The 144,179-nt window shown below is 43.3% G+C and overlaps 3 protein-coding genes across 4 annotated transcripts; 2 read left to right on the plus strand and 1 right to left on the minus strand.

Moving 5' to 3' along the window:
- The first annotated feature begins 13,415 nt into the window (after nt 1-13,415).
- On the plus strand, nt 13,416-22,400 carry UTS2B (urotensin 2B). Its single transcript, XM_010118694.2, has 5 exons — nt 13,416-13,539; nt 15,826-15,927; nt 18,962-18,999; nt 19,909-20,002; nt 21,755-22,400. The coding sequence occupies exons 1-5, from the start codon at nt 13,416-13,418 to the stop codon at nt 21,778-21,780; spliced, it is 384 nt and encodes a 127-aa protein (XP_010116996.2). The 3' UTR covers nt 21,781-22,400.
- Nucleotides 22,401-26,499: 4,099 nt separating this feature from the next.
- OSTN (osteocrin) lies at nt 26,500-76,872 on the minus strand. Of its 2 annotated transcripts, none has more exons than XM_086754858.1 (5): nt 76,758-76,872; nt 33,624-33,722; nt 30,879-31,096; nt 27,196-27,275; nt 26,500-26,873 (listed from the first exon to the last, which is right to left on the minus strand). In XM_086754858.1, exons 2-5 carry the CDS (start codon nt 33,720-33,722, stop codon nt 26,851-26,853), a joined length of 420 nt encoding a protein of 139 aa, XP_086610984.1. In that variant the 5' UTR covers nt 76,758-76,872; the 3' UTR covers nt 26,500-26,850. The 2 variants fall into 2 exon arrangements, with proteins under 2 accessions (XP_086610984.1, XP_086610986.1); XM_086754860.1 differs by having other exon boundaries at nt 27,179-27,275.
- Nucleotides 76,873-131,593: 54,721 nt separating this feature from the next.
- On the plus strand, nt 131,594-136,501 carry GMNC (geminin coiled-coil domain containing). Its single transcript, XM_086754856.1, has 6 exons — nt 131,594-131,671; nt 132,381-132,621; nt 132,735-132,820; nt 134,205-134,321; nt 135,860-136,238; nt 136,320-136,501. Exons 1-6 carry the CDS (start codon nt 131,594-131,596, stop codon nt 136,499-136,501), a joined length of 1,083 nt encoding a protein of 360 aa, XP_086610982.1.
- The last annotated feature ends 7,678 nt before the right edge of the window (nt 136,502-144,179 follow it).

Raw genomic sequence — 144,179 nt, forward strand, 5'->3', positions numbered from 1 at the left:
CGATGAGTTTGTTGGGATGGGCGCATCTCGGGGAGGGCAGCGCAGCCCAGAGCTTGGAGGCCAAGGAGCACCCCGAGAGACCTTTGAACCCGGGTGACGCTCTGCCCCGGGATGGGGAAGACTTAGAGCTGCGATCCACCTTTGTCTTCCAGCAGGAAAGAAACAGCATGAGATGATGTCCTCTCGGCAACGAGGAGATAAGAGGAAGAGGATTTGGGGTTTAGGGATGTCTAAGCTCCTCCAGTCTGTGCTCAGCACAAACAGTCACTCACGCTGACCGCTTAGTGTTTTGATCACAAACAAGCGTGTATCTCAGAACACAAGCAGCAGAAGAAATCCTATTACCCTATTTGAAATGAGTAGCCTCCAGCTTCTGTTCTAATGCCCTGTGGCCCCTGTGCCACTGGTGGACACAGGGAAGCAGGAGCAAGAGTGAGGCTGAGCCCATCTTTTGCTCCCACTCTCCAGCAGGCTCTGGGGAGCTCTGGGTAACTGGAACGGGAGCTCGGAGGAGACATATCTAAATTTTATTAAAAAGTAAAAACATTAAAGAAACTGTGAAAAATAAAAAAGAATTTATTTCCAGAGGGTTAGCCATGTGCTACTCCAGAATTTTCCAGTCCTGTTTTCTGAAACCCAGGAACTGCCTGCCCTTAATTCTGCCCCTTTCGCGTTTCATCATCCCCAAGCAGGTATGCATAGACCTTGTCTTTAATCTGACTGCCTTTACCTTTCCTTTAACTGCCTAGCCTTCTCTCTCCACAGAAAAAGTCACCAAATTGTCTGTATTTAGGATCACTTCTCACATACCCACACCTAGCACACCTCTCTCATGTGCTAACATGCCAAGAGCTGCTGCCTAGAAGACCATTGCACCCTTTCACCGAGAGGCGAGTGGTGCACAGGATGGCCCCACGACACAGGTACTCCATATGATCATACAGATGGGGATTAGTCAGAGGGTCTTGTCCCTTCAAGGGGCAGCTCACACAAGATTATCTGGACTTTGGCTGCTGTTAAGAGAGAACTACCTGCTTGGCTCTGTGTAGCTTCACTAAAGCAAGATCTGGTACCAGATGCTCAGGGTCACAGCACAGTAGTTCCTGAGGTTGCTGGGTTCAGGTTTCTACTGCATAAATTAAGTGGCTCCTCACATCTTCCTGTGGCTTCCTTAATCATGCAAATATATTTGTTTTTGCAAGATCTACTGAAGCTCAGTGATAGCAGCTGGATGGTGAGCTCTGCTAGGACCCAAGGAAACTATAGGCAGACAGTGCAAGTGACATTTTATTTTCTTGGTACTGGAAATAAGGGGAACACCTCTAGCCATCAGAGGACGGAAAAGTCAGGTGGGAGGGGTAACACCAGCAAAATAATGTTCCTTAAAGCAGGATCCTACACACCAAAGCATTTTTTTTTTAATTCTTGGCATTGGACTTGCCTCTTAGCTTGATTTTGCAGATGTATTCAGATTAAATCTCTCAGATTGGGAGACAGTATGAATCACCTGAAGGCTATAGAAGGCTTCAAAGACAGCTACAAAAAATGAAGAATGACCATAGGGGGACTGAGCATGAGAGGGAATAACACAGGATCTGGGAATGAGTTACTTGATGTAATGCTAGCACTGCAGCAGCATCACATCTTATGCTCCCAAAGGGCTGGTTGTTGTGGTTGATCTCAAATCATCTCCAGACTCTCACTTGTATCTAAAAGCTGCTCTTTCTAGGCCCAAAAAAAAAAAAAAGGCAGCTTTTTTTTTTGCCTAGACAGTGTTTGGAAGGTGTTTGTCTGTTCTGCCAGACTGACATCAGTTTTTCCTGTGCAAATTGTACAACACCTAGCTTGACAAATTGTATATGTTGCACTGGGTAGATTAATCCTAGTAAAGCTGGGAAGGCTAACCACTTTATTTAAGATAATAAGAAGACACTTCAATCTTTTATAAAAGCAGGTACTTAGTCTCACAGGAGCTTCTGTTGGAAGACAAATCCATCTCATTTCCCAGGACAAAAGCAACTGGGAAGCTGATGCACAATTTGAGCTGAAGTGCATGGCACACACTTTTAACTCTTCTCTCATGGAGTAACTTCACTCAGGAGGGAATTTGCAGGGCTTTCATCCAGCCCCCTGCTCAAAGCAGGACTGGCTTTATAATCTGATGAGGTTCCTCAGTGCCTTGCAGTGAGTTTTGAAAATCACCAAGGCTAGAGATCATGCCATCTCTCTGAGCTCCTGTTCCAGTCTTTGCTCATTGTGATTTTTCTCCTTATATCCAGGTGGACTTCCCCTTGCTGCAACCTGCGACCCCAGCCCCTTGACCTTGTGCTGTCACCTCGTTTCGCTCTGTGCTTTCCAGAAGCTGCTCTCCAGGGCAGATCCCATGTACCAGGCACACTGTGGTCGGTGAGGAGTGTGCTTCAGCAGATGGCTGTGGGCAGGGGCTCAGAGATGGCACTGCAGCTGGGACCATACCACCAGACAAATCTTAAACCTCAGGGAGCCCCAGAGCTGGGCACTATCCCTACCTGCACCCAGAACCATCCTGCACTCAGAAAAGCCACAGTGAGTTTTTAGGGGCAGCAGCTGCCAGGCACAGCACTGGGATGGGAAGCTCGCAGTGCCTTATGCTGCTAAGCTCTTCCTGCGGGCAGGAAGATACAATTCTGTGCTTGCTTCTTAAATAAACTGGGCACCTCTCCAAGTGTCCTGCTGTCATTTTAGGTCAACAGGATAACAACAACTGTGAAATAAATTAGGCCTCATCAAGATGTTCACTTTCACAGAACAGTCTTTGTTAAAGTTTCCTTAATGATGGCAAGGCTAACTTCCAACTGATGAGGCTGCTGTGGGAATAGAAACAGAGGATAATGATCCTGCAGGCAGGAACGCATGCATCACTTAGCAGTCAATTCAAAGGGATGGAAAAAATGGTTCCATGAGTCTCATGATATCAGGTACTGCACGAACCCATGTCCCAAAAATCTGTGGGTCAGTGGTGATAGATGCCAGGGAACTGACCTCCCTTCTCAGCTGAGCTGGGGATACACACTTCTGGTTTTCTCCTCTTTGACCCACTTCAGTCATTAATCTCCCTGCCTTTCCAAGCTAAGACACACTTTAAGAGAGGTTTGAAGACCTGTGCCAGAAGTTGATGAGAGGAAGTAAACATTATAGCATCGGCAAGAAGCAAGTGTGCAATTTCTGTAGGTAACTGAGTGGTGCCTGTGGGAATTCAGGCTCCCTGAAGGACAAGGAGAGCAGGAGCCTGCAAGGATTAAGGTATTATAAAGCACACCAAGGGTAACGGATGGGGTGAATGCAAAGAATGAACAAAGAGGAAACTAAACTTGTGCTTACATATAACATAAGGAGCTCTAGGAAAATCATGAGCTGTGCATTTACAGAACAAGGGCTTTTGTTGACTTTCAAGTTGGAGAGAGAACCCATGCAGCCTGAAGTCAGGTGTGATGCTGCTCACAGCTCAGATGTTTGTATAGGCTACCCTGGAAACTGCAAGGTGCAAATTAGCTCTGCATCTCTGCCCACAACTTTACATACATATTTGCAAGGGTTGTAGTTTTGGTGATTTTTTTTTTTTTTCCAAGTGAAACAGTGTTAAGTTTCACATCAGCAAAAGAAACCAAATGCTTTCCAAAAAATCTCCTTTAGCAATGAAAGTGAGAAGTAATACTAAAAGTCGTACATTTGCCACTTTCTTCTCTCATCCACTGTGCATCTTTCCTTTACTCTTACAGGTCAGAAGGACAGAAACCCCCAGAACAGGTGTTTGTTATTCACTTACTGCTCCACAGAGAGCTGCCTGCAAGCCCACACTCCAGAGGCATAAGAAGCCTAATAGAAGTGGCAGGGAGTGGTGAAGCACCTTGGCTGGTTCTGAGCTATTCACAGTCGCTACTGTCTGGATGAAACTTCAACACACTGATTTTGTTAGAGGCAGTTTGGTGAGGGCTGAAGTCAGTGCAATTCTCACCTAGCATCGAGTTTGCTATATTCCACTCTGAAAAATTACTCAATCTAATTAAGAGTCACCTCTTTTGATTTCTGCCTGCCCATCCTTTTCCAGTTAAAAAAAAAAAGTAATAATCTTGTGTTGTCACTTCTACCAGCCTCATTTCTCAAACTGCAGGGTGGCAAGCAGGCCAAGAAGTGAAGGATGGATTTGTTCTACAGTCTCAGCTGAATCCCTCATTTCTAGTCATGATTTTGTATATGCAAGTTACATCCACAAAGTATTGGTGTTCACTCAACAAAACACGATTTTGCATGTGCAGAAGCTATCAGTCTCAGCAGCCCTGTGTGCAAATGAAAAGCTGGGTAAGATGACAGGCTCTCAAATGCAAGGATTTCTGCGAATTTCCTCAAAACAAAACAGATTTATTTACCCTGTAAGCCCTTCCTTGGGTGACCCCGTATTAAGATTTTTTTTTCTTTCTTCGCCACCCCCCCCCCCCAAAAAAGGAGTAACATTTCTCAAAAAAAAAACCAGAAGGCCAGATGATGGAAACTGAGAGAAGAAAGGAGAAAGTGTAACAACAGCATGAAAATTGGCACTCTTAGTGGACAGGGTTGACCTCCACAACCTTAAAAGTGACCTAACCAGCATTTTTAGCAGGAAATCACCCAGCCTTGTCTATATGGCCATGTTACGTCGTAGTACATGTACGAGCTACATTTGATTAAGACTTACTGAGAGTGGCTGGTTGAAGTAGAAGGAAGTGTGCAAAATTCAGGGGAAACATCTAGACGCAGATGGATGCACATACTCATTCCTGTACGATGGTTGCTGGCCACACCAAAGAATCCTTACAGAGGTCCTTGATGCAGGTAGCATCGAACATCTTCAGCCCAACATCTACAACAAGAAAAATAAAGAGGCAGCACATTCCTCTGTGGTCACACTGGGACCTGCCAAGTCCACATCAGCCTGTACAGCAGGCAGCAAATTTACCAGCTGGTGGCTGTAGCATGGTCTGGAGGACACAGTGCCTCACCACCTGCAGCCTTGGAAGTGCTGGGAGACTAGGGCTTTCTGAAGACACAACTCCATGCAGGCAGGCAGTGCCTTGTGGAGATGTGCTAGCTCTGCAGAAGCTACCCAAGAACCAGCACAGTTACCCTGGCAATTTCACCTAGAAGCTAGGCTAATTAGCCCATTCCAAGTGCCACATTAATATGCACATATGGCTTTTTGGTCACCAAGCTAGGGTCTCCACCTTGCTGAGGAGATGCAACAGCTCCCTGGGGACAAGCTGAGGCAGCCTAGCACAGCCTGCTGCTACTCAGTAGAGAGATAACAAATTTCATGCTTGGTTTCCCTTACTTCTCCCTTCCATCTAGATAGTGGCAAGCTCCATCAGAAGCTACATGCCAGAACACCACTTTGAGTCCTCCTGGCTCTGTGTGCTCACAGGATAAGTGATAATGACCACTAGTATCCATCCTCTGGAAAGAATAAATGAGCCAAGGTCTGCCACTATTGGCAGAATGACAGGCTTGTAATGGTACTTGTGGAGTGCGACATGGACAGTGGGATAGAGTGCACCCTCAGCAAGTTCACCGATGACACCAAGCTGTGCGGTGCCATCGACATGCTGGAGGGGAGGGATGCTATCCAGAGGGACCTGGACAGGCTGGAGAGGTGGGCCTGTGCAACCAGGCAAAGTGCAAGGTCCTGCACCTGGGTCATGGCAATCCCAAGCACAAATACAGGCTGGGCGGAGAATGGATCGAGAGCAGCCCTGAGGAGAAGGACTTGGGAGTGCTGGTGGATGAGAAGCTCAACACGAGCCAGCAATGCGCTCTTGCAGCCCAAAAGGCCAACCGCATCCTGGGCTGCATCAAGAGGAGCGTGGCCAGCAGGTCGAGGGAGGTGATTCTCCCCCTCTGCTCTGCCCTGGTGAGACCCCACCTGGAGTACTGTGTCCAGTTCTGGAGCCTCCAATATAAGAAGGACCTGGACCAGTTGGAGAGGGTCCAGAGGCAGGCCATGAAGATGATAAAAGGGCTGGAGCACCTTTCCTATGAGGACAGGCTGAGACAGTTGGGGCTGTTCAGCCTGGAGAAGAGGAGGCTCCGGGGAGACCTGATAGCAGTCTTCCAGTACCTCATGGGGGCCTACAAGAAAGATGGGGAGAAACTCTTTAGCAGGGCCTGTTGTGATAGGATATGGGGTAATGGTTTTAAACTAGAGGCAGGTAGATTGAAATTGGAAATTAGGAAAAAAGTTTTTGCAATGCGAGTTGTAGAACACTGGAACAGGTTGCTCAGAGAGGTGGTGGAAGCCCCGTCCCTGGAAACATTCAAGGCCAGGTTGGATGGGGCTCTGGGCAACCTGATCTAGTCAATGATGTCCCTGCTCCTTGCAGGGGCGTTGGACTAAATGACCTTTGAAGGTCTCTTCCAACTCTAACCATTCTATGATTCTATGATTCTAAATTCCAGCTCTAGAAATCACCTCTCATCAGGCATGTACTGTTTTGTTGCCTCAGTTACCATTTTCACAAGTGGCTGTTCTCTAATGTCCTATAAATGACAGAGAGGGAAGAGGATCTCCAGAAGCCCAGGCAGGCTCCTGCTCCAAATCACTCTCAGCCTTCCTACTTCCACTGCCTTTAATGAGGGCCCAGGAAGACTAGCTTCCATAGGGTGATGCTACTTTTGCAAAGACACCCCACAGCATCACTTAGCATTCAGTGTCCCTGCTAAGTTTAGGCACACTGCTCACATTCACCATCCAGGATGAGCTCAGGGCATGCAGAAGGTGAGTCAGAATAGAGGAGGATTGAGCTGAAGGTAAATCTAATGGTATAACCAGGTCATTCCAGATCATGTCTCTTCAGAACACTGTCCTGGCATAGGGGTCAGATTAGTCCCTACACAGCCACACCAGTATTTACCTTTCAGGAGCATCTCTGAAAATTACTTCGAGACCAGCAGATCATAGCACATTTCCAAGCAGGAAGGTTTTCTACATTGCCTTCATCTCACCAGAAACTTCAACCAAGTAACTCCTGGTTAGTAGGGATAGAAAACTGAGATCTAGTCTAGAGGAGGTGCTCCAGCTCAAGATTATGAGGCAGAGGGGAGAATGGTACCACAACTGCCTCTGCTTCCTGCTTTCTTTCCATGGGCTGCCTCCTTGCACATCTCATGCTTTCACATTCCTCTTTCAGCTTGTCACTCCAGGAGGACACTTTGAAGCTGGCTTATTCTCTAAGAAGTTGAATGGTTTCCCAGCCCCCAGAGTTGGGGGGCTGTGAAACCCACAGGGGGGATGCAAAAACCAGGCAGACAGCCTAAACGTACTTCTTACCCTCCACTGCCTTAACCACAAGGAACTGCTTCTCTTTATTACAACACCCATCTGATGGCAGCTGGTGATGCTTTCCTCTGTGTGCTCCCTTGGTTGCTTGCAGTGAGGTGACAACTTGAGATGCTTTACACTCTGCCTTGGACCTTTCCCTTTTCTTTCTCTAAGCAAGGAGGCTGGTAAACCATAGCATCTAATTTTATGGCAGTAACAGGACAAGCAACAGCTGAGTCCCAAAGACAAGCACAAAGAAGGGGGAACAAATTGCATGAGTCAGACTAAAAGCTTCATAAATATTGACTGGTCTTAACAGTCCCCTAAGGAATAGAGAATCTGATTTTACAACTACATCTCCCTCCCCATTATATACTGTCTCCTCTCAGGGAGCTGCTCTCTCGGCTTATGCACACATGATTTTAATTCTTTTCTGTACAGCCAGCATGCTCTGTCAGGGACTTTGCACCACACATTAGCAGAGTATCTGAGCGCCTTCCAGTGGTACTTTAAATAATGGGACTGGAGTGGGTTTTGTTCTCTCAGGTTTGCCTCAGGGTAGAAGCAACACAGGCAGAGGAGAAATCAGATATTAAATGTGTAAGGGATGAAGGCTAAAGAGGACAAAGTGATTTTCAGTACCTTCAACTCTGATGCCTACCAGGTGAAGCACAGCTGGAGGCACAGAGGAGCAGATAGATGCAATAGAAACATAGACAGGAGACAAATGGTGTCAGGTCTACAGTGGGAATACAGGCAAGAAAGACAGATACTATGGAAGAGAGAAGGGACTTGGGTACAGAAGATAGAAACAGTTTGTTTGCCATGTGAATAGAGATGATGGAGGCACATGGTGGGATAGGGGGCACACTAAGTCACTGCCCAGGATGGGGAGCAAGGTGACTTCTGCCTTTCTAACATTACATATGAAGCTCACTTCACTCACAGGAGTGAAGCAGCTTCCCTTTCTTGCCTGCTAAAAGCTCACAAACTTCTCCCAACTTTGTTGGGGCTGTCAAGCCCCCACCCTGCCTTTCCCTCTACAAGGCCTATCCTCTCCTCATTCCAAATTTATCATTCCACACCTTTATCTTATTCTTAGAAACACTCTAGGCAAGAAAACAGTGATACGTGAGTCTCCCCATATATACTGTACACTATAAAATCCTGTCTCCACCAGCTGAGACTGCGTGATTGCAGCCAAGTCCCATCCTTGGTGCAGAGTTTGCAGGACAGTTCATATGCCCTTTCTCCCAACCTTAAGTGAAGGCTCTTCCCTGACAGGTCCTCTCACAGCAGGTTTGCTTTGGGACCAAGCAAACTATGGTTAAGCAGAGACTGTAAGACCACAGCAAAGCTTATGGATACTGTTGAGGCTCACCTGAAATACATGATGCATGTGATGTTTTCATGTGTTCTCAGGAAGCTCTGGAAAAGCAAAAAATATCCTCCTGTCGTGGTTTTGTTTAGTGAGGGGGGGCCTAAGGTGGTAGCTTCTGTAGGAAACTGCTAGAAGTCGCTCCCCTTTGTTCAGTGGGCTCAGCCGGGCCTGGGGCGGACCCACTGCTGGCCAAGGCCGAGCCGATTGGTAGCAGAATGTCCCGTGATAACGCCTCTGCGATAACGTATTTAAGAATGGGAAAACAGAAAAAAAAGAGAGAGAAGAGAAGATGTGAAGAAGCTGAGCAGGGGCAGAGGCGCAGAGGGGGAGGCGCAGGCCTCATGGGCCTTGCAGGCCTCACCCTCTGGCCTCTCGCCAGGCAGCTGACTGGGCCCGACTTGGTCCAGCCCGGCTGCAAGAAGTGGAGAGGAGATGAGAAGAAGTGAATAAGATGTAGAAAGATCCTGAGAGACATCTACCAGCCTGTTGTGAGGAACGGCTGCAGACGCCAAGGTCAGTTCAGAAGGAGGGGGAGGAGTAATGCGGCTCCTGGCCAAGATTCCCCTGCAGCCTGTGGTGACGACCATGGTGGAGCAGGTTGTCCCCCTGCAGCCCATGGAGGTCTACGGAGGAGCAGAGATCCACTTGGAGCCCGTGAAGGACCCCGTACCGGGGGAGGTGGATGCCTGAAGGCGGCTGTGGCCCGTGGAGGGCCTGCTGGGACAGCTGTTCTAGAGGGACTGCGCCTGTGGAAGACATGACCCACGCCGGAGCAGTTCCACGAAGGACTGTGGCGTAGGGGTGGGACCCCACAACGGAGCAGGGGAGGAATGCGAGGAGTTCTTCCCCCAACCATGAAGCAGCGGCGTGAAACAACATGTGATGAACTGACCACAACCCCCATTCCCTCTTCCCCCCTGTGCTGCTCGGGAGGGGAAGGTAGTAGAGATAATGTTAAGCTTGGGAAGAGGGAGGGGTGGGGAGAGGTTATCTTGTTCTCTGTCTCATTATCCTGCTGTTTGTAGTAATAAATGAATAGTTTTCCCCAAGTTGAGTCTGTTTTGCCCGTGATGGTAACTTTAAGGATTTCTCCCTGTCCTTATCTCAAACCTTGAGCCGTTTTTCCTTATATTTTCTCTCCCTGTTCTCTCGGAGTGTGGGGGGAGTGAGAGAGAGACTGCGTAGTCTGGTCCGATCGGGGCTGAACTACGACACCTCCCTGTCTCCAAACCCCAAACGTACAGCATAATAAGTGGTCTGGAAACCTGCCACTCCAAGCTGGCTCTGGAAAGTAGCCCTTTCATGTTCTCCTGCTTTCAGCAGCTCAGTACTACCTCCTGCATCTTACAAGTCAACCAAAATCCATACTAAATTCTCCTTGTCTGAGGCTTACTCTGAAACCATAAAGGTTACTGCTTTGGGGATAAACTAAGGTTAGGTTTTTTTTGGGGACTGCATCTCTTCTAGAGGCAGTCCTAGCTTCATTAGAGTTAACAGCAAAGCCCAAAGTGACTTCAGAGAAACTGCAATTTTCCATAACATACCTGGAATCCTTCACCACTCCAAGATCTACTAGTCTATCTGGCAGAGAAGAGGAGTCTATGAGCAGAAAGAGGCTGAACATTTTGAGGAAGATGATGTCCAATAGCAGCAAGGGCCCGCCACTCCCCAGGGAACAGGGAGCCGAGTGCAGCAGAACAGGGACCTCTCCCAAGGGGTGCAAGCAGGGCAGGCCCAGAGGCAGCAGCCAGGTTCAGTCAAGTGACCCAGTGATTATGGAAGCCCATGATGATGAGAAAATCCAGGGTCAAGCTGGAAGTCAATCTACTAGTCAGAATCAGGTCTGGTGATAGCAACCAGGGTCAAACACAGCCCAGTGAACACCAGACAGGTCCACATTGGTAGAATACATCTATTGTCAAGTAGAGAAGGCAACCTGCAGGTCTGGGTCCAGATCAGTAGGGGTCATGGGCAGGCAAAGACATAGCTAAGCTGCAGACCAGCATTCCTCCAGCACAGCTCAGGCAGAAACATAGAAGGTTCAGGGCTGAGCTTAAAAGGGGCTTCTCAGCCTATGGGCAGAGAGGGTGCGTGGAGGCCCCAGCTGAGGTTGCTCAGGGCTGTTAACACCCTCAGGGTCCTGACACTCATCTCTCTCACACTCAGATTTGGTGCAGCTGAGTTTAGTGGCATCTCAGCTGCTTGGGTCAAGTCTTCTCCATTCCTGCCCTCTGGATTCCTTGGTTTTGTCCACCAGAGGAATTTCTACATGAAGAGGCTTAGACAGACTAGGACCACTGGAGGTAGATATGGAGCTCCCATGTTCATGTTCTCTTTATCTCTAAGCTCTAGACACAAGAGCTCAGTGGATGATGTAGAAGACATCATGAGTGCGTGAAGTAATAGGGAAAATATGGAGAGCATGTCGTTCTTCTATTGAGAATAAAATGTGTAAGAACAATGAAATTCAAAGGTATTTCCAGCACCCAGACAGATGGGCTAGAAGCAAAGGAATTTTCCAGGTAGGAGTCTTACAGAAGCCCAACACTTAAAATCAACCATCTCATAATGGCAACAAATGCAAAACGTCCAGTAGTGTCTGTCAGCATCTGTCAGGCATCTATCCATCCACCTGCTTCCAGCAGTCAGTAATCTCCCTTTTAGTCCCTAAATGTGGAATGGCAGTCCTTCACCTTCACCAGGGCCCTCACTTGAAAGGACTTGCACACTATATATGTTAGTTGCCTCTGGGGATGAATAGTCGCAGTGACCCAGAACTGAAGTTTCTCTGCAGTGAAAGAGGAAATCTCAGGGAATAGGTCATCCTCCTGAAAGAGCCTGCCAATAGCCCATGATGCCTCACAGCCAAGAGTAGCAAAAAAAAAAGTCCGAGATCTATGGATTCTGCATAGACTTAGTTGAGATGGGGAAAACCACCATCTCTATCAAGGCAAACCAAATTTCACAGCAGATCTCAGGACAGAGTAGAAGGGACCTGGAAAGCCCTTCAATACCAAGTAAAACCAGACTTGCTCTTCCCTTAGGAATATGGTTTTGAGTCAGAGCTACTGTTCTCCACCCTGGACTCCTGTGCAAGGGGGTGCTCATTAAGTTATGGCCTCTGCTTCATGGGGGCTGCTCACTACTGACCAGTTTGAAATGGGCAGCTTAGGGAGACAGAGGTGGCTGGCAAAGTGTTCCCCATAGGACATAGGTGTACTTCAGTCCAAACAGAACTTTGTGAAGAAGACAAGGAGAATACTTAAGCTGCTTGATCATTGATTCGCAAGACTGAGAGAAAAGACAAGCTTGGTTTATTCATACATGTTATATCTGCAGGGAAAATTTTAGAATATTTCCTTAGTAGATAAGTATTCCTTAATGAAAGCATCACATTTATTTTCATAAGCATTTCTTGAAAAAAAAAAAAAAAACAAAACCTGAGCCTCTCCCCCTTGTTTTTTAGTAAAAAGTAAATATTAAAAGGGATGTCAAAAGGCTAGTCATCCTATAGCTATCCGAGGTGCACAGCAGGTTGTAGGGAGAGCTGGGGACCGGAAGCCAAAAGCCCAAACATGGAAATGATACTGTCTTTCAGTTAAGATGAAGTGCAGGTACCATCAGATGAAGTTATGTTGGGTAATCTGGCATGGTGTGGTGTCAAAAAAGCACATGAGATGAGTCACTAGGAGTGTATGTACAAGTCAGAGCTTGGACAAAGTGTAGTACGGATGATTCAGTTCTGAAGAAGAAGCAAAAGTGAAGAACAAAGTTTAACACTGTTACTATTACAACATTTTTCTTAGAGAGGTTGTAAGAGAAAACTAGTAGCAGGTCCCTAATAAATTGTGATGGACGGGCAAGAAATAGAAGCTAAACCAAGTAGTCACGACCCGAGAAGACATGGAAAATGTGCAATGTGCCTCAATACTTTGCTCTAAACAAATAAAATAAGTCTGTGCAGCCAGAACCAGCATCTGACCTTCCACTTCTTTTTTTCCCCAAGAAAAAACTAAAGACAGTTGCCCATCCTTGATATACTCCATATCTGCTGCCAAATCTGCACTCTCCCACTCAGACACAATCCCAAAATAGGGTGTGATGCCTTTCCCGTTGACAAAGCCATAAGTCATGGTGAGCGAGACACACTCAATATCCTCCAATCAGTTAAATGAAAAGAACTCTTCCCCTCTGTTTTCCACCATTTCAGCACTCATTATATCTCACATTAATTAATATAGGCGCTAGGCAGTGAGATGATAAATTACAAAAACCCATTAACCTGATTCTGTCCAAACTGGTGACATACAGCAACTTGTATGTTAGACAAATCTTCCTTGCTAATGTGGGAGTCCTCACGTCTGAACTCCATTAAAGCAGCAGCCCCGAAAAAATATTTTTAATGCATGTACGTATGGAATGTATATCAACGTGCGTGGACGGTGCATGCCGGTGGGAATGTCAGAATTCATTAGATCAGTCTGATATGAGATATATTGAACACGTTCCATCTGACGTCTGTTACTGGGTTGTTCTGTCCACTCCCAAAGGAGTGAATCATATTGACAGGTTGAATTATATCTCAAGAGATATTTTTCTCCCCTCCTCCAAAGGCCATTTGCAATCACGGCACATCCACTGCCTCTTAAAAGTGAGCTCATCTGGCACTGGGTTGCATTGAAGTCCTCCACTGTGCCTGAAGGAAGAATGCATTTGGGTGGTGGGAACGTGGAGAAGATGTGGTCTGTCCAGCTGTCCCTTGGAGTGCTAACCATCTTGATCATGACTGCGTATGTCCCATCTACACATGGAGAGCCTTTTTTACTACAAGGTAAGCTGGCATACAGACTAGATGACAAAGGTAGGTGGTTATCTTTTTGCTTTGCTTTGCTGCTTGTCATGGCCATGAAACACTTGCTTATCCATGAAAGAAAAATGAACCTTGATCTATGCTAAACAATCATCAAAAAACACGGGTGCTACCCAGAGACTTGTTCATATTAGCACGAGCTAAAGCCATCCTTCTGGTCTGCAGCTGGTTGTATGACACATTCTGCTGATCAGTAAAAATATCGTATCTGGTGAAATCTGGTAAGGGTAGCTCTTTTTCTCCCAAAAGAAAATTTCCAAGGGAAAACATTAAAATATCAGGGAGTAGCAATTCCCGTATGCACCATATGAGATTTGACAGCTCATAAATGTCAGTCTCAGGGTGCTGCTGAACTTTTTTTATTCACACAACTTCATTATATGTTCTTCTCCCATAATTTAAATTCATCTTAGTTTGAACTTATTCTGCAGTGAAATGTCAATCATTAATCTTCTTTCTTAAAGAGACTTGGCAGTAGGAAAAAAAAAGCAGCTAAATATAGGCTTGAAAATAACATCACTTTTCATAGTATTTTTCCTCTTATATCATGTATTTATTTTTGTAATGACAACTGAAACATTCCTGAGGCCACTCTATCTAAATACTGCTTCTGTTTAGATTTCACCAGAGTGTTTATAGTTGCTTTTTTTTTCCTGTAGCAAATCCCCCAAATTACTAAAAGTAGCTATTTTAAAATCATAACTGTCTTTCATACTTAGGAATGAGGTTTATAGCACTCCATGCTAACTGCAAGTTTTACGCAGCATGTCGCTCTGCTAACTCCCTCGGGTTTATTTCTGGAGATCACAATCAGGACCAGCGGCTTCAGCCGCAGCGTGAGGCAGGATTGAGTCTGGCCAGATACTTGGAGCATCACTTTGGCCAGGGCCCCTCTGCTTCTGCAGATTTATGTGACTTTGGCTAATGGAGCCGATTTGCACATACTCTTGAGCATCCTTAAGGCTCATCCGGTACAATATTTTGTTTCATGTGTATCAAAAATAATAAAAAATATCAAAAATAAATGTGTGAATCCCATTGCAGCTATGTAGGGCTGATGCCTATACGAGACCATTTTATCCTTTCTCACCTCCTTGAAAGGAGTGAGAGAAGTCTTAAAGACCCTGACAGAAGAGAAAATAAGCCTTTCTGCATAATTTCTTAGTATTTTCCATGGATTCTGTAGGCATCATCTAGGGTTTTTTAGGGTCTGGGTGTAGGGCAGGGATGTTCAGACCAAAGATTTTGGGGAAGGCTGTTCTCCCTGTAAACTCTGGCTCCCATTCTGTCATTCTCAAAAATGAATGCAACATAAAAGTTTCAGATGATGCTGGAAATCTGTTCAGCAGAGCTAGGAGGGTCTCAGAGCCTTGAGGGCTCTGATTAGTTCCATCCCTTGTGTCCATTGGTTTCTGCTGAACCCTTGACCTTCACAACCATTCATTTGAGGGCATAGCCACAACCACTAAAGCAAAACCACTGCGAAAGCTCCCTAAAGGGGCCTCATAGAGAGCTCCAAATTGCTTTAGGACAGTGGCTTGGGGAGGTTTTTCCTGGAAAATAAAAAAATTCCGCGTGGCCTACAGCTACCTTAAGACGCGTCCTCGGGGATAAAGAGACTCACTTTAAACTCCTCCACATATTGGTTTTGTTCAGGAAGAATTCCTTAATGCCACTGGCAGCCAGATAGAGCAGCCCCAAGGCTGACAAGAATGGACTGCAGGGCTGCAGGGATTTTCAGCTCTGGTACCCACACCTCAGCCCTCATGAGGAGCAAGTTCCCACCTCTATCAGCCCTGGGAAGATGGATGGGGTGAGGGAGAGAACACCTGCAGTTTTGAGAAAAGAGGATCTTGTAGGTTGCTGTCTGGCTTTGCACAGGCATCTGCTACATCTGCCTTGCAGGAGAGGTCAGGACTGTCTAAACCAGGGTGCTGTCTCCAGCTCCCTGCAGCCAGCTGCGCTGATGATGCAGTGAGACTGGCCAGCAGCCCGGAGCTGGCAGGGAGGGCTCCCTCATCCTGCACCCTTTCACTGCGCAGCCCTCACAGCCTGGACATTTTACTCTGTGCTCACACATCTTCCTCTTCTACTGAGCTCCTTCCACCCTGACAAAGTGCTGACAGGAGACATCTTCCTTCCACTTCTCAGCCTTCTTAATTTTTGCTTTAATGTTAGGGGCTGGAGGGTCCATCCTTTTTTTTTTTGTTATTAAAGACTGAGAAAGATGTGTTTTATGTGCTGCAGAGAACCGAGTGCTTCCGGAGAGAGAAGACACAAATCATGAGGACACTCTGCTGACTCTACTTCTTAATAAGAAGCTTGCTTGGCGGAGACCAGAAAATATTGGTAAGTGAAGGGGATGGGAGATCTCAGCTTCTTGAACCTGTGTTTTCATGAACATAAGGAACCTGCTCCTCAGGTTCCTCAGAAATACTGACTGCTCAGAAAGTGGAAACACCCAGTATGGTGCCTATACGTGATTAATGTAAGGTGCTGTGCATCATGGTGGCCCTGAGACTTGTTTTTGCAACGCAATGAGGATCTAGAGTGCATGGTTTTGGACACTCAGCACTGAGCTACCAAGGAGCATGTGTGTGTACATAACTAATAACAAGAAGAGATGCATCTGAGTCCGTGTGCCTCTGCTATCTCTGAGATGTGTGTATGCCTGGGGTATGGGCCAGCCTTGGGAGTCACCTCTCCAACCACACCTTACCTGCTTTTGAGACACAGCTCAGTGGCTTGCTGGCATGCTAAAACCAGCAGCATCTTGTGAGCACATGGGGCAGCGGGACAGCATTGAGATTTTGCAGAGAGATCCCTCAGGGTCAGGGGTGGGTTGGGACAACAGCAGTGGGAGCTCCCATCTGAGCCTGGACCTCTGCTACTGCTGCAAGAGGTTGAGACAACAGGCTTTTCCCACACAGCAGAGAAGCCAAAATTGCGCCACATGGAGGCTTTTCCTGGTGGTGCTCTGTGAGCAGGCACCATATTTAAAGCCACTCGCACGTTGCGAGAGCCTCTGAACTCAGACCTGCTGCAGAGAAACTCGGGCTCTCCATGACACCATGCGCAGCCATCACGAACACCATCTAGATTACAGGGGTCAGCTATTCCCACGGCCACTGCAGCCAGGGGAGGGTTTGAGCTGTATGTGGTGGTCTCAGAGCAGGAAGCCACCCTTCCCTGTGAAAACAGCTGAAAACAGGGCCCAAAAAAAATTTTTTTATGAAAATCCATTTGTCAAAATCACTCAGTGCTCTTCCCCAGCTGCTTGTTAATGCAGTGATTAAAAAATCCTGGGACAAATAAACAAACACAAATAAATCAAGTCCATATACTAACAAAGGCATTCTTCTTGCAAAGGGGATGCATTCAAGAAATAATATTTTTATGATTGGTTTATGGATTATTATACTTATTACTCCTAGAGGAAAGGCTGCATTTTATGCCAGACAATTGAATATAGTGAATCTCTGAGCAGAGCACAGACAGAGGATTTACAGCAGGCAGTTTCTCAAGGCTTCATCTATAAATTAACTTCCTTCCTCCTGCCTAAGATAATCTGTTCCAAATTTCGACCGCTGTTCATTTTCTATTCATAGCAGTTATTGGCCAAGTGTATGGTCTGTGGAAAGTTGAGCCAAAATAGTAATTTGAAACTCTGAAAGAGGTAAAAATATGTATAACAGTAATAATAATAATAATAATAATAATAATAATAATAGTAGTAGTAGTAGTAGTAGTAGTAGTAGTAGTAGTAGTAGTAACCTCTTAAGTGGCACTTTTCATTTGTAGATATGCAGGCCTGGCTCTCTCTATGGATATGTAAAAACTTGCTTACGAGGAACCTGCCTGAGGTGATTGCTGGCAGTGCCAGGAACAGAGCCCCCACCTCCCGATTCTCAGCCCACCCCTGTCCCCTGACCATCTCTCAATCTGAGCCCTGATGTAATGCATTTGCTGCTTTTTCTGTTGGATGAATATCTGTCAGAAAATATTCAGAATTTTTCAACTGAGTTGTTTTCTTCTCAAAGGAGAAACTGAGAAGGCAGTCAGCTCTTTCTTGGCACCCTCCTGCTCAGTTTCAAATGTTTTTAAGAAAAAGCCCAAGTCTGGCAATATATCTGTGTAGTGAACTCTTATCTGAAATCAAGGGGAATTATGTCCTAAATCCCCTTGGAGATGCAGACCAATGCCTGCTGCCACATTAGGAGCAGACAAAGGAGGCAACTCCCTGGCTGGCTTTTGGCTTTCTTGTGGGGCCCAGAAGAGATATTCTTTAGCTCCTTCCTGGCTCTTCTGCTTATTTTAGTGCATTTTTTCCCCAAACTAGCACTTAAAACCAGCTAATCACTTTTGTGTTCCCCTCCCAGCAGAACTGCTGTAGTCCAGTCACTCAGGTTTGACTGAGTTCGTTTTCTCATGGTGCTTTCTGCTGTTTCAGCTGTCTTATTAAAAAAAAAAACAAAAACAAAACCCAAATCCCAACTGTTTTTTATATTAGTTTGAGTCTGGAATAAGGTACCTCAGTCCTTAAGAGGAGTGAGACTAAATTCCCCCATCCCTTCCGGCAACTTTCCGTATTGCTAGTTCAGTCTCTTCCCAAATCAGCTGGAGGTTTTAGATCCCGTTCATAGGCACTTGAATTTGCCCCTTCTTGTGGGTGGGATATCTCAGGGCAGCTCATTCATCCATCTGCATATTTTTTTTTGACAATCTAGTACAGCACTGTGCAGCCTTGAGATCTCCAAGTCTGATCTACAGAGCTGGTCCCCAGCTCCCTGTGCCCCCCTAACATTTAGAAGTGCAAAACCCGTGCGCTCACTGCTGTGTTACTTTTCCTGTTGCTCCACTCTGCCAGCCCTGATGTTTCCTGGTTTACAAAGCAACAGATAAAGCCTAGCTGTGCTAGCTAAATCTGTGTCTTCTGACTTCTACCTGCATGGGTGATGTGTGGGTAGACAAATCTTAAAGGAAGAAATGGGAGTTCATATAAAAGGCCACTGACAGAAAAGCCAGCATTAGGGATTTGCTGTTATCAGGATGAAATTTAAAAAAGCAGCAAAGAGGTTCATCTGAGCTGGTATCACACAGTATGTGACCTTCTTGGGCCAATCCCCCTGAAGCATGGTGAACGATAAAGCAGTCTCCCTCGTAATGGAGAATTTGGGTAAAGTCCCATAGAATTCAGCAGAGAAAGCCTGCTTTTTTGTCACTGTTTCTGCCACCATAGATTTGGAGATCACTCTCAGGAAATAAATGATAACTAGGTCTTTTTTTTTTGTCAGCCACTGAAGAGGTTAAATTAAGAAAATATTTTGGATTTGAGCTTTGGAAAGCAATGCAGATACTGATGTTACTATTTCCCTTCTTGCAGACTGGGAGCTGGCGAAGAAATTTGAAGAGCTTGAACAGGTGAGAGGAGTAAATGCAGACACATATATGCATGAACAGCTAAACAACTGTGCATGTTGTCTTTATTCCCCATTATTCTATCTTTACATCCTGCTGTTCTTATTCTGCTGCTGTAATGTAAGCATGCAGCACACAAAGGGAAAAGTGGAACTTGGGCTAAACAGCTGCACAAGCTGGAAAAGGTAAAAGAGGAGCAAGGCTATAGACTGGTGCAGTAAAGGCTGAGGCAGCTCTTGCCTCTGCCACCAGTGAAAGGCCAGTGAAGGCTAAGCCAGGAAAACAATAGATGCCAAAGGAAATCCCCATGGAAGAAAAGGGAGCTGCCAGCTCCTACTCTAGCCCCTCGCTCCAGTGCTGAGGGACAGTAAGCTCTGGCTTCCTGGGTGCAACACTGCCAGAGCAGAAGTCTAGAACATGGCCATAGATGTTGCTCTAGCTACAGATGGAGAAGAAATACTGTGGACTTTACACACTATAACAAAGGGAAGATAGCAAAAGCTGAGGGGAAGGGAGGGCAGGGACAGCCCACAGCAATGGAGAAGCAATGCTTTCTGTTGCCGTGCGTGGATGCCTGGAGATCTACCCAGGCACTGACTTGACTCTTAGCGGTGCAGCTTCCTTCTAGATAGCCTCCTCTCCGCAGAGGTTTGGTCCCTGGGGTGTGAGGGAAGAGAGTGCCTACACTGCTGCCACCAAACAAGCAGCTTAGTGGACATGAGGAGGTGTGAGTGCTCCAAAGGCAGATCCTCCTGGAAAGGTCCTGCTCCAGGGAAGACCCTGTCCTCCTCAGTGCTGCTGTCAGCCAGGCTGCCGGTGCCTCCTGCCTCTTAGTCACCCTATGATTGCCAGCGCACTGTGGATCTCCTCATGATGGGGCATTTGTTTACTGCTGTGTTTGTTTTTAAACAGCTGGAGAAGTTGAAGGATCAGCTCTCAACTGAGGAAGGGTCAGAGGTGGCCTATGCCTTGGAAAGTCTCTCAGCATCCCAGCCCAAAAAACGCGGTGAGTTTTGGGTTAGAGCCCCGCAGCCATCCTGTCCAGCTCTCATCTCCAGGGCTTCCTTTCTGCAACAAAGACAATGACTGTAAACATGCCCCAGATATGTTGAAAAACAGGTTGGCAGCTTTTCTAGCAGTCCTGGCCCTCTATTGTTAATGACTGGCTGGTCTAGCAGCTGGTGAGAAGGACTGTGTACCCAACCCTGTCTGCTGTCGGGGCAGATACACCGGGTCTGCACATCCAGGACCTCACTGGAGGCAGTCGGTGTTGTATCTGTCTTTTGACAGAGGAACATGGGGTTATGTGAGCAATGAGTCTCTGTCCTGGACGGGGCGAGTTCTGTATGAACACCTCCCCACAGCGCACCCGCCGCTTTGCTCTGGGCACAAAGCTTGTGCTGAAGGCATAATGAGGTGTGTGGACTGCATGCATTCCCCTCTGCCAAGGTCACTGCCTCCCTGCAGAGAAAAAAAGGAGCACTTGTTTGTGCTGCTGAAAAGCAGCTAAAAAGGATGTGGAAATCAACCAAGAATGTAGGGAACTGGGATCTGGTAGGACGGACCCCCATTTGGTGTCCAAGCTTTATCCAGTCTGTATCGAGCGATTCAGGAGCACACGGCACCAGTGCTCCCGCAAGGCTGCCCCTGACAAGCACATGGACGATGCTGCTCACACTGGCTTTCCGTGAATTCCTTCACAAAGCAGTGGCAGCTGTGAACCAGAAGTCACCGATGACAGATCTGGCCTGAAAACAAAAGAGCTGGTTCTGCCCTTACCCCACATGCTCTGTACATGTGCAAGCTGACATCTGCCAGACAGCCAAGAGAAAATCCCTTTGGTGCAAGGCTTGCTTAAGTGCTTAGGTGATCCTCAGACAATCTGCAATTCATAAGCAACCCTGGAGGCTATAATTAATTTGGCTAATCTAATTCATGCCCTCACCAGTCTGGAAGGTTCAAACGTAGATAAAACTACTTCCCCCTGCCAGGTTTAAATCAGATTCTGACAGAAATTAAAGCAGAGAATCTTTGTCTTCCTCTAAAGTCCTTCCAGTCTGGGAGGAGCTCGTGTCTCAGCACGAGCACTGGTGATTCAGTAGAAGCTTTCTCCCAAGATCCTACTTTCAAAAACTAAGTAGAAATCTCTTCTCATACTTGACAATAGGAGACCCACACAGTATTCAAAGAACAGGGCAGCTATTTTTTTCAACATCAAAATGTGCATCCTTCCCTAATCTAGTCTTCTTAGAAGATTCCATAGAGATCAGTGTTGTTTGGAGGACAGTCAGCAGCAGAGTGATAAAAAACTGCATTTTTGAAAAAAAAATTGTAAGGACCAGATCCCATCTCTCCAAGTCAGTATCCCACTCTTCAGTCAGCCACAGGTGAAAAACCCTGCACACACCTCTGAGGCAGCAAAACAGCTGGCCAGTAGACAGGAAAGAAAAAAATGATTCCTGATATTGCTGAAATACAGCAAAAGGAAAAGCAAACCCTTTATAAGGGTTTATATCAAGCAACATAGAAACAACTTTTAGACCCCTTATTTAAACTATAAGCAGCTAAAAGAAACACCTTCTGAAAGTGTTTTATGAAATCACAGCTGGTTGTTGAGATGTACCCAGAAATGACAATGCTGGCTTTGCACCTTAACTCTCTCAAGACACGAGGCTTTTAAAATCCACTTCAGGGCTAGAGTAGGAAGCTGAAAAAAGTCCCTTGGATGCTAACAACCTTCTCTTGTATCCCTTCCCAGCCTGCTTTTGGAAATACTGCATCTGAAGTCTTGCCAGGACTGGAGGATGAAGATGAGCCCTTCCCCAAACTGCCTTGCTGGGCATTAATGTGTTAAGAGTGTTAAGAGTTTGTTCTGTTCTCCCATCGTGCTGCTCACTTGGATACCATCCTCCATGGCTGCACCACAGCCAGGTCTACCAGGGACCATGACAGGAGCTGGTAGCCCACTACCGCTCTCCACTGTTCCTTCCAGGTTTAACCTACTGTGATCTTCTACTTAAAAGATGCTTCACAACTTTCCTTGCTGTCTCGTGTCTGCCATTCAGTCTGCTGCCATCTTACACTTTTCCCGTTCTCACCAGGTCCCCTGAGGCACCAAAGACAAATTCAGTTCCCCTGAGCTTGGGCCTCTGCCCACATCTGCAGACGTTGCTCACAGTGATGTCTGGGTTTCCCATCGCCTTCTATGAGCAGGTCTGTGATGGCCTAACACCTGCTGTTGGGACAGGAAGGCAGACTGGGTGTAATGTGAAGGGTTCAGGGCTGCCTTGGCTTGCTGAGCCAGAGCCATTCTTCGTTGTGTCCTGTCAGCATACACAGTAGGTTTAGGGGAGGACAGAAGTCTGGGTCTTTTGGATATCATTCCAATAAAGATTTTCTGTTGCACAGAAGCACGTGGTGTTTTCTTTCTCACCCTCTGCAGAAGCCCTTGTTGTAGGCTCTTCTTATCTTTATGGTTCATGTGAAGTTTTCAATGGAGGAAAGGCTCCTATTCATCACCTACGTATAGGAACACTGGCCTGTTCTAATGTGCTTGAGGAAGAGGCCCCTCCTTTTGACCAGAACTGGGAGTGAGAATGAGAGTTGAGTCTTCCTCATGGATGTGTGTGGGCTGCTGTCCTCATAGGACTGGACCAGACCCACTGATCTCTACCTACTCACTCCAAAGAGATATTTGGAGCAGTGATTTTTGGCTCATCTGGGTGGTCAGTGCAGATGCTAGCTGGCTTTGTCTACTGCAGAATTATTTCTGCCCCTGTCCAAAAGGAAGAGATTACAATCCATCAGTGGTTCCTACATGTATTCATCTTAAATCATATTAGCCATGTCTATTTGCAAAAAAAAAAGACCATGTTCCCAAAGGTGTAAATTCAGAATAAATCCTAATGTTAACTTTGAGGTTTCCAACACTGTAAATGAGAGCAGAATCTGGTAGCCACTGTGAATGTGTGGACTAATTTTGACTAGAACTAAACTCCCTCTCCAGCTCTGTCAAGCCATGCTATTTAATGATGGCTTGCATACTACATATTCTTCAAAACTTTACCTCTACCAAAGCTGTTATTACCATGCTACATTCATTGCCTTGGTCTCTGGCAAGAAGTGCACGCTTACCACAGCAGTACCTTGTATGTACTTCATTAACAGGAGATCTACTTATCCTATTACAGACCAAAGACAGCATCTATGGAGTAAAATCAGCTTGATTATATCAGTGAGGTCTAATGACAGGCAAAATACAGTTTGCTGTTAACATTAATTCTTTGTTTATTCCTTGGTAGTGATTCAGAACACGTCCCATTTTCTGTTGCCTTTGTGCAAGTGAAAAGGTATGTGAGAGCACACTTCCACGAACCCTCACAACAGCACCAAATCCAGGAAAAAATCATAGCCTGTTGCCAAGAGAAGGGTCTCTCTTTCTTTAAGAGTTTGGTGCTCCAGGTGAAAGGGAAGTGTATTACAAGAGCTGCACTGAGTGCCCCAAGCTGGTGTCCAGCTCAGAGGCTTTCAGCTTCCAGGAAATCCCAGTACAATGAAAGGCTGGAGTGGCAGGCTCCATCTGTTACCTGCTGGCTGTAGCCATACCTTCCTGACCCGGTGTGACAACTCATCAGCAAGTCAGGGAAAGGAATACAGCGTCTGTGGCTATTTAACAGATTGCTGTGATCCTAGGCACAGGAATTCCCTGGAGTGCAATGCACCATGCTGCTTAGCAGGGATTTTTAACCCACATGGTGTGCTACATCCTATCAGCACTGTTATTTAAGTGCTCATGGTACCCAAACTACCCCACTATTTCCTCACAGACACTATAAACTGCTGTGTTAGTTACTTACTGCTGGAGTGATGAATAAGTGTCAAATGTAAATCATTTACTAATTTGAAGCAAAGACTGTGAAGCTTTCCCTAGGCTCACTTGCAACATGTCACTGTGGAGGTCCTATCCTTTCTGCTAAGCATGCAGAGCAGAAACTTTTCTCTCCCTCAGGTGCCACCTCCACATCCTGGCTGCTCATGCCTTACCCATGCTTGGGCAGTCACTCTTGCTAAAGTTAATGACCCACAGGCAATAATTAAAGGGATTTCCCATAGACATTCCAGTAGACCATGTTAATTTATTACCAGAAAATCCTCACAGGCATCTAAATGGATTTGCATACAGGCAGCACAGGGCAAATCTAGCATGCAACGGATGCTGCAGTATATCCTCATTTCACATTTGTTGACCTCCATTCTATGCACAATGACTGAAGCTATCCAATATTGTCTACAAAAATGAATTGTGGTGTTCAGCCTTTCAGACATCATAATATTTTAAACAGCACCTGCCAATTTATGGATTTTAAAGAGTGTTTTCTGAGCCACAGAAGGTCTCAGTGGGCTCTGTGGTGGATGGGTTAGAGGAACAGAAAGGCTGTTGCTTTCTCGCAAGTAATTCATACAGTGAGGTGGGAGCCAAGAGCAGGGCTGAAGCTCCTGACTTCCCGTCACAGGAACACCACCACAGACACCTCTGTCCCACTTTGCTTTCATATCACCCATTTCTGCACACAACTTACAGGCTTTAAAGCCCCTCTTTATGTGGAAGCACACGTTAATACCTGCCAACTGTTAAATGCCTGGATGATCCAGTAGTGTCTTTGCAAAGCCACTGTTAGCATTGGATTCCTCTGACCTGAGTCTCCCAAAATATGTCACACAATGCCTCTGCCCATGCTGCTTTTGACAGACAGCTGTACAAGTGGCCAGGTCATCACTTCCATAATCTGCCCCTGCCCCATACATATGGCTACCTGGCAAGCAGATTATCTGCAGACTGTCAGGATGAGCTCTGAGAAGATCCATTTACTAAACCACAGGGCAGGCTCAGGGTAGGTGGTGGCAGTGCACTGCAGAGGTCAGGGTCTGGGCTTGTCTGGGACTGCATTTGCAGACTTGCTTCTAGCATAGACAGAAAATCTTGTCTCAAGTCAGCCAGTCTACGTGCACTCACTCAATCCAGCTCTCAGAGCCTTCACCTGCAAGCTTAAAAGCAGAAAGTGAGCAGTGGGCCCAGGGAAAAAGCAGGGAGCAAAAACCCAAGATGACTACATACGGATTTACAGCTCATTGTTCTTTCTATGGCTTTCAACAGCTTGGTCTGGAAAGTATCTGCAGTGTTTCATCTCACACACAAGTACTGACAGCTCACCTACTGAATGGGAAATGATCACCTAACTCATCTAGAAAGAGCTTTGCTTGCTGGGAAAGACAGGGACACCTCTTGATACGATTCACTGGTTTGTGCATCTGCTCTCAGCAGCATTAGCCTGTATCAGAGAAGTCAAGAAAAGCAAAGTTTATTGCAAACTTTCTGTGGCTGGGGCAGTCCTGGTCTCAGGGCAGGGCTGTAAACAAGAAGGAAATGGGAAAGGCCCTTGCTACGGCTGAGCGCTGACCCCTCTCAGACAGGAATTGGATGCTATCTGCCCTTCTGGGTGGGAGCCTCATGTCCCACCATGGCCTGAATGGGGGCAGTTGCCCCAAGGTCCCAACCCTCACAATAGCTTTAACTTCAAAGACCCATTGACTTCCCAGCTCCCTTCCTGTAGCTGACTGAAAGAAGCTGGCTGTATTTTTTCCCATTTGCTACCTGATGGCCAGGTGGTTTGTGTGTCATATAAGATTAGAAAATTAACACTTAATTCCTGTCTCCAGCCTTACTCTCTGCCTAACGCAGAATGTTTGGCAAGAATATTTTTTTCTTAGTCCTGTATAATCCCTTTCTCAATGGATCTTCTTTTGCAATGCTAAAGATGATTTATGCCCAAGAATAGCAATCTAAGGAATTTAGCTGACATAAACCAAAGTCCAAGAAGGAACATGTGAGGTTTAGAAAACATCAGCTAGGAATCTGAGCATTTAGATATCAGCAAACAGCTCTTTTCAGCTACATTTTATAATCTGGAAAGAAGTGAAAAGCATGAAACACAATTTAAGACAATCTGTTTTACTCTGAAATGAAGTGGAGAGGACATGTTTACATTTTATCAGAGTGAGAAATACTTGAACTTCTAGAGTTGGATGTCTGATTATGCCCCGTGCACATATCAAGAGGCTAAAATAAGGCATATGATGCAGATGGCCTAGGAAGTAGATGACTTCATATTTGGACACTTTCCTATATTATGCATAGGGAGGAGTGAAATGTATTCATCAGCTTAAAGGAGGAAACTAGAAGTCTCACCATATTTCAGGATCTGCCATACGATGAAAACATGTCTAAATATGGTGCAGAGGTAAGAGAAAGACTACTAAAAACATCAAGACAAATACTAAGTTACTGTCACAGCTCTTATTCAGACTAACTCCTAGTGAAGTCAGTAGACATCTTCTCCTGGACAGCAGTTCAAATAAGTTCTAGGTTTGTCCCATAATCGTTAAATCCTCCCTTCATCTACCAAACAAACACCCTCTTGAAAGAAATGTGCAAAGCAAACTGTCTGCTTTTCATGGACTGCTGTTGGCATCTCTGGAGGTTTTATTTTCAATTAAAAAAAATATCTAACAGTCCTTGCTAGGATAATGAACTTCTGCAAGTTTAAGAAATAAATGTCATGCAATTAAACTATATACATATTTTCTATTCCCTCCGATCAGTGAGACTGTGCACAACTGCGAGAGCATTCCGACCTGATGAATTTAATTTGTTATTATTTGTAAATGCAACATTTGTAAAATGCAATGTGAATCAGATTTTGCAGGAGGTCAGTTCCTTGAGTGTTGAATCATTAGTCAATGACAAGGCATGCTGTGATGCATCTTCTGTATTTCTGTAATGTTTCCAATACAGCATCAATCACTCAGAACAGAAGCACCTGTAGACAGAAAAGCAGTGGACATCACATTTTCCCATGTCAGAAATGCAAGGCTTGGACAAACAGACTGTAAGGTGACCTACAGAAGATGGAAAAAGTTAGAAATGCTTGTGTTCTTGTGGGAGGGTAGAAAGTTCTAACTTAGGACATTCAAGCTAAATTGACAGTCTCAATCTGTGCTATAAGAAGCTATAATTCCCCAAGCCACCCTTTCCAAGCCCACTGGCATGACTTGAGTACCTCCATGTAACTAAGAATGGGAGGGGTTCTCCGAGCCTGCCCACACCCAGAGTACTTTGGCTTACTTGCGGGAACTGCTAACCCTTGGTGTTGCCAAGACGGCTCACTCCAATCCGGTCAAGAGGAACTCCAAATCGTCTCTTAGGCAGCTCAACCACTTTCCTACACCAGGGGAAAAAAAAAAAATGAAGAAGGAGGGAGAGAATTGAGGAAAGAGATCATAGGAATAATCAAAATGTTACTACATCTGTGATTCCTGCATTCATCCCACTAACAGCTTTATTGTTGAGGCAGAAGAGCTGTGCAGGAGCACTCAAAGATGGAAGTGTCTGAAAAAAAAGTGCCTCACTTGTCTCACAAAAGAACAGGCAAGAGTTGCACCTGTTTTACAGGCTGGCTGATGTGGATCCGCTATCCCTGTTTTTTTTTTATTTGTCAGGAAACAAGTAGTTCTCAGGTTAACTGCTATTCATAAAAGAAGGGAGATACACTGCATGTACGAAGAGGAATTGTTTCATGCATAGCGTCCTATACTTCAGGTGATCCATTAGCCCGCATCCTTGAGATCTCCAAGGCCAGCTGGGGCTGAGGTAAACAAAGAGGTAGAAAGTGTTGCACAGTAACAGAGGGGACAAGTCAGAGAAGCCCTAACAGGATTTCCTGTGGAGTCTCCTGGAATACACTGTTCTCAAAGTTGTACAGTAGCAACCCTCTGGTGAGACTGATAATAGGAGTATCTTGGTTTTGTTTTCCTCCTTCATATGGTACATTTCCTGATGATTTGATGAATGAGGGCATGAGGAAGGTGTGAAAGAAGTTCTATGCAGGAACTTTATTATTATTTTGAATATAAAAAAACCCACAAGATTTCCCATCTTAATTCAGCATTTTTAAGTATTTTTTCCACCAGCAGAAGTTTTATTTTAATTAATTGTGAAGATGGTGATATTTTCTGCAGCTGAGAATAACCTCAACTTTTGCCCTTGGAGATACTTGCCAGTGAAATGCAGGTCCAAGAGAAAACCTGGAAAATGAACTCTTTTCTCTATCAGTCTTTGTCAAGGAATATAAATATGAAATTTTGTTCTTTAAATTTTCAAATGCAAAGTAACTACCAGGAGAGCATGCTATCATGCCCTTGAGTCCAATTGTAATTGCTAGCACTCTCAGGCTCACTCAGCCTGTGGCTGTGGCGGCTCTACACATTCCACCCAGGACTGTCTGTCTCATCCACGGGTTCCTCTGAGTGGTATCCCTTCCTCATGGGCACGGGCTGAAGCCCAGAGGCATCATTCCAGCATCAGCAGCCCATTTAACACTGCCACTTTTCTAGGTGCTTTTCAGATGAGGTCAAGAAATGGGAACTGGCAGTGTAGCACAGATGTAGGGAGCACCACATTGGTCATACTGGAGCAGCTACAAAACATCACAGATGAAGGGGAGCCATTTGTACAGCCCTCTCTGTCTCTCCCACAAACACCTACGTACCCAGTGTTGTTGCACTAAGCCATAAGGAAAGCAAAGGGAAAAAAAGCCAAGGGCTGATCCTCAGTCTGTTGCCTCAAGGGCAGCACTTTCCTCCCCAGGTGCAGGCACAGGATGGTGGGAGGCAGCTGGGAGACTTGGGCTGCTGAAGTCATACTGAGCCTGGCTCGATAAAAAAGTGGAATTAATCTCCCAGATTGGATTATGGGGGGAGACGGTGTTTCTGCATCATTAGTTGTAATACCGTCATGCTCTGTAGTTAAACAGAGAAGGAAATTGTAAAGTCATGTCCATGGGAAAGGCAGGGTAGGGCTTGTGGCCATCCCAAGCCACAACAGGACAGTCACCACTCCTTCCCCATCCTGCTGCACCATTTCCATGTTCCAAACTAGACTGTGCCTATTCCAGCACTCACTGGGGACAAAGGGATGTTCTTTATTTAAAATAGCCTTTTCTAAGATTCCCAGAGTCTCTTTCTCTCCATTTCTATATGGATTTTTCTACATCTTCTGAAGACTCATGTCTTCTTGCATGCTTTTCCCATGCTCTCAAAGCTTTATAGATTGATGTTGAGGAGCAAGATTAGGATCTGGGCCCTCCTGTAGCTGGTGGGTGCCACAACAATCTGCTAAGTGGACATATATTTGAACTGCTCTCTTCCAAAAGCTTCAGCTGTGTTGCCAGGCTCTGTACTCACTGTATTAATCTAGGGGGCTGAATCTATTTAACAGCTTTCACATTTCAAAAGTCATTATCTGGTCTCTAAAGGTAACCATCTCAGCTGGTACAGGAATGGGCTGTTATCTACTGTGTGCATGACAGTCCTCTGTTTTACTCCTCCCAGTGCAGCAGCCTCTGCCTGTTTCCCCAAAAAGGTCCAGCCTTTTGACTGTTCCCTAGCACTCCTCTGATCCACGGTCCATGCTCACGGCAGTATCTGAGTATCAATGCAGTGATCAAGGCAGCTCAGATGGTTCTAATAAATGAGTCAATCCTAAACTCAAAAGATAATTAGCTCCCCCAAAAGGGATAAACTCAATGCAAAACTGCAAACTGTGCTGATGTGTTCCCTCCTGGGAAAGGAGGAATTCTGTGCAGTGTGTCACTCATTTGCATGAGCACATTATTCAGAGACAAGCTGTTAGAAAACTTGGGCAACTTTCACCCCAGTTTCCCTTACTCATTTTTTTTCTTGTACTACACACAGAATGAAACAAGATTTACATCCAAAAATCATGAGACAAATTTGGAATAACAAGTCCTTTTGCAAAGAAGGCACTGCAGCTTCAAAAATTACCTTGCATTTCTTCCCCCGGAAAGGGAAAATATGCTAAAAAGCAAACAAAGAATGAGCTGGTTCTGATCTCTTGAAGAGATATACAGAACAGAATAGTTCTACTCAAGGTTTTAAGAATTTCATATTTATCACTTTTGGCTGCAGTCAAAAAGTCCTAGTAGCAGACTGCATGGATAAATGGAAAAAACCAAGAAAATATTGCAAAACTCTCTTTGAAAAAATACTTATAACATTGACTGGCTCTTGTGAATATTTTCCACTTCTAGATTAAGCTTTAAGCATGTTATTAAATACTTTATGGCACTGGGGATTCCATCCAAAAGAAGACAGTTACCAGAAGAAGGGAACAAGCTCTTTCAGATATAGTGAGCAGCATCTTGAGCTTTGTTCCAAACTCACCAGCTCTCCCCAGCCATATCAAGCATCATTGCTTAGCCCTGTTATAAACATGCTTCTCTTCAAATATGTACTGTGAAGGTATTGCTGTACTGCTGTATCGATTAAACCCTGTCGTAAGTCGATCGAGGTCTTGAAGCCCATTCTATGAACTATCTGCCTGTTTTCACAATGTGTTCTTCATCTTGCTATTCCAGACATGCACACCACCATACCTTCTCTTCATTCCAGCCTCAAGAACACCTAGTCCTGCCCCTCTGCTTTTGAACCTCAGGCATGTTCAAAAAAGCAATTTTAAACTGAATGTTAGTTCACATCAGTGGAAAGAAATGTATTAAAAACGTGCATATGCTTGAATGTTCTTTGTTAGCTGTACAGCACTGTGGGGATAAATGAACTAGTGCATGTATTATTCATCACAGCTGGAGGATTACACACCATGCAACCAGAACGGTTTCTGTAGAGATGCTGGTACCCTGATCAGAGGCATCTCAAAACTGACCAGCAAACCTAACCCATCTGTATCCAGGACACTACGAACAGCCTTCTTCCAACTTTATCACTGGTAGAAGCATCTAAGAATGTACCTCTTTTTTCCTTTAACATCCCCAGAGGTTGAAGAAATCCTGTCGATCGGGGAGCCAAATCCCGGGAAACTTCTTTTCTTCTTGGTCTCAGTCACGTCATTCTCCAGAGACACCCGCTCATCAAGAAGGAATAGTTTGGCTGCCAGGTTGGTAGCTGACTTCTCTTCAGTGGCTATGGGATGTGCTCCCATGCCCAGAGCAGCTGAAGGCTCCAAAGGCTGCAAAAGAAAGAGGGAATGTTTGCTTCCTGCTCAAGTTCCAGAAAAACCATTTCAACCAGTGTCACTGCAGCAGTCCTATAAATACATAATCATTAGGATACTAAACACAGGCCAATGTTTTAAAACAAAGTTCCTTCAGTGAAATGTGGTCATTTTCCACCCACAGGAGTTTACCATAAAAGGATTTTTTTTTTTAAATAGAATTGAACTCGCCTTCATTATTATAACAAAAATTATCACAATTTATTACTTCACAAAGCCTGTTTTTATAGGACAGCCCTACCTCAGCAGTGAGATTAGTGTCACATAGCATGAGCTGAGTCATTTAGTCCTTTTTAAAAATGCAGTCACCATTATTAGACTCCAATATCCATCTTGATATTTTTCAGGAAACTGGTTTTCATTTTTTAAATGAATGCTAATGACGAGTAATGAAATCTTATGCAGGACTTCCCATCCAAAGCCAATAAGTTATTATTATACAAAATATCCCAAGATAAAAATTGGTCAGCACTGACACTCGAAGAATTTATGCAGTAACACTTTGTGAGGAGGAGAAAAGGAAAGAACAGTATGTTGACTCAACACAGAATTTTGAACCTTAGTTACGATATTAGGCTTAACACCTTTTCAAAACCAAACTCTACTTCAGTATCCCAAATATCTGAGAATATTGGGGTCTATCAAGAGAGAACTGATACAAATCAAAGTGAAATATTTGCTTTGCAAATTACAGAAAAACATAGAGCAGCAGCTGGTCTATGAAAGCAGGTCTCAAGCTCAAATCATCCTCTCTTCAGATTAAATGTTTGCCTTCTTGCTCCACTTGATCTTTATGGAATTATATAAAAATTTCTAACCAAAACTTCTATTATATGCCTTGAAGCAGGTTTTCCTCTCATTTTAGAAGCACATCACTGTCTTTCTTTTTCATACACTGTGGGTTTAGTACAAATGTAAAGAAAGTAATCACTTGGATGATGTGATATCCTTGTATCTACTGTGTTCCACACTGTAGTTGTGGTGGTGACATTTCCTACTACTGATGAGTGGCGTAACTGGTGATGGACTGTATAAAACTGTGATCTTTATATAAGGAGGAGAATACGACCACAGTGATCACACAAATGACACAGCACTGTTAATACTTTTGTAAAGGATCTCATATTGTCCTTTGACTTTACTTTTTATGAGCCTTAAGTGCACCTAGCAATTCTTTCTGTTCCCTTTCAGGGTTATAAATCTTTCATAGAAGTTTGCAACAAAATTATCCCTTTAAAAAAAGACTGAACTCTCCCATCTGGTTAGTGGGAATAAATATCTACAATAATGCTTGAAACTAGAAGGTAAAAAATAGTCTCTGCTCTTGAGTACTTTGTGCAGTCTCACTTACTTTCACATAAACAGGATAGAATAGAATTGTAAAAAGTAGAGACAGCTAAAATGACAGTCAGAAGTAGACAACAGTTTTCCTATGGTGAACCACTGAACAGAGCACAACTTCACAGTTAAACAGAGATAAGTGTGGGTGCAGGGGGTACAGTGGAGGGTTTATAAACTTAGGAACAGCAAAGAGGTGAATAAAGACTAGTGATTAGAAAAAGACTTCCTCAGTCCACCCAGTGAAGTCACCAGATGGTGGATTTAAAATAAATATAAGGAGCTACTTTTTAAACACAAGCCACAGATGAAGTGGAATGCATTGCCAAAGGACATAATGGACACCAAGATTTTAAATTGTTTTAAAGACAAATTCAGGCCCATCACCAGCTAAAACATGCCCTGGACCAGTGCAAGCCTCTGGATCAGAAAGTCTCTGAAGATGTTCTGCTCTTACATTCTTTTCAGACAAATCAGCAGCTGTTGCAGCACTGATACGGAGAGTGGTTCCCCCAAGCCCTATTTTCTATAACAAATATTATTTTGTATAATCAGGGCACGCTCATTTGAAGACAGAGAACAAGGTAGAAGGATCTATCAATATTCTTCAGTACACATCTAACTTTTAGGCTGATCTTAAAAACACATGTAAAGACCCTACAGCCAAACAGTGCTTCTTTGATTAAATTTTTAGATCCTTGATTTTTTTTTTATGGCATGAAACCATGACACAAATACCTTTCCTGCCAAATCTGTTTTATGTCAAGATGACATAAAACCAAAAAGAGAATGTAGTAGAAGTATTTCCAGGTGCAACCCCTGCATATCATATTGGATGAAACATGAGACAGTTCTCCCATTTCATCTGCTGTTTTCCTTCGCAAGCTTAGGCAAGTTATGTTGCTCCTTCCCTCTTCTCTCTCTTTTAATTTGTAGCTTTTGTGCAGGTAGTCTTCTCTCAGGGATCTTCTTATGGCTTCTGAAAGCTGCAGACTTCTCATGCTATTATTTGTCTTTAAGAAAAAGAATGAAACCTTCCCTTCAGTGTTAGGGGAGTTTGCTTCCTCGCCCCCATCACCTCCTTCCTCTCTTCAGGAAATTCTCTATCTAAAGTCACTGGACAGTGTTTTAACAGTTCACCCACCTCTGGAGCTGCCTCAGCGAGGAGCACAGAGCTGGAGTGCCACCACAGCAGGGTGATCACAAGGGCCAAATGCACCACCACCAGCTGGAACTGCAGCATCTGCAAAGGAGAACAACTTGTTAGTGACTTCACAGCTGGGTTCCCAGAGGAACCTTATTCCAAAGGTCTTAAAGAACTGAAAGCAAAGGGAGATTCTGTTCCTATGGCTGTTCATGTTCTTTACCTTACAGAATCACTGCATAAAACCCCGTGACCAGATAGCGACAGCTGAATGCTCTTCACCGTTGGGTGCAGAATCAGCTCCCTCCTCTTTGCTCCTTTACAGCCCTGCAAATCTTTTAATTCCTTTCTGCACAATGGCCCAGTCCTTGCAGTGGCAGCAGTAAAGAATGCAAACTTGTGCTAAAACAAGGTGAATTAGGCACTCATTTGTGAGCAGGAAGACTTTGGCTCATAGCCACCCAGGTTGATGCTGACCTCCCCACGCACTGGACAGGTGCCTAAAGCTGTTACAGAAATCACATACTTCTCCAGCAGCATTTTGAAAGCAAGGCAGCATTTCAGCAGTTCTCAACATGAGTTAATGGTAGCCACAAATTCCAGGATCTTCTTGGGATCCTGGGATAAAGTTATCCAGCTCCCACATCTGGGAAAAGCATACGTGGGAACCCATCGCTCAGACTGGTGGTGGTCTAACCGTATGACACCGCTGAGGTGCAGATACCTACAGAGCCTTTCAGAAATGCAGGGAGGGTCAAGATTTGGGAGGCTCGGGATCAGGAAGCTGCTCGCTGCAGGAGTTTTGATGGCCATGAGTTGAGGCTATATTGTTTAATTCCTGTTTTGGATCTAGCTCTTAAAACCTGACCTGCCTCCAGTTCACCCAGGTGGGAACATTTCAGCTGATGTTAGTAAGAACTAGGCTGAGCTGTCTAGTGCCAAATCAGCACTAATTTGCTGATTACTCTGTCTCCAGGTCCTGCCCCAGAGTATAATTCAAGCCTGATTGTGCTATTCTTTGCTGACTCTCTGCTTGGCAAAAGCAGAAATACATAGAAATATATTTATACATCCTTTCAGGTATGATAGTTGTTTTATCCTCTGCATAGAAAATTTCCCATTTCATCAGGCAGAAAACATGTGGTAAAAAACATTTGGCTTTGCACTTTTTTTCCCACACTATAAAGGAGAAAAGCCACAAAAGTTTTAAAAAATAAAAGATATAACATTTGTAGTGTTGTTTATTAAAACTCGGTTTCTTGCTTGGCTTTTTCAGTACATTTTACATGTGCTTCTGTTATTTAGTTCCTCCATTTTATATATATATATATTTTAATATTGTCCACGAGGGATCAGCAGTGAGAAAGAAAGCTGCTGGTTATTCCGTAGGGGTGAAACAGACTTAGATCACTGGAATCAAAGGACAAAGCCAAAGCAGTAAGCCAGGTGGTACCGCTGTCTCACAGACTGATGGCAACAGCCATTAAAGTCAGACAAGGGTCTGCTGGGTGTTTTTAAAGCTGTAACCCTCTACAATGTATATTTTTATATGTGAGTGCACATTGAAATTTGAAGTAGTAGTCTACTACCTTCACAGGTAACCACATCCTGATTATTTGGATACAGAGACATAAAAATAAATGGCAAGGTTAAAAACACATGTTTATTATGGTTCAAGGTCTGTGCTGGTATTCATTCAACCCAAAGAGCTAAAAATAGCAACTGGTACACTAATCAAAATAAACATTAAGGCACCTGCAACACAAAAGACATTTGATTAACTGGTCAGAACTCGACGCCAGTGAAATCAGAAGCAAAGGAAATTGTAAGTACTTAAAGCTTGGCTCTAGTTCCCATGGAAATGAGTAGCTAAGAAGCAATGTCACTGGTTTAAAAGGGAGAAAAACTTAAGTCCAGCAAGTTCCTGTTGCGCTGATGTTCATGCGGTGATTGCACCAAGGCAGGAGAAAGAAGCAGGGTTGTTCTAGCAGAGCAGTTTCACAGTTTTCTAGAGAAAAGCATTGGCAAAACTAAGAGTGAACTGAGGGCCATGTAAGCATAGTTAAAATCACACTATCTTCTGCCAGTCTGGCAATTAGCCTTCCACCTTCAGCCATGTCATCAGAGCTTAGCTGCTAAAAGCAGTTGCTGCTTTTTTTCCTCGAGCTCATCTGTTGCAATCTGGTAAGCAGAGCCCTCCTGCCAAAAGAGGCTTTCCCAGCCATGCACTGGTTATTGCTTCACCCCATCCACATTTTACCTTGACCCATTCCAAAAGAGACCTAAAGTGAGGCTTGGTAGCATTTGTTACTGAAGGAGAATAAGCAAAGCTCTGACAACCACATGAAGCATTATAAGATGTGCCTTTACCACATGTATTTAATTTCCATCCTTCTGGAAAACTCTGCACCAGCAGTTTCACAGAGACAGGTCAAAGGACAGGGGTATAATTCCATGTCTTTAATATCTCAGGGTCTGGTCTGGTGTTATATTACATAAAATATGGTTTACCTTTCACTAAATGTAATTGCAAGTCTGAAATTCAGACATATTTATGTATTTTAGTGATATTTTAGCTTGAAATGTGTCAAAACTAAAATTCCTCATATAATTAGGTATCTTTGTTGCAGGTCCAATTAAAATAAAATTAAAGATAAAAATGAGAACATTATTCTACCTTATCAAAGCAGGATAAACATTCAAAACTTTTTCTTAGGAAACTGTGCAGAGCCATTTTCCAAGAAAAGATCACAAGAAAGCAAAATTCTGTACCAAACAGAAACTGTTAAGTCTCCAACATCAAACCAAAGGACTTAAAAGATGTTTTTCTTTTCAAGAAAAAAACAAAAAAACAAAATGACATTCTGAAGATAAGTGGGCTGAACAAACCCCAGACAGCATGCAATTCATCACCAAGCTCCAAACCCATTGCCTGTCAAAATGGTAACAGCTGTCATTGTTCTTACCCATTTGAACTATCATATTTCACATTACTGTGGAGATTACTCCACAAGTATAAATCACAAGAGCTTTATTTTTCTTGCTGGCCTGTTAGCAAGAGAGCTCAGGCAAGACATTATGCCTTGCACTGTAATCTTTCACTTCAGCTGCCACTACACATCCATGAAAATGCTCTGCTCGTTTTTGCAACGACAACATAGGGCAGGCCCAAGCTCACCTGCAAATGAGGGCCTTGCTCTTCCAGCACTTTGTGGCTGAGACCAGAAGCACTTGGGGTTTTGTGCTGTACGCTCCCAAGCTGATCTGATGCAGAGCCAAGACATAACTCTTCCATAGACACTGGGTAGCTCCTGGCAGAGCCCATTAGGAATCCAGTCCTTCTTGGGATGATACTGGTGAGCTTCCATCACCTGTTAGTCATGAGGATTTCTTATACCATGCAGATTCCAATCAGCTGGGGGAAATTACCACTGTGTCTGCATGCCAGTTACTGCTCTAGTGCCACAAAATAGAAAATTAACTGCTGCTACCTATCTTAATCAGATGTACCATTGAGTCCTAACATTGGCCTCACTAGCCTTGGATAGGACACCTGATGGGAATCTACCTTGGCCAAAAAAATTTTGACGGATGAGCTCTGAGAATAAGTCTGCTCCTGCTGAAACAAATTTGCCCTACTTTTAAAAGTTGTAGGATGGATCTTCTTGAGCATATTAATTGCCACAAAACCAAAAATATGGCCATACCAGCAGTCCAAGTGATTTCAGAAAGTCCTAAGGGACCGTGTATATCTCAAGTGTAATTTTCTCGTCATGTAAATATCAAAAAAAAAGGGAGAAAAATCAAAACAAATCCCACCCTCATGAAAAAATAGCAGAGTCCAAAATAGGTTAGAGTGGTATTTTTACTCTCATGCCACAGATGAGATATGGAACACTTACTGCATACTGCTTTCTAAAAAGATATTAAGGTATGGGACTTTGTGGCAAAATGAAATGTAAGCAGCCAGCGTCAGGCACTTTATGTTATCAATATTGTGTTTCTTGGAGCAGGTGTAGATTTTTAAGCGATGCCATATATTTTATTAGATATATGGTACAGACACTGTCAGTGTATACAACATAAATTTCCTTCTATTTTCAGTTACGTGACTATGTAGGTGAATAGATGCAGGTAGGTTTCATCTGATGTAACCAGAGAGAATTTAAAATTCATTAATGCAAGAGGTGTAAGACTAGTGATTTTGAGATAATAACTAGATATTTCTGTGTCCCAAATTAAACATTTTGTCTGACATTTTTTGAAGGCCAAGGATGTTCCCATTTTCTGAAAATCAAGTTCTTTAAAGGTTTCTCAAGAAGGCACTTCAAATTAGTCACTGCTTTTCAAAGTCTTAATTTCAATAATTTCATTCACTGTAACAATATGATTTCCAGTGCTTGGTCCTGCTGTGTTTTCATATTACTATGATAATTATGTTTGCCTGTATTTTACCAGAGTATCTATTGTAAATGCTAACTCAGCTATTGATAGCTGCGCTTTTGGTAGATGCAGATGTGGTCAGAGGATGCTCAGGTATACAACTGTTCCTACCATCTCTACTCAGATAAAACAGATTCAGCAATGGCTTAGTCCATGCAGGGCTTGACTAGACTCTGCATTGACTCTGCTCATGGAAGGCACAACATTTGTGGGAGCAGCACATGAATCCAGCAGGTTGTATGAAAAAAGGCTGAAAATGTGGCACCCTAGTTCCCATGTGGAGTACAGAAACTGTACAAATGAACATAGCCCTGCTGTGGTACCTTTGCTTAACAGACACAAGCATGAATCAGGAAAAAAAAATAACTGATATAGGTGGACAAACACTTGTGGAAGACCTGTCAGTCATTGTCCTCCTCTCTTAATTTGAATAAAGAGCAGGAAACCAAATGGCCACCCAGAACAAATGAGGACACTTGTCCTTTTAATGGGCAGGAAGGAGACAAGTTGGACATCTTGCAAACCTGACTACACGGAGTAATACATTCATTTTTAGCAACAGATTTTAGAAATTTAAAACCCCAAACTCCCTTCAATACCATAAAAGTAGGAGACCATGAAGCAGAAGACACGAACAGAAGTGATAAAACCCATCTAGAAGCCTAGGACTATTAGGTAAGACAGCCGCTATGAAGTGTGAGAAAATATCTCTTAATGGGAAGAACCTATTTCCACCTTTCCTAAGGGAGATAATTGAGCAAGCTACAGTATTCTTGGTGTGCATAATGGAAGACAAAACATTATTAGACTATTCCTTATTGCCAACAAACTCTCAACCCTACACTACTTATATGTGCTGACTGAATGTGCCAACTTTTCTTAACGTTTCTAACAACCTTACACTAAGCTTTCTTCCTTCTTTAGCATGAGAACTAAAAACTGTTCATTGTTAGAGTGCCATCTTCAGCATTTGAAGAAAAAAATAACAAACATTTCTATCAATAAAAATCAAGAAATAAATTGTGTTTTTCTACATCTAGAAAAATCATCTCCTTTCCTAACAGCACTGAGGTGATAAGTGGAAGTTCTTCATACCTGGTATGAAGAGGATATTATCAGAATATGTTATCAATACAAAGACACAGGCATTGAAAGTTCAGTAAAAATATCCTTCAAGAGATGCCTTCAAGATAAGCTCTTAAGAGACAAGAATGGCACTGGAATTTCTTAACAAGAGAATCAAACACTGATGATGATTTACTGGATAAACACCTCAAAATATTCCGATCAAGGATATTAACTGGACAAGTAAAGTCAATTGCTTGGTGAAGATGCATTGCAAATAGAAATTAGAGAGTAATCTGTTTGTCTGGGTTGAAAAGGAAAGCTGCAATCACCTGCAATCTTTGTCAGGGTCAATCAAGAGAGTTCTTCCAGCTGTTGTATGGTTCAAGCTTTTATTTTGCCATGTAAGAAACCCAGAGAGGTACAATTGTCATTCATTCAAAGAGTGAAAACGAAGCCCTGATCTGCTGAAATCAGTGTTGCAGGTATTTATAAACAGTGAAGAACACTTGGTCCAGCCAGACATATTTTGCAGTTTTCCCATCATTTACACCATAGATTTGCTTGGTTTGGGGTTCTTTGCTTGTTTGGGTTTTTTTTTATTTGCCTGTTATTCCTCATGATATTCAAAGTATTTTACAAGAAAAGTATGTTGAGCTGCATTTTGAATACAGGTGAGCATAGACAGATAAACGTAATAATTTGCCCAAGGCTTCCTGAGTGAATCGGTGGGTAGGGGCACAAAATGTCCCCACAGCTCCTCAGCTTTCAGTTGTGCACTCCCCAATGAGAGGATGGTCATTCCAAATTGAAAAGCCAAGTAAGGAGAGCTATAGGCACTGTCTGCTTGTGCTTCAAAAATTAGTGGATTCTGAATTTTACTGTAGCCTCTGGTCATCTAAACCAAAGGTTATTTACGTGTACTTACTTGTAAGACTCCAGTCTGGGAGCAAAAAAGAGACAGTGAAATAGTTTTGAACCCAGAATGGAGAAATTGCAATGGCTATCACTGAATCAGTCTGCCCTCGTTTGCAGTGGTACAAAGCTGGAGTAATCAGATCCCTGGATAATGATAACTGCTCTGCTAGTGTAGGAATGTTTGTGCAGGGTTATTCTATTATTGCAGGAATGTGGCAGAATCTGGATCAACATTTATCTAATGTGAGATGTAATAAAACCTTTTTGCAGATCCATAAATTAAAGAAAAATAATTTCCCTAAATGATTTATCTTGTGTTTACAATATATTATGTGCAGCAAACTTGTCTACCACATATGGTATTTAGTAATGCAAAGGAACTACTCTGTCATAGCCCTTCAGCTTATTTTCAGAAGCAACATAAATTTGACAATAACATACAGAGGAAAATCCATAACAACATAAGCAGACAGCAGTTTACTACAAAGCACTGCAAAAGCATGAAAGTAACCAGCCACTCTTGTAAAATGCACTGACACATCTTGTTTAAATATTGGCTGATTAACTGAAGGAAATAAGTTTCCACTGAACATTATTAGTTCAGTTTTAGTGCCAAAAATACTGAGTGATAAACATCTTAGTATTTTAATCTCAAACTGGAAAAAGAAGCTGTGCTTTTCCCACCAGACATGGGCATGTGTATACCTTGTGCCTGCCTCTTAATACAAAAAAAAAAAAAATTGAGAAAAATTGAAAGGAAGAAAGCACAGAAGGCAAGAAAGCTTCTGTAAACAGAGAAGAAGACACACAAAACATCCCCAACCCATCTCTGTCCTCACTCATCTTACCTTGCATTGGGTACAAGCAATTCCAACCTTAATGGTCCTGCTATGTTCTTCCCCCTAACTTATCCCTAATGTTCAGCTTTCTTTCAGAGTTTTTATAGTCTCTGCTGTAGGCTACAAACTCCAATCCCTGCCTTTGCTTTCTCTTACATCATTTCTAAAGATTTTCCACTGATCCTTGCCCTAAACCTTTCTCTGTCCTGCACTCTCACACACATACTTGCCTCACATTTGTTATATTTATTGCTGTGATCAAGATAATTAGGTTACAATTAAAGGTCTATGTTTTTTTGGTTGATTTTTTTTTCATTTTTTTTTCTTTCAAGATTCAGACAGCCATGGGAGTGGACAGATTTTCAGCAGCATCACCATTCCTCTAACTTCTCACTTCTGCAAACTGCAGTACCAAAACCTGATGTGCTGAATTACTATTTTTTTTTAACTTTATTTCTCAGAGACAATAAGAATAACTTTAGAAGGACTGCATTAACTTCAGGAAGAAATTAATTAGTGCATTTTTAGTAGACCAACTTTACTCTAAGATAAACGTTAGAAAAGGAGTGTGTTTTGTAAACCAAGTCACAAGAACTTAAGTCTTTCAGACATTTTATTTCAGCTGTTGAAATGATTGTGAAGTGTGAGCTATGAAGCTGCCTGTCTTTCCTAGGCAGTACCAGAGGACCTATTTCTTTCCCTGTTTGCTTCACTAAAATAAGTCTACTCTTTTGCCCCTTTTTAAAAAACCTTAGTTTTTAATTGATTCACACAGCAATTGTAGACCCTGTTCTGGGACTAAAATTCTAACCTGTGCAGGCTGCTTAACATTTAATTCATAGTGACTTTATTCTCTGAACAGATAGGCACAGTACTTCCAAAATAGTTTTTACTCTGACTTGACAAAAGTTCTTCCAAACAAGCAACAGACAATAAAAGGAAATTTCAGATGCAGCTTTGCAATAGGTGGCAAAAATTTGCCAGCCAGGGAGCAAAACCTTTGATTTCATCATCTGTCTTGATCAGAGTGATTAGAGAAAAACAAGAGTTCAATCATATTGTAACATACCTCATTTCCCAACTGCAGATGATAGCAGAATTTTGCAGAGCTGACATAAAGTGCCAAATCAGAATAGTTCATTGCAAAGTGTTTTTGCCACACTCCCTGAGAGAGGTACAAGGGGGAAAACAAGTAGATGGAGAATGAGAGGCTGGTTTTCATCCTGAGCACAACACAAATGTACAGCCCCAGAAAATAAGGAGAGGCAAAGCAAGTATTTCTATAACATCTCTGAGTACAGGCAGATACGGGAATACAGCTTAGCGTAGTGCTGCAAGAACATGTATTAGCCACATGAGCACCCACACCAGTGTCAGGCTGCAGCAGGCAGGTTGGGGCTGTTTTCCACTGCAGGGCATAACAGAACAGCGGTGCAGAGCTCCAGATGGGCTCTGTGGATACTGGAACTGCAGCAGAACCAGAAGGGCAGAGCTGAAACTCAGTCCAAAAGGACTGCAGAAACACAGCTAAAAGTGCCACCACTGGAGGAAAACTGGAACCATGCTCCATTCTATGTGCTACCTGCATTTAGATGGAGGCTTCTTGCTAGAAGTCTAAGGATGCAACAGTACTTGGCTAGTCTGTATAAAACATGCGAGCAGGATCTCAGGATCTTGTGCTCTAACCACAAGATATTATTAGATTTATTTGGTACCCATGCTACATGTGACCATGAGGTGTTGCTGCCCAGCTACTGCAGTCCTAGGCACTCAGTTTCTTGCTCTTTTTTTTTTTCTGTTGAAAAGACAGAAGGTGGCCCTCACAGGCATTTACTCCTGTTGGGGGTTTTTACATGTCCTGTCTCAAGCTCTTTAAAGCAGGACCCCTGTAGGGCTCCATTCTGCCACCACATTTGGTGTTGATGAGGCTGGTAGGAGGCACGGGCTGTGCCACTGTGAGTAAGCTGACAGCAGCTGAATGTAACATAGGCATTTCAGTATTTCACAACACAGGACGAAGGCTGGACAATGGCTGAGACTCAAGGCAGCTGAAGCTTAGCACCTCACAAGAGTGAATGGGATGATGGGCTGCAGAAAAAGCAGGAGGAGAAACACAGCCATGTTGTCATTTCCTTTGACTCTAACAGGATGTCTGAGACCTGGTACTAAAATTTGCTTTTAGACCATCCACTGACTGGTGATCCAATAACAAAGATCCAGCCACTTTTGTACCATCTGGACCTGCTGTGAGGTTGCAGCTCTTCCTTTCAGATAAGTCATACGCACTTTGTCTATTTCAAAATAAATTTATCACTCTGCGCTTCCTGGAAAAGCATACAGTCTGAATGATTTCAGAAATGGATGCTGATAGACACAACTTTCATAAGCTCTCACTGGGTGTGAAAGACTCAAATCTGAGTAATTAGCCATCTTCATGAGGCTACTGACCTCAGAACAGGACATATGTTACCAGCACATATTTTTTTTTTTTCTTGGGAAGAAAAAAAAAAAAAAAAAAAAAAAGAATAGATTGTTAGAGGGTTAACGTTTAATTTCCTGCTCTGAATTAACTTAGATTTAGAAAAAAAATTACAGATACCTTTTTGACACCTTCTGGAGAAGGCTGATAAGGAAGCTTCTCAAATAATGAAAAAAGTATGTGGTGGTTACTTAGCTGGCAGAGTGCCCAAGAAACAGACATCCTCAACACTACTGTGATTTAATTAAACTTACAATATAATTAAGTTAAAGCAACCAAGAGTTTGGATGGAATCTTCATTGTCTTGATCATAAATGAATAAACAAACATAATGTGATTTTCTCCACTATGGAGACCGAACAAAAGAAATTGGAGGAGGTAAGGATACAAGCCGTGGAGCTCTTTTTCTTATCATCCAAGAGAAGGACAAGGTTGCCTCCCTGCTGCCCTCATGCTCTTGCAAGTATTTTTCTGTAATTTTTTCAACACTAGTTTGCAAATCAATTGAGCTGGCTCAATGTTTTCCTTAAATCCTTTAGTAGACAAGTTCTTATGCAGAGAGCAGGAGTTAGCAAGGATTCACTTGTGTAAGCGTTGAGCAATCTTGGTCTTCATCAGCCTCGCCTGTGGAAACTATATTTGGGTTTGTCAGACCTCATCTTTAAAATCTTAGGAATGGCACATGAATACGGTGACTCATACTTGCTAGTTTTGCTGTATCATACTTTTAATCTTTTTCTTCTCCCACTAAAACATGTACTGGTACTGTTAGATCACTGTGGTCTAAGTCACAGAAGTCTCCACCTTCTGTTATTTTGTCCCATGGGAATTGTACCTTCCAGGCTCTTCAAATTATGTCACACTTTCCACTGATCACTGACTGCTCACACAAGGTCACACATTTGTCATTCAAAAATCGACATGAATAGCATGGGGTCTAGAAGACGTTATGGCCCAAGCAGTAGACCTCTCCTTATGAATGTTTCATTGAGTTGACATGGAGTAAAGGCATGTGACTTGATACGTTCTGATTGCTAGGATATTGTGTTTCACTAAAGAGTGGGTGTGTCATTAGAAATAGTCTAGTTCAGAGTTTAGCATGGGAAATAAGGACAACACTGAAGTTAGAAAGACTGTATTTTTCTCTTTTAATTTTGAAAATTTTGCCCCAAAATTCTAAGAAACAATCCAAGAACTTTTTTTCTTTTCAAATAAAAACTACTTTTTTTTTTTTTCTTCTTATAAAAAGCTGATCTCCACAAGTCAGGTGCTCAGCTGATACTGATTCATATGGCTCTAAGATAAACAACTGAGATATTCCAAACTACAGTGCCTTCAATCTATTTTTATTTTTTGAGACAATAAACTCTTCTGATAGAAGTGGCCCTATTCTGACCAGCCTGAAAGTGGATTAGTATTTCACCAGATTAACCAAACATCCAGCATTGTATAGCTGCATGTTGTCTAGAGAATGGGAAACATTTTAAAATAACCACCACAGCTTTTCAGTCAATATGTGAGGGAATTTCAGAAACCAAGCTGATTCCCACCTATTTGCACATGTAGAGATTCAGAGATAGAGAGCAGATGACTCACTGTAAGACAAAACTATGGAAAAGAGACCCCACATTGAAAATGTGCACACATGGTTTCCAATTAAAGGTACATCCTACCTTGGATAGAAAAACTACATTAAAACAGCTATTTTTAGACCTGCAAGCTATGGAAGTAGCTTTTGCTGTGTCATTTCCATTTAAGATGACTCCTTGCAGCTAGATAGATTTTGAGAAGCAAAACCCAGAAAGTGAAGGTATCATACAAAACTGAAGACTGTAACATTCTTCAGGAGCGCTAGGCTTCCTACTAGCAGTTTCTATATATGTACTTTTAAAAGAAGTCCTCTATGCTGGAATTAAGTGCTTGAGATAGAAGCTGGGTCATGGCATCCAAGAACCCATAAAAAGCATTTGCAAAATAAAGCAAAAATCCCAAACAAGGAGAGTTTATTGAAATGCAAGCTTTTTCTGTAACAGTCATGCTACGATGGAGAAGGATGTGTTTGGAAATAAAAAAAGACAGTTTATCTTTTGTGCCCATGCCAATGGCTCCCAGCCCAAGATGGCTGTGAGGAGTGAAGATGGCCAAGGAGAGTGACAGGGCTTTTTGTGCTATGGACACAGCAGTCTACAGGACAGTGGACAAGAGGCAATAAAACCATACAAAGAAGTCTCAAAGTAGAAGCAAATAGTAATAGTTCTGGGCAACTATCAGCCTGGTCTTAATTCAAACTGGCAACACAGAAATGAAAATGAGTAGAGCATGTTTCCATCCCCTAGCTACACTAGTTGGAGTCAATGCTAAATATAAAGACGACAAACTGAGAACCAGCCCCATCTTCCTGTGCTAAGAAAGAGGGAAGGAGAGGGAGTGATGTTGATGCTTTCACACTGCCTCCCTTGTCAAAGACATGTGCGCTGTTGTCACCTGTCACTGAAATAAACTCTTTTTGACCCATGAACACCTGTGGCATGGTGCACAAGGCACAGAGCAGCAAAGCGTGCATCTTGGCTGCAGAGCACATACTCCAGAGCTAATTAAAAATGTGGCAATGCAGCACAGCACTGAATGCACAACAGCAGCTTAAATTCCAAGACATGCTCACAAGAAGAAAAAAATGTCTGTTCTGAAACTTTGTCCTGACCTCAAACATTTTTCACAGAACTGATCACCACTTTCTGTGCAGAGCTGAGACGTAAAGTGGAGTTTGGTTCACTAATAACAGGAGAAAGGATACAGAAGAATTAAAGAAAGCAGCTAAGCAGCAAAACTATGGTTGTGGGGAAAAGGGGAAGGTGAGTGATATTCTTCAGACAGAAACCAAGAGCGTGGGAGCTGGGCAAGACCACACATGGACCACTCACAACATCACGGGATGCTGCAGGAAATGTCACCACTAGTTTCTTATCTGACATACAGGTAGAGGAAGATGAAGCCATGTGAAATACGAGGCTGGGCAGTTGTTTCTCCCTGGAAGCATCTCCTGCACCAAATGATATTAATAAGGCAGGTGCTGTCCCCTTGACCCAGGACAGTAAGCCTGTCCCTGGGATGGTGGCTTGCACAGTGGGGCCATTCTGTGCTGGAAGCCAACTGGAGCAACCTGTGTAAACCTGGGAGTTCAGAGCAATTGATGCTGACTAATTTTATTTCTCTGACATTTCTAAGAATTAAAGATCTCACAACAGTTTGTAAGTTCATCTTAATGCTCGAGCCAAATTCTGTTACATTACTTGGCCACATTTCCTCTATCACTTCAACTGGACCAGAGACCTTTCCTTGTCAGACTCACTGCATCTTTCTGCTGTGAAGCTGAAATTCGCTAAACAGCTGCAGCATCGCAACCACATTAACCCAGGATAAGCCAGTAACCACCTTCAATTACAGCACCGACATTAACCAGTCAGTCACCGCCCTCTAGAGGTGGCCACACTGCAGGTAGAGCAGACGTGGGTTTGCTCCAAGTGAGTTATCTGACAGACCCCGCACTTCTGTGTGCAGCAGGAGGAAGGTATTTGCTGATCAGAGTAGATCCATCAGCCATTACGGGAACAAATGACTGAGCGCTGATTGTCAGCCCCTCCATTATCCCTTCCCTCTCTTGCCTGGGAGGTCGCCCAACTTGCAGCATTTTGCAGCCATGGTACTGTGGAGAGGAGCGAAACACACAGCTAGCTAGCTGTATGACATAGCTATAATAAAAATCAGTAAAAATAACCCTCAGACTAAATTCCCTTTTGTTACAGTTTATTTTTCTCAAGCAATCTGCATAAACTAAGCCAGTGACACAACTGTGTGAATTGTGTCCACACAAGCTGGGCACGTTGGTGTGACAAAAGCAGCAAGCCTTTCTGTATAGATACAACTACGTACTCTCATTTCTTTCCCTTGGCTGGAATAGCCAAGAAGTTTTAAAGGGAAGAATACAAAAAGGGATGATTAGCAAGTAACCCACCATATAATCACTGTTTCTGGTGTGCACAGACCTTGTTTGAATAGGTGAGTATTTATTTTAGGAGAAACTGTTCTGTGAGAGACTCAGTGCAAGATCCTGGAGGCAGGAATAGCTTATGGCCAGGTTTCCCCAGACACGTCCTCTTTTTTCCATCTGGAAATTCTGCCTACGTGGAATTCAGCAAATTTACACATTTTCTTCTGGCAGGCTGGCCGGATGCACTGGCTTGCCTATGTATGTAGGGATTCTCCAGGTATCCACACATATGCACAGACCATCTGCACATGTGCAGCCCCATAGTTGAACATATATTTCTCTATACATATATCTCTGGAGATTGCCTAATCCAACACCCTGGCTCAAAGCAAGATCAACTAAAGCAGCTTGGTCAAGGCTGTGCCCAGTAAAGTTTTGAATACCTCCAAGGATAGAGATTTCATAACATCTCTAGGCAGCCTGTTCATTCTTCAGCCACTGCTACGGCTAAAACAAAACAAAACAAAATTTCTTATGTTTAAATGGAATTCCCTGTATTCAGTTTGTGCCCATTGTCTCTTGTACTTTTACTGGGCACCAACAAGGAGAGTTTGGCTCTGTCTTTACTCCTCCCTCAGGTCTTTATATGCATTGATAAGATCATTCCTGCCATACAACCCCAGCTCTCTCACTCTCTGCTCGTATGTGCCATATGCTCCAAGATGTGACCCTTCCAGTATGTCCACGCCTCTCTTGTACTGGGGAGCCCAGCACTCCAGATGTGCGCACACACTAACATAGCCTAGGATGCTGTTGGCCTTCTTTCCTGCAAGGGCACTACTGGCTCAGGGTCAACTGGTTGGCCTCGGGTCTTTTCTAAAATCTGCTTTGCAGATGCTTAGCCCTCAGCCTGTGTAGGTACATGGGGCTGTGCCTGGTCTCAGCTTCAGCTCTGCCACAACTGGCCTTGGATTCAGCTCTCTGGGCCTTACTGTCCACAGTGCTGATGCTACTGGTCTCCTTTGTAAAGGGATTTCAAACTGTGGTTGTCTGAGATAGGTGTCATTTTTATTTATGCTTCACAGGTAACTATCTTATCATCCTCTGTCAATGTGTGGCCGCTCTATCAGCAACATTCACTTCCACACGGGCTTTTAGAGCAGTCACTGTCCTGCTGCGTGGGTGCCTCAGATTTGATTTAATTTACCTTCTCTGCTGCAGTGTCCTTTCTTTAGGAGCTTACACACACATTATTCTGCTACAGGTATACAAACTGAGACAGAATTCTGAGCACCATACACTGTCCTGTAGCCACGGGCTAGAAAGTCCTCGTCAGAATAATGACACAGAAAATGCCCTTTGATCTTACCAGCTCCTTTTCCCTCTGTGGCTGCTGTATCCCAGCCTTGCCAAGAAGTCAGGAGGAACCCCTGATTTTGTTCCTGTGAGGAGCAGAGTGCAGTGAACATTATCCAGTCCCTTCTGCATGGAACTGAACAACTTATGCTTGATTAAAGCTGGGAGACTGCCAACTTCAGAAAACTCAGGGTCCTAACACGGCCTGCTTCTTCTCACTGTGTGTTTCTTTGTCCTTCTCGCCAGCCCCAGGGCCGGATCCTTCTGCTCCGCAGGCCAAGGTTTGTCTTTCATGAGCATTTTCACGAGTATCTCTGCTCTGAAGCAAACTGGATTCCTTCATGGGTTATTCTATCCCATTTGAAGTTACAGTGTCCAAGCACTTTGGAAATAAAAAATGATTCATATATTTTCACAACACCTTCAGGGGCAAAAAAGTACAATTATCCCCTGCCAAGTTTCAGAGCCTAGCTCTAAAAGTGCAGGTGTGTCACAGCTTCTCTACATAACTCTTTCCCTAGACACAGGCAGCAGAAAGCGGGCTTGTATCAAGGCAGCACTAAGTCACCATAACTATAGGCATTGCTGCTGCCATACGAATGAAGCTGTATAAATCATTATTGATTCATGTGAGCAATGTAATCCTCTGGGCTTCAGTTACTCACACCATGCTGGGCTATGTCCAAAACCCACATACTGTCCTCCCCGAGACGTGGCTGCTCTCCGGGGCCCGCTCAATGCCTCTCCCTACCTGTCCCCTTGCGTCCACCTCCACAGAGGGCCTCCACATCTTACACGAGGACCTTCGAAGAAGGGACAAAACTACCTTCCCTCCACTTGGTTGGCCCATTTATCCCAGGTGCAAATCAACGGGATCGCATGTGGGAAGAGGTTGGCCCTCTACCTCCGTAAGGGCAGACATACTGGATTTGTGCTTACTTTACAATTAGACTTGGAACCCAGGAGCAAGAACATAATATAGTTTCTTATGTAACCATATATTTATTTTGGTTACATGCAGCTTCAAGACAAATCTAAAATGGTGCTGGACCGTGCTGCTGCCCTCAAAAGAAGTTTGTCAGCAGAGTAACAATAATGTTCTGCTTCTGAAAATGATGTGCTGGGCTTTATGTTCAGCTTTTAGGTTTGGATGCTTTTTTTCCACTTTGATATTTGAGCCCTCCCCTCAAAGCAAATCCTTCGAGTGTGTACATGGCTCTCCAAGCAATGGTCACGGGAGGACATAGACAAGCACAAAAAAAAAAAAAAGATGCTGACGCCGTCTGAAAATGATTTGCAATCTCTTAGCCGCATGAGCTCAGTTGCATTAACATAGTGATTTAAATATTGTGGATGGCTTTTCTGGTGTTCTTTTAGAAATTTCTTATTGGAATTATTAGGCGTCCACAATATATTTAAAACCAACCAACCAACCAGTGGAATGAAACAGAGCAGATAATACTGACTAAGCACTCTTAGGCCTGTCTTGCAGCCCCAAGTCAAACACGTTGCCACCAAGCAGACAACTCCAGTGACCAGACAGGACAGGATTTGGAACTGGGCTAGTGAACTGCATCCTGTCACAGGAGTTGGGACATTGCATCACAAGAGGATCTGTCACAGCTCTGAAGCATCTACACTCCCCACAGCCTAGCCCTGCCTTAGCAAAGCCTAGTTGTCTTAGAGGGAAAAAAATGACATAGTGAGGTTTTTGGTGCCTTGCACATCAGATATGCTTAAGGTAAGCATCGGACGAGTGTCTGACTTTTTTTGTAAATACTGCCATAAAAATACAAATAACGACAGTACATGATAAAAAACACAAGGAACATTTTGAACACACACACAAAAAAAGAGGTGGCTCTGCTATGGCTGCGACTAAAAAAGGAGCAGACCTTGCACACTGCCACGGATACCTCAGCTCTGCTCACCCAGTGGGGGAGAAACCCTGCCCTTGCTGGTGCCATCCCAGGGTGCCAGGCTGCTGAGCAGTGCGGGACTGCTTGTGCACAGACATTACTGGGCACATGATAATGCCACTGATGTAAGTCTTGCTCCTACAAAGTGCTTCGAGATCTCCAGCGCTGTCAGGAGCAGGGAGTGCCCATTTCACTGAGAAATGAATTTTGTTCTCACTGGATCAAAGAGAAAGCCAACAAGTGGAAAATACAGCCAGCTACCAGCTAGTTTTGGTCTTCCCCAGGAAGAATTGGCTTCTATCCAGCCAGGTTATAAGTGGAATAAACTGCCCGCAAGTCAATAGCCCTGATAGCAGAGACTGCTGTCATTGCACTGAAGTCCATGGAGCTATCTGTGATTTACACAAGTGTGAACACAATCAAAGCCTGGCTGCATAGATTGAATGGACACCCTTCTTCCTCAAGGCATTTCTCATACACAACCATTACCTGAAGCACCTCAACCCTGGCCCTTCTTCCATCTCTTTTTCCCAGCTGGTCCTGTAAGTTCCTCAGACCAAAGGCTGTCTCTTATTATTCAGCAATTTTTTTTTGTCCCCTCTTCTCCATCTCAAGCAGGTCCCTTGCTCTACTGCCATGCAAATAATACAACATCACCAGCATCGCCCTCGGGGAGCAACCAAGGTTAATGAATGGAATTTGATACTGAACTTTAAACCTCTCCCTCCGCCTGTTGTCTGCACAGGCACTCAAAGTTTCAGTCAGCCCAGCACACCAACCAGAGACGCTCCAGGTTGTTTTCTGGGGGCTACGGGAAATACCCAGTGTCAGGAAAAGGAGTTTGAGCAAAGCGTACAGCCACGTGGTTAGAAAGCAGAGAAACCTCAGCCGGGAGCTGACAGTGATTGATGACTGTAGGTGCTGCGAGTATTTGCTGCTCCTCACATTACCGAAATGTCAGGGTTTTAAAGTGATGTTATTAAAGCACCACAGGAGTGCAAAGATCTGTGTAAACTGAGAGGATAATCACCAGGCAAGCGGAGCAGGAGTTGTTTGACTGTGTTGAAATTATGTTATTTGGTATCCCTCTAATTTGTCACATGACTTGATACACTAAAAAAACCCCATATTGTGTTTTTATGCTCTGGGTCTACGACAATTGCTTTTCCTGCAGCAGACAATGATTTGTAAAGTGACTTTTCTTATTCCCAAACCACTCAAAATTTTGCAAATTTGTTTCCAAGAATTAGAAGTGGTTTACAAATAACCTTGACTCAGGGGCTGGCTTTGTTACAGGGCTTTTGCTGCCATGACAGCTAGCTGGGGGAAGATATTTATTTCTAAATTACTCTATTTTTACATTAATATTTCTTTTACAGCAAAACAGCAGTAGAAGCAGTATTATTTCCGTTGCTTGCTCTGAAACAGGGCTGATTCCTGGGAACCATAACTTTTTATCATCCAATCATAGGCATCCCTGGTCATTCCATATGGAAGCGTATCCTCTGCCTTCCCAGTCCCAAGCCCTGGGCTTACTGTGGGGGTGCTGGGAGCAACCTCTTTTCTCCTCTGTGCTAGGAAATGCCAGCGGAAATATATCACACTTTACAATAGACGGCCTTGCATGGCCAAAACCCTACAGCCCAATAATCACAGAATCATAGAATGGTTTGAGTTGGAAGGGACCTTAAAGAGCATTTAATTCCAATCCCCTTGCCATGGGCAGAGGAAAGAGAACCCATCCCTGAGTGGGCTGAAACCACCAACCTTTTGGTTAATAGCCAAATGTGCTAACCATTTGTGCCACAGAGACTCCTTAGTTAGAATTATCTTCACAGTAAAAAATATTTTTCCTTCCTAAAATAAAATTACCTTCATAAAAACATCAATTCCAAGTAGCAGAGATATCACATATACCAAGGTGGCCTTTTTCATGGCATTAATAATGGTTCAAAAAGATAAGGCTAGGAGTTCTCATTTCATAGAATCATAGAATGGTTAGAGTTGGAAGGGACCTTCAAAGGTCATCTAGTCCAACCCCCCTGCAAGGAGCAGGGACATCCCCGACTAGATCAGGTTGCTCAGAGCCTCATCCAGCCTGGCCTTCAACGTTTCCAGGGATGGGGCTTCCACTACCTGTTCCAGTGTTCTACAACCCTCGTTGTAAAAAATTTTTTCCTAATATCCAGTCTAAATCTACCTCCCTCTATTTTAAAACCATTGCCCCTCGTCCTATCACAACAGGCCCTACTGAACAGCCTCTCCCCATCTTTCTTGTAGGCCCCCTTGAGGTACTGGAAGACCCCTATCAGGTCTCCCCGGAGCCTCCTCTTCTCCAGGCTGAACAGCCCTAACTCTCTCAGCCTGTCCTCATAGGAAAGGTGCTCCAGCCCTCTGATCATCTTTGTGGCCCTCCTCTGGACCTTCTCCAACTGGTCCATGTCCTTCTTTCCCAGGAACCCATCATCTGGCTATGAAATGGTGATCACTGCCATTCACTGTAGCTTGGGACTAGATATGGATCCACAATGCAGAATTTCAGGTCGCAATACTTGACTCACATACTTAAGTCAGGATACTCAAAACCACAGGTGTTCAAGCTCAGAGGGGCTGAAGAGCGTCTCTGTGCCAAGCTCTACAATATAGATTGATACTGAGCTGTCCTGTCCCTGTCCAGCTCTGCTCAGCTACATTCTGTTTTCAAGGGTACAGAAACGACTGAAGGAAGGTCCTCTCAGCCACTACCACAGTCCCTTTGCTCCTCTTTTTACCTTTTACTGCTCATTGCCTCCTACAACCAGAGCTGGATTTTGCAGTACACTGGAGATGGCAGCAACAGGGAGAGCAGGGAGGTGCTACCCATCCTACAGTGATACGGGACGAGACATCGCACGACATGCTGAGCACTTCCCCACCTGCAAACAGACCAGCTTACTCTGACAGCTATGACACCTCTGGGTTAAGGATTAGATCCATATTTTCAAAGCTCTTCTTCCAGTGGCAAGGACCCAAATTTGGTGTCTTCTGAGTGCTCTGAGGACCCAAGCACTAACATGCCTTGGTCGTTTCACTGGGCTCGTCACACTTCAGGAGATCAAATGTGCAATTTTAGGGTTTTCTGAGAAACTGCAAAAGTGATTTAATGGCTCACTCAAAAGCTGTAAAATATTTATCATGAAAAGAGGAATCCAACAACTTGCTGGGGAGGAGCAGGAAGAGGCGAAGGGAAAAGGTAAACAAATCAGGAGAGGCACAAGACCAAACTGTATTCCAAACACAGATGGTGGAAAATGCAGGCCAGTGCCAGCAGCCTGATAATCCAAATTCTCTTTCTATGCACCAACCTCTTCTGAGAAAAGGAAAGAATTTAAAGGAGCATAAATGATAACCGTACGCATTCTGGAAGCAAATCTAAAAGTGCCGCCAGGAAAAATCACCCTTCTCGTTACAGAGCCATTAACACATTCCCTTCCCCTCCCGCCCGGGCAGCACAGCTTGCACCTACAGAGGGAACGCTTCTTGCCCTGCAATGCAGTCAGTGCTCAGCACATTAAAGGTGGACATTAAATCTGAGTGGCAAACACGGATTACAGGATTGGCAGGATAGCTGCGCATTACAGGGAAAAGCGGCTGTAACACACTGAGTGTTGGCACCCAGGCAGGCACAGAGCACATGAACGGAGTAAGCGCTACATCCGTGGGAGTTCCCAGCAGACAAGGTGCAGGTCGCTCACTCCTTCCTCTCCCGCAATGAACGACAAGCACTGCTTTAGCTATTGCCATCCAAAGAGCTGGGAACTAAGGAAACTGTTCTAGCTGCTTTTTTTTAAAAATCACAAGCCTCTTGCCTTTTGCATAGTACAGGTGGCTGTAGTAACAACAACAGATTCACCAAAATACTGGCAGCTAGATCCACAGATAACGTAAATCTGTGCAGGGTTTATTTTCCCTTGTTCTTCACACAGCTATATCTCCACACAGGTACTCTGCATTATACTACTTCTTGCATGTTGTTCCATACCTCCCCTCGGCCCCAGTGAAATGGAAGTCATATTCATTTTGCCCACCTACCTTATGTCAATTTTGCTTAGACAATTTTTCTGGCCAGTTTACACACTGATTAGGTCCAATTTGCACAGGTAATTAGGATTGCAAAATCTTTCCCCAAAATTTCCAGCAGAGGATATCCCTGCCTACCCCAACTTCATATTTGGCCCATTTGCCACAGTCCTTGCAGAGTCGAGGTGGTGTCATTATGAACAATGTACTAAATGTTCTTTAGTGCTCATGAAAATCCCGATAAATTCACTAAAACCAATGGAGATACTCCAGATGAGGGAAGTATACAGCTCAACAAAAATAATGGAACAAAACACACCTGCAGATGCAGGAGAAAATGCTGTCCAGATGGTTAAGCTAGCCTGGCGTCTGTCATGAACACATCTGTTAACACCCATGCAAAATCCTTATGCACTGCGGCTTCAGCCCATGACACTTATCTTCCTGTCACTGGCCCAAACCTGCTGACTTTGTTGGCTCACACTGACTTTCACTGAGTGGAAGCTTAACCACTGATATTACCTAGAAAACATGTCTGGAGGGATGTTCAGCAGAGGTGCCCTGAGTCCCACTGCTAGCAAGCTCCTGAGCGAGCCCCACCGCAGGGTCAGAGGGCTGGTTGCAAAGGGGAGGCTCGGGGAAGGAAAACCAGGGCTGATCCCACTGCACCGGGACAGGGTGAAGGACACACGAGGACACATAAGCACAGGGTGAAGCATAAACTAGCAAAATAAGTAAAACGTTTCTTTTATCTCACAGTATTATTTTGGCATTATAGCTTCTCCATCCTCAGTAGCATTTACTTTGATGTAACTGAAATCAAGATGTGATCCAGGAGAACTGGAGGACACTGAGGCCAGCTGAAATCAGAGGAAACTCCTCTTTACTCCATCAGCTTAAGCAAGTTTCCACTGGGGTAAGTCAGCACAAATACTCTGAAAGTGGAAACAAATCACTGTACAGAGCTGCACAGATTTTCACAGATTTAAATCATCTAAACTTTCCAGCAGCTGAGAATTTGGCCAATAATCTTGGCTGGAGCTGTGCCAACCTCTGTCAGGCTGGGATCCTGCTTTACAACAAGTCCTCTGCAAGAGCTGAACACAGCACTAGACCTCCGTGCGCCAAATGTGACAGGTAAGCTGCTGGTGGGATGGAGTCTGAAGTCAAGCCAACAGCTCCAAACAGAAAACAGAGATTAGGAAAACAGTTTTTACAATGAGGGTGGCAGAACACTGGAACAGGTTGCCCAGAGAGGTGGTGGGTGCCCCATCCCTGGAAACATTCAAGGCCAGGCTGGACGGGGCTCTGAGCAACCTGATCTGGTTGGAGATGTCCCTGCTCCTTGCAGGGGAGTTGGACTGGATGGCCTTTAAAGGTCCCTTCCAACCCTAACTATTCGATGATTCTATGATTTAGCTGCAGCTGCAAAAGAAAGGATACACCAAGTTCGTCATTTAACCATCAGCCTGCTTTGGACAAGTGCACCCGAGCTATAGAGAGGTTAGCTGATGGGCTCTCACGTTTCCTCAGGGAAAAAATATCTGCATTTTATGTGCATGCTTTGCTCAGATTTGTCTATCAGAACATTAATCCAGCAAAATAAATTAAAACAAACAAACACACACACACACACACAAAAAAAAAAAACCTCAAGTCACCAGCTGTGGTGCTGCTGAAACCAGGCACTTTGGCTACTTCATAGAGTTTTCTAGGTGTGTATAAATAAACATGGAAGACTCCAATATTGCAGCGGTTTAACAAAGTGCTAGAATCCCTTCTGAAATGTTTATGAGGTGAAAATAAATAAGAAACCTCCAATTTGCCTCTACAAAACCAGCTGACATTTTTCAATTTATGAGGCTCCCCATCTCGCAACATCTATTATTTTACATGAAGATTTTAGTTTAAAAATTGCCTTTTTGAGCTATGCTGAGATGAGAAGGCTGCTGAGATTCTGGGCTGACATCCCAGGAACCGCAGTAGATTGGCTGGTATTCATAGTTGAGTTTTCTAATAAGGTGGTGCACATTTCCAAAATGCCACTGCACAAGTGGTCATTGGTGGAGTTATTTTAAGGCAGTGGTTCAGGAAGGTGCTTAGACTTGTTGTGCCTTTCCTGAACTGACAGACATACATTCCTTGAAACTTCTTAAGACCCTGCTGTGAAGAGAGACTTTAATGGCAAAGACAGCTCCAGGAATGCTTACTGGAAGAGATTTTTATCACTTGGTTTTCTCCTTTTTGTACTAGTGTCAATTAGAAGAAAAATTACTGAAATTCAAGGAGTTAGTCCCAGATCAAAGCAGACTGAAGCCTGAATTGAGCCATATAAAGCAGCTTCTGCCTTACAGCAGTGGTATTTTCCACTAATAATCTGCACTAAGATAGAGGGAAACAACCAGGTGGACCACCCCTGGCCACAGCAGCAGCAGAGGAGCAGAACTTCTTCAGGAGCTTCCTCACAGCCCCTGCCTGTGCCTTGCCACCATACACATTTCTTCTTGGATAATTTATACTCTACTTTTTTTTATTCCATGTAAAACGAGCTTCCTGTCTCCCCTTATCCCTGTTTCTACCACACTTCTATGAAATTTGTCTTTCTCCTATTCTCCCAAGAAATTTAAAAGAAAGAGACTGGAGAGCGGACAGTAAAAATGACACACTGAAAGGTAGCACAATAGCTGCAGGGACCATGTAAAGGGAGACATTAAGACTATTTTCATTGCTTTTATACTAGCTGGAGTCTCCTACTTCTGGTTTGGTTTTGTTTTTTTTTCTTTTATATTGGGGAAAAATTATCATCTGAAGGAACAATATCTCCTGGCCCATTTCAAAATTCCTTCTTACTGGCAGGCTGAGACTGAAATGTCCCAGTGAAACCTGCTGCGAGCTGACAGCTGCCTCTTAGGAACGTCTGAGAATCCCATCTCTAACAAAGATATCCACTACCTTTACAGCTGGAAAGGTTAAACTGACTCAGCAGAGGAGCCATTATTCTGGGACAGATTTAACAAAGGATTGGAGAACAGGAAGCTCAGTTATCATTGCTGGGGCAGAGGATGCTTTACCTCGTGGCAAGGTGGGGGGTGTGCTGCCGTACAGTCCCTCCTCCTCCATCCAGGTGTTGCTACCTCTGCCTGACAACCCTATGCAGGCAAGCCAAGTGCCACAGAAGCCACTGGGTCCCTTTCATGTAGAACTATCTGGAAAAAGGAATTTCTGATCTGTGAGAAATTCCAACATTTTGAAATCTGTTTTTCTTCCAAATATAAATGAGAAGCCAAAATTCCATGGGCCTTGTGGAACAGATCTCCTGGAGAGGAACAGGGGAAAGGAACAGAGAAGATTAAGAAACTTTATTTTGAAAGAAAAAAAAGAAAAAAAATTTCCTGCTGATACTGTTTTGATGACTTTGCCATTTATGAACTTCAGTGGGGACCAACCCAGATCCCAGAGAAGACCCACAAAGTCAGCTTACTGGGAGTCTGGGAGAGATGTATGAAAAAGAAGCAAACAACTAATGATGAGTAAAGGCTGATAGTCAGAAGTACACTGATAAATACATTATTTTCATATTGGTCATATATTTCAAACAATTCACACAGATTCAATATTTACAGACAGCTGTACAAGTCCCCAAGGGGGCCACTGAAGCATTTAAGTATGGTTTTAAATTTCAGAATATGTATCCCCACTGAAAATATTTACTCAAGCATGTACAGTTAGGCATTCCCTTAATTGCTTTCCTGGACTAGTTTCTATCCCTTCTTAACCCAGGAACAGTATTTTTACATCTGACAGAACACTCTACTGATTTCTAAGCAAGTCTCACTCTCAATTTCAGTCAGTGTGGCTGCTATATAACTGTTTAGACAAAATATGTTGATCCTTGGTATCTAAAATCAGCCCTTTAAAGTTATGTAAATAAAAGGTACCTATCTTTCAGTTAAATGGAACATCGCCAGTTTCCTTAATCGTTGCTGTTGAGTATCTGCTATGTTCTCTTTTACATGACACATGAAATTTTGGGTTGCTCATGGACATATTCCTGATAATCCTCACTCTTTTTATCACATAAAGTGGCTAGAATTGCTCAAAGAAAGCTGTAAAATTTTTAACTTGATAAAAATGAGCTTTGTGCAATGATCTAGAAAAGAAAGACAACAGTGAGAAGACAGTTTGCTACTGATAATCAAGTAACTCAGGGTATTAAGGAATGATTATGGAAAATGTCAGATGAAGGTGACAAGATGGAGTCTCTGGTCAGAAAAAGGGCAGATGATATTAAGTGTCAATAAACGTGAAGTGATGCTCATGGGAAGAAACCATCTGAAATTCTTCTACTTTACCTACTTAGCAAACGGCTTTGAGCTGACTGATTCTATTCCAAAATGAAGACCAAGGGGGGTTTGGCAGAGGCTGGCCTTCAAAATGATTGTTTTCAATAAAAAGCTTGGGATCTTCAATTGAAAATGACAGCAAACAGGCTCAAAAAACAGAAAGGACCTCTTTTTAACCAGTGTGTATTTAAACAGTGGAACTCCTCACCAATATTGTAGATGCCAAAAGCTTACACAGATTAAAAAATCACCAAAGGAAAATCCCTGAAGGACTGGTAAGTACAAAATACTGTGTCTGGTTCTAAAATCCCTCAGCCACAAATTGTTGGAGGCTAGGAGAATATTTGAAGGAAGTGTCAAATATGCTTGCAGTACTGGCCACTGTCAGAGCGAGTATCCTGAGCTAGACAGATGGCTGGGCTGACCTGATATGACTGTTCTTGCACTTTTATATCACATTTTCCTGTTTCCTTGTTCTCAGAAAAGCCTAAAAAACTTCACTGAAATGATTATAACATTTATGTACACATACCATATTGTGTCAGACAGACAGAGCTGGCATAGAAAATGTCAACCCAGAGACTTAAAGCTTAGTAAATTTATAAGCAACCAAAGACAGGTAAATACTAAATGTTTACAACTTTAATAAGAGATAAAGCTATCATCCCTACCTTTAATTCAAATAATATATTTCGACTTCAAGAAGACAGAAATTTAGGGTAACATAAAATACAGTGATTATATAACTATCTCTGAAGTGAGCTTTGTAAACTCAAGAAATTCAGAGCTAATCTTAACGTCCAAAGAAACCCAAATATGCTGAGATACGAAAACACATACATATTATGCATCCAGACATAGTGTGGTAACATTTGCGATGTTTCCCACAGTCTAAAACACTCTAGTGGTTTTAGAGATATTCTTTACAGCTAAAATACAGAATCCTAGTAAACCTGATAATATTCATCAGTTTAGCTGGAATTTCTCATGCGCACACATGCATGTTTGAGAGGTCAACACTGATTAAATTTAACTGCTTCCCCTATGGGCTTAAATCAAGGCTCTATACTAAACTAATCTATTACTATATATAGTGTGTTCATAAGTAATTCTTGTTTAGCAGTGGCACATTTTCTGTGTAGTTTTGAATAGAAGCTGTCCTTGTTCTCTAGCACAACCGCTACCATGAAGGCACCACCCTTATTTAATGGTGTATAAATAACCTGGTGCCAGTCCTATGCTTGGCATACAAGGAAAGGTTAAATACATTAAACATCTGCAGCTCAACTAAACACCAGTGAAATGCTGGAGGGGATAGGATAACCATAGACAAATACAGACAAAATGGAAACACTAATGATGGAAGAACATTGTTTAGGACAATATCTAGCCATAGAACAATGCTTTAAAAGTAAGCACAGGGAAAATTATGTTGGAAACATTTCCTAACGGGAGACCTAACAGGCTGTAGAATAATCACCCCAAGGGAGTCCTTTTCACTGAGTCATTTCTTTCTGGACTGGGCAAAGTGTTAAGCACACTACAGGGAAAAAGTGTACCAGCAGACAGAATGACTACCAGGTCTACTGCTCAGAAGCCTAAGACATTTCTGTTCTCAACAGCAGCAGTTTTGTTCAAAACAAAAACAAACTCATCAAAAACCTTTTTAATTGTGTGTGAAGAGATAAGTAACTTCTGTAGTCTCTCCCATCTCTTTTCAAATTTAATATATTTACATGTATTTACGAGTCCTCCTTAGATTGCATTTCCAGAACAGTTTTTGCCTGTGTGTTCCCAGATCTGCAGTCACGTATTGCCTTTGTCCATCTGATGCTGTGTGGCAAGAATGGATGCAGCTTTATCGGAAACTTGTCCTGATCAGGCTCTTGCCAAGTGTGACTAGTTTAATGTGACAGATTACAAAATGAAAGGAGAGTGAAAGGGGAGGAATAACAAGCGCCAGGGAAAGATTAGATTCTCCACACATTTCTGCATTTATTGACCTTTTCTTCTTCAATATACCATTAGTTACCCAGATTTACAGCTCAGGATGGCAGACAAGCTGTCAGGTGCACTATTTAGGTCACTGATGATGTTATGAACTCTACTGGAAACTGATTTCATTAAATGAAAGTATGTGACTTGACATTTGATAGAGCAAATATCTAACTGACATTTTTAATTGCTCTTTGTATAATTCCTTTGTAATTATTGAGATATTTTTAATAACTTCTTAGGGACTTAAAAATTAAAACATCTCTGAGAAAATTGCATATGGGGTACCAACAGCCAGTATATAGCATCTATGCTGAAAAGTCATTATATGTGAGTGCAGTTTGGCATCAGTGTATATAAATCTATAGATCAATCCACAGAAAAGCAATGTTTTACCCCGAAGTTTCTTGAAGGCTCACTTGGATAGTTTTCTTTCAGCAACCTCTACATGAAGTGTTTTAGTTGTAGATTTGACTTAAGTTGCAATTTAATCATGAATAAAATACCAGCTCTTGGACTTGATCCAGAGAAAAAGTAAAGAAGCTAGCTCTGGATGGCCAGCAGAAACAGTTCAACACGCAGGACACCAGCCTGAGCAGAGCTCTGCTTTGGGTTCTGATCAGTTCATAAACAGCATCATCTGATGTGATTGGCTACAATAGAGCAAGTAAGATTCAAAAACCATCAGATCAATGTTTCTGAAGGAAAAAGCTATACTATTACTTAAAGTAATGGAGGTTTGTATCTTTTCTTTTAAAGGTCTGAACCCAGGCTCTCACAGTGCATTCACTTTACTTATTACATTGGCTGAAGCAATGTAAGCCCAATGATAGCCAAGATCTCCAACACTGAACTACGGTAAAAGTTTGATCACAGTTCAACTGCAGCATGTTGGAACCATCAAAACACTTATCTTTTAAAAACATTTTCAGGCCACAGCACCTGTCTCCTAAGAAACTCCTCTTGCTACCTGGTAATGTTTTACAGACACAAGCACTTGGAGGAAAATAATTGTCATGCCTGTTCATTACATAAATCCAGCATACGGCGTCCTGACCTCAGTGCAAACAGAGAATAATATCATGAGAATCAATAAAGCAAATTGAACTGAAGTGAAGCTGATCTGAATGAGATCAGGCTGGCCTGATTTATCTCCCTTCTGCAAGCTAGACACAAAGACTTTGGAAGGCATAAAACCCAGCCTGATCCCTGATACCACAGGAACAGGGACTCATCCCAAGGGACAGCAGGTTGTAGAAGGCTGCCCCTCTTTCCACTGAGTTAGGGGCTCAGTGCCGCTACAGCTGTAGAGGAACCTCATCCATCAGGGCTGCAGAAGGTGCCCTCTGCACCAGCCGCACCTGCCCCTAGAAGGGATTCCTTGTATGTTTCTTCTAGATTCTAGCAAGAAGAGTGCAAGCATCACTTATGATCTTCAAAGAGTTAAACACAATGACCAGCCGCTAGCTCTGCATTCAAGTCTGTCAAACTTTAATTTCTGCGGCTGTGTAATGTTGCCTGTCATCTGTTTTAGCGCAGCAAGAAGAGCTGAGTCTAAACTCTAGGACTCTTGTTGCTGATGACAGTTCCATGCAGCTCTCGTTTTCCTCACACTGCAAGACCTGACTGGCTTTGGTACATCCTGCCTAACTGCTGCTGAGTGATGAGGAAATATTTGCTTTGAGCTGGAGCACTAAACACCTCCTCTGTGGTTAGGAGAGATGTAGCTTTCTCCACGGTGGGGTGGTGATTAGATTGAACCATTACCTCCATTTTCCACCTTTGCTGCAGTAATTGCTTTCCCTTGTGCCCCTCACTGGACAAATGAGCTAAGGAAATATTCTGGGAACAGCAAGGACTTTTGAACACTGTGTAACGTGAGCACGCTGACTTTTGGAAAAGGAGTTGGCTCTGCATACGTGTGAGTGGAAGTCTGCTATTCCACCCTGAGGCAAGAAATTAATTGCTATGACTGTGTCCTCTATTTGCTATGCATACAGCTGGCAAGCCCCAGCCCATGGCCACCATGTAGGGTCAACATCTGATTCTGGGCTTTTTTATGCCCTATACTTTACACTAATGCTCCTGTACTTCATAGGAAAATCACTTGCAGGGCAGACTAGGTCCCTCTGCCTCCACTAAAGGACAAGGGGTTAAATGGGCAGCATAGATCTAACTTCTCTGTGCACAAAGCTGAAGGTGTCAAGCCAATAATACTTGCATGACAGATGTAGAAGAAGAGCAAGGTGCTCATTATAAGCTAAGCTCTGTTCCAGCCCCGTGGCAGCAGAATTAAGATGGTTCATCGCACCTCTTTGTCAGTCTGTGTGCACCTTGGGAAAGCCTTAGTACCTGAAGTGATGTACCAGCAATCAGGTTTGCAGGAACTAATGAAATCCAAGGAAACTGGACCATGAGATATTTTATTATCCCTAGTTTCTGAGCCTCAGAGAATCACTGCACCTGAGCTGAGATGGGCTGCAGTTTTAAGCAAAACACAGGATTAGATTGTCACTCGCTGTGGTCCCAAACCCAGGTCACAGCCTTGTCATAGCAGAAACTGTGTAAACAGAACAGAAAGACCCTCTTCTTTCCCATGGCCTTACAGTGGAAGGATCTGGGCGTAGTCAAGTTAACTTAACAATACATTAAGCTGAACAGGTTATTTCTTGTTTGTGCACTCTTAGTTTACAACGGGATAACCTGATTCAGTTTACCCTTCCTCCATCGCAGACTAAGTTGAGCTGTGTTACATCCCCGCAGTGGCAGGCTTGGAGCGTGCTGGGCAGACAGCATGTGGGGACGTGTTAAATTCTAGAAGGCAAATGCATGTCTGGGTACCTACGCGTACAGACAGACAATAATACATACAGGATGTGGGTGTTACATTAGAGACATTGCCCACGTGGCAGAAAGCAAGCAGAAAGCCAGGGAAGTGTCTGAAACTGGCACGCTGGCTGCCACCTCGCTCAGGAGCGGCGAAGGCATGACTTATGCTTCCTGGTTTACCAGAGCCTGAGCCTCACCAGTTCCAGGACCGGTTCCAGGCTGAAAAGCTGAAGGGGTGACTTGCCTTTTCTGCCTGGCAAAGAGACAGTATTTCCTTGCTCACGATGAAGGAGACAAGGCCCCTGAAGAAAGGCAAGAAACATTACATTCCCTTTCTTTAGGGACAGAAGCAGCCAGTCGGCATGACTCATCTGGATCCAGAAGACACAGCATGGCATTCGAGTTAGGAGTTCTGCTAACTACAGCACCCACAAGGCAGAGAACTGAGCTGCACTCATCTTTTTACGATACCGCATGTGCCTTCCAATGGATAACACTCTTGCCATACCCACATGTTACAGATGGAAAAGACCTCTGATTTAAGGTTCCTGCTCCAACTCTGAATGCCGCACGGTACTGAATTTGCTCAGATCTTTAGCCAGTGTGAATCAGCACAGGTCTACCGAAGCCTGACTCATCAACACTGGGTCTGTTACCTTCACAGAAGAAAGCTGATACTTAGTCTATAATGATGCCAGCAGCAGAAAAAGTCATACTTTATTATGTTTTGAAAAAAAAATTAAATAAAGAGAGTTACTGCATATCTTTGTTGGCACAAATCCTTCAAGTATGGAGTGCATCTCTGAGGGAGTGCCAAAGTGTTTAAATTAAGTAATGTTATAAAAAGAAATGTTGCAATCTTGGGATAAACTGGAGTTGATATAAAAATGAAGTCTGAGAGAATGAGTCCAAGAATGAAGGAATACTTAAAGCAACCAAAGGGAAAAAGTAAGCTGGAAGTTAAAGTTGAAATCTGCTGAGGCAGGCAAATATCCCCATAATTGAAAAGGCGCACAGGACTTTTAGTAGCCTAATAATTTTGATAACTTCCTCAAAATGTGATTATTCTTGATGGAAAAGAAACACAAATTCCAAGTCTTGTAAATAAAGCAAAGTTTTGTGCAATGATTTAATATACTCTTTCCCTTCCTCTGTGAAAACAAATGTATTTATTTTCACATTAATCAGCTTTAAAATTAGAAAAATTTAACCCAGCTCTTACTGTATTTAATTTTCATACACCATGCAAAGAAAGAACCAAAATAAACCCAACAAGTTACGTCTATAGAAACCTCACAATGGCATCTGCTTGGATGTTAATAGGAAAGTGCTTGTACATTACCTAAGGGGGAAAGAAATTTCTGAAGACCTGACAGACTCCTAGAGCAACAGACCATCAGATCCCAAGTTTATCTACACAGATAATTATTTGTATTAATTGTGTTAGGCTAAAGCAGAGGCATCCATTTTGAATATGTAAGCACAAATAGAGAGAATCCAGCACTTCTTTTGCTAGGAAACCAAGGAAATGAGAAGAAATCTACTTTATGTAGCTGCAATATCAGTCTCACATAAGAGTAACTTATTCTCTGATTTGCACATTTGCCTTTCTATAACCAGATGGCAAGAAAGAGCTCATTTTCCAGCAACCTGCAGTGGAAAACAGAATTTTTAGCTTCTAGTTTTCAGTATTCCTTTCTTCCCTGTGAGAAGTCTGACACAAGGACCTAACCAAGAGTGGATTTGTACTGGACTGTCTGTGACTTCAGACGGCCCATAGATGGAAAAACCTTCATCTCAATTAACACTAGCTCTCTAGTCTGAGCTTGTCCAGGGTCTCCGGGCAGCTCACTCCAGGTGGACACTGGAGTGCACATTGTGCATCACTGATGACGAGTAGCATTTTCAGGGAGAGGGGGAATGGGAGCCAGGCAGGCAAAAAAATCCACATTGTGGAAAATTCTCACCCTTTTTGAAGCAGATGTGGAAAAGAGAGCAGATAACATTTACAGAGGGAGATAATATAGTCAAGAGGGGGTGTAAACTGCCTTAGGACTTGACCAACATCATCAGATAGCTGCCTGCTTATTTGCAGAAAGCGAGCTGCTGCCAGCTGAGAGGGAAGAAGGTGTAGATGGCAGAAATGGTAGCTAAGCTATGCATACAAGTGCCTTGGTTGCCTGTGGAGATCTTCAGAGTAGAAATATCTCCTTACTAAAACGGCCACAGCATGTTTCTTGAATGGGGATGGAGGAGAGGAATGTAACACCTTCTGCCACACACACATAAAAACTCCTTCAATCATCAAAGAATTCTGTTAGAATAAGAGGGAGGAAGCTCCAAATGTAGGTAACATGAGGATTCCTTTCTAGGCAGAGTTCAGGTTTGCTTAAGATTGTTTTTGCCTGGATATCACTGAACTTTCAAGAAATCTGCCAGAGCTGTAAACGAAAAATATAGCTTACCGTACCAGAGGAGTATCATTCTGTGTTGTCTTCCAGAAGCTGAAGGGCTGGGATTTTATTAAAACACTGCTGCTGCAAGACCACAGAGTAATATGCTGACATTTTGAGCTGCATTTAAACTCGATATGTATTTTTATAACTATATTTATATTCCATCATAAACTGACAACGGACAGAACAAGTCACTGTTGCCACCGTGACTGCACTTGAACTTAAAATGGAAGAGGCTCTACTATGTGCCTTTAGCACTGCAGAAAGCTCTTTTTCTACGTTAGGGTCTATCTAGGGTTTTGGGACAGTGTCAGTCTCTCTAGTTTCTGACCATCTCCCTCTAAACCAGACTACAAAGCCAGTTGCCAGTAGGGTTTCTGGAAGTGCCAGCTTCTTTTCTTTCTCTAGTTACAGAGAGAGGACACACAACATTAGGGGACTGCAGCGAGGGGAGAAACCCAGCCCTTGTTCAGACGCCTTGTCAAAAAAGGAAGCTTCTGCTGCATTTCATAAGGGTGGCCAGACTCTCTATTGGCCTTGTATAGCAGTTCTGCTGCCCTGGGAGCACTCTTTGCTTTGCTTTGTCTCATCTGCCCCACGTACAGCTGCCAGGGCAGCCTGGTGGTGTGGTACCCAATGGGAGCTCACACGGTCAGAATCAGAGAGAACAGGAAAAAGATTTTGTTAGAAATGACATTGTGCAAAACAGAAACGACTCTGTATTTCTGGTACTGACCAGCCACAGACACATCTTTTTTCTTTGCTGCGTATTTCAGGGTGCTGTCTACATGCTTTCTCACACATAGATTTCAAGGTGCATATGCTTAGAGATATTACTTATTTATCCTGCACTAAAAGCATGAGAACTAAGCCAGGAACCACACTCACTCTCCTAAGTTCTATAACAGATACATACAAAAAATTGGTCGATGCCTGCAGCAGCCTGCACTGTTGCACGCATTCACTTTGGGGAGCTACACAGTTCAGGCTGGCAGGAGTTCTCCTCCCCTTTGTGGGAGGTGCCTGTACCTGTCAAGCAGGTACATGATCTCCGGATCAGAAACTGTCTTCTGGTTGTGCAACTATTCAATGAGATCTTGACTGACAAACAGGATGCTAGGACACTAAAGCAATTTAAGTACAACAATAAATACATACTAGATGCTTAAGCCACTGTGTATGTATATATGTGTGTGTGTATATATAATGTATACAATTAAAAAAAGAGCTAATAATCCTGTAAGGCTTCCTATGCCTTATTGCTTAGTCATTCATCCTGAAATGATAAAGTAGATGTTCCTAATTGAGAAATAAAAGTAATATAAAAATGCAGTATCACAGCCACTTTCATCATATGCAAAAAGGAACAAATCCACAAACTTAGAAGAGGGCTGAAAATCAGATCCAAGTACTATTTTTAAAGAAATCGGAAGTGTTCTCAACATTGTTGTCATTCCTATTAATATTTTATGACATTCATATTTCAGTACTCCCAACAATTTCAGGCAGGGAACAGGACTGCACGAAACAATATGTGCACACACCTATCAAAGCAAGAGAGTCCCTGGACATCAGTCTTATCTTCTTGACAGAGTATCTACTACTGCTGATTGCTTCCTCACTTTACCTGCCAAATGAGACAAATAATCATACTATGTATCACAAAGCAAAAATAGATTACAAGAAAAATGCTTTTAAAAAAAAATAAAATACATATATATATATATATATCTTACAGTATAAGCCTGGAAAAGGAAGAAACTTCACAAGGAACGAAAGAACCATATAGCAGATACATGCCCTAATAGAAGAACAGATTTGTCACATGAATAAATGTGATGTGTTCAAAAAAAAAAAAAACAACAACCCAATCTAATACTTCAGAAAAGAGCAATATCCTCTTCACGGCTCACTGGTACTCCCTGAGGAATTCTGGAAAACATTCTAGTAAGACATGCATTGGCTGATAATATCATTGGTTTGATGGGATTTGATTTGTTGTTTTCATTCTTTTTCTTTTTGGTTTCTTGTTTTGATTTGTGAGAATGAACACTTGTCTCAAAAACAGGATCTTGGTTACTGAGGAATCTGTTTATTTCGGGCCCTTTTTCCTAACTTGGTATCAGTTGGAACCACTCACTGCACTTGGTATTTTAGGGGCCTAATTTTAGGCCCTGGTTTTTCAGACGTTGGCCAGAGGCCCCACTCAGTGCCTCTATGTAGAAGCAGTATATTGGAAGATTTGCATTTATCTCTGGTGAAGATCCAAAGCTTCTGAAGACATACGGATTTTTTTCCATTAAGTTCAATAGCTCTAGGTCTGGCTTCCTGCTTGTGACACCAGTTAGTCTGAGCAAGTGTGAAGGACATGAGATGGACATTTGATCCTGGATTCACTTCACTTTGGGCATTTACATGAAGAGCTGCCTCTGGTTAGTCGCAATAAATCTAGTGTCCATGGCTGCACAAGCTGGGACAAGGCAATTCCATTGCCATCAGGACCCAGCATCCCAGCACCTACACAATACAAAGAAGAGCCAACACAACACAAAGAAAAGACAAGAGGCTGAACGCAGTCGTCTCCTGACAGACTTGGTGCAAAGTCCATGAGAGTTCTCTGCATCCTGATTTAGCTCCATACCACCACTGGTACAAGCGTAGTGAGAAACTTCCTAGGGATTAGCTTTGTATTAAAGACTCTGCTTTTTGACAAGAACAGCAAAACTTTCCCACAATAAGCAGATGTCATCTTAGACATCAGTGGCAAGTCTTACTCTGAGGAAAAAGATCTCAGGGCTGGCTTCTCACCGAAAAGCCACATCTTCAAACAACATCTCCCTAAGGCACTGATATTCTCCTGAAACTTCTCTACTGCTTCATCCTCCACACTGTCTTTCAAGCTACACAGCAGCATGGGTCAGCCCCCGTAGAACCTGGCTATGCTTTCTCCTCTCACCAGAGCAACCCAACGTGTCACAAGCTTGAAGATTTTATGAGGCAAGCTGTGAATCTCTCAGGGCTTTCCCCACACACTAGCAGCACTCACTGGGGAGGGTTGGGCTTGGGTTGTGTTTGCCACACAACAGCTGAAAGCTGTTGACAAGCATAATAGCCTCCTCACTTAGGGGCACGCATATGCTAAATATGGGATTACACTAAGACAGCAAGAAAAGACACATTTGGAGCGCAACTGTGTTTTAACTAATCTACTTGCTGCTATTTTCCTGTTATTGCAACCATCGTGTCTCTGAGACACCATCTGTCAGGTTGCTTATATGCCACAACTACCTTTTTCCCCTCCCAAACAAGAGGTATGTGGACCAGTGAAAACAAACAAGTGCTGAGAAGCAAAATGCTGAAGGCCTGTCTTATAAGTCAGAGGAGAAGGGGTGGTAGAGAGGATTATTTGCACAGAATTCAGCTTGGGTTTTCAAACCAGTACTTATAGGTTTGGAAAGAGCCAAGAACAAAAACCTTAAAATAGTTATTAGGGGGTTTATGGAAACTGGATGAATGGATGGTTTCACCGGGAAGCCAAATAAATATATAAAAAAAAGATCATTTAAGCCTGGCAGGAGATCTTAGGATCTTGAAATAATAAAGCAAAAAAAAAAAAATTAAAAATTAAAAGCTTTTGAAAAGTGACACAAAGCCTCTGGAGTTCAGAACAAACCCTTCTATCTTAAGAGTAGAGATGCTCTGCTTGAATCAAGGGACAACAATTGCTACTGTACTGCCCCCTTATTAATTATTGTTATTAACATAAACTATGCTGTCCTATGCATTGCACTCTAACCACAGCAATATAGTCAGATAAACCATCCACTAAGCAAAAAGATGGCATTTGAGAGAGGAGCTGAAATCATCCAAAAATAACACCAAGTTGTATCGACTGAGTAGCTTCTCCCACTTTGCTTCATCTAGTAAGCCATACACATGCTTTTAAGTCCTCTGATGGTCACAACAGTGCCTGTACTAACCACCATAGTACCCCTCCAGGGTGACCCCATGTTATTTGGAGCTGTGTCTGCACAGTTTCTCTAGCTGGACACCTCTCAAAACCAACCTACAACTCATGGGGGAAGTGGAAAGCTCCGTGCTCTCACTCATTTTCTAGAAAAAGCAGACACCTAGTCAAAGCAGTGACTGGGGCTTCTCTGTACCTGGACACCTACAGTTCAAATGATGCCATGGTCTTTTAGTGAACAGAACTGTTGGGAACGAGCAGAGAGCCAGACTCATGGATAGAGCTGATAATCCTTATGATACAAACAGATTTAATGCCAGCAAAAGTTCACCTCTAGTGAAGATTCCACAGCTTCTTACAAAAAAAAAACAAAACAAAAAAAACCATTAGCAGATGCAAGGTGAGTTTTATTAATTTAATTATCTTAATAATTGAGATATCCTCAATCTATCATACATTGATAAATATAGGAAACTGAGGCAGAGAATAGTGAAGACATTGGCCAAAAAGTAGGAACAGCAGGAATCAACCCAGAACATCTGACTCATGTGCTTGTGCTCATTTGACTAATGCTCCTTTCACGTAAGCCAAATCCTGGCCCTGGTCTCATTGAAGCCAATGGTAAAACTTCCATATATGTGAACAGAGCAAAGACTTGAGAATTCAGTCTATCATCGGCACTTCATAGGCTTGTGTCTTTATAGATGGGGCAGATCTTTTATCCTGCTCTGTGGTTCAGCCAGCTGGACAGTGCTATGTATATTTAGGGCACAACGAGAAAAATAAATAGCAATTAAAAACAACAACAACAAAAAAAACCCCTCTTTCTTCCATATGGAAGATTTTAGTATTTTAAATAGCAAAATTACTCTTCCTCATTTATGGCACTTCCACAGAGAGATCAGTTGATGTAACTATTAGCAGCAGCAAAGGCTGAACTCGTTTTCTCCCAGAGGTTTGCTAAGCAGCACGGCCGAGGGAGACAACGGCTTGTGCTCATCTGTACCACCCACGAGAGACACTGCTGTGCTCTGTTATCTCTTCTGTCATCTTCAGGCTAACGTACTGCTGGATCCTGTCAGCTCACAGCAGCTAAGCAAGGCTCAGGGCGGGAGGCAGTGCAAGTTTTTGAGCAGTAAGACAGCGGCCACAGCAAGCAGACCCGGTCAACCTCACCCTCATGTGATGCCAGAGTGAGCATCACAAGGCAAATACTCCCTTTGTGCAAGACACAAAACTCTAGTCCTAACTATTTGGTAGGATGCTGGCTGACTACCAGTCTGCACCTCCGGCTTCCCAGTGTGCATCTTTGCAGCCTGTTCCACAAGCTGCTCCAAGGTTGATCCAGACGTCACGTCCCAGCACTATGTAACATCTAAGGCAATGATCCATGAGCTGGCTCCACCTTGCTGGAGCAGGGAGCACAGCCTCTGCAGGAAGGTTTACAGCTACTCACTCTCCCTCTGCCCTTTGACACCTGAGGACTGCTCCCAGAGAACAACTGCAGCTTTGGCCATCTCCCCTTCAGGGAGCAGAGAAACACGGAACTCAGACTTTAGCTGTATTCCCTGAGACCCAGCCTTACCTAGGCTTTTGCCAGCCATTACATACTGCAAGGCTTTTAAAGTGGTCAGCAGGCGACTAGCATTGCTGCTATCATTGAAAAGAAAGCAGCAAGAACATTTTAAAGCTCATATAAGCAAGAGATTAAAGAACTGAAGATCTGATCCCATCTCTACATCACTTGCAATGGAGGAAAGAAAGAGGAACTACATATTTGATTAAATTCTCCTCCTCTCCAGTCCCCTCACTCCATTAGTACAGAAACACTGATGTTTCAGTCAGGGCTTAGCTGCCTGTTTCTCCACGCTCCCAATGAATGCTCGATTATTTTATCCCAGCATATACATCAGTGAGCACCACCACCATTTGACCATGGAAGATGGAGAATAAAGAATTTACTGTGAGCAAACTCTGATAAAAGTGAAAAGCAATGTCTGTTGTAATAATCCTGCTTTGTGATGCAGGTTCCTGAAGCTTTCCTTTTTAGGGTAGAAACTTCCTGTACCTTGTCCCTCCTCAGAGATAGCTTGTCTCCTTTCCTTTGAAAAGACCCCTTTGAAAATTCTCCTCAGTCAGTTTTGGGAGGATGAGCAAGGCATGAGGCTTCAACCGTGATGCCAGAGTGAGCATCACTCTGGTAAAGAAGTGATAAAGTGATAAAGAAGCAATTTTTACAAATTTGGGAGAAAACTATAATAAATGATACATTTTAAGAAAACTTAAACTGTAATTGGCTAGTCATAAACTGTCAGATACACTGAATTCATATCAGTCAGCATCTACATCAGTTGAATTTGTTCAAAGGAATTAGCTGTGTCTGCTCTACTCTCAAGTAGCTTTCCACAGAAGCCAAAGAGATAACTGCTGAACTGGACATTTTCTTCCTGAATAAGGTATGCAGAGGAGGGCTGGCAGGCTGCTGCCAGCGAAGACCAGGTTTTGAATACTTTGTTCAAAATCAACCCTAGAGAAGTCTAAGGAGAATTCTCTCCCTGACCTATAAGGGAGGGGAAGCATGTTTTTGTCCTGTATCCTTTTAATTTATGCATACTTAATTTGCACCATCCTAAACTCTAATCAGCTGGGGTTATAATGAGCAGCCTTCCACTCAGCCACTTTGGAGTCACCCTTCTTGAAATAAATACAACAATCACAACAGCACACAGAGCCAAAAGCATCACATTTTACTCTGTTGGGCAGTCCTCACCTCCTAGACACTGAGAAGGGATGCATCTGCCACCTGCTCAGACAGTCTGTTTTAGGCACCTTCTGGAAACACAAAAGTGAAGGCAAATTTTGTGTAACTGCTTGCCCAACCAATCTGGAAGGAACGGGGAGCCAGAGGCAAGACTGATCTGTCTATAATTGATGTCAATAGAACCGAGAGGAAATAGATCCCTACTGCAGACAAGACTTGGTCACCAAAAGATCAGATCAATGATCCTGTTTATTCACGATCTCTCCTGCTCTCATAGGTGAGGTTCTGGTAAGCATATTGCCTAGGTTTGGTCCAAAAATTAAGATATATAACACATACAACTCTCCCTATTACCTCTCTGCTCCTATATACAGAACATCTGAGGCAACCACAAGCAACTTCACTTAGGTCAAACTCACTCACTGCGTCACCACACAAAGCTGAATATAGTGCATGTTTTATTCACCCCTTCAAAGGAATCGCGACCCTGAAGGTCAGCAGGGTGGAGCTGGCACAAAGCAAGGGGAGGGACTTGCCATGTTAAAGGTTCTTACACAAAAAGTGCCATTTTATAGTGCCAGTTCCCAGATTCTTGAAGTGAGGAGATGTAGGTGAGAATACCCTTCCTCTGCCCCAGGGTAGGTGGTTTCAGTCATGGAATAGTTCAGACTCAAACAAAACAGGGTGCATATGTGCAAATACGCTCACACAACACTAACCTCCAAATACTCCCAAACCCAAATGACATGAAGATTTTCTTTAATTATTGTATTTTTAAACCCTTGATTTTCTTGTGGTGGGGGCCTCAGAACCATTGGAGACCTTGGGGGGTGGAGGAGTGCCAAAGACAATTGTGGACTGAGAATATTTGCCAGCTGGACTATGAGATTTATTTTTGGTTCTCAATTCTTTTTTTTTTTGTTCTCCTTGCAGATCTTGCTTTCCGGCTCTCTGGGATTTGCAAACACCCAGCCTTAAGAACTGCAGACCCAGACTGCACTGGGGTGTCAGTCCCTGAAACTGAGAGGGCTAATGCAACAGTGAGCAGCAATTTGATATATCAGAAAGCCTGCCTTTCACAAACTGCAATCACTAGCCACAATTCCCACTGAATTTTGAAGGCACAGTTTTGCTCCTGTTTACACCCATTCCACTTTAACAGCTACTGCTGATTTATACGAGGAATATGGTTTGGAATCTGGGATTCATTTCCTATTCTAAAGAAAGAAAAAAAAGAAAAACACACTTTGAATCCAGCTATCTTGCAGGCTAGAATTCTGTTCTACATTTTTTCCTTTCAATGCCGCAGCCTCCTCTGCTCTTTCTGCCTACTTCCAATTTTCACATGAACTGCTGAGATGCTGAAATTTAAACTACACGAATATACAACATCTAAAACAATCACAAAGACTGTGTTGGTTCAGTATCTTCCTACATACCCTTCCCTCCTGCATCAAAGCAAAATCCTCTGGTTGCCTGACACCGTGAAGAATAGCTTGCAAGTGCAACTGGAATTCTGCTCAGAGGCCGGTCCCCAAGACTGCTGCCCACCACAAAGATGAGCAAGAGTGTCTTTAACTCAATCCCCAGCTGAAGCGCCAGGACAGAGCACCAAGAACCATCCTTTGAAAACAGCTGAGAGTTTGGGGTGTGATGTGAAAGATGCTGATCTGTTCCAGCTGGCAGAGAGGCAGAACTATCTACCAGTTGCATACAGAAAGGGGAGCTGGGAGAGTATTTTGGATCACACAGGCCTCCACCACAGAGAGGGGTAGAGAATAAAGCCTTTTTATGTAATAATTGTGAGGCACTGTCAGCAGCAGAGGTCTGAGAGGAACGGCTAAAGTGGGAGGAGGAGGACACTACAGATGCCAATAGGTAGTAATCACACAAAGTTTCGGGAGAAACTGAGGCTTAAGGAGATGACCTCCCAAATGGGATCTGACTAACATGAGCTACCTCACAAGGGACTGAAAGGAAAAATGCAGCCCTCATGCTCTCTGAACAAGAGATGAGATAGCACAGGAGGACAGTCTGAAAATTCCCACATCCTGCAGCTCTTGCAAAAGATTCTCTGTGGCCACTGTGTAATCAGTTACTTGCCATGTCCTTTCTTAACTCATTCATCTTTTCCTCATGAGTCAGCTCCTGCAGTACCCCAAAGCAAAATAGATCCAGTGTTCAGATAAGACAAATCTTGTCCTATACACTGGTTTTATCTTCAGTAACCAGAGCTGAGCAGATAGCTGAAAAGCAGATGGGTTTTCACAATCCTGTTAGAGAGCAGGAAGGCAAAGACTTACTGGAAGGCAAAGTCTAGATGAGCATTGCCTAGTACAGTATGTGCATCTTTCCCCCACCCCTCATTGTCCCCAGTGACTTTTCAGAGCTTGATCTATTAACAGGACACAGTATGCAAAACACTTGGAATCCATGGTCGTCTTTGAAGACTTTGTCTTATTTTCCTCTCAAATTAATGCGTTCTTCTGTAAGCCTTACTGACAGTGCCCCAGTTTCACAATGCTTCAGTCATTCCTTTCAAAAAGAAGGAAAATACTCTATCATCTGGATATGTCACAAACATTAAAGGAGGAACAGCTTGCACGAACAAAAGCAGACGCACACCACATATATGCTTGTCCAAATTATTTAGCAAACAACATGTATACTAGGAAAGAACAGATAGATGAGGAAAAAATAGAGAAGTTATTTCCTCACAAACATTATTCTTAATAAATAACGACTCACTTTGCTAAGAATAATTTGACTGGAACATGGTCCTTAAACTGTTTAAAACTTTTATTTTTGAGTTGCACTTCATATATAGCTTTTGCCACAATTTAGTTTGTTCTGCTGGATCAAGGGACCCAAATTACACCCTACCATTGCACTAGCAAGCAGAAAACTTCCTATTTACTCAAGGTTTCTCTTGTGTGCCTCCTCTTTGTTTTAGACCTCTTTACTGCTATGTAACGGATTTCTGTCCACACTGAAATCCTAAACTGCAACCACAGGATAAGATAGAAAAAGCCTTACATGGAGAATCAGGACATAAACAACCATAGCAGAAGTTGCTTGCTACCCTCCTACCACTCCATATGAGAACTAAACTCAAAAGCAGACATCCCTTCATCTTTCCTTTTCCTCCACTCTTTACAGCTTCATACACAACTTGATTTGTAGAAGTTTTTAGCTCATCCCTCTAGGTCACATCTCTATGGATGGCACCAGTACAGGATTAAATGCCCTAGAAAGACTCAGGGTGCTTGCACCACATGCCTCTTCAGAGCAAAGTGCCTAATGGCAAGGCTTGAGCACACGAGCAGGAGCTGGACATGCAGGCTCCATCAGCAGCCACAACACCTTATGTACCAGTGCTGCTTAGAAAACAGACTTCCCTACAATCTTCTGGGTCTTTTTCTTTTCCTCTCCTGAGATCTGTTGTCAGAGGAAGGGAGTTCAGAGCTTCTTTCTTCTTTAGCAGTGGGTTGGTTTCACTCTGTTACATTAATGGGAATTGCAGGTGCACTTCAGCTGAATGTTAATTTCTTCAAATGGCAGAGAAAAGGCTACATGCACTTGGGGAGGAAGAATATACATCCGTTTGTGCAATCTTAGCTTTCAAGGGGAAATGTACAGTGGAAAAAGAAGGAATGATAGGGGAAATTAAATTAAATCGCAGGAAAAAGAATATTAGTAACAGAAGGAAACTTTTACCTGTGGTGCTGGCCAAAATGCTTTCAAGATGCTCAGTGAGAATACACGGGCGTACAGGAAGCCCAGCAGACTATCCAAATATGAAGCTGAGTCGGAGGGTTTTGAGGAAATTGTCCTGTTTCTACAGTCTAAGAGAACTCTGCAGCTCAGTCCAGCTCTGACCTCGGTGGCTCTCTTGTCCCTTCTTTCTCTGGGTTGGCAGGCGCTCCTCACAGAGCCTGGCAGACAGCCCTTCAGGCATTCCTGCAGTATCTCTCTGCTCTCCTGCAAATGGTTTGGGGTATGTTCAAAGGCACCGCGAGTGGAGAGGGAAAGAGGGCAGCACTCTGAAGAACATGGCATGAGTGTGTTCTGGTGAGATTTTCCTAGGTACTGTGTGACAAAAAATATGGGAGGTTGTTTCCACTTACAGTCCAAGCTGTTTGCTCAGACTTACAGAACTGATGTCCCTGAGCCCAAACAGACCTCCACCAGCCTCACAGAGGGCAGTCACTCTGTACAGACCATCATCTCCAGAGCAGGCTGTCTGAGAAATGCACATCCATTTTCATTCTCTTCTCGTACTTCTTGCCCCATCCAAGCTGACTTCCCACTTTGGTCAAGGCAATGATATTTATCATAGCACCATAGAGAACACAGGACAGAGAGACCCAACCTAGTAACTGCCTTTTGGAATTAACAGTTATTAATCATCAATTATTTACACCACAGGGATATCAAACATGCTTCCACTCCTTCTGCCCCTATAAGGATGCTCTTCTGTGCCCTCTCAGAGTCTTACCTTTACTTTGGCTCTGGCCCAATCCCTGCTCCTCAAGCTCTTCACTGCAGGGTCAGTCTTCTCACCCTGCCTGCTCTGCCCTGTGCTCCACTCTGCCTAGTCAGTCTCTCAGGAAGATTGCTTGGATCACATGGAAGGAGCTAATCACTGTCATCCCCGCTGGCTCTTCACCACAGTGTGCCTGGGCAGTATCAGCTCTTGTTCTGCCCTGGGTTCCTTTTGAGACTTGTCTTCCTTCATTAGCCTTTCCCATCCCACTAATTCCCGATCCCAAACATTGCCAGTCTGCACTCAAATAATTTCCAGAGAAATAGATTGCAGCTCCATTTCCAGATGTCTTACCAGTACTTTGTACAATGGCGTTAAAACATCCCTATCTCCACAGCTCACCTGCCTAATACCCCTGGATTGTGCTTACATCGGCAGCGTACAGCCACCTTATGACCACCCATGTTTGAACATCTAAGGCTGCACAACTGATGTTTCAGTTAATTTAAAAAAAAAAAAAAAAAAAAAAAAAGAGAATTTGCTAAAAACCCAACCAGACATAAATGATTGTATAAAAACTCTTTTCCCACTCCTCTCCTTTTTCACTTTTTCCCATAAGCTCACTGGGGTGGCAAGGTTTCTGATATGGACACCAGCCCTTTGAATAAAACTTGGCAGGTTTCACACCACTCATTTCTCTTAGGCCAGCATAGTGCTGCATGACATTAACAGCTTCCAGTCACACCACTGGCAGGAGGAAAATAATTCCTTCTGTTAGCAATGACCTTCCAAGCTAGTGTTCTTGCAAAGCATACTAAGTGCTACCAGCCTTTCTTTACTTCATTGATTTTCCCAAATCATTGTCAGAATTTCTGGTAATACACTCATTAGTCTCACAACAAAGAGATTATGAACATATCTGCCAAGATGAAACCATAGGAACTGCAAAGAACTCACAGGACATGAGAGTGGTATGATTTAGATGACAGATCAGCTTGGGGCACAGGTGGTGCTGCACAGTGTTGCTCTCTCCTCTGTGCTGTTATAAACTGGGATGCAATAAGGCTTACTCTGATCTGACATAACTGACCAGACCCCAGTCTGATCACGGACGCTGGGCTCTGTGCACAGAATCTGTTCTTGAAGATCTCACAGTTTTATCCCTTAGCTCTACATAGTACAGCTCACCACATGCTGTTGACTTTCACCCAAACAAGCTCAGTTACTTTCATTGTCCACACCTATCTCTGCTGATCTGTACTATCTTTACCACCACTTATTCATATCAGAGAGAAAATGTTCTAGTATGTTGAGGGCATGTCCATGTGGGGCTAAGACAGTCCACAGTAGATGTCCTTGAATGTGCAATAACACACTTGGCAAGTCCGTACTGCGGAAAGACACAGAGAAGCAGCCCACTGCAGGGCCAGGATAATGTGGCAGAGCTGTGGGCTCCACACAATGCTATGCTGGGCAATGCAGGTGCAACAGTTTGTTCAGAGCAGCTCAGGTCTCTCAAACTCGGCACTACTCCCCACGGTACACACTAGCCCATCCAGGTGCTTGGTAGTACCCTCCGACACTGGGGCTGTTTTAATAAGGATGTTTTATGGGAGTGATCTGTTTTGTCCCATATTCCCCCGATGGCTGAGTTCTCTCTCTCTTTTCCTTCCTCTTTCTGGATAACCACCATGAAATGGACATAAAGGCAACTTAAAACTTGCCAGCCTTTGCATTATCTGAAGTCCCTATTTTACCATTTTTGTAAACTCCATGTCATTGCCCCCCCTCCCTAAGTGACTGTACTAGTAGAAGAGAAATGTCTCTTAATAAAGATACTTACTTAAAATGCAAAACAGTAAAAGCACATGTTGATTTGATATAAATTGTCTTGTATTCTCAAGTAAAGACAAGAAACTTTGACTACAATTCACTGTCAACAAAAACCAATAAAAACAGTACTATAATAACAATTGTTTGTATCACTGTACTGTAAGCTCTTTAAGACATAGATTGTTTAATATGTGGAATTTGTATGGCACCAACCCCATCTAGCCATGCTTTATTTATTGCATATTTCATGTTTCGCCTCCCCATATCTACATCCTACCAGAAGGTTTCAAAAGTATTACTGATCCATTTCTCTTACATGATAGTAGCAAACACAAATCACAACAAATTCCGCTTTTTATCTCAAAATCCAGAAGAGACAGGAGTACGTCTGGATTAAAGAGGCCCCAGGTTCAGGGAATCCAGCAGTAGCTAGACCATCTGTGCTATTCTCTTCCCATGCTCACGTTTAACACTTTTCTGAAACTACACCTGCATGCCAAACTGAACAGATTCACATCCTCGTGACCGGAGAGGAGCACAGTTTTAACACTCTCGTGCAATCTTCTCTGGCTTGCTTTTGTTATTTGTAGCATCACTAAGGAAACCAAACGTGAGACTGGTGATCTTTATTCAACATGTGCCTTTCCCAGACGTGAGCTCAGCTAACTTAGGTATCACTTAACTCCAGCCCATTCTTTCCTACACAAACACCCATGAAACCAGGTTGAACTGGAAGGTAAGCAATGATAGCTATGACAGAGTAGATTTTTGCCCAGTACCTAAAGAGCCACAGTGACCTCTAATGGCAGGCTGCCAAGCCTTTGTAACTGCAGTACCTGTGATGCTAAGCAGAGTGCATTGTATGTTTGCTATAAAGATAATGAATCACACCTAGCACTCGCTGGAAGGTCTCGCAGCACTTTACAGCAGTGGGATGTAATTACCACCGGACATGGAGGCAGAGGGATATGACGTGATTCACCTAAGATCATGCACCTGCTCTGGAACAGCCACCAAGGATACAGCTCAGGGCTGCTAAGTCCCAATCCAATGCTTTCTCCAAGTGACCTTGACGATAAAACACACTGGAGTAGATATGGATACAGCCAATTCTGTCTTAAATCCAGGTTCTGCTCCACCATTCCATGGCAGCCAGCGCTCTCTTTTCAAAGCATGCACCTTCACTTCTGAATAAAACGATCACTGTCTGCCAGCACTTAGTGCTGGCTAGTGCCTGTGGAAAGGCAGAGTTTTAGTTACAAAAGGGAAAAAACCAAAAGTCTTAACTTTTGATCTGAATTTCTCCAGGAGTGACTCTGGCCTGCTCCTTAGCCTATAAGCCAATGTGGGTATAGTATGAATTTTTCACAGCAATATCAACAGACTACGATCAGCTGTTCTCTCTGATCTTGACTTTTCATGCACTTATCCCACAATTCAGCTGTTGGTCAGGGATTTGTAACCTTCCCCAGTTTAGAGGTGGAAAACTGAGGCAAGGATTCGAACTCAAGATCAAGCTCTGTGATCACCCAAACAGCTACAATTCACACCATGGATGTGGTTTGTGGTTCAACTGACTCACATAGGCAGAGAAACACAAGACATGCACGGCAAAACCTTAGCTTTTTTCAGGCTGGCCCTCCATTACATCTGGCTCCAGCCATATGGTGTAGGAAACACGAACTTACGCTCAAAAGTACATTGCACACAGAGAGACCAGAGGCACCAGTAAGCTACCGTGCGTCACCTGATTTGGGTAAGCCATCTCTGTGAAGGCACTTCTCACTTTTCAGCAAATGCAAAGTAGTAAGACTTAGCTTAGCATGCAATAAAGGAAGTTTCACTAAGGCAGCACGACCTTACATGAAGGGAGAGCTGAGCACCTGCATCGAGGCAATGACCATGACTCAGAAGAGATGCAGCAATTTGTTGAGCCACAGCAATGCAAGCATTTATCCACATCCAAGCAATTTTCCCACAGTCACAAAAGCAGCCTGGAGCACAACAGAGGGCAGAACTTAAGTTTCCCAGAACCTCAACTACTAATCCTGCATTCCCCAGCTTCACTTGATAATGACAAATAACATTCAGGTGTATCCTTTTATCAGAAAACCAGTATTTCTCTAATTGCTCCAACATGACAGTTTTTAAAGTTTCATTCATTTAAACAGCTCCTGAAAGGACTGAATCTGCGCTAATGCAGATTAATCGAAGATTTGCAATAACAAAGCTTGGAAAGGATGCTTTTTAGAAATTAACATCTTGACAAAAATAAACTTTCAGCTGTGAATAGTTAATTCCATGGTTGTTCACTGCAGGGTTGTTGGACTTCAGAAGTAAACACATTGCAGGCCATGGTGTACAGGACTAGAGAGGACCTCAGTCTGGCAATTCCTATGCAAGACAAAACTTCCCTATCATAGAATTTTCCATTGCATCAAAGTACTTGTGCAACCTCTTGAAAGGTATATACAGAAGAGCTCTACACAACTGCGAGTCATTATTTTGCCTTGCAGCACACAGCTGCTCTGCACAGGTAAGTAATCAAAGGCAAGAAAGCAAGCCTGAGATTTCTGGTGAAATTTGGGGTTATAATGCTCATTCTGTACCATATGCACATAAAGAGAGCTCAGACTCACAATCTCCTATGTCAAGCACTAAGAGAAATGTGATTTATATCAGTCAGACGCTTTCATCACAACACAAAGTTATGTCAGACCATGAATTGTCTGGTGCCACGAATTGTCTGGTGCCAGTATTTAGAGCATACTCTAAATGGCATGCTACACCTCATTATTTATGTATATTCCTTATTTTTTGCAGGAATTTAGCACCTAAGACCTCCCAGTGAAATCCAGCACTACTGCACAGAGTGTGCCTGTCCTTCCTATGAGTCAGTTCCCTGGTCAGAGATGCATTTTAGACAATGTTTTCTCAATCGCAATACAGCCATCACTGTTGAATCTTCCAGAAATCTGAACCTGGAAATTTCCACAGATCTTGCAGAAGGTATAATCTGTGACCATATGCAAAGCCAGTGGGTCTTGTAGCAAACTTACCCTGCGCAGTAAGTAGTGAGTAGCTGGCAGAACAGAGCGGAATTTGTGTAAGTTTGTATAGAATATGTCTCTGTTTATACAATAAGTTTCTATAGAATATGTCTCTGTTTATATAGTTTTCGGTGTGCCTAGGTATGGCATGATTTAATCCCCAGGAAGCTCAGCCACACAGTTTCAGGTAGTGAAGCCTACATTGCTGAGAAAGGACCTGTGACAGTAAAAGCGCAGGGACACTGGCTTTACAGAAAGCGGATCGGCATCTTTAGTTCAACAGCAACGAAAGGGAATGGGGCAACTTGGACAAGTGCCTGTTCCACTTTACATGGCATGCCCAGAGCAGCTACTGCCTGTGATCATGTGGCCACACAGTGAAAGACAACACTCAGAGAAGTCTGCCGCTGGCTTTCAAGTGTGCTCTGATTGTGTGTGCTCTACACAAAGCCACACCTGCCCAGTTGACATTTACCATTTCAGGTATTCTTCCCAAGTAATCCAGGTGCAAATTATGGGACACAGCCTGGGAAAACAAAGAGCATCTAGATATTAAAGGTGGAAGCTGATTTCCCTCTGTTTATCTTGTTACAAAGGACAACTCCACCTGATTTCTCCTACATCTGGTTCTTGGTCTGACTGATACTTGCATCACTTGGCAGGCACCTGCAGCCAAAGAGGCACATCAAATCTATATTCTTCCAGGCCTATCAATAGGCATACAACCATTTTCACAACAGTGAGTTTGACTAAATGCCCTCGGTAGCTTCTGGTTTACGTGTGCATTGATGGCACTCTGACACTCTCAGGCGGTAATAAATACCTCATAGAATTGGGCCAATAGCCGGGACACAGATCTGGCACATGGGAAATAATAAGTGGAATATCTCTTTGTTACCAGAGCAACTTGAAAAACACAATGAAAACAGTGCATATCCCTGCAGAATTACTGAGGATGAACAGATACACACTTTTGAAATACTGAAACAAATGCTATAATGATACTCCTGATTTGCAGAATAAATCCTACCTCATGTAGACGTGAATGTCAGAAAGCCAGATGTTGTCTATTGATACTGAAACTTCCTATAATCTCCTAAAATCTGTTGGATAACATACAGGGAACTGATTGTACCAAAGCTTAAAGGAACAAGAACAGCCCTGACAGTTACACAACTAAACATGGGGAAATACTGATCGTGTTTTGCATATTCTTAATCAAGCTTTTGCACTTTTTAAAATAGGTATATTTATTTACTTCAGTGGATTGTGTGGTAGAGACCTCATCCTACCATCTTAGTAGGCTTGATTCAAAGATTATTAAAGTCAAGAGAAATAACTCTATTAACTTTGATGAGCTTTGGCTCAAGGCTTCAGGCAAGACCATGGTTGAGCCACGTGAGTCAACGAATCATTTCTAGCTGAAGTAAAAGGAAGATCAAAGTCAGTAGTTTGATAACCTCTTTGACCACACTCTTCATGATTTAAACTTAAGGGACATCACTCTTGGTGGAAGAGTGCCACTGCCTCTGCCAATGCCTCTGCATTCATATGAGATATTACACAAACTCGTATAGGATCTAATGAGTTTTCTGGTGTTGATACCTGTCTTCTCTTTCACTATAAAATATTCCAGAAGTAATTTGTTTACATATAAAATGATTTTCCCCCAAATAAAGACTCTTTTTATGCCTATTGAAACGTTATGGTAAAACAAAAAAATCTTGGCTAGTATTGTAGACCTCCCTCTGATACCTACCAAGGATTCAGACTCTTAATTAAGAATGCTTTTTATTTTTCCCTAGAGTTTGCATCAAGACAGACACAGCTTTATAGTGTAATACCAAGAGAGAAAGGTAGTTGAGTGTCTTGAGACAGAAGCTCTGATGCAGGAAATCTGATGTTAATATGCACTCCAGCAAGTTCATCACAATGGCTGCAAAGCTGAAACTATAAACTAACTCTTGGAGATAAAAAATGTAGTCATAGAAAAACATACAATAAGAACAAGAGTGCCTATGGTCAGAACCAAAGTGACAACGGATAGTGCAAGACCCTCTTGGGGTATGAATAACATCAAGCTGTGAAGAAGTCCGTAGCAGTACAGAGTTCTTAAAACTGTGGCTATCCCCAGTGATTGAAAGGAGGAGTCTCAAATAAACATAAAAACTTAATGACCGTAAATAATCTGTGACAGGTTCAGTTTACAAGAAGAAAACTCTGTATTTCAGGGCAATACATTTATGAACTGTTTCATGGTAATGCTAAGAGAGCCTGAGGGCATGGCATCATTGTGCTTATCAATATTTGTCATGGTTTCACAGAATCCAAGATTAAACAAGGGCCAGGAGGGATCTAGGAGGTCAGCCCCATCCAGACACACACCTCTAGTGCTGCAGATTCCAGACCCTTCTTGGTTAATCCATACCTGGGCTTCGCAGCCTTTCTGTAAGAAATCTTTGTGGGAATTGCAGTTAGACACAGGGCAGCTATTTGCACATACTCTTTGCTGTTTCACACGGGTCAATCCGCTCCAAACTCCCCAGATCTTTCCCAGAGGCTAACAAAAGAGGATGGAGATCTCTGCTTTATGGGAAGTGGACCGCTGAGACATCAAGATGCCCAAAAGTGAACAGACAGTCTGCAGCAGACCCAGAGAGTCATTGAAACCAACTATTGTCAGGTGCCTATTGAAAAACTGCAGTCGTGTTTCCTGCTGGAGAGCTTCTGATCATTAACCAGTGATCTAAGAGGAACATAAATGTCATATGCTGTTAACAAGGTCTGTTCCCATCATAAACATACATTTATCTAATCACTGTCACTCTCAGATCTGGATTTTTTTCACTGTGAGTCACTAACATGTCATAACAATTACCTCAATTGATGCCAGAGAAAGTGTTGCTTATGATTGTGTTGAATAACTCAAAGCTCTGCCTCACTCTTCTTATTGTTTTGTAAAAATATCCTTTACCTTTGCCTTAGACTTAACAATTCCATAAGAAAACACACTCAAAGAGTTTCTTCTAAGACATTAAATGAAAGTCCTTTTTAATTTAAATATTATCATTCTTTAAGCAAAGACAACTGAGGGAAAAAAAAAAATCTTTCACTTGTTTTTGTGATAGATGAAAACTGTGGTGACAGTCACACATCTCAAGGGAGCAACTTTGAGACAGGTCTTGTCTTCTGCAGAAATGCCTCTGCTGGGAACGGGGAGTGCCTGGTACACAACATCATTTTCTGCCTCCAAGGGAAGAAAGTCAGGACAGGGTTTCACTCTGGACTTCCAACAAGACTCCACTTCTTTCCCTTGGTGTTGAAGAAAGTTCTGGGCCTCCAAGATACTGACTCTGCTGCATCCAAGGATCTTGGCAGCACAGTGTCATCTCATCAGAGCTTCCTCACCATCAGGGATCTGTCAGTAAAGCTCAGTGTCATGAACCAACCTGAGAGTCTAACAGCACAGGACATGCTCAGCACATCAGTCTTTCTCACAGCAAAAGAAAATTAAGCAGATAGAGAACAAGGCAGGATTACTATGACCAGCAGAAAGACTTCAAGTTGGCACAATAGGCACAAGGAGCAGCCTCATGCGATGGAGAACAACAGTTTTTCCCAAAACAGTGATAAACAAGCAGCCCCTGCAGCCAGACCTAGCCAAGGCACAGTCTCAAAGTGACATCCCTGAACCCCTTGGTCAGAAAGAGGACATCTAACTTCAGGCTGCACATCACAGGGATAAGACCAGATAACTGGTCATGGACCAGTTTAAGCCAGCACTAACTCCAGCTCCTGAGCTCCACCATGCAGTGCAGAAACATGCAAACTGAAGAAAGAGACTCAGTGAATGCAATCAAGGTGAACCAGAGCCATGAACTGAATCCCGTGGAGCTGCAGCCAAACGGAGTCAGAGGAAATTGCACAGGGCTTTACATCCGCAGATCTCTCCATGTTTTGCAAACATTCTTTAACCCTCCACATGGCTAGGCTAAGCACTCACAGATACTCATTGCCTATGAAATTCAAAGGTGAGGACCCTACCACAGGTGGTGCAGAGCAAATCACTGGCAGAGCTCAGGAGACAAAACAGCAGTTCAGCTCTGTGGCGACCAGAGACATTAACACATTTTACCTTTCCTCAAAACATCACACAGTAGAACAGAGCTTACTGTCAGCCTGGAAAAGAAGCACGAGATGTTTCCTGTGCCTCTGCTGTCTTGAGACAAGCAAATGCAAAGGGCTGGTAGATGTCACCTGCACCAGGCAGTGGGCAGGTGAGTTAACAGCAAAACACATCCCCTCATATGGAGACAGGGCTGAGCGTGCTTCTTCCTGAGAAAAGGCCAAGAACTGCCTTCAAACATTTCAGGAACAGTTAACAGAGTTTCTGTTTCTATTTGCTTATTTAATTTTTTTTTCTGGCTTATTTTCTTTTAGACTATAAACTTGTGAGGCAAGAACCAACTTAAGTCCAACTGAAAAATTCAGTTTATTGGGCAGGGGGGAAATCCACAAAGAACAAGGCAGTCCTACACAACAGCTCACTTACATTCTAGACAAAATGATACTAAGCACTAAGCAATAACTAACCAGTAATTTAGAATAAAATACATCAGAGACACATGCTAATGGTCACCTAATCAGGTACTAAAATAACAGAAAAAAAAAGTCATAAAATCGGACAATGGTTTGGGTTGGAAGGGACCTTCAAAGGTCACCTAGTCCAATCCCCCTGCCAGGAGCAGGGACATCTCCAACGAGATCAGGTTGCTCAGAGCCCCGTCCAACCTGGCCTTGAACGTTTCCAGGGATGGGGCATCCACCACCTCTCTGGGCAACCTGTTCCAGTGTTTCCCCACCCTCATTGTAAAATTGTTTTTTTTTCTCATGTCCAGTCTGAACCTACCTCCCTCTATTTTAAAAGCATTACCCCTCATCCTGTCCACAACAGGCCCTGCTAAAGAGTTGCCGCCTATCTTTCTTATAAAAGTGCTGCAGTGATTCAGCTGAAAAAAAACTCCTAACGCTTGGAAAGCTGACAACATGCAAGTTACAGGAAAATGCCCCCAAACATACCTTTAGTCCCATATTAGATGAAATGGCATTAGAATTGTAATTTTTCCTTTTGCTGATGCCATAATTGAAAAGGCTTGTGGATGGAAGGGGAACTGACTAGTCAAATTTGGGAAACAAAATTGAGTTGAGGCAAACAGACCACAGAAATGGCAGAGACAGTGAGGCTTAAAGAAAAAAAAGCAAAAAGAGTTTATTTTAGTAATACAGGTTAGGAATGTTAACATAGATATATATCTCTCCAAATTAAGATATATAATGATTTTTCATGTTGACAGCATCTGTTTAAAAATGATTTCATGACTGCTAGCTGAAGGTTTGGAGAAGCGTTATTTGGCCCTGTAAGTCACTATTATGGAAACAAACCACACTCTTTTGGGTTATTTGGTGTACATGACAGCACAGATGTCATTTTTGCAAGGCTGACTGTCCTTCTGATTAACTCTGCTCTCTCCAACGCAAAGTTGATATCTGCCAGTGCCAGTCCTCCTTCGTTTTTGTCAAATCCCTCTCAGAGCCGATTTTGGCAAGCAGAAAATTCTTATCTTGCTGCTCCCTCCTTAAAGCATTTCTTTCCTCTGCCCTTCACCTATGAGAAAGGGGGAACCTAAACCTTCCAGCTGCCTTGATTTTGCTGATCTGGTGAAGTGTTCCATCACTCCCAAGCATTAGAGATCTAATAAGCAAAGTAATGCCAATACCCCAGTGTGATAGTAACTCTTTCTACATAAACATTTTCCAGGACTGATTTTCCCATTAGGTTCTTGAGTAGCAGCTCTGGGAGGAAGATCACAAAGGACTGTCCCAGCTTTCTGCAGGGTGTCACGGGGTGGTGATCTAGGAACTCTGAAGTGCATTCCTGCCATCTGGATATGGTGGGGAAGGGGTTACAACCAGAGCTGAGAACACAAGGGCAAATAATTGTGTCAGCACCTTCTGGTAAGGAGAGCAGTCGCCAGATCTGGTCAGTATGATGGCCAACTTCAGCCACAGCTAGCAGGCTGGGTCGGGGGCCTCCATCGTGGACAATGAATCACTAACCAGCCCAGAGGTATTTCATTCCATTAGTCAGAGGAAAGCGTGAAGAACAAGAGTTTAGTCCCCTTCTGTTTTTCATTTGCTTTTTGTGGTTAGCCTTGAAAATCTAATAAACACTTAGCATGTCTACTGCATAATTCTATGTTTGCCTGCACGTATAGGCGCTGTAGGGAACAAACACTACTACTCATAACAACAGACCTTAAATCAAAGAGACAGTCCTTTGTGTGCACTAAAAAAATATCATTTTTTTCTCCACTGACAGTTTTCAACCCCTAATAAATTAGAAATCAATCATATAAACATGAAAACAGAAAAGTGTACATTTACTAAAATATATGTGTGTGCTTATATATGCAGATTCGATACAAGGTGAAAATCTTCACACAATTAATTCATTCTAGATGTTTTCCTGTTTTTAAGAATGCCGCAAATCCTCCTGCAGTGAGCCCAGTCATGCAGCAGAAGGCTCCTGGAATTACACCAGCCTATTTCTGATCACTTCACACATATTGACGCTGATACTCTCTTAAATTATTAAGATGCTGCTATTTTTAAGTAGCCTATAGGTCTAATGCCAGCCTAACAGCCTGCCATTCAAATGATCTATGCTAAAGTCCATTACCAGCCAAAAGCCTACGACACGATTTCCCTTGGCTTAATACCCTTTCTCATTTCCAGAGCTTCTCTTCCCTCTATCACTCATGAGCCCAAATAACACACATTAAGCTGCCAACGTGTGACAGTCTTGAGACGATTTGTCAAAGATCTGCAACTCCCTTTGCGCAGCAGGTTCTTAATGTGCTTTAGGATGGGTTTTATAACCTCTCAGAATCAATCTGAGCCCTTATAAACACTCCCCAGTGACCCGATTTTCAAATAAATACTTGCGCTTTTTTCAGCTAGGAAGACACAAAGCTGTGTCAGTTATCTAAGCAGTTGCTGCAAACAGAGAGGGCATACGAACACTGCCTCAGCCTGAGCGGGCAGCTATGCTTCCCAAAAGGAGCACCAGGCAATCCACGGAGCGTGGCAGAGAGGGCTCCGTAGGATAGAGAAGACTGAACAAGGACAGACCCAGCGCATGAGATCCTGACAGGATGTCACTTGGCCAAGATGTTGCTGTTATCTCCAGCTTCTAGCGAAGACGTGACATGTAAGCACGTGTTGCAGAATATCTGGAGGTTCGGCCACGTGTTGTGCAGGGAGAGTGGCTGGCGCAAGAGGTGAGTAATGGGATATAGAACAGTTTGTTCTAGAGTCCTGGTTTGTGTCCATCACATCTCGTTAGAGGTCTTGAGTGAAATTACTGCTTTCCTGACGTCAATGGCAAAACTCCCACTATTGTTAGCCTGGGCCAGAATTCCCCCATGAGTGTTTCTGGCAGATGAGAAGAAGTTAGTAACCACACAGGTGAGTCTCCCTCTCATTCGCAGCAGACAGTTCACTGTCATACCCAGCATGACATAACCCTTCGCTAACTGCTGTGTGTGCGAGAGGCTGAGCCAAGAGGCTAAACCATGCAACGGTGCATCAGAGGGGACAGACCCTGGCAAAGTGCATACATACAAAAAAATTGCACAATTGCTTCTACTCCTACTGTGGGGATGGCATTCTCTAGAGCTGGTTAGGGCAGAAATCTGAACAAAGTCCAGCACCACCTGAAAGAAAAATCATACCAAAAGCAGCTTGGTTGAATAAACATTGAATAAGCATCAGAATTTCACCAAGCACATCAGAAAGATTTTGTCTTTAAAAAAAACCAAATAAACAAACAAAAAAACCCCACACAAACAACAAACCAAAAACCTTCCCAAAACATAAAACCAGTATTCTGTGTTTTATGCACTCAGAAGAACTAGCATCCAAGCATTGCCCCAATAAACAAGCTGCCCTCTGCTCTGCTGAGCAATGCCAACCCTCTAAAGAATTAAGCACATACGTGCTTTCATCTGATTTTGGATGCTCCTGCAAACATGAAGGACACAGGTGCCAACAAATGAACCTGCATCGTCCTGCACTGTGCAGTGCTACATTGCTGCTTTTCCTTGCTCTCATGGAAGGGAGAGGTGCCCAGTGGAAAACTGGCTGATTCCTGGAAATATAAGAAGTACTGAACCTAAATATCTATGCTTTAATATCTTAGGTCTTGGCTTACTTAGAAAGTACTATCAGGAAAAAAATCAAACTCTTAGACCAAGTTCCTCTTCCTTTCTGTAGTGAGTGGCGTAGGGATGCTGCACAGAAACTGGGGCATGACGCTGAGATGGAAGAGGTAAGAGTTTCCACCACCACCACAAGCACAAGCAGAAGTGTGTCAGCAGAGGTGCACCAGGGTTTATTTGCCTTGGCACAGCACTGTGACAGCGTGGTCATTCTTTCAGACTTCGGCTGTATCTCCACACATCGCTGGGCACGTGCTGGTTTGGGTGCCTGAAGAGGCTAATCCGGGTGTTTCTGTTCTGCCAGCCATGGTAGAGTGTAGACATCTTCCTTTTTGTAGTGGTTTTCACCATAGCGGGATGGAGGCAAAGTCTTAATTACCATATTAGGTTAGAAGGTCTGCAGGTGACTAAGTTGCCAAGAAAGCGTTACGCTTTGTGTTACTGAAACTGATACAAGTGACACACGTTACAATAGACTATTGCCACGCAGAGAAAAGGCTGAGTTACTTGCAGCTGTAACTCCTGCTCCATTCTGGAGTAGGCTGCCTAGCAAGGCAGCAGGAAAATAGGGCTGAATATTTAACCAGTCCCCAGCGGGATGTATTTACAAGGTAAAACATCCAAAATGTTGCTTGCAGCGTTAAAGCCGCAGTGTCCTTCCCACAGCTCTAGTGCTGACTGTTGCTCTGCCTTAACACACTATGGATATACACCCCTGCCTCAGTTTCCCTCACATGAGATGGCTAACAATAATGAAGCTCATTATAGGCAAAATAACAGTGCATGCATTAAGCTATTGCCTGGTTTTGTGCAGGATTTAACACTATGTATAAAGGCTGCATCTGAAATCCATCCCCAAAACAAACCTGTGTGTTTATGCTGCATGCAATTCCTCACTGCCTGGAATTTGCTTTAGCAAAATGAGGATAAGTCAAGCACATAGTTTGGGAAGGGTTGCAAACTCTGATAAAGTTTGATCTGTATTTTACATAACTGCAAAACTAACTAGTGTTAAATGTAAAGCAAAATGATCCCTGAAGTACGCTTTTCCTACAGAAGATAGTTACAGAACAATGATCCAGGTTTGAGTACCAATCACTTCTTACACAATTTAAACCTATGTTTACCCTAGGCAGCTCTCAGCAGACAGCTGAGCAGTGAAAGACACGTAGGATTCTCTCTCCACCCCTTCCACACTTGCATACTCTTTACCATGGAACTGCACAGCAAATTTCACCCCCTGGATTTCCTCTTTCAGAGCTATAATCTGAGTTCACTTTAGAAAAATATACAGAGAAATTAAACTCTAGACTTGGTGGGCTGCTCCAGGAATATTTCTTTCCTGACAGTTTCCTGTGAAGTAATTGAAAAGCCAGGATAACTGTGCCTTCTATTGTCATGCTAGGATGTGCCAGATTTAAGTGTTACTGCACATGGTCCCATCAGCTGGGGGATGGTGAAGCCCAGGGCTTTCGGTTTGGATTCTGATGGGCAAGTGCACCTGAACTCGTTTACTAGCAGTAAAGTCTCTACAACCTCTTTGGGATTACACAGCTCCTGCAGTCCTGATTCCCAAATGACCTACTGGCAGTGAAGGGTAAGCGTCAGAAGGAACACAGCAAGGGCAAATGGCAGGAGCTGGGCAGAGCATGGGGGTCCTCCACTTTCCATCAGATAGTTCTCTGGATAAACAGACATCTTATTCCACTGCAGCTCTGCCACTCTCAGGGAGCCCTGGTGATGTGTTAAAAAATAGTCAAAAGTAATTTCAAAGAACAGGCAAAAATTAATGCAATGAGCACGCTTGATAGATAGCACACTGAGATGAGACCAGCAGAAAACTGGGTCTGCATCAATTAAAATTCCATCTTCCAGATACATTTATTGTGCCCTACTAGGTTAAGCAATTACATTTTGTAGCACTCCAGCAAGAAGGCTTTGGTTTTCTAAAATTGTTACCATGTCCACTAGCACTCACATGTGGTGTTTCAGTCATTTCTGTTGACACTTAAAGACCCAGCATCACACAGTGCTTCCAGGAAACATGTTTCTGTCTAACTGTCCACAAATTAAAATGGGGTCCCGGAACAAAAGAAACTTGATCTGTGAGGAAATTCAGATCCGGATTTGGATTCAGGTCCAAACATGACATCTGGTTTAAGAAAAAAAAAAGATAAAATAAAAAAAAAAAAAATCACACACACATTACACACAGAGATCTGCACTCCCCTGGGGTTCTGCACCAGTGGCTAGAATCTATTTTACCTTTACCCCATAGTCTTCCTGGATAACACATTTTCTATTCACTTCTTTCTTTACATAGTATTTTCAAATAAAAGGGGATGTGTGAAACTGGAAGAGTTTATACCCCACAGAAAGGGCTCCCCTCCTTCTCCAAGTGCTGCTGCAGAGCCCCGAGCTGTGTCTGCACAGCTCTGGAAGGGGTTTCTTCCCCCAGGACTGCCAGGCTCGACTACTCCTGGGATAAAAACGTTGTCCCCTTGAAACCCGCTCGCTCACGGAAGCGACTCCAGCCCGGCTGTGGCTGGCGAGCCCAGGCCGTGCCGCGAGATGGGGCTCTGGGAGCACAGCTGGAGCACAGCTGGAGCACCGCTATGCACCTGCAGGGACAGCGAGGAGCCTCCCCGGGGGACACGGGGGGCCGAGGAAACTCAGAGAAGGAACGCACTACATTCTGCACGCGAACCGAGAAACAAAAATCCAGGGCCAGAGCTGCTGCTGGGAGACCGGCAAACGCCAGTTTCCTGCTGCAGCTGGAAGCAGGCAGGCGAGCTTCTCCCCAGAGAGGCAGGTGGGAGCTGGCTGCTGGCACTGGGAGCTTCCAGCTGAGCCCCGGGCAGGAGGTGAGATGCTGAGCCACTGCCTACAGGCAGAGGTGTCCCGGGCCTGTGCTTTAGTCAGAGAGGCACCGCATAAAGTGGAGGATAAATCTTGCCTGGGTGTGTTTTGAGACAAAAGAAAGCATCTCACTTTAGAAACAGAAGAGCATGTTCACCAGCAGTGAAGCCTGGAGACAGGACCTCTGGCTGGGTCAACTGCAGCAGAGAGCACTGGGACTTGAGATCTGCTGGGCAAAGGAGAACTGTGGTCTTTGCCCAGGCTGGACTCTGCAGCAATGCCTGCCAGGGAAAGCAGTTTGATCTAAAAGGTGCTTTTTGCATAAAGGAAGGAGCCAGATGTATGTAACGCACTTTCTTATTTTAAAAAGACTTGGAATAGCCGGAAGGATGCATCAAAAGGAAAAATAAAATGCAGCCTGCTTCCTTCTGGGTACACCACTGGCTCTTCTCTTGACAACTGTTCACAGTCAAGGTATCTGCAGAGGAAGGAAGAGCCGAGCTTAGCCGATCTGCTCCCAGAACAAGCCGTGGTGCACCCAGCCTAACACGTGTCCCTGCCCCTGGGCTGGAGCAAGTGTGGGTCTTCCAGCTAGCGCTCAGCTCAGCCCAAGGGTGTGCAGGCACACAACATAGGCTGGTGGTTTACTGGCCATGTAGACATCTGGAGAGTTCAGACATCCAGGACTGCTCTCAGAATATGGAGTCTTACCTGGATTTGGATCCTACACATTGGTGATTTCATGTGAGGGGTTTGGTCTATGTGGAACAGCTCTGCATTGACAGCAACGTGCGGGTGAGGCACTAAGAGGCATCCTCCTACACGCTGGGATCCTGCATGCTATGCAGACTGGAGAAGCTGTCCTCAGCAATCTCAGAGCTGCCTACAGCTCCATGCATGCATCTTAGAGAGCCAGTGAGGGTGGGGCTGGAGTAGAAGGAGACAGACCAGAGCCCTGCAAGAAAAAGGAATGCAAAAAAAAGCTTCGGGGGGGGAGAGACAGTATTTTCTGTCACACCGAGGGTAAGCCAGTAGGTGCCTCCCGAGGAGAGCGGGGAGGACTGCTTACGGTGCTCCTTGTCCCTTGGCAGCAGAGCAAGTGCATCTGCTAATGAATAGCAGGCAGAAAAGGCAAGGAATTTTTTTCCTCCCTGCACATATTCAGAGAAGCAGAGAAGTTTTTTTTGTTGTTTTTCCTTCTCGCCCCCCTTCTTCAGGATTCTTTCATTTGTGATTTCTAATCATCATTCCACTCTTCTTTCCCTGCTTTTCTTCACTCTGCATTCGCAAGCTGCCCCCCCAGGCTTGGCACCACTCCAGACCCAATGAACTTCAGGGAAGTTTTTTCTCTCCATTCCCTGCCACCACCACCTTCTCCCACCTATTCAAACCGAACTTGTGGACAAAATAAACGCTGGCACTAGGTCATTGTCCTTCCCCTCCCCATCAGAGGATTCTGAGAGAGGATTAAACTAATCTCATACATTGACTCGCTCCTGGGTGCTGGCCTGGACTCCTGCCATGCAATGAGATGGCATGAAACGCAATGTCCCGGCAACGTGTTTCTGCAGTAACTTCCCATGCAAAGGCAGTGAAAGGACCCGACACAGGAGCGGGTGGTTCTATATTGTGCAATGTCAACACAGTCACCACATTTAAACACATTGCCTTGACTTAAAAGGAAAAAAAAAGAAAAAGAGAGCCTATAAGCCGCAAGAGAATGGACAGTCCACCCAAGCCAATCATTTAAGTGCTTCTGGATTGGCTCATTTGTTAATTAATACTTAAGCAAAGAGTAACGGAAGTTGTGCCGTGATGGCAGGGAGGCTACAGGGAGCAGGACTGCCTGGGATTTCTTTGACTCTCCTCTCTTCTCCAATGTATGCAGATGATCAGTACCTGCAGCAACCTCCCGGGAGCCAGCAGCGCCTGGTTTCTGAGTGCTTCACAAAGGAAGACAAACAGCACTGCTGCCGTTTGGCAGGTGGGGAAACTGAGGCACTGAAAGACGCAGTGACTCCCGTGAGCCCACACTAGTGAACAAATGGGTTACTGGAGTTCAGCTGCCCTGAATCCAACTCTAGTGCTTTAGTTGCTGAAAACACCAGCCCACCGCTGACACCTCTGATAGGATACTGCTAAGGCTCATCTGCTTGGAAAGCCCTAGTGAAATAAAGCTGCTGAGCTATGTGTGCAACTTCATCATCCTTCACTGACTTGCACAATGGTACTCCTGTCCAAGGATGTCAAAATGTTCAGCAGACATCAAGGCCTTGACTCAGCAGAGTGCTGAAACATGCTTTCGAATCCTACAATTCCTATGAAACAACACAACTTGTCTTTGATGGAGTTTAAGCACATTTTTAAAGTCCTGGTAGTTTTTAATTTAATTAAAGTTAACTCAACCTCAAAATTTCCAAAGAAGCAGTTAAGAATTAAAGACAGAAATGCACAGATGATTGAGGATCATAGTTTGCTGTCGATGGGCAGCATAATGTAACAGGCATCTGGCATGCAATCACATTCATTCAAGGCTTGGAGCACCAAGGTGCATGGATACACAAGAGCTATCATCCAATAGCTACAGTGGATGTGGTAACGGCATGATCCATAGAGACACAGACCAGGAGCCAGCTCCAGGCTGTGCTGCAGCCGTGCTGTTGCAAAGTTGGGTAGCGTAAGGCTCATCTGCACAGCCAAGTCATCCTGGTGGCTCCGAGTCAGGAACCGTGGCTATTCCTGGTTCCATCACAGATTATCTCTGCATCCTTCAGCAAGACATTTAACCTCTCTGTGCTACAGCTTCTCATTTCTAGGTGAAGCTAATACAGCCAACTACATCTTCATATCCCATTCACCACCACCCTTCGTGAGCAAGCTGGCAGGAGGGGAAAGGTTACTGGGAAGAAATAACTGGAGAAAAATGGAAGAGGCAAGATATGACCAGAGGCTAAAACCCTTCCTGACCCATCTCAGACACCAAGTGCTAAGGGAACAAATTCTCATTCCTGCCTCAGACTCTTAGTTGACGGGAGCAGCTCTGCAACAATACACAGATAGCAAACAATTCCAGTCACAAACACCCAGGCACAAGTGTCTAGGTGCTTTGTCAGTGAGCAATTAAATCCTGTGCTGAATAAAAATGTTAAAAATGCATCACATTGTGGCTTTAAATAGCCTCTGGTTGGAGAGACTGTTCTCACTGCCAACTTGCGCTTGGATAAACTCTGGTTTTGCCGCTGTTGGGATTCTCTGAATGTCTATCAGGCAGTTGCATCACACACTGAATAGTTTGGCATTACCTCATGCCTTCAGGGAAAGGCAGAAGAAAATGAACTACCAGCCTGTTTTCTCTGTCTACTTATTTATTTATATTGGTGAGGGGCTTTTATATTTGCTTTTTTTTGAGTGGGGGTGAATTTTTTGTCCTTTTTCTTCCTGAGCTAAGGGTAACTTGAGTGCATGGTAATAGCAAAATGTGGTGAGGAAAATACTTTGGGAAGTGTAAGTGGGGATGCAGAAGGCAGGGAAGAGAAGGAAAAACATGAGTCAAAGGATTAAATCCAAATTCCAGTCTGGGACTTTTTAACGAAGATGGAATACTGACTAGTTGAGCAAATTAAGCTTTTTTCAAGGGGGTCTGGGCAAGTGATTGGTTTCTATCCAAGCAGAAAATGTCATTCTTCCCCATCGGTACCAGTGAAAACAAAAAAAAGAGAGACAAAACACCTCCAACCCTGCTCTGAGAAATCTGAAAAGGAGGGAGAGTAGACAAGCACAAACAAGCAATTAAAAGGAAATTGCTTCTCCCTCCTCCCAGCCTTTTCTTTCGTCCCAAATTAAAGTGGAAAAATCTGATTAGGGGGGTCAAAAAGAGGAAGGACCGAAGAACTGCATCATGTGCAGTGCCACGTGAAATGGCCACTCTGCTCCACCAGGCTGTGGGCAAAAACATGCTGTGGTGATGGGGCCAAAGACCTGCAGGAACAGACAAAAACTCACTTCTCAACCTGCTTTGGTTGAACCTTCTTCCTGCCTCTGAGCCTTACTTCGATCGTTACAGTTTCTCTGCCTGAATCAACCACATGAAGTTGCTGAAAGCTTAAAATATTTTCATATATGTTGTTACTGTCTCATCAAGCCAGCAGACCAGCATTTTATTCTTCCTCCTCTAACATCTTTCTCCATGGTGTTTCCCAGAGGACAGCTGCCATCCCAGCAGAGATAGCACACACCGACCAGCAGCTACTCAGATCTTCTGCTGGAAGTCACTGCCTGCATAGCAGGTCAGCAGAGGGGAAATGTGCCCTCATCGTTGTCACTGCAATAGGCAGTCAGGGTATCCTACTCAGGATATTAATCAGTCAATTAATTAATATTAAGCCCAAAGCATAGTATCCATACAGGAGAGAGGGCATGATTCATGGGACAGCAAGAACAAACATGATTTTCTGTGCTAGCGAAGTACTTAAAAAAAAAAAAAAAAAAGAAAGAATCTAAATTATAAATAAAAATCAAAACTTTGTATCAAATCTAGATTCACTTGTGCACCCAATGGTCAGGAACTTCAGCTCTGGATGGAAGTATCTCAAGCCACACCCAATCATCTGAGAACTCAAATTTTCTTTAAAAGTAGAGGATAAGGTTATGAGAAAAACAGGTTAATAGAAATAAGTTTTTTATAAAAACACAATGTTTGCTGCATTGGATCACAGTGAATACCTACCTAAGCAAGCACCCCAGTCTCAACAGAAACCACAGCAGTTGCTAGACAGAGCACACAATATGTGTCGTACTTCTCCCTTAAATTCTTCCAGTTTCCAACTATTTTCAGCTCCAGAACTTCCCAAGTCAGAGGGGCATTTTCTATGGTTGGTAACCCCAGCTGGATTTCTCTTTCCTGAACTTCCACAACCTTCCCTTGAAAATACATAAGAGTTTAGCCTCTACAGCATCTTTTGGAAAGGAGACCCTCAGTCCTCCAATATGTAAGGTCATTCAGGTGCTATTTATAATATCAGGTAGTGATGTACATAATAATTTGGCAGTTTGTAGGGCCAGCAAAATTCTCAGCTCATCTGTTGAAAACAGTCCTTAACACTTTACTTGTGGGGAAATTGCAACTGTTTCTCCTGCATATCCAAACTGTCCAAAACAATGACCTGTGGCAATGCGTATTATGCAGCTCAGCTAAGCAAAACACAATACCACAGCTCCTAGAGTGTATTTTGCAGGAGGAGCTGGAAACCCTTTCCAGACACCCACTAATCCCACCTTACACTAAAGTAGATTCCTACGCAGAGCTTGGGTGATGACATCCATACAACCAAGACAACTGCAAAACTTGCAGCAAAACACTATGAGAAACCAGATCAAACCCACCAGACTTCTTGAGAAGCTTGAAGTCAGCACATTTGAGTTTGCCAGAGGTCGGCACATTTCCAAGGAAACCTGAGAGAAAGTATCATTGATTTGAAACACAACCACTCATAATTTTGATGAAAGTGAGAAATATAAGACATTTTGTCAAGCTCCACTTCAATATTTCAAAGTCACGCGTGAATCCAAAAATGAAGTGACAAACTTGTTGTGAAAAACACATGGGTAATGCAAAGGGAAAAGCCAGATGAATTTCTACAAAGTGTGAAGGATGTTTCCAGCATCTCTCCTGTTTGACACACATAACCAGAAAGGCTTTCTATAGTAATTTAATCTGAGCCAGCAGATATGGTCAACAGCAGGGCTCCATCTTTCTGCTTGCTGGTGAAACCCTTGTTTCACCACTCTCTCTCTACACGCTATGGTGCCAAGAGATTTATCCTGGGAAATTCCTCAGACATCAGACATCACTGACACCAAATGTATAAAAGAGTTCTTACGCATGGTAAAAAAGAACATATTTTTATATTAGACAAAACAAACACCTAAAAAGACCTAACCGCCTGCGTATCAAAGAATGAGCGCTCATTACCTCTAACTGAAACTTCCCTTCAGGATGTTTGAGTCTGTATTATTTTTTTCTCGCATTCTTAACTAAAGCATTTGTTATTGATATTTGCTGGAGGTAATGCACATATCCACCTAAGATATTCACCCTGTACATTACTGATTTATATAATTAAGTTTGTCATTTTATGCAAGTGATTATGGTTTCATAATCCATTTGCCACTGCCATGCAGACATTCCTGCTCAGGTTTGAGGAGAGGTAGGGTAGTCAGGCTTTACTTGGCTTTTATTTTGTCTTGAGAGCCTTCTGCTCAGCAGAGTCAGTTTCAGTATCCCAGAGGTCCTGGGTAACCCAGAACAATGATGCCTCACTCGTATGTCCCAGGCTTTGACTGGTACTACGGCAACAGCTAAGCCTGGCTGGGACATATTCATTATACTCTCAATGCTTGAAAACAAACAAATTTGTACAACGCACACAAACAGCCTTTTCTAATCTCTTTTAATGGCACTCTGAAGACCAGACCGCCAATTGTCCACTGTGTTCTCAACAATTTGCTAATGATAATTAAAGATGCCCAAAGTTTGCCAACTATTTCAGCACTCAATTTAACCAAGAAGATAAGGGTTCAGCAGCAAAGTAAACAAAATTAACTTGATCCAAGAAGGAGGTGTTACCTAAGAAGGAGCCCATTAGGGTGCAAAGATAGCAAAGACAAAGTAAAACGTTCTCTAAACTGCACAACAGATACAAAGAGAGATGATGCCAAAACCCTGGAATGAGATTACAAAAGCAGGAGAGTGAGTGGATTCTTTTTTCTTTTCTCTATCAGATTCCATCCCAAAGAAGTTGCTTAGACAACGGCAACCCCCTACCATACAATCTGTGTACAAGGAAAAACAAATTATGCTGTAGTAAAACTGGAAAGTCAAACCTCGTTTTTTTTTTTTTCACCAGTTGAGAGAAATTAAATACTCTTTGAGTGCCCATTTCTGCAGGACAGGACCATATTTCCTCCACAAGCTGTGAGATCACAGACATGTTGCTAGCACTTGGGAAACAGAGAGGAAGAGAAAAGGAAGAGGAGGCAACTGTAACTGGAAGCACAACTTCTGCTGCTCTGAAGTTCTGCTGGATTAGAGTCCTTTATTCCAGAGAATCATGCCAGATCATTCAGTTGATCATTAAAGCTATGATTTTGCATAGTTATTTTTAATAAGTCATACTATGGCAATGTGAAAAAGTCAACAGACAAATCTATGGTACATTTTCCCTATGTCAACACATGTACCAGGTAATCGAGTGCACGCAAGTCCTACAGCGAGACTGAACTCGTTGTCTTACATGAAACACATCCTTTCTGAACATCACCATTCTTTGCAGAAGTTCCTCTGCCATGATCCAGTGTGATAACATGTCTGTTTCCAAAAGCTGAATGGACTTTCATCAAATTCACACTTTCTATGAGCTGCACAAAAGCAAAATTGTAGCTGTGACTTCTTGGCACCCTTCAGTATTCAGCGCTTTTTTTTTTTTATTTCTATTGTCTTGTTGTATGTTTTGTGGCTTCTAAAACCTCTTTATTATCTGAGTGTGCCTGAGGTTGTTTAGAGCAGCATACCAACATCCCTAAGCAAAAATTAATAATATGGAGAACGACCTTTGTACCAAAAGTGAGGAAGTGGAGGAACACTGGAAGCAGTGGAACACTGGCACAGGTTGCCCAGAGAGGTGGTGGATGCCCCATCCCTGGAAACATTCAAGGCCAGGTTGGATGGGGCTCTGAACAACCTAATCTGGCTGGAGATGCTCCTTGCAGGAAGGTTGGACTAGATGGCCTTTAAAGGTCCCTTCCAACCCTAACCATTCTACGATTCTGTGATTAAATCCAGAATATTTACCAATTCTCTTTAATGCTTCACTTCAGACCCAATCAGAGAAGTGGGCCTCTGACCCGTGTCTGAAAAAAAAGGGCTAACACTAACTGCCTTGCTGGCAGAATAAAGTAATGAAACATGATATGCATGTAGAAGTGCACCCTAAAAAAAATGAACTGTATTCCTTATTTCTTAAAAATCATACTTTTTTTTCCCTCCAAATGATTGGTACTATTAGCCAGGAATCAGAGACCTTTTAAAATGGTAATTTTAAATCCAGCTCAATTAGCTCCTACTACTTGAACTAATCCCTACTTAACTTGAGATAACAACTATATTTTCTGAAAAAATTTTTAAATTCAAATTTTTGTAGAAACTCCCAATCAAAGAGCAGAAATACAAAGCAACAGTTAAAAGCAAAGGGAAATCTACAGCCTATAAATGTATTTTTCCAATGTAGTTCCAATTCTACTGTCATTTATTTTAATTTTTTTTTAATTCTTTGTGTAAATTTCAAATCAACAACATTTGCCTAGAGTGTTTTGCATTTATACTTTAATCTCATTTACTAATAACCCAGGATAGTTTCATGTAAATAGTCACAGGTTTGAAGACTTGCAATATCCCATTCGTAGGGTTGGATGTCAGACTTGGAGGCTCACACATCCTTGCTTTTGTTTTTATACTATCAAATTCATCCAAAGTAGGAGCCAAATCGTTACCAACACACTAAGCATTTCACATTCACCTCCTTTCTTTCTGCCCAAGTGGAAAAGACCCCAGGAAGCAGAGGGAACTCAGTCCACGGCACTCCTTGCAGATAACGCGTTTGACTTGAACCAAGCATCAGGCTCGGCAGTGACAAATCAGGACATAAGGTGGCATTATTTCCCTTCCTTAACTGTCTGCAGGGCCGGAGTCCAGATCTGCATGTCAAGAGTGATGCAGCTTTGCTACAAACAAGTTGTTTGGTATTCCAGAAACAAACAAATAAATAAACAAAAACAAAACAAAAACAAAAAAAAAGAAAATCAAGCCTGTACCCAAGACGCATTCAGAATGCTACACAAAGCCAAATCCTGACTCCTCCCTAGCTTGAAATTTTCCCCAGATACTGCATGTATAAAGTAGTCTGATGGAAAGCATCACTATTAGGCTTACAGTGCATTAACTGTAGAGGACTTCTAAGACAACATTTTGAAAATCCAGACTTCATTTGTATCCTTGACTCTGTGTTCAGCTGTGATTGCCCACAGCAGGAGCTCCGATTAGATTTATACAGATGCTTGGGAAAAGAAGTGAGAAAACAGTTGCAAAGGATATAGAAACTTGGTTTGCATGTTCATATATTCTGAGTTCACACAGAGGACTTGAAACTTTTTTTTAAGAGAGTATATAGCTGCACATTTCAGGTATAGACTTGAAACTACAAAACAGGGAATAAACTTTTCCCTCATCTTGCCCAATATTTGTGGTGTATTTGGATTGAGAAGCCTCTTTTTTTTTTTTGTCTAATATCAGACTTACAGTATGACTTGACTTAGTTCAAACCTAGAAAGTTAAGGAATAAGCCTAGAAGAGATATAAGAAGGCAGAAAGCAACTCAAGTGCTGACTGATAGGTTTGCAAAGAACACACCATCCCAAGATGTGGCAATGCTCATTCACTAACTCAAGAACATCCTAGCATCCCACAGAGCTCAGTATTGGTCCAATACTACTCAGTATTTTTATCTGGTAATAAACATAAAACCTCTGATTAAAAAAAAATTCACAGACCTTTCAGAGTAAGAAATATTAAAAAGTGGTCTAAATCCCTCTGGGAGCTGGGGTCATTCAAACAGAATTAATTTTACTACCTGCATATGCAAAATTGAGGGAGAGCACAGTACTCTGGACAGCAGTGGCGCTCAGAAGGAATTGGAGAACAGAGCGGACAAGAAACTCAACATAAATTCCTCCTACACTGTTGGGGAAACATTCAAGTTCAAGTTGGATGAGGCTCTGAGCAACCTGATCCAGTCAATGATGTCCCTGCTCCTTGCGGGGGGTTTGGACTAGACAGCCTTTAAAGGTTCCTTCCAACCCAAACCATTCTATGATTCTATGATGTGCAGAGAGAAGGTAGCAACTGGTTAAAGACACAGAGGACTGCGACCTGGCAGAAATGGAGATAGGTCAGTCTGTTTAGTCTACTGAAAAAAAAGACAACTTGGATGAGATCAACAGCTGTGTGCAAGTATGCTTCCAGTTCCATGTTCATACAGGATCTTTCATTCAACAGTTGGAAGGTACTGCTCACAATGAAAAGAAGCTGGAAACTTTAAACAACAACAGTGGTTAAACATTGGAACTGTCTCTCACACAGCAACTTCCCCATCCTCTAGTAACTCAAAATCAGGGCAAGTGCCTTTTGGGAGAGGGTGTTTTAATAAAAAACCTCAGACTCAGTATAGAGAGACCTAAGAAGAAAACTAGGAGAGCTACACAGTGCCAAAGGCAAGGCAGTCCCTATTGGGTTTAAGCTTTGTAAACATGTGTTTCTACAAAACACAAAATTCTTTGCAATATCTCCAAATATCCAGATGCATTCACTTACTTCTTCTGCTAAAACACCCTCTCATTTAATTTTTATTCTGCATTTTGCATGAAACTCACAAATGTAAAGTCCAAGCCTGTACAAATACAGGTTTAAACAGGAAAAGCTTGCCAGGTGTAATGCAAACAATCAATGTTCTCATCTGCAAATCTTGTGCCACTTGAACACTGAGTTTTGGGGTTCAGAAATAAACAAAAGTGGGAAGCACTAGTGAAAAAATCATCAGAAATTCAAGACAGCTCTGCAAAGGGTTTGTTTGTGCTTGGTTACCGTGGTGGTGGCAGTTTGGGTGAGCTTTAATTGCATCTGACCCATTTCACCACTTTTCAGTGAAAGGGGCTTAATCACAGTCCAAGAGATACAAAGCACAAAAGCAAATTTAAATAAACATCTATTTTTGGTTCCATTAATCATGAGTTCCTGACAACTTCTGGATACCACTCTCCTCTTCCCTCATCTTGCTGCAACTCTGAAGGGCCTCTTTTATCGGGTCCGTTCAGCCAGGACCACCATCTCCATGAAAGCACCCTGTGTGGCACTGGCCCACTGTCAGACATGGCTCAATTACATTCATTCCATCACCAAGAGTCCCCTGACATGGTTATTAATCACGGCCTCACTGACAGGGCGCTGAACTGTCCAGAGATGAAACTTCACATTCCCATCCAGGGCTCCCCAGGTAGGATATGGAATTTGTTTCATCTTTGTGTAATCAAGAAATGGAGCACATTAGGGGAGTGAATTAACCCCAACTTCAGGTTCATAAAGGTGTCCCTGCTCTGTTTAATTAAATCTGTCTTAAAACCTCCTAATCCCAAACTAAAGACTTAATAACATTCAGGAACCTCTTTTTCCTTACAATATATTGCTATAATCTGCTGACAGCTTAATATTGAAATAAACATGCTGCTCCTCTACCTGATCTGGCCGGTACAATGACCAAAAACCACATGACTGAAGACCAACTTCTCCTAGAATGGCAAGCACAGAGTACATGTACAAGGATATCGTATGCCATTAGTCTAAAAACCTTTTAATTTAATGCCAAAGTAAGTGTCAAGGATTGTCTGTAACATTAAAAAAAACAAAGGGGGGGTAAAAAAAAACAAAGGGGGGTAAAACAAAACAAAGGGGGGTAAAACAAAACAAAGGGGGGTAAAACAAAAAAAAAAAGTAAAAAAAAAAAGTAAAAAAAAAAAGTAAAAAAAAAAAGTAAAAAAAAAAAAGGGGGGGGGAGTAGAAGAAAAACAAGGTGTGGACTTTTGACTCTTTCTCTGAAGATGCAGAGACCTGTCCTTCTAGGCTGAAGATGGCAAGCCCTTATCCATGAGTTTTGTGTATTACACATTCCTTTGAGAGTCTTGAGGAACCAAATACCACCCCAGGTCTGTCTTTCACAGTGGAGAGAAGTTCTACTCAGGCTCTTCAAATTTGGTGGGAAATCTGATTTTGTAATTCCTTCTTTTAAAAGAAAGTGCAGATTTGTTTCAGATGACGATCAGCAAAATTCAGACCTAGATCAGAGCAGCTTCTCTGCATTAAAACATAGGTGGCTGGATTTGGCATTTTGGTACCAGAACTGAAGTATCCTGGAATATTTATCTCAGTATCTGTTTAGTCCCAAGAGGTACCAGACCATCAGCAGAGCTTTAGAAGACAGCTTGTGGAAAGCAGAGTGACTCTGCATGAGATCTTTAAGAAGGCAACCATATCAAGAGAAAAACAGTGTGATCCAGCGCTGGAGAAGGAAGAAAGAAGGAATAAAGCAGAGATGCAAGACCAGAAGCAGCAAGGCAGGCTGTTAAGACTGCCAGCCCATACTCAAAGTGATTCATGGGAGGTAAACCAACTCCTATTGCTCTCCTTCCCACAGCCGTGGTTACATCCAGGTCCAAATGAGGAAGGCTACAACCTTCAGTGCTTCTCCCTTCCTAAGATCTCTTGCCATGCCTCAGAGAGAGAAGACAGGGAGAAACGTAGAAGACTTGGACATAGCAAATGCTGCATCCAAACAGAAATGCAGCAGATGAAAACGCTTTCTACTCTTTCTTTCCCTAAGAGGATTATTTCAGCAGGGCCTGGCTGGCGTCTGCACCAGAGCTAAGCGCCAGTGACCACGCCAGCCAGCCTTACCCTCCTGTCAAAGGGTTTCATTAAGACTTTGGTTCCCTGTTGTTCTCATGGCGGCTTGCACGTGCTCACTAAGTATCCTGCATCCACTCCCAAGGTATTTGCTGATACAGAAATCTCTTCCTTCCCCTTGCCCCCTCCTCTCAGGGACCTGGGGGACAAGTCACCATCCTGCTGAGAAATTTTCATTACACAAGGATGGGACAGTGGACTCAAGCTGAATGTGCATTATCAGAGAGGCAAAGACCTTACAAATGTACATCGTGGCCACTCCTCTGACCATGCCATCAGTCAGCTAAGAGTGCACGTAAGCCACGCAGAACACAGCAAAGAGCAACAAGCTCCTTCTTTCCATGCACTGCTCTTGTTGTGGACTAACGAGATGAATTGCTGCTCTGACCAGCTCTGGGTGCTACTGCACCAGCTGCAGAGCCGCACCGTGCACTGACACCCTGGGGCCACTGTCTGGCCCCCTCTCCTTGCTGAAGAGGTATTTCAAACCTTAGCACTAAATAAAAATTCCCATATCCCAAATACTAAAGACAGGAATTTGTATTCCCTCTTTCCCAACCTATCTGCCCTGCTCCCTCAGACAGCCGGAACAGCCACGTAGACCCAAGGGAGCGAGATCCATTCCGCTCAAGACAGGGACATCAAAGGACAGTCTCACTCATGTTAAATAACACCACAAATGTTTAATCTAGTTTTGAGATGAAAGTGAGGGATTTTCATTAAGCTCAAAGGCAGAAAAGTCAGGATCCTTCTCTTCAGTCGCACGAGTAAATCCATCCGGCTGCAGAGAACAACATACTGTGGTCACAAAGTCTGCAAGCGGGGAGAACAGATGTCCCCAGATATTTAGCTCCCCAGCATCCCAGGAACGAGGGACAGCTCTACCCATCTCTATTCAGATAAGACTCAGCAGAGTCATCCAGTGAATCTGCCTGGAAACCAGCTCACTCCTTTAATTTCTCTGTTACCAGCTTGCATAAAACACAAGAAAGACTTGTCTCTGACTTAAAGGCACTTACATTACAAAAGGTAGCATACAAAAATGGATACACTCTTTCAGAAAAATCATCACTTCTCAAAAGTCACTTATAAATTCCCTTCAATTACAACTGAAGCCAGAATCCGTGCTTTTATGTTACGAGTTTCTGTAGTAACAACTGCAGCTTGAGGCAGGAACCGAAGCATCAGACAGGTCGAGTACGCCATCTGATGTGAAACTCTAGCTTCCCAGCCCCCCCCCCCCCCAATATTTCTCATACGTGATGCCTGCCTCCTCTGTGGATGTTCAGTAAAAGAGCTCAAAAGGTAATCATAAGTTATGACATTCGGAAAGCATTTTTTTTTCTAAAAAGAAATACCAGAAATCTTTTAATTAAAACCCTTCAATCATTTGGAAAATAAGAACTATCTATGTCTTAGTTTCTTCCTTTTCTTTTACTTCATCCTAATTTCATTCTGTCATTGGAGAAGCCATACTTTGATGCTCTTTGTTTTCAGATCTTTTTCTTTTTTTTGCTTCCCCCCCCCCCAACAAAAACTGAAAAATTTTGAGAACCCGAAAGTATTAGCAAACTTAAATTTTCAGAGGAATGAGGAAAAGTGGTAGCCTGCAAAGTGCTGGATGAGGTCCAAAAGGATAACTTTGAATTTCCATGATGCAGTATACAAGGGAAAGCCAAAGAAATTGTCAAAATATTTATATTTCCTATTTAGAGGTCAGAGAACTTTGCAAAAGAGACCCCTCCTATTTCCATTTTAAACAGTTTAAATTCTATTGTATTTTTCACTTGATTCTTCCTACAGCTTTAAATTTCTTGTTTGCCAAAATGTTCAAAGAACAAACCACTCCAGAAGTACTTAGCAAAATACACACTCACGAACCCAGCACTGCTGGAACCGACACAGCAGCTACATCAATTATATCATTGCACATCAGCAAGGTAACTTGAGTCCCCGTTTTCATAACTATTTAGTCCTTTAACAAAAAAAAACATAAAGACTGTATCAGCTTATGTTTGCAAGCTAGGAGGTGTAGTAAATCTTAACTCTAGGCTTAAATTAAGGATCCATCTTTTAGCAAGAACAAATACCCAAGCAATAACTATAAATATTATAATTTGCATATAAATACGTATCATTACCTGTATGTGAGTGCATATACTGCAGATAAACATATGCTACAAACTGCAGAAATAAACCGTAATTCACAAATGACTGGAGGCAGCAAGGCTGTAATCTAAGTCTAAAATACAAGAATGCCTCCGTGACAGAAGGGTATTTCATCACTAGCGATTGCCTGAGGTGGCTTAAGACACATTTCACTTGCATCTCAGACAGCGCATCAGGTTTTTGAGAGCACAGACTACTGTTGCCATCTCTTGCAGGTGTCCTCATCTGCCCCAGACAGCAAGAAGCCCAGAGTCAATCAGGGCTCAGTCCCGGTGTGCACTCAGCCTGCACAGGATCCATAAGGACCAGAGGGCAGAGCACACCTCTAACGTCTGCTGGTGCTGGCCCTGAGCTTCTGAGACTCAGCCCAGTAACTCTTGAGCATCCTGGCTCCCAATCTCTAAAACACAGACAGTAAACAATACTTAGAAAGTACACCCTAAAGTCAGCACTTGGCATTAAAGAGTTCTGTTTCCTGATGAAATCTTGAGATACAACGCTAGCAATGCAACACAGACCTTCTTCTAGCCCTCTCTTTACTTATATCACAGCATCTTAACCTCCTGAAAAATCTGTTTTTCTGGCCTCACATCCACCCCTCCCCACATATGTATCTTGTAAACTCGCTGTGAAAATCTCCTTGAAACACTGGCTGCCAGTCTGGTAACATTTAAGGTGATGCAGCTTTCAGGCCCCAGAGCCCAGGCCAGAGAGGGCAGCAGAGAAAGCAACTGCTAACATGAGAGTTGCTGCTGCTTAAAGCCTTGGGGGATCTTTTTAAGAATATAAGGTCATATATGGTTATGCGTGTGCAATATATGAATAAAGCCTTTGTCTAATTCCATTGTGTTGTAAACGAGTACATATGCCATAAGGGAAAACCACCAATGCAAACCTGCACGGCGCACAGCACCATATTCTGCTTTATGTACACAAATCCCAGCGCAAAGGCAGATGGAGGGGCCAGTTGTGTTAAGCCCAGGTGATTATGTCACAGGTTTGGGGTTTTGTTTTACATTTTCTTTACCACCGAAGTGTCCATTAACTTTTCTGAGAGCAGAAAGCAAAAGGAGAGGAATTTGTGAAGTCGGTAGCCCATATGGCTGGCAGCGAGTTAATCTGTGCCTAAGCAGCAGGTAGCGTGAGCCAGGCTGTCTGTTGGGGTTGTTAGTAACCTAGGGGCAGATCATGGAACAGCAGGGAAGAGGATAAACCCAGCCTACAAATACAGTCAGGAATGTGGCAGGAAATTATTTCTGAAAACATACTCTGAAGCATAATAGCAACAATCAGACAGTCAGACCGTGTATGAAATCTATCTGGACTCAGGGCACACAACAGGAGCACACACAAGTGTGTGATAAAACAGGTCTAGTATGTACACTTGTCCCCATATATATACAAAAACCATACACTATTCAAATAAAAGTACATGCCTATCAGAGTGTACCTAGACAAACATTACTTTCCCCTACAATTCTAAGCAAAAGAAGAACAATTTATTTGCTTATGCTTTATACAAACCATCTGCCAAATAGCTTTGTAAAATTTTTAATTATGTCAACACCAAAGAACAAAAGGTAGAATAGCAGGAACTGAGAGGTTAGGCAGTGATAGAAATTTTTTAAAAGGGAAAAAATAATGAGGAAATAAGCCATAAGTCACAAGAACAGCACAGGAGAAAGCCTTTGCAGCCACAAAACAGACTGTGACACTGGGCAGGGAGTAACCTGTGACAGACAGCCAAGAACCAGGTGGCACAGAGGGACACAACCTAAGGCAACCTGGAGCAGATTTGTAGAGGTAGACCAAAATAAGAAGCAACTCTAATTATATTTTCAAATTTAATTTTCAAAACGTCACTTAATAAGAATTTTGAAGTTTTAAGTTTTTTTCACCATTCAGGATGACAAAGAGGCAGCAAAATATTGTCTAGGCTGGAACATTTTATTTTAGTCATCTTTTCTAACTCACCACTGGCAAAATCCCAGATGACATGAACCCTCCAGCTATCACCACCTTTAGGATGAGAAGTGGCAAGCATTGGACAAACTAAGCAGCACAATCCATGCTTACTTTGAGGAGAAGGGGCGAAAGTTAATCAATTCATCTTTATAAATGTGTGGGTACAACGGTACCAATGTACCATTTAGCTCTACAACCTGTTGTCTTCTGTGATCCACAGATGATGTCCAGGAAAGAACGCAAGAGCAGGGCCATACTTCAGCCATACACTTTCCTAGTCACAAGGAGTTTGCAGCTCAGGAACTTCTGGAAGCGTTGCCTTTGTATTTAGTACCAGCAATTAGTACATTAGTAGGACTTCTATTTTGTCTTCAGCAAAGAGCAGCCCTCTTCATTGACTGTAACAAATTGCAGGACAGTTGAACACAGGAGATACTTGAAACTTCCCATCACAAGTGAGAGCTATTCTTTCCCAAAGTTAAGCACCAGAACAAATCAAACATGACAGATGCCATTTGTATTGCATATTAGCGGACTACAGGAAAGCCAGAGCTGTTAGTAATGTGTGCTTTATAAAAGCCTCCAGCACAGGCTGCATAGTTAACAGAAAAGAAAGGAAGCAATAAGGAATTATTTTCATCCAATGATTCTGATCTTCTCTGCAGCCACCTGGAAAAACAATTTTTCTACAAGTGGTAAAATTTTGAAACCTAGGTGCAATAGAAGGCTGCTCTTTTAAATAGGAAAAGTAGTGTCACCTTATCTATGAGGTACCTGACCCCTGAAAACAGATGCTTCTGTCTCAGGTGAGCACTAGAACACTGTTCAGGTTCACACAGAGTCACGCAGCAGGGAAGTTCTGACAGAAATAACATTCCTTGGGATTAATGCCTGTCACCAAAATTGCAGGATGACAGCAAAAAAGGACAGAGAAGAGCCTCCCTCGAGAATACATATGGGCTTTGGAGGGGCATTAGCCATAAGCCAAATCTTAAGGGGAAAAACAGGTCAACTTAAGTGTGAAATAATCTCAAAAGAGGTTCTCCCATGAGAGACCTGCAGTTAGGAATTGACTGTGTTTTACTTCCAGCAAATAGGAGGAATAAAGAGTCAGTGGTTGGGCAGAAGTACTGTGTGCTGCTCTCTGGATGATCTCTGTAATCTTTGTATCTGGCTACCAAGTTTCAGAGATGCTTGTTCCAGCACAGAAAGACCCTGTCAGGCATTTTACTGCATCTCAGCCATCTCTCCTCTCTTGAGGAGGGAAGTTCTGCTGAGCAGGAATCTTATCACAGGCATCCTAGGGAAATGCAAGGGGAGAAGTCGGTCTTTAGTGGGTGAAGGGAGTAGATCTGAGGTCTGCACACCTTAAACCCTAGCAACTACAGGGCATTGCCATGTCCTTCACTGCCACAGGTCTGCACGCACTGCCACCCTGTCCCAAAGATCAGTGGCACTAGTGATGCAAGTCTTGTGAGTGGGGTACTTCAGCAGCTAATTAGCACAGCTACACACTGTCCGAGCTGAAGGTGAACACAAATCTTTTTCCTCATCCTTAACCATCAGACTCCACCTTAGTCACATAGATAATGTGCCCCCAAAAGACTAAGTGTTAAGTCCCATCTGAATTTTAAGCTGCATGTGGGACTCAAAGTAGATAAACTACTGTCGAACATTCTTTGCCTCCAAAAGGCTTTCCATTAGTCCTCAAGTGCTGCTTTTCTCCCCTTCTTCAGGTTTAGACATCCTATATAGACCTATTCCTTCACACAACCTCTGCAGCTTGTTATCTTTGATCTGTACAATCTTTCTCCATCTCTGCCCTAGACCTGCAGAATGATCTCAAAGATGCCAACTCTCACAGATCACAAATATTGCCGTATTGGTCTGAAGTTCAATGCAAGATTTCTTCTAATACTTTAACTCCTATATGAGAAAATTGCTTCCCTCCTTCCGCATTTGCTCTTCTCCCTTAACTCTCAGGTCCTGCAACAGGTCAAAATATTTCTCTGCACTGAGGTCCACTTATTTCAGGTCAGTAAGGAGGAGAAAAAAAAAAAAAAAAGGAGAAGCAGCTCTTCAGAGGGCTGGGTGCAACTCTGTGCCAGTCCTGGTATCACTCAGACATGCACACTCAATGTGGGGGCAGAGCTTGACCTTGTAGGTAAATTATTTTGTCAGGTATCTCAGCTGACCAGCTGGCACTGCCCAAGCTGCCCAAAGCAAGACAATATTGAAATCCCCAACACTTCCATACTGACTGCACAGCTCCCATCACCAATGGGCCAAGAGTGCTTTGCACCGCTCGGTTCTTTAAAGAACAAATGAAAAACTGTCAAGTTAATGGGGAGGTTTTGTGTGTGCTAATTATAGCACACAAAACCTCGTTGTCTGTGTCCAAGGCTGGGTCACACACTGTTGTTACAAAGCTTTTGTAACTCTACTAATGCCTTTAATATAAGCTCCTATTAATTGTATATTCAACTTAATTCCTAAGCCCAGCGCTACTGGATTGCGCTAGCCAGGCAGCTGACTGTAATTACAGTGTGCTTATAGTGTGCTTAACCCACATTTATAAAGCACGTTAATTCTCATGATTCTGTTTTAATTTGGTGCTGGATTGACAGCCTTTTGATTTTGCTCCACAGATCAGATCTAGCATGAGTGGCAGCCAGGTAAACACACTGTGCCATCCAGCTAAGGTGACTCTCTTGCTCTGGAAGGAGGAGACACAGTGCTTCATCCTCCCTTGGGTAACTGGAACCACACCACCCCTCCAGCTCTCTTTTTTCTTGTACATACCAACTCATTAGAAGTCTTTACCTCCAGAACAGCCACCCTGTTAGAAGGCGTAAACAGGAGTCCAGGGCAAACAGGAGTTCTTATGCCACCAAGGGATCTATAGCCTTCAAAACAGAGTTTCCCTCTTCATGAAATCCCATAGTTCCAGGCCACTATGCAATATTTCAGCAATTCTATAAACTAAATAAAGCATTTCCTCAGCTGTTTCAGAACAACTTTGGACTGTATCTACAGATGACTGTAGGTCAAGGGAAACCACTTTGCCCAATTGCTTTTTTTGCCTATAATGAAAACCTCAAAGAAGCACTGGAAATCCAGCACGTTGCATAAATTTGGAGAGAAACCAACACCTCGTTCACTCAGTTGGCTGTCAGCCCATATGAATTGGCATTTTTGAATGACTTAAGAGCACTGAGGCATACAGGTCTTCCTGGTGCTACTGCCATGAATTATAACAGGATCAGGGTTCACACTGCTTCTGTACCATAGAGGACAAGATGACGGTGGGCCACAGAGGACTAAGAAGTGTTGAAGGTTTACGATGACAATTGTAGCTTGGCTGTATCCAGCACCACCTCCACTTCCCCAGCACTCCAATTAGCAGGTAGCTCCTGCCTACAACGTTCTCCTGCCTCACAAATTATCTTTGCAATAGCTCTTGTTTTACCTTCCTCCACTTTTCCTGGTTGCTCAGGAAATAATAAATAGCAACTACAGAAAGTCCTGTGAGGAGACTCTAGAAAGACCCGTGATCTGCATACCATGAAAGAAGAAGAAAATAATTTGGTTTTTGCCCTGAGAAAAATTTAAGGAAGGCATAAAATTTGGAAAAAGTTGCTGAAAGTGAAAAGGGAATGAATTTTATGTTCAAGGAGTGCAGGACATGAAGCAATGGACTTAGATTGCTACAAGAATGGTTTAAGTTAAACATGAAGAAAAATTTCCACAGGTAAGAACAGTGGTGTACTGGAATTGGTTGGCAAGGGACCTTCCATTCTTCTCTTTTTTAAGGTCTGACGAGGCAAACATCCATCAGGCCCAGCTTAGGTAAAGAGCAACTCATTTTAGGGCATGCCGATAGCCCTAATGACTTCCCAGGATTTCTTACAGCCACCTTTTCTATGATTCTTTTAACCCTTATATTACCTTTTCTTTGTTTGTTTGTGTGGCTATTTCCCCCTTATTACTCTTTCCTTTGGCAAAATAGTTTTAAGTGGTAACACATGCCCGTATTATAAAACTTAATGTCAATAACCAACACTGTTCTCTCATTCATGTTTTCCATCTTGAAAAAGATGTAAACAAACATCCCTCTATTTAGTCACGTAACTACACTGATAAATATTTTCAAACAATGATATTTGAAATAAAATTGATTTATGCACAAAATGGTAACTTCAAAAAAATTGGAATGCCAGGTTTTCAATGAAAGCCTCATCATTTTAGAAGACAGTTTACAGCAAAATGGGCTTAATTGTTGACTTATCTTTCCACAAGAAAAAAAAAAGTAACTTACTAACTTGAAGTAATGATTGCAATGTTCCTTTTTATTAATTTTTGCCATTTTCTGTATTAAACTCTCCATTAACATTTCAATCTCTTTACTTTCAAAAGATGATTACGTATTTTCCAGAAAACAAAGGTAACCAAAAATATATGGACCCAAACTGTTGATATCATATGCTAGACCACTGCCCATGCACACGAGCACATGTTTAAAACACATGCACCAGCAATAATATCTCACCTTTACAAATTCAGAACCTGCTTAATCTGTTTAATGGGAAGCCCTCTGTCCTCAAACGCTGCTCTGCCTTTATCCCAACAGGCAGGCTCTGGGCTTCTCTGTAGATGTGATTATTGCTGTCCAATTCTTTGCCTTTCTCTCGGGCCATTCTCTATACGCAGGATGACTCATTAGTCTCCATCCCCAGCAGGGACCTGACATCCAATTAACCAGCTGACAGTCCTCTCGTGGTTCCCACTACTCCTCTAAGGCTCTGTTTACAAACACAGGCTGTTGTGCCCATAAGGGAGGGGAAGTTGAAAGTCCCCCTGCCAGGCCAGTTTGTTCAAAATCTTCAGAGTCCTTTAAACAATACCTTTGTAGGGTAAAGACCGGACATATTGCTTGCAGCAGGATGCAAGTCATCCTAATGGCTACATCTGCGTTTGGCGGGAAAGGGAACAGCAATTGGTATCAAAACAGGAGCATCGTGACATGGATCTGGGTTTCAGCTGGGAAGCCAAAGGAAATTAGCAGATGGGGAAAACATTGTTGAATTCTGTATGGGAATACATCTATAGAATTCATCCACAGTGACGTAAAGCGCTCTCAGACAAAGAAATACGCTTTTGAGTATAAAATTAGAAGTGTAGCAATGTTCGTGCAACATCTGCACCAGGAGACAAGTAATTTTATTAACTCACGTAGTAAAGAAGCTCCAAGTCCCCCACACACTCAGGCAGGAACATGGTGTTATGTGCAGAGAACACAGGTTTTCACTTCGCAAGAACTCACTACAGAGTGTCTCTGCCTTTGATCTGTACGTGCTGGTCTCACTCATTGGCACTAGGAGATTAGATTTTTTTTTTTTTCCCCTCCATTTTGGCCAGAGAAAATAAGGTGCCCACAAAACTATGATCACTGCTACTCGATTTCCATTTGGCACCAGCTAAACAAGGGAGGATGGATTCTACTCAGACACAAGTTTGTTCTGGAGCAACAACTTCAAACTAAAGTCAGAAAAGCTCCTCCTAACTTGGCACCTGGGACATCTCCCTGGCAGCAAGTCTGAAATTGGACTTGAAATGCCCACGTCCCTGAATATTTACAGGATTTTTGGATCGTTATCTAAATCCTAATCTTTACACCCAGCTCCCTTTCTGAGGTAGATACAAAACCACTGACTGATCCAGATGCTTTTGAACCTGAGCCCAGTTCCTCTGAATTTTCATGAACATGGTCTCATCTTTTGAAACAATCTGCACTTGCTACAAACCAAAGCAGTGCCTGGTTTTGCAGTGAGGAATGCTGACACCTCCTTGAGAAGGTTTCCACTGTCTGTTGCTGCTTTGCTGGGTACAGAATGGAGTGGAGATGGACCCCAAGAGAAACAAGTAAGCATCAGATCCTTGTTCTTATTGCCTCCAAAGCTGCCTTGGACCACGCAGCAGCAGGAGGTCTTACCAGGGCCTTTCACATTCTGGTCCCCAACTCAGCTGCAGTATCCTCTCGCAGGAGGTGATAAGAAATGGCAGAGGGTCAGATCCTTATTTAATCCCAAAAGTCATTTCTGCTCTAACCAGCTAATCACAGCTTAAATGCAGCCTCCACTAAGAAAAGCTATTGCTATATCTGAGTGAATTATATTCCAAACTGTTGTGTACAGATTAACTCTACTCACTAATTAACTGTTGTACCTCATTACATTATAGGAGCAACAATTATAATTGCCATGTGCATCATGGTATGATACCAGAGCCGAGAGTCAGCCAGCATAGCAGTGCATGACTGAACATAAGCCATGTCACTCTGTCCCAAGCCCTGGGCTGTGCTTGAGCTGCAGCCTGGTCACATTAAAACTAAGGGTCCTTTTCAAGTTTAGATCATGCTGCCCAGGACTTGGCCCAGGCAAGTGAGGAAAACCTCCAGGAACAGTGATTCCACAGCCTCCTCTAGCTTATCATGTTTGGGTTTTTTTCTCCTCGCCTCATATCTATTTGGAATATAACTTGTCACCCCTTTTGATCACTCCTCATCCTTTCACTGTGTATACGTAAGAAGAGTTGGCCTCTGTCTTCTCTAGACTCCCCCATGGCAGTGGAAGATTGCCATCATACCCCCTTAGTCCTCTTCTCCAAGATAAGTAAACCCAGCTTCCTCACGCTTGTGTGTTCCGGCCTCCTGACCAGCTTAGTGACCCCCTTGCTAGATTCTCCAGTTTGTCAACATCTTTCTTGCACTTGGAAGACCAAAACTAGATAGAGTACTCCAGACACAGCTTCACCAGTGCTTAGTAGAGGTCCCTAACCATCTCCCTCAACCAGCTGACTGTGGCCTTACAATTGCATCCCAGTATTCGGGTAGCCTTCTCTGAGCACTTTTGCTTTGTCTAGATAGTAAACAAAAAAAAAAAAAAAAAAGAAACAAAAAAAAACCAAACCAACCTGTTTGTTGGCTATGTCAAATCATTCATCTCTGGAGTTCTTTCTGCTGCCTATTATTAAAATTACTGTCTTTCTGTGCTCAGCATTTCCAGTGAAGCAAACTATAAGAACCCTAAAGTTGTTTTAAAAGTCCAGACAGCAACAAGCCCATTCTTCATGGAGATCCTGTAAGCCCATGAAAAAAAATAGCCTCTAACTACACTGTTTTAAATCCTGCAGCATAGCCCAATTCACTTGTGAAAGACCAACAGATGGACAGAAAGAGACACCCTCCTCCCCCCTTTAGCTGGTATCAGTTCCCATTCAATACTCTCCTGTGCCCAGACAATGCATGCTGACCACTCGATGCAGACAGAATTGCAATCTACCTTGATGAACTTCCTAACAAGTTCTGTGTGTCTCTCTCCTTGTTCCTCTACCAGTCACACCCTCTCTCTCTAAATTCTCCTCTAATTAATTCCATATTAAGCACTGAAAATCTGCAGGGTCCTCTCAGACATCCCTCGTCTCTTTCTGCACGGACCCTCTGGGTCCCCAGTGGTAAGCCCACTGGTAAAAAGCTGACATCTGTGCAGCAGCTCACAGGCTGCAATTTCAGGTATAGCATGTGTTGCACCTTGAACTACCATCTCATTTCAGACCCCACCAATGAGACCAATTAAGTACAGAGCATGCAAGGAGCCAACTGAGTGTCACGTGCTGACTATAACCACAAGGACTTAGAGGCCACAAATCTGTTATTACCAAGCTGTTCCTGACAGCAGCATGCTGCCTCCTAACAAAAAGAATAGATTAGAATCAATCAAGTTCCCCTCTGGCTTGTCAGTGGGACTTTGGACCACACCTTTCATCCAAAACTTTCCTCTTCTCCTGCTTCTGAACACCTAGCCAGCTCCAGGCTAACAAGGTGGCTGCTGAGTCAAGCATGAGCTGAACCATATGTTCATAATTAGTTAACTTCTTGCTTTGTCGCTAGAGGCACTATCAATAAATCAGCGACAGCCCGTAGTGGCTTTAGGAGATGCAACGAGCCAACCCCACCCAGCACGGAGCCTTCCCCTCCACACGAGCGACTGGCTGTATTTCATTCCAGCTGCGGCATTGTGCGGTGAATTAACTTTATCCTCAATTTAAAAAGCCAGCATGAAATCAAAAGAGACTTGAGAAAAAGAATAAAGAGAAAGCAAGAAAGAGAAGAGGAAGGGGTGGGAGGAGAGGGAAAAATCCTAGCAGGTCAACTCAAAAAGAGTCTGGTGAGTGACCGTTCCAGGATGGCCCTGCTCAACCCACTGCTGCAAGGCTGCCTGTTGGCAGCACATTAACTTTCAAAGCCATTCTGCCTCTTATTCCCCTGCGCTGTGGTTGAAGGTTTCTTGTTACACGCTGAAGGGGGGACCCAGTGATATAATTGTTTTTAAACCAGTCAAACATATTGTTAAGTAACAGCCTAGATAGCGACTCAAGCGAAGCAAGAGCCAACAGCAGCAGGGTGAGACAGGCCGTCTCAAGGCGAGCGTGCTGCACACAGCACGATGTTCAGCTGTGTTCTCAAGCAAACAGTGGTGTGGCTAGGGTGTATTTTGCGAACAACTCTGTCTCCAGCAGAGCACACGGCAGTTATCTGTGCTCACTGCTCCACTCTGAACCTCAGAAGATGAAGTTATTAAAACAACAACAAAAAAACCCACCACAACCCATTTTGGGTTTCTTTGGGTGTGTGGTGTGGTGGGTCTGGTGGTTTGGTTTTGTTTGGGTTTTTTTTTTTTTTGTGTGTGTGTGTGTGTGTGTGGTTTTTTTGTTTGGCTGGTTTTGGTTTTTTTTTTTATTTAAACATGAGTGAAGAGAGCAAGCTACAACAGGTCCAGTGATCGTCCCGACCTGTCACACTAAGAAATCTCCTGTGTTTTTCGTTCATTGATACCAGACTGAGATTAGACATTCCCCCCTGATCTGGGAAAGCACATGGCAATAGTTACACTGCCTGGTATCAAGCAATGAAGAGTGCTGGAGACTTCTAGAAAGAGATCCACAACACCTGAATCCAGAGCCTGTCTATTCTAAGGTCCTTGCACCTTCATGGACTACAGTTACTCAGGCATCCTGAATACCACCCACAACTAAATGCTGAAATGCTTGTAATTAATTGCTAGTGCAATCATTCTGCCTGTCCGGAGGTTTAACTGAAACAATCTGTGTTTGCAGTGCTCCCATTGGCAACTTTTATTTGGTTAGAGATGCACTTGAAAAAGGTTGTTGCTGTAATGTGGAGAAAGTGCTATCGTCCCCCAGGGGCTGATGGAGCCTACAAAGACGCAGCCATGAAATAACTCCTTTCCCCTGTTTCTGCTCTTTCTGCACCAGCCCCTCATCTCTGCCAACCCTGGTCCTTTAGCAATCTTCTCAGGCTGCTGTGCTTATCCCACCTCCTTTCTTGCTGCTTCCCATAACTGCTCCCTCCTCTGAGAAAGCCTGCTGTTGTCCTGGCACCTCTAGTTTCTTTTGCAGGACAAACTGGCTGGTCTTGCTAGCAGACTTCTCTCTTCCTCTCAGCCTACTCTCCATTACTGAGGAGGCACTTTGCCACCTCCTCCTCTGCAATGGAGCTGCTCAGATTTGTCTGTTCACTTCTCTACTTTGTACATGCACACACAAATCCTGTGAAATCAAAACATCCCTGAGGGGCAACCAAGAATCAGGCAAACCCCAGAAAAGTCTACATGAAGGACGGTGATATCAAGTCCAGCCTGTACTTCTGAAAAGTCTTGGAAGCCGCTGCCTCCTCTTGGAAATACTCAACTCCACAACCACCTTTTCAGGATTCGGGAGTGCTCCTAGCTGCAACCACAAATCTCTTGCAGAGGACGTGGAAAAATGAATTCAAGACTCTTTAGAGCAAAAAGAAAGTAAGAATAACTTTATATCCCAGTGGTCAGGATATAACTCCTAGTGTGGAGGGTGGGGAAACAGAGAGAGAGAGAGAGAACTCGTGTCCTGCTTCCAGGACTGCTTTGGATTTTACAGTAAACTTTTACTGGATAAAACCCAGGAGCTGCTGCTAGTGCAGAAACAGAGCCCAGTCCCTCTCTTCCAGACAGGTGCTTTATCTGATAGGCTGGAGCCCTCATCTTGTTTGAGTATTTCCTCTTTACTAGGAGGCTTTTCTACTTCATTTGGATGTATCTAAAAAGAAAAAAAAAAAAAAAACAAAAACCTCCCAATACCATGGATGTCTCCTACATAATTTTAGCAGAACAATTCTAAATTTTAGATCATCTAGCAAAGCTATTAACTGACATTTTCAGTTCAAGCCAAGAAAGGGGAAACCAATTATTCTACAATTCTTTTCCTCACTGCCTCCCATTGCCACCTCACCAACACTGATCCTTTCTCTAATACAATCTTTTCTATCACTGACTGAATTCAAATCAAATAGAACATTTTTCTGGAAGAGGTTGTGTTTTAAAGACCTGGACATAATTAAAAATCAGACTTCTAAAAACCACAAGAAGATAAAAGAGACACTGTTGATTTTAACAGAGTTCCTTGATCTTTTTGTTTCACAAGAACTAGTCTTGTCAAAGGCCCCTCACCCCTTTAGGGAAAACAAAACAGAATGCCAAACAGAAACAATCACCAAGAAAGAAAGATGTTAAACCTGATTATCACAGCCAGACTCCCATGCTCAAGAAATTTCATTCAGCTTATACACACAAACATTTCATCTGCAGACGTTCTGCTTTCTTATCTTGCAACACAGAGTCTGTCTTCAGTGATAAAGACAACTTTATTCTTCCCCAGTGAAAAATGAAATTAATCTAGTCCACAGAATTTGGAAAGCATGTGGATGCTGCTGTCTCAAGAGTATCTGACCATTGATGGACTCCTTTCAGGAAGGGATGGCTTGGCATCTCCATCCTGTGCAGGTTGAACAAGAGCTCAGCAGGTACATCAGGGTTAACATGGCCAAACGACTACATTCATACATCAGCTGTATATGGGCAGTATCAGCACCACAGTCACAAAGAAAGAGCAGTCACTAATTGTGGACCCTAAGAAAACAATGTTTAAATGGAAGCTGAGATCCAGATACAAAACTGCAAAAATCTAACTCTATCACTCTATTCCTTTGTAATTTTCAATAGCAGCGAAAAGCAGAAACAGACTTTCATGGAATTTTTTTTCTGAATATGACTGGGAGGAAGGTCCTAAATCTTTAATCTTTATCAAAATACACACTTTAGAACCTAATTTTAGAAAAAGTCTGCAGAAGCTGAGTGCACAGCTCTGTGCTACCTCCACACTTCATTGTTTTTCTATAGTACAGATATTCCAGAACATTAAAGAATTGTCCTAAGGCTCAAGTTTCTGGGACTATATTTACACAATTACCTAAGAATGTCACCTTAAAAGGTCGCATAGATGCAAAAAGAAAAACACAAACAAACACCCAATTCTTTAAAATTGGAACTTTGGGAAATCTAACAATAAGAGGCAGAAAGGTTAAAAAAAAAAATTTATAGTGTGTCTCAAGACTCAGGGAGTATGATTTATGCCATTTTAACTCTTTACAAAGGCAATACTGATTTTAGTACCAGAAAAAAAAAGGGGGGGGGGGGTTCGTTTTAATTAAAAAAAAAAAAAACAAAAAAAAACCAAAAACAAACAGGCTGACAATAACATTGCTCCAATGAAGGCAAATACATAGATTTACATCATTAGATAAAATTAACCTATTATTTTGGATTTGGAAAACACTGGTGAAAGAAAGACACACACTACTGACCTGGACTTATTAACGGAAGTAATCTGGTGCATAACTGTGCTTAGTGAATAAGCAGAAGATAATTGCTTGCTGCTTCCCAGGCTGTCTCAAAAACAAACCAGCCTTTCTCTCAGCTTTCGTATTCGAGAATATCAGAATTTTCTTACACAGTGACATCTGAGATGGAGGGTGAGCCTTATGCCTCTATATTGTTCAGTTCCCCTCCTCAAAACTTAAATCCAATTATAAGAACCCGAGTGAAGGCTCCCCGATTTACTTCCCAGAACAACCTTCCTGATCCGCACGGGTGGGACCAGAGGAGGGATGCTAGCAAGCCCTCTAGTGTCCACCTACTGCATGCTTCTATAAAACACACTGACCATCCAGGAATGCATAAAAACCAAAACGTTTTCAGCAATAAGCTATCTCTCCATATTCATGGTACCAGACTACATCTTTGAATGTATTGAAATAATAAAATAAAAATTAAAAAAAAAATAAAATCAAACCCGCCAGCAATTACAGTGGGCTATTCCTTAGTAAAGGACATCTAACGTAGTATCTTCCTCATCACACATTTGGAATAAACAAAAAGAGATAAAAGAGAATTATTGAAGGCCACTTTGCAGGCCAGCAGCCAACCCAGAAATGAGCACTGTAGACCTTTTCAGTTTCCCAGTGTTTTGTTTCACAGGGCCATAGTTCCCTTGGGCCCAAGGCACTAGGTGTGCTTGCCCAGACTCTTCCTTGTAGAGTCCTATCTCCTGGGCATGGGAGACTACAGATAGGTCTAAGCCCTACCACTAAACACAAACTCCCTTGAAACTTGAGGAACCACAAAACAACATCCAACAGCTAATAGTAGCATCCTGATTAAATTAGTTCACTTCAGATGAACCTGCTGCTTTTCAAACAACAGTACACCTTGCCACCTCTAAGAGGGAAGCCAGTGAACACTGACCTGAGCAAACAACAGTCCTAACATGCACGTTAGGAGGCTGCTGAGCTTCAGTGCTAGCCATGGATGACACACCAGCCATTGGGGGTTCTATAAGTGGCAAGAGGTCTCCTTTCTGTCTGACTAGAAAGAGAGAGAAGAAAGATGAAACAGAACACATGGGGCTTCTGGGTAGCTCAATAGTTGCCATTTAAGTCTCTATTCCTTCCAGTCACGTCAGCAGACTAGGACACAAGAATCTTGAGCCAAGAGAAAAATTCTCCTCTCCGAAGCCTGCTTTGTTGCACTGTACAAACCTCTTCTTTCTCTCCCTGCTGTACTACTACAGTTTGCAATGAAATTGTAAAATTACAGTAAGGCATCGATGAATCCTGCTCCCTTATCCAGAGGCAGTTAAAAACCAACAATTTCTCTTGTTTCTTATTCACTCTCAGGCCTTTTTACACTGCTTTGGCACAGGACAAGGCTGTCAAGTGGATGCAAACCTCCCCCCCACCCCTTTCACCTCAAGGATAGCATAAAGTATAACTGGACAAAAAAAAAAAAAAAAAAAAAAAAAAAGGAAAAAAAAAGAAAAACACCACCACAACTGCTGTTCGCAGGAGTTCTCCACTGCACATCATTGCTGCAAGAGAATCCACGCTGCCAATGAAGCATGTAAATTTTAGCGTAAAATGAAATTTCAGCAAAAATTCAGGGCAGAAAACAGCTCTGATGTGTTTTGAATGGAATTCTTCTTTTAAAAGGCTTTGGGATTTGGAAGACATTTACTCTTTTAATCCATTATATCAAAATCATTGACAAAATCACAATGAAACATTTTGTTCCTTCCTAAAAACAAAAACCAAAGAGGGGGAAAAAAAAAAATCTCTCACAGAGAATTAAAAAGCATTCAGGTTTCATTCCAACGAGCTGGGCGTCAGGACCTCAGCATTCTTCAAGAAAAGAGATTATTGTCTCCAGCCAGCTCTGGTGTAAGCCTGTAAAATCCTCTGCCAATCTTTTAGATGAATTACCCGCCAACTAATTCCTTTTCATCACCAGTTCATCGAACACTACCTGCATGGACTAGGAGCTGGAAATTTTATGTATACAGACAGAGTTGTTTTAGTAGAATATCTCCCTAGTGACTTACTGTTTTAACTCAGCCTTTGAACAGCGTGCACAAAAAACCTGACATCTTTCTCAGCTCGTGACAACAACATCCTTCACCTTCTGACCCCCGACACATTTCCACACATCCTAGGATCTTTCTTTCATTATTGATTAGGGAAAGCAATGCCATACAGCTCTGCAATGAAGAGATGCCCTCACATATATTTACTCAGATCACAGACCTCTGCCAAGCCTCCCAACTGCCAGCCAAGAATGGAAAGTGCCCAGCTCTACACCCAAGGAGAGATGGAGGGGAGCCAGACTTCCAACTCCTGAGCACCAGCCAAGAGGAAAAGCATTATTAAATAGGTGAAGCCCAGTACATAGGTACTGACTGGCAGCACGATGCACATTGGAGGAGCTCACAGGCCAGGTTATGAAGCAGGTAGATGCACCCATCAGTGGCTGATTAGACATGGGGCCCCCATTCAGCTCTACATCTGGTGCCATGAAAATTCATCCTAATTTGGATGAAACTCGTGAGCTAGGCTTTTCTGGCAGGTCTCCCTACAAAATAGTTTGACTTCAATAGAAAGCACCATGGAGAAAAACATGGCTTTGCAGCACACCAGTCTTTCTCTCATAGACTCAGCAATTTCCCCCAAACCACGACAGTCAACGTTCGTAACAGTCAAGAGAAACTGTTTCTATCACCTGTCATTTAACCATGGGACTACTTCAGTGCATTTTTTATACCACTGAATCACTCTTCTGTGATTGAAAGGTTATTCAGGTGCAGCATGACAACTCAGTTCAGTGGTAACCTCTGGATGGAGGCACACCAATACGGAAGTAGCGTGCTGCTGATGCCAGACCAAGAACAGGCTTCAGTTCCAAAACCACATCAAGGTTTACATTAAAACTCCCATCCAGTTAGCCCCCAAAACTCATGAAAAGTTTTCTGTTCACAATTAATATTGCTCTTGATTAATCCAGTGGTCACAGACAAGAACAAAGGAACTCATTTTGCCAGGGGCTATGCGAATACATTTTTTATTAAAGAAATGTAAAATCTAAGCAGACACATCACTCCTGATTGATAGTTGAGGAACTGAAACACAAAGATGCAGAGACTGACTTGGGTCTATGCAGTAAATAGGTGATGTTCTAAGGCTTCAGACCTCAAGTATAAGAGCTGCTATAACACTGTGTAACATCAGGCCCAGGAGTGGAACATATTTCTATCCCATACACCAATCAGATTGGCAACAGCAACAGATTCCCAATTGTAGTTTTCAGGAGAATCCATCAGCTTGTTAAAAGCCAGACCCAAGAGACTCTAAAGATGCTACCTCTTTAGGACCTCATTTTTTATGATACAATTCCAGCCACTCAAAAGGAAATATGCAATACATAGGGACTGGGATGCATTCTGAGACAACATGCCTATAGGACACTAAGCCACTGAAATTAGTGTCCTCTTCAGGCAGAATATCAGTATAACCTGTAGAATTAGCAAAAATACTCAAAAGAAAACTCCAGAATTATAAAAAGCATTATTTTATTAATTTTAATACCACAATGCTCTCATTCTCAGTTACATTCAGTAGTAGTGAATGCTATAAACATACCCTGTGCTACATAAACCCAGCGCTTTTCCATTTGTCTTTCTGTTTCAGGAGATTATTCCTCCTTCCTGCATCTGGGGGTATAACAAGCTGCAATGTAAAGTGCTGTGAAAAAATAAACAGTCACCTACACTGATTAAAGATGAGGTGTGTTAAGTGCTTCTGAGATGGTCAGGAAAACAGAAAAATGATTACACAAAAGTAGACAAAACCAGCATAGCTTGTTGTTTAAAAGCACATCAAAATGGCAAACACAAGATGAAAAAGCTGAAGCCCATAAATGGCACAAAAGCCACAAATCTCCAAAAATAAGTTTAGATCAGAAATTAGAGTAACATTTTTAACAGTCCAGGAGAAGCAGTATCAGTGTCACAAGAGAAAGCATTGGAGGGCTAGCATTGAAGTTTTATGAACCAATTGCCCAACCAAAGCAGACAGGACAAGAAAACCCAGAAGTCCCTTCTCGTCCTAGAGCTTCATAAGTAGTTCTTTGTGCTTTACCTAGCAGATCTCTCTTCAAAGCAAGGATCTTCTGTCCCTTGTGAAACAATGGTTGCATCCACAGAAGAGAACCAAGATTAGCTGTTAACAGAACAGGAGTGATGACAGATGGGTGAGCACTTATGCATAAAACACATGGCACATATACATAAGGAGTATGTTTGAATAACGTGTCTGGCATGTATTTCATCTGCAAGGATATTCTATATACAAAAAAAAAAAGCCACTACCTATGTACAAGAACTCCAACTTTTTCAGAAAAAAACCCGAACATTGCTACATAGATTTGTATCTATGGAACTCTGTTTTTAGAAGAAAATGTGAATGTGATTGTAATGTGATTTTCCAGTTCAAAATTAATCACATCCAATAAAGAATATCCCTCCAAAATCTTAATGTCTGCATAGGGAGATAATTAGTTCCTTGCACAGTTGCTACTCAGGGGATAAATGTGCAAGATGGCCACAAACCTGGAGGAATATAAATTCTCAGCACTCTGAGCAACTTAAGACACTTTCTAGAAGTCCAAAAATAGTTTCAAAGCAATTCAAGATTAATTGAATGTGATATATATTCATTTGGATTTTCATTATTTAATTTGAGCATACATAGTACCACACACATACAAATCCACCAGATAACATTCATTACACAAATTACATTTCTAGATCACTATAAAATGTTATCCTTTTCTATACTGCTGCCAAAATACAACTTATTTCCTTGAAAAAAAAAAAAAAACCAACCCTTTTCTGAATACAGACAATTAAGCACCAGTAATACTAAATTCCCTTCTAGGGACCTATCATGGATAAATCTCATCCAGTGTGTAACAGAAAACATAGAAACTAAATCACATATACCTAAATGCACTGCATGCCTTCACTTGAAATCAGAAGAAAGCATTGAAGCCACCATAAGAATCACACCCAGGTAGGACAGCCTCTATCCATTGACTCACCACTCTTGTTGTGAGAAACTGCACATAAACCCCCCAAAAAAAGGTCTATTACAGTTTTTCCGTCCTGAAGTCGTCTTCTCAATTTGTTTGCTCCTAAATACTTGTGAAACTACACAGTACTAGGCAGTATCAGCACAGGAGAGCTGGACCCCAACAGCACTGAAGACTCAGTTTGACTAACTGCTTTTTACAGCAAATGAAGCCCACAGGTGTATTTACTGCCAGGTGACAATGATTTCAAAATTAGTGATGGAAAAGGTAAATATTACCCTAAAACATACCAGTAAGAGATAAAAAAGGTAAAGATTTGCCAATGGTTTTCTCTAAAATATTGGTACATTACACAGCAGACTGAGTAATTTTGGTCATCCATCTGAAAAACAGGTTAATGTAAACTGGGATATCCTCTGAGAGGGGTTCCTGTGGTGTTTATGTTAGGGAAAGATTGTAAAAAAAACTGCCTTATCTGACCTAAAAAGCAAAGGAAAAGCCAATATGTGACAGCACTCTGCAAAGACATCAAGGCTAAGCACTACAGAAGGAGAAGAGGTGTCTAAACTAAAGCAAGATGTTGGCACAAGGACAAAAGGGATTATACCTGCTATGAATACATTCAGACTGGAAACTAGAAAGCGTCTAGCCATCAGAGCTCAGAGTATGGTGTAGCCTCACAGTGGGAATAACATAAGGAAAATAACCTAATTAGTTTTAAGAGGGAGATTGAAAAGTTTAAGAATGTCACAACAGCAGGGGACTGGATTTGGGAAGTGCCTTTTAGTCCCGCGTGCAAGGAGGAAGACTGATCAGAGAACAACCAGAACCTGTATCTGCATAAGTCTCCATTGAGAAGCATTCTTGCAAATTAGTCTTATCATATTTAACTAATCACACGTTTAGTTCGCAAACATCATCAGAGAGTCATGTAACTGCCAGATACCTGTGTGTACCTGACTACAGGTTAATATCTGAGTTACTAAGTGAGCCTCTATTTTACCACTGATATACTAACCATTCTTAAGAGGGATAAGAAGCATGGTAGCAGCACTGTGGCAGAATAAGTGAAGAGGATTTGGGGTGGGTGTGGACACCTGTGCAGGTGTTAGCATGAAAAGTAACACACATTGTAGTAACTCCAGTATAAAAGCTGAATTAAACTATTTGTAAACATTATTATTTTTCTTCTGTGTACCATCTCTTCTGAGAGCCAGTTCACAATGACCCAAATGCAATTTTAGGGCCATTTCTACACAAAAATTAGTTAAACCAGAAAAATACAAGTTTATTGTTTGGGTTTTTTTTTAATCTGAAGGATTAGCTTCATCAATGTAATTTAAACAAGGAAAAAAAATTAAATTACAGAAGAAATTACAGGCACAAAGACACATGGGAATTAACACACCACAGTACATATTAATGTGTTCTCAAAACTTCAGAAAAGAGCCACTACGACACTTAAAGTGAAATCTGATTTCCACTGAAGCAACACTGTAGTTTTGGTAAACATCTAATTCCTAAACTTTTTTTCCAATTAAAGAAGTGCATCATTAACTACAATAAGCAGCAAGAGCTCTGATAGGGGCTGCCTCAGATGAAAAGAATTAGCTGATGATTGTTACTTGGTTTTGTTTTACAGCACACATTGATGTGTAACTGCTACTATGAGTTGAAGCTCTTCTATAATCATGTGTGATACCCATGCACGATTTTGCAAAATTAGCTCTTTCTCTCTTACATCAACAGCATTTGTTTTTCCTTGACAGAAAGTCACCCAAAAGTTCTCTCCAAACCTATGAGGCTCTCTGATTTCGTGGTGTTTTACCCACGTACCATCTTTCACTCCCCAGCATAGACTATGCTACTGAGTTGACATTAATTCATTGAGCTCAGAAGGCAAAGCTCTGTCAAAACCCAAACCAACACAACACCAGCTCTGCAGAAGCAACAATGGAGCGACCACAGGTTTCTTCATAACTGCTTTTCAGCCCAAGAGCGCGTCCGTTACTCCTCCCACAAATTCTCAGAGGCAAATAGCATGCCTGGGCAGACAGAGCCCTGCCAAGAGGAAACAGAGACAGAGCCTGGCACTGTACCAGGCTGCCCTGTCTATGAGCAGCCATGCACCAGCAATGCTTCTCCCCACATCCTCACCAAGTGGGAAGGAAACTTTGCCCGCGCATTGTCCCTCCCTAGATGTGCTTTCAGACACTCAGCTCTCCTCTCCCCTCTCTGCATCTGCCCTCTCTCCCCCGAGGACTGAGCTATGCGGTGCCCCAGGGCCAGCTCGGCACCCCCTGCACAGGGGATCCTTCACCCACCAGGCCTCCCCTGCACCTGCCTGCGCCCCACCCAGGGCCAGCCATGCACCTCCCCAAGCAGCCTACAAACGCCAGGAGAGGGGCTATGTGGCCGGGAAAGAAGGCGCAGGGCAGCCGCGGCCCAAGCGGGCAGAAGGGACAAAATCACCCCCCACCCCGCAGCCACCATGTCTCCCCCTGCGGCGGGTGCGGGCGCGGGGTGATGACGTCGCCGGGGCCGCTCGCCTCCCCCAATGGCCGGGCCCGGCGCTCCCGCGCCTCTGAGGCAGCTGCAAGATGGCCGCTGTCCCGGGCGGTCGCAGGTCGAGGCCGCGGCGTTCCGAGGGGCTGCCGGGGCAGGGCGGGCTTTGTGGAACCCTTGTGTCTCGCACAGGGTTGCTTCGGGCCCAGAGGGCTCCTCCAGCCTGCCCCGCGGCTGCCTGCTTCACTGCCCGGCCCAGGATCAGATGCTGGCAACCTCTGGGCTTCAGCCTGTCCCAGCTTTACCTGCCTCCCCCTGGCCCTTCCCGGGCATATTACTGACCCCCCGGGTGGCAGCCCTCGCCTGGGGTATGTGCCTGGGGTGAGGGAGCCACTGCTGCCGCAGCACCCCGGGAAGCACCCTGAGGCAGCCCAGCAAAGGGCAAAGGGACTAAACCTAAGTGGGGAGGGCTGCACTGGGCCGGGGTGCTCGTTGGAAGTGTCTCACAGAGCTTGTGTTTCTCACTAGTCCCCCGACACACCATGCAGGAGAGGGGTTGGCACCCAAAGAGTGTGGGTTACCACAGCAGTTATCAAATGTACTGTGCGGAGCTGGAGTTTAGGAAAACTAAAGGGTGAGCAAAGCTGTGTGGGGTCAGATTTGGAGCACGAGCCCTTTCTAAAAAGTCTGTTTTGGAAAAAAAAACGTAACCAAGGCAGGAGGTGGCAGTGATTTAGGTTGGCATAGCTGCCAGTTTACCTTGGGCAGCGACCTAGGAAAATGCGGCAGTAATAAAAGAATGGAAGGCAAAGGGCCCTCTTGGTTTGTATTGTCCCTGAGCGCTACTAATGGGGCAACAGCACTGAGCATCCTCCTGGGGAGAAATGAAAGACCATCCCATATGCCAGCCTGGCCTGCCTTCGGCCCAGCCTCACCCTCGGCTGGCTGCAGGCTGTGACCGCAGGCAGGTCGGGTTACCTCCTCCAACAGCCCTTGCAGGGCAGGAGGCAGGATTCTGACTGAACAACTGCTCTGCTACTGGCCTTATTCCCACCGTCCCCTACGCTATTCAAGGACAGACCCTCAGTGAAGAGTTGTTTGTTTTGATTTTTTTTTTCCCTGGGAAAAAAATCAAGCCTATCCATGGATTTTAATTGTTGTGGAAATCTGGTGTGAATTAGAAGTGACTATATGCAGATATTCTCTGTCTTTCACACACCTACATATGGCTATTACAACATTACCCTGTATGATAGTAAATCTTGTATCACTGCCACAGCATTTATTTCCTGAGATCTCCTCTGGAAGCCTAGGACTTGACAGGAAGCTAATTCCCAATAAAGTGAGACATTTGCAGGAGCTTGTCACTGCAGACTGTATTGTTCTGAAATCAGTACTTTCTGCCTCAGAACTGTCCACAGAAGTGCCCTGAATCATATTTGCTTCTACACACCCCTGAAAAGCTGTGGAAAACCCACTCCCTCAGCTAGGCATGTTGGACAATCCTGCTGGATTTTACAACTGCAAACAAAGCTTGAGAACAAAACAAAATGAAAAACTCACCAGCAACAGCAGCAGCCCTACTCTGAACATGTGGGGTGCTTCCCTGGATCCCTGCTCATTTCCTGGAGTGAAACTCAGATACACCAGTTCAGTGCTGTCCTGAAGTGTGTGGAGACTTTTTTTTCCCCTCTCTCTCCTTTTCTTTTCCCTCCTTCCTTGTGTTGATTTGTGGGGCCAGAATGACTTTGATTTCAGCAAGTTTGCTGTTTATTCACGTCACAAGTTTGACAGCTTTACACCAAATCAGATTGCTGGGTTTCAGGAGAGCTCTGAGGCGTCACTGGGAGCTCCTTTAGATTAAACTCGCCTCCCCGGTCTCCCCCCTCTCCCCCTCCTTCAGAGCCATTTAAACCTCGCTGGGGCTTTAACACAAACGTACTCCCAAGACCTGCATTTCATTCTGCCACTAACATGGTAAGTGCTCTTTGCATTTCTCTCGACCTGGAGACAGAAAAGGAGGAGCTGGTCTCTTTGCCTTGGGGGCTTGCAGTAGGTTTTGTGCCCTCTTTAAGATGGGAAAGGAAAAGGGCTCTCCTCTACCTGCAAGAGCAGTCTTTGCTGCTGTGCCTTCCCATGGGTGAACAGATTCCCTGCCTGAGGATCCAAGCTCTGTCATTGCCTTGCAGAGATGTAGAGCTGCTGCAGATAGGGCTTCTCTGGAGGAGGGAAAGGGGTGAATCCAAAGACAACCTCAGGCTTTGCTCTGTGCGGTCTGGGACTCCTGCAGAACTGCAGGGGCAGAAGAGACTGCGAGCAGCCTGGAGGTGACTCTGCTGGTTTTGTGCTGCTTTAAGGCTGAATCAAGCCCCCAAGGTGGGAGGAACGAACTGGCCTGAGTCCTCCCTTTACCTTGAACTCATTCAGGACCCTCATACTTCCCAGGGGATTGCAGGAAGCTCAGCCGCCTTCCCGGTGTACCTCTGTTCAGAGCCCCTTTGCTGCAAGGGGCTGCGGCGGGGCGGTGCGGTGCCACCGGGATGGGGATTGGGGGGAAACGGGCACCCAGGTCAGGGCTGGGAGCTCCCACGGGGGCAAGCGGCAGCCGGCCGGGGCTGCGGGGCTCCCCCGCGACAGGTACCGGAGCAAACCCCGGCCGGGACGGGGGCGGGAGGGGAGCGCTGCCCCGCGGAGCAGGGACCGCAGCGCCGGGGCCGGAGCGGGGTTGACACCGCCTCTCTCTTCTCGGGACCCGCCACAGCCCGAGGGTGGAAAGGGGACGCGGGTGGAGGGGGGGAGAACCACCCGCCGAGCGCCCCATCGACACGGCCCCTCGCCTCCGCAGAGCACCGGCCGGCCGTGCCCGGAGCCGGACTTCGCCGGGGGCCCGGGCTGCGCCTGCCCCTGGTCCGGCCCCGCCGGGGTTTCCAAGGAGATTTGGGCTGCGGGCTGCAGCGCGGAGCCGCCGCATAGCCAGGGCCGGCGGGAGGCTCGGCCGCCGGGTAAGTGCGCTCCCGCCTCCGGGGAACGCGGCGGGGGGGCCCGGCTGCGGGACTGCGGCCGGGCTGGGCGAGGAATGAGGAGAGGGCTCACCCCTCGGGTCTGCTCCCCCCAGGCCAGTTCTGCACCCCGCAGCTCGGTGCCCAGGACGCGGCGTGGCGAGGAGACCAGCTGTCCTCCCAGCTCTACAGGAACAAGCAGGTAGAGGCTCCGCGCCCACCCCTCCCCGAACTTTGCATCGTGCACCGCACCTCCTGGGGTGCCAGGCTCGCCAGGCTCGGATGTGGGAAACGGTAGCAACCAGCTTTGGGTGTTTTTTGTTTCTCGAAGTATTTGCCTCTCCCGTTTTTCCCACAAAGCTGGAACAGCTATTGTGGAGTTCCCTGTTCATCTATCCCCTCTTGTGCCTTGACACTAGAGAAGACGAACGCGTAATCAGGGAGTCCCTCAGGCTCTGATGATGCAGAGCCTCATGCTGTTGACTAAAAATACACAGTATGTGTCCTCCTGAGTCCACCCAGATTAACTTGTTGAGAAACTATTCCACCAGAATTACCTATTTATGTGGTGGATCAACCATTTTGACCAACAACCATTTCCTTGTTACTTTATTTTCTCTCTTCTTTTTTTTTTTTTTTTTTTTTTTTTTTTTTTTTTTTTTGTAAATCCCATCAAGGGGCAGGAGAAACTCTGAACAGTTCTAGGTGAAGGGACCCCAGAGACATCAGCTCTGATCAAATCTTTGGAGTGATACTTTGACACAGTGAAGTCAATGGAAACATTTACTACCTTCAAGATCCCTGGAATTAAACCCTACATCCAAGCGTCACTGTGCTACTTTGGCTCTACCTTGATTATTTAAATCAGTAGTTTTCAGCCTGTGGTCAGTGGATGCCCCAGGTCCTTGACAGAAGATCCTTTGTCCTCCTAACAGAGTCTGCAGAGCTATAATCTGGATGCAGAAGTCTCTCTGCAGATACCCATGCTTTCCATGAAAAAGTGTTAGCCACTTGCAAATCAGAACATACCTGTTCAGCTCTTGGGACCAGGGCTGAGAGCTCTGTCCATATACTGGGACTGCAGAGTAGGATCCAGGATTGAAGGGATTAGTGAGTACCACTGTATCCTAAGGAATGGCAGTTACATCTTCCTTCTGCACTCTGTCCCCATAAATTATTAGTCTGCAGTTTCCCCCTTCTCCTTTTCCCCACCAGCCAACTATAAATGGGATTGAAAGGGGTGCAGAGGGTTGCTTACTGCCGCTCAGGAGGAGATCTGGCAGCTGCTGTCATGCCCATGACTGTTTCTGGCTCTTCAACCTGTGATTCTTTTCTGTTATTATTCCACAGTTGCAGATTTTTTTTTCAGAGTAATCTTCTCAAACACTCAGTAAAGAATAAAGGAAGTCAGAAGTGAAAATGGAACAGTCATGCCACTTAGATTTGCAGAGACAAGAGGCTAGAGTGGGTGGGTTGAGTTCACAAAGCAAACACCCAGATCATCAAATCCAAGCAGCCTGTACCGTAGGGCAATTGCTATTAGGTTACAGAGTCAACACCTATTCATCAATATCTCTACTCCACAGCTTCAAGATACATTGCTTCAGAAGGAAGAGGAACTTGCTAGGTTACATGAAGAAAATAATAACCTCCGACAATACCTGAATTCTGCCCTGATTAAGTGTTTAGAAGAAAAAGCCAAGGTATTGTGTTCAAACCTGCTGTATAGACTGGTGCAGGAGAAATGAGTGGAAAAGGTACCTGCCATTAAAATATGTGGAAAGTCTAAGAGTGTAGACAGCCTGCAGTGTGAGATCTATTTTACTTCACGTGGGTCTAAGCTGATGGTTTGTCTCAGGAATGACATCCTGTCACCTTCTGACTATGGAGACAGTATAACCCATGACATAGTTAAGTTTAGTTTATAAGTAAATTAGCTATAAGTAGGTTAAGTTTATAAGCAAGGTTAAATTATTCCATCTAAAGCTTTTTTTTTCAGTAAAAATTTCAAATTTGAACATGTGTTTCTTGAATGTGTCTCTCAATTACCCTTTTGATAAGGATTCTTATTTTTTATGTTTTGGGTGCTGTCTGGTTTATGTTTTGTTTTGTCATCTTCCAATGATATGTTTTATTCATTTACATTAGAATACTGATCTTCTGGTTTTTTTCAAATTTTTTTTTAATTAAAAAGTTGTGTGGGTCTTTTTAAAGGTGAATTACAAAATTAAACACATCAGATTGGATGAAACATTCTGTTAAATTAAATGTGAGGAGTTTTTTTAATTAAATATTTTGATTCCCTTTCTCTCTCCCAAAATAAAGAAAAGATAATTGTTTCTTGTCAACTAAAAGATTTTTTTTTACTATTCCAGACTTGCCCATGGAACCAAACTATTAATTATTTGCTCAGCTCTGTGGATTAGGCATGAGGTTAAAAGGCCTGTAAAAAATAGCAGGCTTTCCTTTTATATCCTCTTCTGAGTTGACAGTGTGGCATGTCCCCCCTCCCATGCCAAGACCTGGCTCCTGGCAGTATAAAAGGTCTCCTTCCCTGGGCACAGCAGGGAGACATGGCCACCTCTCTGTGTCACACGGAGGAGAGTCCAGTGTGAAACCGTCACGAGAGGTGGCTGAGCAGTGAATTCTTGACATGGTGGGGAGCTTCCTTGTTATTTCTGCCTTTCTTTGACCATCCCTGGATGCCTGAAGGGCCCTTGTCCTATGGTAACGGCAAATAAGGTGGATTAATGAGCTCAGAGCCACTCAGACTGCTGCTTCGAGCTCTCCCTGGCCAGGATCACACCTGCCCCAGTATGACTTACCTTCGCATCCTCCCCCTTTGTCAGGCTGCCTCATTCCCCCACCCTCCCCATACTCCACTCACCTGCCAAATACTGCTGGCAGCAACAGCACAGAGGAGTGCCATACAGCCAGGCGGGAGCTCTCATTTCATGCCGTGCTGAGTGAGAATGCAATCAAAGCACAGGCCTTATTGACATTGTCAAATTCTTCTCTTTCAGGGACTGGGTTGTTGCAGAGACCATAAAGACACAAAATAATTAGTCGTTTCCATAGGTTTAAGCACAGGGTGAAGAAAAAGTATTTTTATGAGGACAGTAGTAACTGTCTTGCCCATCTAAAATCTGAGATCAGAAACATGTTACATATTGTAACTAGAAATTCAGATTTTAATCTTCTCTCTCTACCTCTTTTTTTTTTTTAAACTTTTTTTTAATAGAAACTGCTATCCTGCCATGGCCAAAAAGCCTGTGCTGTTCTCAAAAGCACCAAGAGGAGATTAAAAGAGGACCACTGCTTTGTTCCTCAAGAAACTCTTCATGCTTCCAAAGCTAGAAGGAACCTCTTTAATGAGTTCACTGCCTGTGAAGAGCAAGCCAGCCCTGCTGTGGACAGCTGGGTCTTGCAGACTTTAGGATTAAAAGATGTCAACACCATTGATGAAACTTCAGCTAACTACAGTGCCCTGTCCTCAGACCTTGCAAAAGACACGTACTGTCTGAGCCCTGGTGAAGTGATAGACTATGACAACAGTGAAGGAGCATCAACTTATAGCTGCGGCCACATTCCTCCAGCTAACAGCAGTACCCATCCATGCAGTGAGGGCTCTTCCTTCCTTCCTCAGTTTTCTTCAGCAGCATGCGTCTCCTCATCAATGCCAAGCGTTTCCTCCCTCCCAGCCTATGATTTGCCTTATTTGACTGGTGATTTGTCACCCAACAAAACAGAAGTGGCCTTCACAACATCTTTAAGTCCTCACCGCAATGTGAGAACACACACCTTCCACCAAGGACAAGCCTTCGTGCGCAGGGATGACGATGGAGGATGGAGATTCACCTGGGTGCCCAAGCAAGCTGAATAATACACCTGCATTGAGGGTCAACCATAGGGGATGTAGGAGACAGACACTTCATCTTGTGCTTGAGAAAAATTCAGGCATCAGAAATGAGCCCTTCTGGACTCTGATAAATGCTATTTTATCACCTTACCACTTCTCGTTCCCTCCCAGATTTTCACAGGTGTGGCTCCAGATTGCACTTGCACAATTATCTGCCCCAGGCCAGGTGTACACATTGGATCCACTTCTCTTGTACCTGTGTTGAGATACCTGCTCTTACTTGCTTCGTGGTTTCTCTATCATCAGTTATTCCTTGTTAACTGGTAATTTCCAGGCTGGAGTGCTTTCAGCTTTGATGATCACTCCCATATGCACCAAGCTGGAAAGCATTTTGGGAATACAGTTTGGAAATAGCACCTCTCTCACAGATATCCACAGATGACGAACAAGGCATAGGTTGGAGGCTGAGGATCAGCAGTGTCTAAGTGATTTGTGTCTCTCTTGGCTATGCAGATTGCCTCAGATTAAGGCAACCGTGGGTATTTGTTAACATGCTACACTAGGCAGGCATACCTGCAGTCACATGGTGCTGTCAAATTCTTTGATGATGCCTCAAAAAAATAAACAGGATTTGCTTCTGTTGCCTGGAGGCTACTTAATTACAAGTGATTCAGCAAGTTCAGGGGATTTTCTTCTGCTGTGATTAAGAAACTAAATGTGTTTACCACACTGTGTTTTTAAGGTACTTTATTTGTCAGATAAAATGAGTTATAAAAGTTTGAGCCCTGCAACAGGAACTAGATTTAGAGATGCAGTAATGACACTGCCATCACCAGCCAAGACCCTGGTCCAACGTATTAGTGGCAGAAGTTTTCTCATCTGTGGGTAATGTATGCTCAGAACACTTCTTTCTTCTGCAAATATGCACTCCCCTTGCCTGCAGCATCTCACTAGTATTTTGATGGATTTTCTTCCCTGTTTACCTGCCTGATATCGGCAGTCCTTATAAAAAGAAGCCACTTCTGGCTTCATAAGCAATTTCTGTGCCTTCAGTGGGGCTTTTTTGCAACATCAATAGCTGCGTTTGTGAAACTGGAGATTTTCTTTCTAGGGAACAACTTCCTGACCTCTTTGTCTTGATCTCTGAAAGCAGAGAGATCTGTCTGCGATCGACATCAGCCCAGAATCAGGGCTGCTTCCTTCTCCTCCTGTAACCCCATGCTTCCTATGGGAAGTGTTTCTCCTAATTTGGGGAGGCAGTATCACTTAAGGGTTACAGTGAGTCTTTGGGAACCACAGTCTTCAACAACAGCTCTTGCCTCTCCATGTCTCTGTCAGGCAGTGGTGGGCTGAAGCTATAATCATCACTACCGTGACAATGCTTTAAAAAAATCTCTGGATAAAAGGTGCTCTAGCACTGCATAGGACTTTTAATAACACTACTAATGATATGAAGTCAACTGACATGAAGTAAGCTCACCAGTTATGTTTTGTGTTACCTTTGTTTTCTGCTTTACAGTAGTTTGATGCCAAAGTATTGGAAATAGAGTGATTTGGTTATTCAGAATGGTCCCAGTGACATTAAGTACCTAAGTAAAAATGACTATAATTGAGGATTTCCCTTCAGTGACTTATCTTCCTATAGAAAACTGGATATTCCTTTATTTTTAGAGGATAAAAATATCCCCTAAATAGCCTCTTGTGCCTTAGAATTGCAGTATTTGGGATTCTCCATCAGGAGCAGTAGTAATTTCCAAAAAGACTTTTAAATAAGCAGACTCTGTATTTCTGAGTAGTTACTTTAAAGTCAGTGATGGGGAAGACTCCCAGAACAGGCAATTTGAAAGCATTGATTGTAGGCATTATTACATTGGATTTAAAAACCTACAATGCAGATGAAATAAATGGAAGTATTTGGTGGTTTTGCTGTAGTCAGTAAAAACGTTTCTATATCAGTTCTCTGCTTTTCAATGAAAGCAGAAGAAAAATCCTGTCCTACAAACAACTCATTTCATTCTCAAGGCATTTCTATTAATCTCCTCTTGCCCTATTATATAAGGCAGCATTGAAGAAAATACTCCTGTCACTGAAGTTTTTATTTGTGCATGTGGTAGTTCAGAAAATGCCTGACCTTAACCTGAATGTATGATGGGAGATCCTGGTATGTGTGGTGTGGGGCATGAACAGCATGCAGGGAACAGACAGTGTGGTCAATGCAGCTGTTGACGTCACATCTTTCAAAGCAGACGTAAAACATGAGTAGAGAGAGATCTGCCTATGTTTTCTAACGCTATTGAATGCTATTACTTATGTATTTCAATGCTATGGAGTCAGCAGCAGTAATAAGTACATTTGTCTTGTCAGCAAATATTAAAATCAGATTTTTTTTCATCTAAAGAAAGAGAAAAAGCTTTCCACCTGACATTTTCTTTCCCCATTTTTATATTACTGCATATGAGAACAACTTCTGCAGAAAACCAGAACAAAAGTATCAGATCTTTGGTACAATATCAAAGTAGGGTTTCAGTAGGAACAAACTGATGCTTGAACCTTTGCCAGCCTTTTGTGAAGGGGTGACTGGTCCCTTATCTCATAGCAAAGAAATTATAGATGTAAGTGAATATGCTCAATGAATAATTTACCTGAAAGGATCTCCTCCTTTTCCTGTGGGTTCCTGAATTTTACTCAGCATGAAAGCATTGAGTCCTGTGGCAGGGATTTCTGCCTGAGCATGGCTTACTGGAGCTCATTTGGGTAGAGGACCCCACAGTGCTGCTCCTGTTAGCTGACAGGTGCTCCTGACTTGCACATGCAAACTTAAAATTCTGGTTTATAACTGCCTGAGCAAAAACGTCTGTGTTAATGATGCTGCTGATCACTGTAGCAAAAGGAGTACACTGGAAAGGAAACAAACAACAAAAAAATCTTCAGAGCATTTCAGTTAATAACTAACAGTGATTTATTTTTCCCTGGCAGCATCATTTGAACAAGTGTTTCCCGAGTTGTCATGAAGAACGATAAAAACAAGCTACTTTATGTCTAACACCAACCCACAGTAAGAAAGTCAGCCTCAAAATGAAGACTGAGACTCCTCTGTTTTTTGTGTTCTCTGTAAAATAATAAAAGTCCCACTGAATTAAGTGGATTTGTTGAGGACAAGTCCCAGTGACCAAGCCATTACTTTTTGTCATATGTTGCTCCTATTGCCTCAAGAAAGCCTTTACTTAGCCTCAAATAGGTTACTCATCTCTAAACTACCCAATTCTTTTGAAGAACCTGCATTAATGTAGGTAAAAGAGATGATGAGTGGCTGATTGAAGGCATTTTATGGCAGATTATGGTCAAATGGTGGAATACGGAGGAAAAGTACTGGGCTGGTGCTGATTTAACTGCTGTGTCCACATGATTTCCTTGGGCTCAAAAGCAGTAAAGCTGCATTAATATGGTGCTGCTTCCATCTTATTTGCTTTTACCTCTTGGTAGAGTTCATGATCTTAGGTGCAGGCTGGGGCTCGAGCAGCAACACTGCTACTAACTTGGTACTAGTGAGGCTGAATCTAGCTCCTCAGTACATAGGTGTGCAGTGTAGATGCACCCAAGATTGAATTTTTAAAAATCAGCCATAGAAATTGAGCCTAACAGACCATCTTTTTCTTCATGAGATAAAATTCTGGAAATGCTTGTTTGCTTTTAATTACCGTCCAGTTTGCATCACATTTCTTTGGCTTGCAAAGACATAGGAGAGACTGTCTTCCCTGTACAGAGCCATGAGATGAGGTTTCAGCTCATGGCTTGTGCCTGATGCTGCCCATTTGTCCTTTTGTATCCGTTCCCAGTTGGTAAAACAGAACCAAAGCCACCCTACTATTCATGGAAAGCAGAAGGTAAAGCCTCGGGAAGCTTGTGACACATTCCTATGCCACATGGGTAGCTAGAGATCAATAGGAATGAAAGCAATAAGTGGAAAATAAATCCAGTTCTTCACACAGCCATCACAACTCAGTAGCCAAGAGATAGTAGAGATGAAGAGTTTCAGCTTGGTAGTGTACTTCTAACTTGAAAAACAAGTGGAACAGAGGAGTAGGAGTCAGAAGTTCTGGGTTCTGGTATTGTCTCTGGTATTACACTTTCTTTCTGTGCTTTGGCTTCCAAGGAACCCACCACTGGACCAGTTCATAGCAATTTAACAGGAAAACATGATTCTTGCTGCTGCAAACGGTGAGAGAAGTTCCCTCTTGCTAAGGATCAATACCAAGCCTGTATACCTGCAGGATGGGGAAGTATGACTTAAATGGTCCAGGGGCCCTGGGAGGTTCTTTGAGCGGTGGTGAACTTCATTTTCTGTAAATGTCCATCTTGCATTAACATATTTGTTTTATTTTATTTGAATTTTTTCTTTATTACATGAATGTAACATGTGCAGCTGCACGATTTAAAACAATTCATGTTTTTAGAAAGGTACCCTAATAAAAATGGAAGTTAATTTAACACTTAATATGTTGGTGTTCATGATTTTTGTGATTGGAAAAGGCCATGATTATATGTAAATTTCAGTTTTACCAGTGTCATTAAGTTATATCTAATAAAAATTAACATCTTAGCAATGCAATTCTTTCTGCCCACTTCAGCATCTATTAAACAATGCAGCTGTTGCTCACACCACACAGCACATCTGGCACCTACACACCAAAGGACTGAAAGGGACATTTATTTCCTGCAAGCACAAGCGTCCACACAAGGAGCTGCAATTTTTGATCATAATACGACAACAGAGCTAAGGATGTAACAGCCACAGGCAAGCTCATTTCTGTCTGGGCTTGCATAACATATTGCAGGGATCCATTATTGCTTTGACTCAGAAATAGATTCTGTGCTACAAAATGAGTAGGGCAGAGGAAAGTATTGTGCTTTTCTTCTGTTATTTTTGCAAGATCAGGCTCTCTCACTTAATAGACTTATAACTTCTTTCTTAGACAGCTGACCATCCTGATCCAGGGAAAGCTGGTTCATCACAGTACTCTGAGTACTCCTGATTTTGACTCTGAAATGATGAATTTTAAATTGGCACTGAGGCGTCATGTAAAGAGGCTGAAGATGAGAGAGAAAAGTAAAGAATTGGAACCTCTATTTAGTCAGCTATACTTGACAAGAAAAGTAAAGCTGTGTTACTTATTAACTTTCCTTTCTGATCATGGGCAGGTTTATTAGTAACCATGCACCAGCTGGGACCAGAGAGATCTATTTTTCATTGGAATGCAAGTTCGTTTATTGCTTATTAAAAGATACAAAGTGAGCCTGCCTTAATCTCTTTTGCCCTACTTTAGAAGCCACAATAAGTCTATTAGATGATTCATAAACACCCCGGCTTGTTGCCAGGTAGCTGACATCCTGTCAGAAAGAAAGAGTAGTCTATAAATAATTTGTGGAAAGAGCTGTGATTCACCTAAAATGTCATCTCTCCAGTCATTCCTCTGCTTCATTAGTTGTGCATCATTGAATTGTTTCAAGGCTAAATATTTACATGCAGTGCAACCCAAGGAAATCAGTGCACAAGCAGCAGATTATAAAAATCAGTAGGAACATGAAGATCTGGGAGGTCCAAGGTCCCTATTTTCCCTAATTTATTCAAAAATCCCACTCACAAATTGTAGCTGTAATACTGGTATGGTTAGCTGAAACTCCCAACAGCTGCCTCAGAAGCTGTTATTAGTGAAAGAATAGTCTAAATATTCATTGACTAAGCAGTGTTTGCATGTATAACATCTTCCACCACCACATCATTCCCTGTTAGCGATGAGAGAACACCGGGTCAGGAATTGGGAGTGGAGAAGCTATGTGATATTTTGAGGCAAAAAGCACGTCACTAGATGAGCTGGAAGGCAGGCTGGGCATCCCAGCCTCCAGCTGGTCAGACTGAATACCTAACAGCGCACTGGAGAGCCCACATGTGCAATGTCCCAGATGTGCCACCAAAGCCCCGGCTGTGCAGAGAGCAGCCAGGCAGCTGCTCACCCAGATGTGCAACTGAGGGCTGTAGGTTCCCACTCGCGTGGCTGTCACAGCTTCGGCGGAGCGTGTCCGGTCCCACAGCCGGGCAGCGCCGGTGCCACCGCGCTGGGGCCAGGCGGGCCGCGCCCCGCGGGCCCTGGCCAAGGTGCTGAAACGGCCGCGCCGCGCCCCGGCTCATCGGCGCCGTGGGAGTGCGAGAGGATCTGGGCGGGCAAGCGAGCGTCCCCCACCAGAGAGAGAGCCCGCAGTATCAGATCCGTACGAGCTAAGGAGGGAGGGACACCCCCCCGCGTCCAGTTAGCAGCAGCTACCAGGGCTCAGAGGACCCTGTCACACATGATGGCCTTCAGTTAGAAGAACGATCTTCCTTTCAATCTCGAGGTAATCTCTGCCTGATGACGTGGCTGGGGTTAAGGAGCCAGGGAGAAATACTGTGTGCACAGAGCTGCATTCTTGGTAGACATAGCTGACAGTTTACAGGTACAAACAGTGCTGGGGTCCTCCCCGTAAATTGTGAGGTAGTTATGCAACAAAACAGGCTCATTCCAGAGGCTGCATGCATGGCCAAATATCCTACTACATATCACTGCGCATAGAGAAAGTGTTAACTGGAAAGCTCCACTTACCAGTGTTACAAACTGCACTTTATTCTGGACAGAGAAGGAAGAGATTATTAACTTACTCCCAGCTAGGACAGAGAAACCAAGAAATCCCTGTGATCTTTGAGAAGTAAAATCCCTTGTAACCTCTGAGGCGTTGCATGGTTTATTGGATATCAAGCTTCAGGTATTAAGCTTGATGCTACAGAAACATTTGTTACCAGAGAGTTAATAATCCTTAATGTTACAAGATTATGTAGACTATCCAGACAGGAATAGGGGCTCCATTATATTGGAAATTGTATTCAAAATCTTAACCACTCTGTAGTGAATTATTTTCTCATTACCACTGACTAGGATCCCAAATAGCCTCCCTCTTTTCTAAAAGTTTTTGCCTAGTTACACTATTATAAGTGGAACTCAATATGTAAAGTGTTTCTCCACTCTTTTCCCAACATTTACTCTGGAATTGCATGACAGACAGCTGCTAAAGTGATAAATCAAGATACAGAAAGTAATATCTATCTTGCCACTGCTTTCCTATTCTTTGCCTGTTTAGTTTCATTTGGAATCCAGCAGCACAAAATTATCTGACAATTTCAAACAATGGTAAAAAAAAGAGAAAAAAGGAAAATCTATGTAAATGTAAACTTCTATGCAGATTTGAGTTTTTAAGAAAAGTTGATGTCTCTTTTCGTTATAAAACCACACAGTTCCAAGACATAAATAACTCCTCTTTGTAAGAAATGCACACTCCTGGCCAGCGCTATCAAAATCCTAACCTGATGATAATATAACCCAAGTCAGCTTGGTTACAAGCTCTGAGTATTACTGTAAAGCAAGTAAAAATTCAGCTCAGCAGTAGTCAGTCGCAGTTATAACTATTGTACCTACTTTGAATTCCAGTTACCTCACTTGGACATAGAATCAAACATAACAAGTAGGAATGACAGGATCCCTTCTTGCTTCAGGAAATAGAGCTAATTTTTATTACCTATAGGTCTTGAAATATTTAATAATACCTTTCTACCAGTGAACAGAGAACTCCTGATTAAATACTGGTAGGTATTATTTAAACCCATCAGCTTCAGTTT

Source organism: Chlamydotis macqueenii, chromosome 9 (genome assembly GCF_036417535.1).
Source record: "Chlamydotis macqueenii isolate bChlMac1 chromosome 9, bChlMac1.mat, whole genome shotgun sequence".
Classification (NCBI taxonomy): Eukaryota; Metazoa; Chordata; class Aves; order Otidiformes; family Otididae; genus Chlamydotis; species Chlamydotis macqueenii.

Excerpts from the sequence above, each read along its gene's own strand:
- UTS2B (XM_010118694.2), top strand. The coding sequence starts at position 13,416 with ATGCATTTGGGTGGTGGGAACGTGGAGAAGATGTGGTCTGTCCAGCTG. Across the intron at positions 15,928-18,961 it reads GCGGAGACCAGAAAATATTG|ACTGGGAGCTGGCGAAGAAA; the intron begins GTAAGTGAAGGG and ends CCCTTCTTGCAG. Across the intron at positions 19,000-19,908 it reads AATTTGAAGAGCTTGAACAG|CTGGAGAAGTTGAAGGATCA; the intron begins GTGAGAGGAGTA and ends GTTTTTAAACAG.
- GMNC (XM_086754856.1), top strand. The coding sequence starts at position 131,594 with ATGGTAAGTGCTCTTTGCATTTCTCTCGACCTGGAGACAGAAAAGGAG. Across the intron at positions 134,322-135,859 it reads GTTTAGAAGAAAAAGCCAAG|AAACTGCTATCCTGCCATGG; the intron begins GTATTGTGTTCA and ends TTTTTTTAATAG. Across the intron at positions 136,239-136,319 it reads CAGCAGTACCCATCCATGCA|CCTATGATTTGCCTTATTTG; the intron begins GTGAGGGCTCTT and ends CCTCCCTCCCAG.
- OSTN (XM_086754858.1), bottom strand. The coding sequence starts at position 33,722 with ATGCTGCAGTTCCAGCTGGTGGTGGTGCATTTGGCCCTTGTGATCACC. Across the intron at positions 31,097-33,623 it reads TCGCTGAGGCAGCTCCAGAG|CCTTTGGAGCCTTCAGCTGC; the intron begins GTGGGTGAACTG and ends TTTCTTTTGCAG. Across the intron at positions 27,276-30,878 it reads GATGTTAAAGGAAAAAAGAG|GAAAGTGGTTGAGCTGCCTA; the intron begins GTACATTCTTAG and ends CCCCTGGTGTAG.